The 144,179-nt window shown below is 34.2% G+C and overlaps 5 protein-coding genes, 1 long non-coding RNA gene and 2 pseudogenes across 14 annotated transcripts; 4 read left to right on the top strand and 4 right to left on the bottom strand.

Annotated features, from left to right (window-relative positions):
- Positions 1–3,104: 3,104 nt before the first annotated feature.
- Positions 3,105–4,409, bottom strand: LOC146886395 (uncharacterized). The gene is made up of 5 exons (XM_085673424.1): positions 4,202–4,409; positions 3,992–4,083; positions 3,698–3,870; positions 3,363–3,620; positions 3,105–3,279 (listed from the first exon to the last, which is right to left on the bottom strand). The coding sequence occupies exons 1-5, from the start codon at positions 4,407–4,409 to the stop codon at positions 3,105–3,107; spliced, it is 906 nt and encodes a 301-aa protein (XP_085529550.1).
- Positions 4,410–25,027: 20,618 nt separating this feature from the next.
- Positions 25,028–27,019, top strand: LOC146886394 (protein FAR-RED IMPAIRED RESPONSE 1-like; annotated as a pseudogene).
- Positions 27,020–43,371: 16,352 nt separating this feature from the next.
- Positions 43,372–77,671, top strand: LOC146886393 (uncharacterized). Of its 3 annotated transcripts, XR_014995353.1 has the most exons (6): positions 43,372–43,661; positions 49,793–49,873; positions 50,054–53,520; positions 53,623–61,973; positions 63,342–63,440; positions 77,026–77,671. It is a non-coding gene; the product is annotated as an uncharacterized LOC146886393 (long non-coding RNA). The 3 variants fall into 3 exon arrangements; XR_014995352.1 differs by having other exon boundaries at positions 49,793–53,520; XR_014995351.1 differs by lacking the exon at positions 49,793–49,873 and having other exon boundaries at positions 77,026–77,670.
- GSL04 (glucan synthase-like 4) lies at positions 44,867–60,918 on the bottom strand. Its single transcript, XM_028070906.2, has 41 exons — positions 60,640–60,918; positions 59,838–59,938; positions 59,363–59,478; positions 59,165–59,252; positions 58,956–59,054; positions 58,718–58,837; positions 58,446–58,538; positions 58,269–58,360; positions 57,963–58,089; positions 57,433–57,570; positions 57,275–57,351; positions 57,012–57,180; positions 56,584–56,709; positions 56,379–56,496; positions 55,077–55,405; positions 54,587–54,639; positions 54,427–54,487; positions 54,252–54,330; positions 54,125–54,174; positions 53,782–53,868; positions 53,567–53,698; positions 53,393–53,484; positions 53,240–53,324; positions 52,984–53,144; positions 52,764–52,887; positions 52,572–52,663; positions 52,327–52,495; positions 52,009–52,160; positions 51,608–51,714; positions 51,406–51,528; positions 51,255–51,323; positions 50,982–51,150; positions 50,787–50,898; positions 49,986–50,105; positions 49,767–49,882; positions 49,326–49,409; positions 47,594–47,706; positions 47,278–47,507; positions 46,199–47,044; positions 45,929–46,114; positions 44,867–45,771 (listed from the first exon to the last, which is right to left on the bottom strand). The coding sequence occupies exons 1-41, from the start codon at positions 60,890–60,892 to the stop codon at positions 45,535–45,537; spliced, it is 5,895 nt and encodes a 1,964-aa protein (XP_027926707.1). The 5' UTR covers positions 60,893–60,918; the 3' UTR covers positions 44,867–45,534.
- Positions 77,672–84,902: 7,231 nt separating the features above from the next.
- On the bottom strand, positions 84,903–103,516 carry LOC114186140 (disease resistance protein At4g27190-like). Of its 4 annotated transcripts, none has more exons than XM_028074169.2 (8): positions 103,428–103,516; positions 93,782–97,326; positions 93,030–93,506; positions 92,563–92,805; positions 91,885–92,474; positions 91,716–91,791; positions 91,469–91,556; positions 84,903–85,543 (listed from the first exon to the last, which is right to left on the bottom strand). In XM_028074169.2, exons 2-6 carry the CDS (start codon positions 97,274–97,276, stop codon positions 91,755–91,757), a joined length of 4,842 nt encoding a protein of 1,613 aa, XP_027929970.2. In that variant the 5' UTR covers positions 97,277–97,326; positions 103,428–103,516; the 3' UTR covers positions 84,903–85,543; positions 91,469–91,556; positions 91,716–91,754. The 4 variants fall into 4 exon arrangements, with proteins under 4 accessions (XP_027929970.2, XP_085529739.1, XP_085529738.1 ...); XM_085673613.1 differs by having other exon boundaries at positions 91,469–91,527; XM_085673612.1 differs by having other exon boundaries at positions 91,721–91,791.
- Positions 87,849–90,238, top strand: LOC146886392 (uncharacterized; annotated as a pseudogene).
- Positions 97,701–98,657, top strand: LOC146886391 (uncharacterized). Its single transcript, XM_085673423.1, has 2 exons — positions 97,701–97,755; positions 97,924–98,657. Exons 1-2 carry the CDS (start codon positions 97,701–97,703, stop codon positions 98,655–98,657), a joined length of 789 nt encoding a protein of 262 aa, XP_085529549.1.
- A 6,935-nt stretch (positions 103,517–110,451) lies between the features above and the next one.
- On the bottom strand, positions 110,452–115,412 carry LOC114183552 (Tetratricopeptide repeat (TPR)-like superfamily protein). 4 transcript variants are annotated; one of them, XM_085673615.1, is made up of 5 exons: positions 112,949–115,412; positions 111,708–112,117; positions 111,464–111,602; positions 110,974–111,058; positions 110,452–110,847 (listed from the first exon to the last, which is right to left on the bottom strand). In XM_085673615.1, exon 1 carries the CDS (start codon positions 115,316–115,318, stop codon positions 113,183–113,185), a length of 2,136 nt encoding a protein of 711 aa, XP_085529741.1. In that variant the 5' UTR covers positions 115,319–115,412; the 3' UTR covers positions 110,452–110,847; positions 110,974–111,058; positions 111,464–111,602; positions 111,708–112,117; positions 112,949–113,182. The 4 variants fall into 4 exon arrangements, with proteins under 4 accessions (XP_085529741.1, XP_027926420.2, XP_027926419.2 ...); XM_028070619.2 differs by having other exon boundaries at positions 110,974–111,053; XM_028070618.2 differs by having other exon boundaries at positions 110,452–111,053.
- Between the last annotated feature and the right edge of the window lie 28,767 nt (positions 115,413–144,179).

Genomic DNA, 144,179 nt, shown 5'->3' with positions numbered 1-144,179 from the left:
GAAGGTTGTTGAGAAGAGGATGCAATTAGTAATAGGGTTCACTTTTGTTCTTATTGTATTTTTCGCAGTCTTATTTTGTATAATATTTTAAAGTACAATCTGTTTTGTACTATTGTCAAATGAAGAAATGAATTAGTATGGTGATGTTGATATTAGTCCAACCTGTTCAAAATAAAATGTGTATCTGAGCATTGAACTAAGTGATATTGATCTAAGCCTAGAAAAGGTTAAATTGAACTATGTTTTGAAAAATTGAAATTGAACAAAGTTTGGTAAAAGTGAAATTCAATACATTAAGTCATCCTCATAAAAATGCAGTACATCAATGTTTGGCAAAAGTGAAATTCAACGAAGTTTTGCAAAAGTTAAAATACATATAATTGCCTCCTAAGGTTATCCAATTCTACATCAGAAATGGCAATTTGACGGCATATGCTACATTTCTTTCTGTGACCACCTTTGCTCATTTGTGTGTTATCCTTCCTATAAGACCCGATAAATTTAAATAATTAATTAAATAATTATTTAATAAATGCGGGTAGTAAGAGCCTTTAAGGCATTTAATGTGGAGTGCTATGATGTGGAAAAGTACTAGCTCAAATGGTTGAAAGTACTTAGTTGTGTTGAGAGGACTTGGGTTCAAGTCCTATGTATGCCAGTTGTATGTTATTTTAACTTGTGCATTATTTTAATATATTTGAATGTGAGTCATGATAATGTAATCCTAAAACTATAGGAATTATCTTGAAACATGATTGGTTGAATTAGTTGAGCACTTGCTTTGTGATTGAGTGGTCGTGGGTTCAAACCTTGCTAAGAACAAAACTAAAATTCCTTTTTGGCCAAATTTTCTTTTTGCATGGTAATGAAGAGGCATAGAAACCCTAGCTGCCTAGGGAGGCAGCCTAGTCGACTGGAAACAACCAAATAATGGTTCATGATTAGCTATTAACATGAAAATTAATGGTATTTTTCGTTTTAGATTTAAGCACACTTAATTAGGGTAGTAAGTAAGAGAGAGAAGGAAATTTGGAGAAGAAAAGGGTGTTGCATTTTCGTGTCAGGGTTAGGCAAAGGTTTTCCAGAGGAGTGGTACTGATTGAAAGGAGTGGTGAGGCTAAAAAACGTTGTTTAGAGCGGAAGCAAAGGCTATGAGGGTTTTGGTGGAAGGATACACACACCAAATTCGAGTTTCACAAGAAATCCAAGTAAGGGGAGTTGTTGTATTATGTGTTTGATTCGTATATCATGTATCGTGTTTTGCTATGATTAATTTGCATGTAAACCATGTCTTTTCACGTTATTTTTCGGGGTTGCTGGTTTTTCGCCCAGAAACCGCCTGGCGACAAGGAGGGTACCGCCAGACGCCGTATCAATTGTAACCCAAATTTCTGGGTTCTGTCATGAGTTGCCTGGTGGCAAGGTCTAACCGTCAGGCGACACAACTTGAATGCGGCTATTTCGTCATGTTTTCTGAAATCTTTGATGTGTTGATGTTCCATTGAGATATTTTTACCTATTTGAATGTTTGATTATACTTGAATGTCGTCACTTGGAGTGTTTAGAATTCGGGTTCTGATTATAAACTTTAAGGGTTCCTTTACGTGAGGGAAGGATTCCGAATTCTTTTACGTGACGTCCATGATGCCTTAGTTAAATTGGTATGATGTTCTGGAGTGGATTAGTAGCATGAAATTATATAAAGTCTGAAATATAACTGTGTATTAGCTGACTGGAAAGAAGAAGGGAAAGATTGGGTTCGCAAGTACAAGAAACCTGGGATTTTACCCAGGTACTGACGTGCCGCCTGGTGGCATCTTATTGGCCACCAGGCGATAACAGTTGGCCAGCACTATTGTGAGAATGTCTGGTACAATGGCTGCGAGAGAGATTGTAGGTGTATTGATTTGGGAGAAATGTTAGCATGACTGGAGGAAATATAGAGGAATAGGAGGTTGTTATAGTTAGAGATAGTGCATTGATTTGGAGAGTGAAAATGGAATGCATTGATGTCTAATAGGTAATGAACATTAATGGAGATTAATAATCTAATACCAGGGAACAATGACAATAGAGATTAACTAAATTTGAAAGTAAGGGTAGTTAAGCTAAAAATATGGATTCTGGTGCATTTGAGTAGGTGAAATTGGGATAAGCAATTGAGTGAAGAAAGGGTACATAAACAATTGGTTAAGTATAGGATTGCTTGCTAATGAGCCGAATTGGGTATAAGAAATGAGTAACATTTATTTTTGTTATAAGTTGGTTGAGACATGATACAATTATAAAGTGGTGAGTGAATCACATAGTTTGGAATGTTTGAATGGTAAATATGAGTTATAAGAAATCAAATCAGGTTGTGATTGGTGGGTAATTAGAATCAGGTTCTGATACGAGAGCATGCCATGTCGACTTTGTAAGCTGGATTACAGGACAATTTGATGAGTGCCAAAAACCAGCAGGTTTCGCTACTGTCATAGCGTTTGGCAGCTCGGGCAGGTGCACCAGGCAATAGGAGCTCCAAGGAAGTTTCTGCATCACGTGGCGCCAAGCGACAGGGTGTGCTGCGCCAGACGACAGACCCTAAAACAGTGGGTATGTTTAGAGTATGGCGCCTGGCGGTGAAGAGGTTCCGCCAGACGGTCTGCACTGGTTTCGCCTGGCGCAGCCTATGACTTGTGTGTGGCGTTAAGCAATGATGCTATACTTGGATCAGAAGATGATGTGCCATGAGCAGGTAGGTTCATGGATGGTGGTGAACATGTGATGATATGAGCGGGGAGGTTCATATCCATGTACTCTCATGTGGGGATATGAGCGAGGTAGGTTCGTATGTTTTCACTTATGTTATTGAAATTCGAAAATTGTAATGGCATTATGTTTTAGTTTCATTTAAATCTTGGCACCTTGGATATTATTTTAATTTTTCCTTCGTTTGGGAATAATAATATGACAATGTTTGAATTTCATTGCTATAATTATTTATTTAATTAAGTAATATTTCTTAGAGATGTTACACTTCCTCAACTCTCACTCTTCCAACCTTTTTTTTTTCTTAGGTTTTCTTGGTAAGATCCTCTAATATGGCGGGTGGACCTCTTGAACTAGATTAGTATGAAGTCCTCAACATTGACATTGATGAAATTCATTGTCGCAATAGCATGGCAGCAAGGGATAACAGTCAGAAGCCATTTCTTGCAACTGCAGTGTTGAGCATCCACATTGACTATGTACTTATCTCCAACCATGGATATGTGCCTCACTTCAAATAGTTGTCTCCTAACCAGTTGCAAAAATGTGTTAATTAGTACACATATAAATACAAGAATAAGTGGAATGTGTAAAAAAGACAAAAACCTAACCTTGGGATCCAATATTTGGTTAACTCTTTTTCCTTATCAAGCCTGTCAAGGACCTTAGGGCAGATGTTTTCTTCAAAAGTTATAACCTTTTTTCTCTTAGTGGCCCACCTTTTCATTAAATAAACTCTAATTTGCTCGAGAATTGTGATTATGGGTTGGCCTCTAGCATCCACTATGACACTATTAAATGCTTTACTCATATTGTTGACAATTGTGTGATATATGGCTCGACCACTAAACCTAGATTTATACCAGAACCTGCATCAATGACAACGTCAGTATCGAGATGTATATGAATTAGGTATTTGTAAATAAGTATTATAAGAAATATATACCTTGGAGGTATAACAATTAGGTATTTGTAAGCATCAATATTGAGCTCTTTAATTGTTAACATCACTCTTTCCCAAACTGTTGGGTGTGTGCTCCTAGCAGCCTTCCATATAAGTATATTTAATTTCTGGCCAGATTTTTTCTGAAATTTGTATACAGATGCCTCATGCAAAACCTGTGCTCAGTAGTGGGTAATAGGTCGTGGATGGCAGGCACTAATCCCTGTGCAATGATGAGATTATTAATATTTACAAAATTAAAGATAAATTAAGTAGTTCAAGAAAAAGTAAACATACCTTTTGTTGGTCAAACATAAATGTCATTGTCCCACACACGTCAACACCTCCAAGATCACCAATAAGTAATTCCAAAAACCATGTCCAAATTTCTTTGTTTCAACTTCGACAACAGCATATGCTAAGGGTAATAACTGAGCATTAGCATCCTTACCCACAACACTCAACAACCCACCCTCGTATTTTCCTTTAGAAAACAATCATCCAAACCTATGATGGGTCTACAAGACACAAAGGAATCTTTCAATGCTTTTAAGTAGGAGTAAAACCTCTGAAAAATTGCTTCACCATTATCATATTCCACTTTGATTTTAATAGTAGATCCAGGATTACATCTTAGTAATTCATGTGCATAGTCGTAAATTCTCTTATACTGCTCTTTAAATGACCCATCTACTATATTTGCAACTAGTGCCATTACTTTACGAGTTGTTGATATTAACATATGTGTATTCCGTTTTCTTAAAGGCCTTTGTCATACGTCATTTATTTTTAACTTTGGATTCTCTATTAGAGTCAGATCCAAGGTTTCACTAAGCCACTTTGCTTTAATGATATTAATCTTGTACTCCGTGCTACAAGAATGAACATCAAGTAGTTTCCTCAATTTCCAAATCTTACGGCTAGGAACATATGAACAATATGTGGACCATTGACATTTATTTTGTGCACCCAAGCAACCAACCCTAACTCTCTTACTATCATTTTTCAAGAATTTCGGATTTTTCCCTGCATGAACTGCATAAGTCCTAATAGCATCCTTGAAGTGGTTGTTGTCTAGAAAGAAGTTCCACCTTCCCATTTATAATTCGCCATACTTTTTGGCATTAGAAATGTCTGGAATGGACTACATCCTCTCCTTTCATCAGTGCTTTCTTCATCCCCAATTGCCTCACTTTCGCTATTTGGCCCACTAAGTAATTCTTTTGAATGCCATTCATCAACAGATAACTAACTTAAATGACGTGCTCTATTTTCAAATTTGCCTCTATGGAATCATCACTAGCATTGCTTTCAGACATACCTTCCACTTTAATATCACCTTCCACTTCAATATCACTGGCCACATTCAAATCCACATCCACAAGCCTTCGACCTTCAACACTATCCCTATTCAGACCACTCGCATCCCCCACCTACACATCAGCAGCCTCTTCATGGGCCTCTACTTCAGCAACCTCACACTGCACTTCGTGAACCTGAGCCCGAGGATCCACTTGCTCAACCTCACCATCCATTTCCCCAACCTCACCCTCAACCTGCACTTCACAAACCTCAATCTCCATTTGTCCAACTTGAACTTCCACTTCACCTATGTAACATCCCGTCAGGATATTACGGATTTATAAATAATTAAATGGAATAAATAAGACAGCGCGATTAATAATACCTCATTTTCCCAAAACGCGGGAAAATTTAAAACTTTATTAAATGAGCAGATAAATTTTAGAACGTCCATTACATAATTAAAACCACAATGTTATTAAGTCACCCATCCGGGTTTACAAATGATTCCAAAACAAAGTAATACAAGTAAAAGTTCCCCAAGTCAATCCCCTCTCCGCGACTAAGCTGCACCAGAGTCACCTGTATCACCAACATCTGCTCCCCTGTACCGCGTACACGATCATCGCCACACACACGCAGATAGGGTGAGCTTAGCAGATAAATCACATATATATACAAAGCTATAAACATATATATATATATATATATATATATATATATATATATATATATATATATATATAAATCAGTATACATACACATAACAGCACTTAACTTAACTTTCCACATCGCCCTATATTTTTATTTCCGCAATCTGATCCCCAATACGGTTATTCGTGTTCTACATCGTTTGATGATTACTTCAAGGTGACTTGCTGCCATACCTATCGGTCACAACCGATAGAGCACGTGTGGGAAAACATGCTACGGATCATACACCGCAACGCCAGGTAGAGTTCCCGTATACGAACATAGTCCGTATCGTCCCAAGACTACCAAACTCGTCAGCCAACAACTGAGGAGGGCAATCTCTCTGGACCCATCCGTACTGGCCACAACCAGCACACTCATACCGGCAACACTCGCCAACCCGAGCCACAACTCTAGGGTTTCTTGTGTTCATCCGCCATCCCGAGCCACAACTCAAGAGATGCTATTCCGAGCCACAACTCAAGGAATACCACGTGCTTAGCCCCTATCCCGAGCCACAACTCAAGGGATACGTTCCGAGCCACGACTCAGGGAACTCCAGCAATCTCACCTCCAAAGCACTACCAGAAGCCTTGTAGAACACCCTACAAAGTCCAACAACTAGGACTTACAACAGCTAAATCGCCTAGCGGAGGACACGTACCGCTAGGCGCCACAGCCTCCAGACCGCCTGGCGGGGGACACGTACCGCCAGGCGCCACGCGCCTCCAAAACCCTCAAACCCAGCAGTCACCGCCCGGCGGGGCAGTCCCCACCGCCAGGCGAACGTGCTCTAGTGGTTCCCTGTTTCCGCCGCTATCACCTGGCGGGACCTTCCCTTCCGCTAAGCGCCACCTGCGCCAGAACCCCTTTGTCCCCTTGCTATCGCCTGGCGGGTGCTGCTACGTCGCCAAGCGCTGCATCAACGACCTAAATGGTACTATTATACAGTCCACCCGACCAGATTACGCTATGATTTAATTATCGTACCTCCCTACAAAATTTTCTCTTAATTCTATTACCTTCACCCTTTAGTGGTTAACTTATTTCTCACAGTTTGAACTTCCATTTAGATTCAACTATCTAAGTTCTTCAAAATTTGTTTGCTTAAGTAACCCCATTCGTTGATGCATAATACAAAAGTGCTCCCAGTGCCTATTTCTTAATGTCACCATTGCCTCAACACCAGAGTCACACTCGTGATTATCCCAAATCCAGATTCGTATTACACCATACTTTAGCTTGTCAAAGTGTGGAATCCCCAATATCAAAACAATTTACATATCAATCATTCCCAATTTATTTTAAATGCCATCTTTATCCCCTGAACTGATTTTCTACCTGGTCATACTCTTTCTTAATCCAATCGTCAATTTCTGATATATCATTACTAAGCCTCAATAAGAATTACATTAAATGTACTCACCTGAACGCACCTCCTAATCCATTCCTCCTTCTCTGACTATCCACTACTAATCCCAATTATGTTTTCCACAATACATTGCCCATCAAAAACCTCCATAACAGAATTACCCCTCGCAACCAAGTATAAATGCCAACACTACGCTGGCGCCTGGCGACAAGCCCCGTGCCGCCAGGCGGTGCATCAGCCTTCTGGTAAATTTCCAGAATCTCCACACCTGCGCAGCCCCAACTTTTCCCTGTTTCTCATTCTAGATTAATCTCCATCCCTACTCGCGCAATCTCACCTATATATTATATTCCTCGCAGTCCACATACACATTCCTTAGGAATTTTTCCAAGCATTTCAATCACCAGCACACTCACGACATCAAAACCCCAATTGTTCAACCCTAAACACTTGATCACTGTTCCATTGAATTTCACCTATCACTTGTACTGGTTTTCAATCGATTATGACTCTATTTCATCTCTAAATCACTAACCCTTGATTTACATCCGATCAAAATCACTCTAGATCACACTAAACCTCAAAATCGAGCCAATTATACTCGCGTCGCCTGGCAGTGTATCTTGGAACCCAGAAACCGGGGTACAGGTTTGTAGCGCCTGGCGGTACAGGGATTCACCGCCAGGCGATTCCTCATGGAACCCAGAAAATGTAGTAAAATGACATATGCCGCCTGGCGGCTATGAGCAGCCCGTCAGGCGGTTTCTGGAAATTTTCCAGAAACGTGAAAACTCATTAAATTTACCAAAATACACATCCAATGGTTCATGCTTGCACACAAAATAAATTATAACATGCAAAGAAGCGGGTTCAGCTCCCCTAACCTGGTTCTCCTCTTAGGCTTAAACCCTTGAAACTTGAATAGTTCTCCTTTGCCCACTAGCCCTCCTTGGTTCCTCTCTTTTCAGCCTCTCAATCTCTCCCAAACCTCACAAGTTTCCAGAATTTTCGTGCTCTCTATGTAAGTCAGATTTCCAGATTGCAAAACCCTTCTTTCTACCTCTCTAGAACCTTTTAAAGGTGCCCTAAAACTATGCTAATACTTTAAAACGAAATTTACTTATTGAATAGAGTTTATTATCATTTACCACACCATTATGGCTCCTTTCCAGCCACCTCTCGGCTGCCTTACCACTAGGGCTTCTTCCCAACCCTTTCATATTCAAGTCAAACCCAAAAATGCCCAAAAATATAAAAATTAATGTGAGTTCTCCAAAGCTTGAACCCATAACCATGCAATTGCCAAATCAATATCAAACCATCATGCCAATTCATATTTCATGCTAGAAATCACAATTCAATTATCATAATATGGAAGAACATGTTTTCATAAATTTAAATAACAAAACCATAACATCAAAAGTTATCATACATAGGACTCGAACCCAAGTCCTTTCGCATAATCAAAGTGCTCTCAACCACATGAGCTAGCACTTTTCCACGTCATACCAACCATAATTTAATGTCATAAATTATTACCCGTCCCGTATTTATTAATTAATTATTTATTTAATTAATTAAATTCTACGGGTCTTACAACCTACCTCACCATCCATTGCCCAACTGGGTCCTCTTCACAAACCTCAGCCTTCATTCCTCCCGCCTCACCATCAATTTTCCCAACCTCACCCTCAACCTGCACTTCACAAACCTCAGCCTTCATTTGTCCAACCTAAACTTCCACTTCATCTACCATCACCATCCATTTCCCTAACATGGTCCTCTTCACAAACCTTAGCCTCCATTCCTCCCCGATCACTATTCATTTCCCCAACCTCACCCTCATTTTGCACTTCATAAACCTTAGCCTCCATTTCTGCACCCTGAACTTGAACTTCTCCAACCTGAGCATCCATTTCCCCAACCTCTTCAGTAAGAGTTGGTGCATCACAAAGGTATAGAACTTTTTATACATCCACATTATTACCTACCTCTTCCTCATCAACACCATCTACTATCTCTGCTTCATCCACACCATGAACCACAAATAAATGCACCTCACTATAACGCCCATCACCATATTAATAGCACCATTGTCATATAACAATAGGTGAAGCATTTTTTGGACAGCATACCACATTCCCTTATTGTTAACATACCCAATCTCATAAACTGCATTTAGAACATCAAAGTAACTCCACCTATCCAGATCGCATGACCAGGCTTATTTTTCCCCATTCATATAATGCAACGCACCATTATGTACAAAAATACCACTGTGGTGGACAACAACATCGAACCTTTCATCACTCATTGTCCTAAAGTAAATTCAACAAAGAAAAAAGTTGTATTATAAACCCTACTTTAACTCAATGGGGGACCACTACTACAATCAATTACAATTAAAGTAATGGGGACCATACCCACCACCGACAACCGACGAAGAAATAGACTAAAATAATACCCCACACAACCCCCCGTACAAACAAAAACTACACAAATTCATGCAATTAACACCTCATCATGCACAACATCACAACATTCAAACCACAACAAATACCAAAACATAATCACGAAAACCCTAACCCTAACTGATGCCAATCTGCAAACTTTATCACAATCCTGAAAATCATAAACCCAAGAGCAAAGTACTTACCTCGTCGATAATGATTATCTGGAAACTTGAAATCGAACGCAAAAATCACCACGTCCAATTGCTTCCTCTGAAAATCGTGGATCCAAAAATCGCCTCCCACCTAGTAGAATCCCTATTTGCAGCATTTGCCCCAAATTTGAATTTTAACGTTATTAATCCAGCTATACTGTACACCTAATGCACCATAATTCAACGTAATACAAACAATGCCACATGTACAGTTCTTCGTTACTAATTTAAACAGCGTCACACAAAAGGACTAAATTAAACATAAGTTGCGAAAATGAGGACCATTTTAAACATTTGGTAAAAGTGAGGACCATTCGCAACAAACACTACGAAAATGAGGACGTAAAAGGTATTTAAGCCTACTTTATATTATATTTATGTACATTATCTATGGTAAAAAATTTGAAATTAAAGTTCTAATAAACAGAGTACCACCACTAGTAGAAAATCGGCTTACTATGACAGTAAAATGGGCTTAGTGTGACAGGTATTCTGGCGTCATAGTTGCAAGAGTCATTTTTTATGATGTCGCAAAAACCTGTCACAGTAAGTCAGACTTACTATGATAGGTATTCGATTAACAGTCATAGTAAGTCCAACTTACCACAACACAAGATAGAAATGTTACGACACTTAGTGAACTTACTATGACGGGTAATGAAAAAGTACATCATAGTAAGTCCAACTTACTATGACAGGTAATGCAAAGTATGTCATAGTAAGTTAGGTTTTTTTTTATTATTTTTTTGTGTTTTACCATTTTCCTCTCCATTCAATTCACTTGCAAATACATTTCATATCACCAGAACAACTAATTCCTAACCAAACCAATTCCATACAGTTAAGTTGTCTAACAAACTTCAAAAATTGAAATTGTATATACATAAATCTACAACCTTGACAACTTTTACAAATACTCTAAAAAAGATTGTAAATTACTATAAACTAAGATTTCTACAAGTTATCAACAACACTCAAAAGAAAGGAAACCCACTTGGTTCTAATTTCTTCTACCTCTCTATCTTCCAATGGCGATGAATAATTAAGTATCTACAAAAAAAACATAATGAAGTTAAACAGTATTGTAGTTCACAATTACATAAGTATTTAGTCATTTTTGTATTACTTTATTCCATGAGTCAATAATGTTTGTACATATAATCGTGTGCATGTGTTTCATGATGTAATACCCACATTCATAGCTCCCCGATTGATGTCGACACTACAAATCAAATACAAATAATTATAATATGTTTTATATTAGAGCTCAAATGGTAGTCAGACATATAAATTACATTAGGCGCAATTATTTGAATCTTCTTCCAAAATACAAATGGAATACCCCGCAACCTTGAATGAGCTTCCAAAGACCTACAAAAAGTAAACATTCATTAAATCATATTAATCATATTGGAAGGAAATAAAATAGAATAAAAAAATTATGCCTCTAATATATTTTTGATGGACAATGTGTTAGCTTTCTTATGCAAGGAACACGAGAAAACCACAAGAGAATGATTAGGATCCAAATGCTAAACTACTCTCAAAGAAAGAGATAGTAAATTGTTGACATGGTCCCTTTTACCAGTTATAGTAAATTTTACTTTTATTCCAAAAATGTCACCGATCAACTTATTATGAGAGGTGACATATACCTGACATAATAAGTCGTCATAGATTGTCCTTTTACCACTAGTGCACATTGTCAACCACGTATAAACATGTTTTTGTATTATATAAATGTAATCAAAACTAAAATACCAACTGCCAGAGTCAAGCAACCACTACATTACGTTAATAACAGATAAAATGAAAACTTTCCAATGCTATACAATTGCACCGTCCTTGCATATGTCAAACTATTTTTAATAAGGATAATGATAATTTAATCCACTTTTTTTATCCGCTTTTAACCCACCATTCCAATCATTCTTAGATCATCATATCACATCACTAAAAATATTTAAAATGCATGATCTAAGGGTGATGAAGTGATGGGTTAAAAGTGGATAAAAAAATGGATTAAAATATCATTATCCTTTTAATAAACACACAAAAAATTTAGTTTATTTTTATATAATATAAATATACATGCTTATACTTTATCCTAACGTCACCTTTTTATCCTAACAATCTTATAAAATGCTATAAACTAGCATACATATACAATAATTTAACACTATTGTTATACTAAATCGCAAAACCCAAAGCATCAAATTATAATAATGATAAAAATCAAGACATCAAAATACAACCTCAAGCCACACTACTATTATACAAAAACATAACCCAAACCTAACCACAAACACCACATAGTTTACATTACCGAAAATTCTAAAACAACTTATACAATATTAATCTTTAACTATTATAACCCAAGTATGATATCAAAATTTACCAAATAAACTTTCATTTCAAAATGATAATATATATATATATATATATATATATATATATATATATATATATATATATATATAATATTCCCTATTTAATTCCCTTTAATTACTCATAAAACTAATAAAAATAATAATAAGAAGAATAATGATTATTTATTCACCTTCATGAACTATGTAATGGTGATTTTATTTCCTGGACTAGTGTCATACAAATCACGTTATTTTGCTCTTCTTCTTCCAAATTTCATTTAATTGCTAAAAAAAATACAATATTAATCTAAGCAAGAATAGAACTCATAACTTCTAAAGTTAAATCCAGCACTCTAACCAACTAAGTTATGAAACCAATTAATCATAAACTTAACTTAAAAATATAAATATAATTTTACATCTTAACCCTATTCCATAATTATCAAATATAATTCCAAAATATGTATTAGATGAGAAATGGAACTCATTACCTCCGTTATCATCAAACTCTAACCAACTAGACTACCTAATCTTTTTGTCATCCCTTTAATTTTTATTTTAATAAATAAAAAATATTTTGCATGGGTCTTATATTAGGGTTTGGCCCATTCCTAAGAATGTAAGTGAGGTAAGAAGTTTTCATGGTTTGGCTAATTTTTATAGGAGGTTTGTCAAGGATTTTAGCACCATAACATCTTCATTAAATGAAATTGTTAAGATGTGGGGTTTAAGTGGGGAAAGGAACAACAAGAGACTTTTAATAGTCCCAAATACAAACTCACACATGCACCTATCTCAGCTTTACCAAATTTTGAAAAATATTTTAAGATGGAGTGTAATGCTTCAAATATGGACATAAAAGGTATTCTCTTGCAAGAAAGGCATATAATAGCCTATTTTAATGAAAAGTTGAAAGGGGTGGTGGGAAAGTATTCCACTTATGACAAGGAGTTATATGCCCTAGTTAGAGCTTTGCATACTTGGCAACATTATTTGCTTCCTAAAGAATTTGTAATTCATAATGATGCTGAATACCTTAAATATCTTAAGAGTCAAGGTAAACTCAATAGAAGACATGCCAAATGGGTAGAATTTATTGAACATTTTCCTTATGTTGTTAGGCATAAATAAGGTAAGGCAAATGTTGTGGCTGATGCATTATCTAGGAGGTATGCATTATTATCTATGGCTGAAACTAAAATACTTGGCTTTGAATTGTTTAAGGAATTCTATGATCATGATCATGATTTTGGTGAAATCTATTAAAATTGTGAAAAAGGAGCTTTTAAAGATTTTTACAGGCATGATGATCTTCTTTTTAAAGGAACTAAGTCTGTGTGCCTAAAGTTTCAATGAGGGAATTATTTGTAAAAGAAGCTAGTGAAGGGGGATTAATGGGACATTTTTGGGTTCAAAAGACCTTAGATGTATCGCATGATAATTTCTTTTAACCTCACATGAAACATGATATGCACTCTTTTTGTAATAAATATATTACTTGTAGACATGTTAAATCTAAGTCTATGCATTATGGGATGTTAAGGCCTTTACTTGTTCCTAACTCTCCATGGACCAATATTTCTATGGATTTTTTTTTGGCCTTCCAAGGTCCAAAGGAGGAAAAGATTATGATTTTGTTGTGGTTGATAGTTTCTCAAAGATGGCTCACTTTATTCTTTGCCACAAGAGCGATGATGCCAATCTTGTGGCCAAATTATATTTCAAAGAAGTGGTAAGATTACATGGTATTCCAAGAAGCGTTGTATTAGATAGGGATGTAAAATATTTAAACTAATTTTGAAAGGTCTTGTAGGGTACAAAGCTTCTCTTTTCTACAACTTATCATCCTTAAACAGATGGATAGACAAAAGTGGTAAATAGAACTCTTTCGCAACTCCTTAGAGGTTTTGTAAACAAAATTTTAAAAACTTGGTAGGAATGGTTACCTCATGTGGTGTTTGCTTTCTAAAACAATTAAGGATCTTTAAGATTTAAGATTCTCACACAGTAAAATATAATAGAGCACTAACATTGATCCATAGGAGATCTTGTGAGTATGCGTTCTTCAATTTGTAATTTGTGTGCTCCTTAACCACAATTTCCCAATCTATCTCTTTGCATTTCTTTTCTCCTTTCACACGTTCTTGATGGATTATTGTGAAAGAACCTTATGGCCAAAGACAAAACCCCAATCCCTATTATAAACTGACGCCTATCAAGTTGGTTTTTATTTTATATTTATTTTATTTTATTATCACTTCCCATAAAAAACAATAGGTCCTTATATTTTATTGAATCACAATTGGGTCCATAATAATATTTCAAATGAGTCACATAATAGAATTAATTCATCAATTAATTCTAACATTCTCCCACTTGACTCATATGATGTCATAATATTATGTGATATAATACATAAACAAAATGCGCATTAAAGGACCTTACATAAATGTGTTCCATCATTATTCATAATAAAAAATATAAAAATAATAAGAGTCATGACGGTCACACATCATTCGGTCGACATGATCCCTTTCATGTACTATTGTATCGTCCATTTCTCTTAATGACCTTAAAACAAGAAGTCCATAATGGGTTCAAATATAATGTCATTTTTCTAAAACTATAACATAACATAATTTGTTTTCTTCATCATAATTTGTATATATAAACATAAAGAAGAAAACACAGATTTCAGAAACTTATACATTAGAGAGCTCAAAGTGTCACATAAACATTAATAACATTAACATTCAACATTCACTAGTAGACAATTTGCCCTTATTCTTTACATGGGCATCATACTATTTGGATCGTAACCCTTTTTTCAAAGGGTCAACAATCATAAGATTTGTGCTAATATGTTCTATCGACACTCTAAGTTTCTAAACTTCTTCTTAACGGTCAAGTATTTCAACTCCATATGCTTAGCACCTTTGGAATACTTATCGTTCTTAGAAAAGAAAACTGTTGTAGAATTATCACAATAAATATTCAGCAACTTGGAAATATTGTCGACTACTCCAAGTCTTGAAATAAATTTTTGCAACCAATTAGCCTGAACAATGGCCTCAAAGCATGTAACAAATTCAGATTCCATGGTGGATGCAACAATGACAAACTACTTTGGACTTTTCCATGAAATCACTCCTCCGCTAAAAGATACACATAACCAAATGTAGACTTTCTTGTATTCATACAGTCGACAAAGCCTGAATTTGTATAACCTATCACCTCAAGGTGATAAGATTTTCTACAAGTAAGCATATGATTATTTGTTCCTTGTAGGTATCTTAAAACTTTCTTTGCAATTTTTCAATGCTCTAATCCTGGATTACTCTGATATCTACCAAGCATACCAACTGCAAAGTTAATATTTGGCCTCGTAAATGTTTAAGCCTACATCAAAATCCCAACAACAGATGCATAAGGGGTATCTTCCATCTATTTCCATTTCAAATCATTCTTTAGACATTGCATGAGACTAAACTTGTCTCCTTTCTGTATTGGAACGAGAGATGCTGAACATTTATCCATTCTGAATCACTCTAAAACTTTATTAATATATGTGTAGCCATATGACTTCAAAAAAAATTGAACGAGGAGCCATATGAAGTAAAAATCTCATGTACGGTTTTGTAGAGTGGCAGTAAGGGTGACTTATCTGTCAACTTTTCCACTATTACACCCAAAAAACCAAACTCTGCCTTACGTAAAGTTGCCAGAGTACGCTTAACCTCTGGATTTGAAATTACTGCTTATATACCCGTAAGAAGATCGTTCATCTACTAAACTATGTTGCGTGTCAACATTGTGATTCAAAGTCAATATAGTTTCAGCATATAAATTATCCAAATTCAATTTATATAAACCATCATAAAGTGTACCAAATCCAATCATAAAAGTACGCTTAAACAAACTGAAACAACCATTCCCAAACTTAAAAGAGTATCCATCAACGTCAAGCTTAGATAAAGAAATGAAATTCCTAGTCATACTAGGTACATAAAAAGTATTCATAAGGTCAAAGTGATATCTAGTGTCGAAGATTATACGATAAGTCTCGACGAGTTCCACTGGAATTTTCTCTTTATTGCCCATTGTCAACACCCAATTAGGAGGATGAGGGAATAAAAAAGAAACAAAAGAGCAGTGAACGTTGATTTGAGTATGGATATATTCCTACTTTTATTTTCATCTCACTTAAAATTTAATTTAATTTTATCTTGTTTTATTTTATTTAACCGTGGTTTATTTATCTTGTTTATTTTATTTTTAATTTTATTTCTTTATTTTAATTTTAACTTTAAATTTTAATCATATTTTGTTTACTTTTTATATTATTTTTTTATTCCCTTTTCAACAAATATGTATATAAAAGAAATAAATAAAAAAAGAGAAATAGAAGAAAAAGAGGTTAACGTAAGGTCTAATAGCAGCAGACCTACATCCTTCCACTATTTTTTAATTGAAAGATGTTCATAGGTGCATCAACTAGGCTACCATTGCTTTTGTATGTTAATTGGGAATTATGTGTGGTAGCTAGCTAGCTCTAGTTGTAAGACTCAGGAAATATTAGACTACAGAGAAACACTTGGAAAACAAATTAATGGTTTGATTAATATTGTTGATTTATTTAATTTAATTAGGTTATTAAATTATGAATATGAAATTATTATTATTTGAGTGATTTAAGTTATTGTTGTATTTATAATTATTATTTAAGTGATATAAGTTATTGTTTTATTTATTTTAAATTTTAATATTATATTTAATGTTGCAGATATGTATATATAATTAAGTGGTGCCTATTATAATATGAGAATGTATCTAGTTTAGTGCTAGCACTTTGAGTTGTATGTGTAGGTACATGGCTCCGAATCTGACGGTTCTTATATAGTGTTTTTAATTGTTAATATTAAATTTAATGTGGATATATGGGTTTATAAACCTAGGGTGCATGTAATATAACAAGACAGTGTGCAGGTGCAGTCTGGTGGTATGAGGTATGCATAAATGTATGCAATGGCCTGTTTTCGAATCCTGGTAGGGCTATGCGTCAGTTTATTAATTAGTTTTTTTCTCGTTGTGTCAAGATTTTTACCGCTAGCATTAATGCATCGAAAATGATATTCGAACATAAAATTCAAACTCAATTTTGACATGGGTGACGTGGCACCCTTTTTTTCTTTTTTTCTTTACTTTTTTAAATCAAACAGAAGCCATGGTCACGTGCGCGGAGGTTATGTGCAGCAAATTCTTTTTGCCAAAAGTAAAGCAGACATGGAGAGAGAAAGTATCCCAAAATGCAAAATTTGTAGAGTGTTCGTGAGACAGGGAGGGAGAAAGTCAGAGGAAGTGGAGACAGTTTCTGCAAGTCGGAGGAGAGGCAGAAACAGCATGAGAAAGTCAGCGAAAAGGCGGCGACAGCGTGAGCAACTCGAAGGAAAGGCGGAGACAGGGTGATCAAGTGTGTGGAAAGGTGAAGCCAGCGTGAGAAAGTCGGCGGAACGGCCGAGAGAGACTGAGATAGTCGGAGGAAGTCGAGACAGAGAAGTTGTGGTGTTACAGAAGCGAGGCGGGAGGCGGTCACCGTGAGAGGACACACCTGCGACAGCGACGATAGTGGAGGGGATCGAATCCAGTCGAAGCGAGTCGACGGCAACGACAACCAACCTACCGGAAGTCGTTCCGCAACACTGTTTTAGTGTAAGGTTCGTGTTTTTTTCTTCAGCAATCGAAAAGGTTTAATCTTTGGGGGAAAAACGTTTCATTGTGGTGTGGTTTTCAAGTTTGGTGCAACATTGTTTGACAAAGTCGTTGGTATATTTTGGTTTGCATTGTGGTGTGGTTTTGTAGTCTTGATTTTGTAGTGGCATGTTGTGGTGTTTGACAATGTTGTGCGTTTGGACAACACCAAAATTTTCAAAGTAGCACATTTGGGGGTTTTTTAATTTTGTGGTGGCCGAATGTTACTGAGTGATGGTTGGATATGGAAAATAGGAATTTTTTATGTTTCAGGGGATGGGCTTTGGTGTTTGATATTATTGTTATTGTTTGTTGTTTTTGGAATTTTATTTGGTTTGTGTAATTATTTGATACTATGTCATTCAAGGGTAAATGTTTTGAGTTGTAAAATAGGAAAGGATGGCGGGTAAAGGACAATCTGATGAGAAGGTATTGACATTACACTTTTATGAATTGGTTGTTATCATTATTTGGGTATGATTTTTAAATAAGTTATAATTTATGTATTTTGATTGAATGTTAGTGTCGGTTGCGGACCTTTTGTTACATGAAGTACATTGTTGAAATTCACGACTTGCTTTTGGATAGCCATCGTGCAAGGCTACAAGATACACCATTCCAATGGTGTTTGCAGATAGTGAAATCGTTACAAATATGTAATCCCCTTATGCTGGAGATGCTGAAGTGATGGTTACCGGCTCATGAATCTTTTCGTGTCGTGCAACGGTGTATTCCAATAAGTTGTGGTGATATCTCCATGTGCTTAGGATTGGGTGGTGTTGGGGTGGATGTGGAATTTGATAAAAATATATGTGGTGTTGTGGGGTCAGTTATGAAAGATAAATTACTAACGGTTGAAAATGTTATTAATGTCATTAAGAGTTTGTTAGAGGCTGAGTTTGTTGATGTTGATAATGTTTGCCGTTTGTATATTTTAGTTTGTTTTGCTGTCCTATACTTCCCTAGGAATTCAAGAACTATTTGTAATATTTCGTTCAGTGTTTTAGACAATATAGATAGGTTGTCCACTTACAACTGGGGTAAAGTAGTCCATACGTATCTAGTAAAAAGTTTAAGTCGTGCCTTTTTGGCACTTGGTCAAACGGAAATCTGCTTAAGCGGCTCAACAACAGTTTTGCAGGTACAAAAAACTTCATTTAATGATTATTACTGATTTGTACAATATATATATTGATGAGATTTACAAATTTCTATTTTATAGTTGTGGGCCGTAGAACGGCTTCGATTATGTGCGTCAGATGCAGAGTTTGTTTTTCCACGAATTTTGGGCTGGACGGACTTTCAATTAAAGAGAAGACGCGTTGAGAAGTTATTTCAAGAGACCCATGTATAAGTGCCTACCATTTTTACATTATGAAAATGTTAATTATATTTGCCTACCATTTTTACTTTATGAAAATGTTAATTATATTTGAGCACTAATCTGTTAGGTTATTTGTTCATTTAGATTTTTTTGGAATGGAGGTTGAGAGAAGAAGACCATGAGAATGAAATTATTCGAGAAGCCTTGCAACTTGGACACGAAGGGCAATCCAAAAAAGCGCATGTAGATAACAAGGCTGCGTCGACGCAAGACTTGTTAAAGAAGCTGCGAAAGCATGGAAGACGACTACGAAAGTTGAAGAAGCACATGACGGAATTGCGTGAAGAAATATTGTCTAGATCTCATGTAGGGGATGAAGAAGATGGAGAAAATGTTGACGAGAAGGGTGCGGAAGGTGTACACAAAGAAGCCGATGTTGAGGTTGAGGTTGAACAGCGTGATCAGGAGGATGAAATTGGTGAACGTCTTCATAAAGGTTTTGATTTGAACTCCGAATCTGATGTTGCCCAGTTTGGGGAGGTTTTAGCACTTCAAGTCATTGCTCCATATGATCCACAACAACCATCATTTGATTCATTAGGGGTTGACTTGATGAAATTGTACAACACTATAACTTATAACCGTACTCCTTATAGGTATTATTAATTAATTTTTTGTGACATGTATGAAAATGATTAAACAAACCATGAAATTTGTTACTGACAGACTTAAATTGTAGATTGGTGGCCAATATAAATGGCCAAATTTTGGGTACCTCTGAATGCTCTGGTTTTGGTTTTGCAAATAAGGTGGACAATATGGTAAGAACTATTTTTTGTATTTCTATTTCTATGAAAGTGAGGTGCGATGTTCAGGACCCAATGGTTTGTGATCAATAATTAATTTGAAAATCTGAAGACCAAAATTTATGTAGTCAATCCCCATGTAATATCATAGCATTCCCCACGCCTGGTCACAGCAGTATGTTTGTAATTAATTGTAAATCTCCCCAAGCAAGGAACATAAAGGTTTTTTGAGCCCTTTGTAACATGAATTTAATTTCATATTCATTTGCCTGATTTGGTGAATCCTTTTGTGTAGGTTGTTTTGTTCGGTGCAAGCACAATGATGTACTTTGAACGACGCAAATATGGTCATGTCAAGCGAGTAGCTTTCAATCCGTTATATGCGGTACAACAACTTAATGTTTGGTTACGAATGACTTAGCTTTATTTGATTTAGAAATAACTAATGTCAGTTTTGATTGTAGACTCATGTTCTGAACAACTCACGAAGGATGAAGATTAATAGACGACAATGGACATTGAAAGACTATGAGGTTTACTTTCGTGCAGGATTGATTTCTGTGGAGGATATTGTGGATGCTGATTTTGTGAGATTCCTCTTCATATATGTAATTTTTGCTGCATATTTAATACTTTCCAAGTTAAGTGATACATTTACTATTTGATGCAGTTGTTTGCCCCAACGGTGCATGAAGGTCATTGGTGGTGCTATGCTGTAAATTGTCAACAGAAGAAGCTTTATGTCTTGGATTCAATTGGACATTCCAATAAAAATCGCAAAAGACTAAATAACGCCATTGTAAGCACTACAAATGTTCAATACACGTATTGTATTTCTTGTCATAAACGTTTATTTTATTGATTTCATGATTGATTGTAGGCTTATAATATGGGATTGCTTTTTGGTATGCTGTTGAAATGTGGTGATGATGAATATCCAATCTTTGAAGAAGAATGCCACAATACTCCTATTCAACCAAACTTGTATGTGTTTTCATTTATACAATCTAAATGAGTTGTTTTTTCATGTATTGTCTGAATTTGTGATGAGGAATGTATTTATTTGGCTTGATGTAGGTATGATTGTGGGATTATTGTTCTTCAAATGATGGAGTTGTGGGATGGTCAGAAGAAATTTGATGGCAATACCATGCCTAACTACACCAATGTAAGTTACAGGACGTTTAAGTTGTTACTTTTGACTTTGTGTATTATAATGTCATTTATGGAGTCAAAATTTTGATATTTGTTATGCAGGACCAACTACAATAGATTAGGCAGCAATACATATGGAAATGGATTTTAGATGTAGACAACATTCAGAGGCAAGATGTGCTGCAGTACTATGACTTGTTAGTTAGACGTTAGGGTTTGGTGAACATTTGACCTCATACTGTCATTGAATGTGAAGAAGAAGATTGAATTTAACTTTTTGTGTTGTAATGAAGTACATGAATGTACAAAATTGTTATGTAGATCCCCTGTAATTATTTGATGGGTCCCCTCTTTAAGCTGATTGTTGGTGTTGTATGCTTCATGACAAAATGTTAAGACTCTGTATTTATGTTTTAATTACTGGAATGTGACAGTGCACTTTAGCAGGCCATTTCCGTTTAATGGGGCTAAGTTTTTCATTACGTTATTGGGAATGTGTACCATTTAGGAACTGATATTTAAGGTCATTCACACAAAGGTGAGGTGATGATGTTCTGCTGGTCAGTATGTAGCAAAAAAATATTTGGCTGCACTCTCCACATAATAGAGGCCACTCCCCACGTATGGGAGCGTAACCTTATGTTATTCATTTTAAAATGCTTCGAATGTTGTAGACCTTGTGTAGGGTTTTCCTTTTTTTTAATTACAAAATTATGCAGACCAAAAACTTTCCCACCGCTCCCCATATAATTTAACACCGATCCCCACCTCTGGAAGGAGTAATTTATTTGATTTCATTGGATATGCATCCAAGGAAAGGATGTGAGGTCTTCATGTTGTAATCCTTGGGGTGGGTCTTCCATTTTTTATTTTAATTGTGAAGACCAAAACGTTGTGTACCACTCCCCATTTAATTTCATAGCACTCCCCATGTCTGGGAGGGTTTGTTTGTTTGTTTACTTGGCTATGCGTCCTTGGAAGGAAGACAAACCATTTTTCAGCCCTTAGACACTTTCATTTATTTTTATTTTCACGTGTGTGAGGTCATGATGTGGTTGTCCTTGTGGTGGGTGTTTGAAATTTTTTTTAAAATTGTGAAGACCAAAATCTTTTGTTCCACTACCCACTTAATTTCACAGCACTCCCCACGTTTGGAAGGAGATATTTTATTTTAAATTTATTGGATATGCGTCCAAGGAAAGGAGACAAACTCATTCCAGCCCTAACTCACTTTCATTTCATTTTATGTACATGTATGTGAGGTCACGGTGTTGTTGACCTTGTGGTGGGTCTTCCAATTTTAATTTTTAATTGCGAAGACCAAAATCTTTTGTACCACTCCCCACTTAATTTCACAGTACTCCCCACCTCTGGAAGGAGATATTTTATTTGAAATTTATTGGATATGCATCCAAGGAAAGGAGACAAACTCATTCCAGCCCTAACTCACTTTCCTTTAATTCATTTTACATGTATGTGAGGTCACGATGTTGTTGACCTTGTGGTGGATCTTCCATTCTTATTTCTTATTTGTGAGGACCAAAATCTTTTGTACCACTCCCCACTTAATTTCACAGCACTCCCCACCTCTGGAAGGAGATATTTTATTTTAAATTTATTGGATATGCATCCAAGGAAAGGAGACAAACTCATTCCAGCCCACTTTCCTTTAATTCATTTTACATGTATGTGAGGTCACGATGTTTTTGATCTTGTGGTGGATCTTCCTTTTTTATTTCTTATTTGTGAGGACCAAAATCCTGTATACCAGTCCCCATTTAATTTGCGAGCACTCCCCCCCTCTGGGAGGAGATATATTTATAAATTTATTGGATATGCCTCGTTGGAAGAAATGGAAACCCCATTCCAGCCCTTAGTCACTTTGATTATGTTTATCACATTACGGTGCGTGTTAAATGATGTATGACCTTATCATGTTGAAAGAAGTTAGAAGCAAAAAGATTTTTTCTTTTGTTAAAATTGGGCTTCAGTAACATAACATAGTCACCAGTCGTGGTGGTCCTTGTGGTTTACCACATAAACGTTAAAACAAAAAACACATAAGAACATGTAAACAACAAACTAAATACATCTTAAATAATATAACCCCATGTTTTACATTTAATCATCGACATTTTGGGAAGGTTCAATGTTGGAGGAGGTCTCCCCAATGTGAGGAACAGACTGAGTGGACGGATTGATAAATTTTTTTAGTATCTCCTGAACCTTTGGATCAAGTGATGGATGAGGCTCAATGACAGGCTTGATTGTGGCTTGGACTAGTTCATCCATGGGTTCACAAATGTCCGCTTTGAATATCTAGTTTTCAAAAAAGGCGTTTGTCCATATTAATGACCAAAGTTCTGAGGAAACGAAAACATTTAGTAGGAGTAAGGTCAAGTTCTTTCTAATTGGGGAGAGTACCTTCACAATGTTGCGGACAGTGATGTTTAGGTAGCAAATTTTATGTCTATGACCAAAAGTCGCAACCTGCTATGAACAACTACAAAACGTTACTATGACAAGGATATAACGCATACGAATTCCATGTTAAACATGACTTTATTAAATGTGTGTGATGCAAACTTGACTTACGGTGTTCAAAAGTAAAACTGCTCCAACAGTAAGATCTCTCCCATATTCTGGATGAAGTAGTACTTTCCGGTGCACACTTGCCCAAACCGTGCCAGTAGGGTCCTGTTCTTGGAAAGGATTAAATCAGTAGAACAATTTGTTTCCAATACATATTATTTGTGTTAAAACATGATACCTTCACACATATTTGCATATCGCCTAGGCCATTTGGGTTGCACTGTTTGACAATGCATGCTACGAAAGGAAGTATACCAGTTCTGTTACAACTTCCTAAGTGTGCAGTATTGTTAATGTCTCCGTCCTTAACCAGGCCTATGAATGAAAACTGCCATGAGTGTTTCGCTCATATTCATAACGACAACAAATTGATGTTGACTAAAGCATATGCACCATGGAACTTTATGAATTTCTCTGCTCATAACCATGCATTTGATTTGAAATCCCTCTCATAACTTGCAACACCAATAGACTATGCAAATTCTTGGGTGCTTTGTGCGTGTTCTGAACCACGGTTAATGATAGCTGCCTGGACATTTCCTGCTGGCTCTGGAATAAGGGTTGTTGATGAATTACATTTTTTGAGGAAAGATGCCAAATCTTCTTCTTCTACATCAAGGCCTTTCCACGGTTCCATTGCAATTGAGAAAAGTTAAAATTTGACATATTTCAATTAAGAAATGCGCCAAACTATTGCAAATCATTCGTGTAAAATTAATGATGTACCACTAAAATGCAATAATGAAAGAGTTCATCACTTACCTCCTATATTTCACCGCAACCCAACAAAGAAACAAACTTTTTATGGTCGCATAAGTAGTGCGCCGCGGGGTCCATTATATACAAAAAGTAGTTCATGGTGATATGTCCATAATACCCTTGCTTTTCTTCTTCAGTAAGTTTAATCGTCACTAATGTTTTGTCTCCTGTTTCATCGCCAACCCTTTAACTTCTCCCCAACCCCCTCACCTAACACAAGTTAATGCAGAGTTATGGCAGGAGCTTGGACATTAAAGGCATGCAGGTTGGTAACCATCGTTGAATGGTGTTTGGAGCTGCACACTCGTCCTCATTAAACATCGTCACCTTCCATTCCAAGTAAGTGCGTATTATAACTTCAGAAAAAAAAAACAAAATTTATTGTGTCCGGAAAAAAAAAATTTTATGTCCGCATTAATTATGAAACTTGATTGCACTTGGGTTGTTGTGTTCAAACATTGCAAACACGTTTACGTTGTATGTTTCATAGGGTTTGAATTAATGTTGAATGTCATACATGGCCACCAACCATTTTTTTTTATGAAATAATGAATATATGTAGTATTGACATTCGCAGCTATCCTGTTAACCAAAGAACAGTAGTAATGGAGCCCTTTCCCTCACTTGATGATATTTGCTTGGGTGAAGACATTCCTGTCCAAGCGTCGCATGAATTCAATGAAGATATAAATAGTAACAATGCACATGACGTCAACGAAGATGACATTGTTCCAAAAGTCCATATGTGTTTTGAGACATTGGATTCTGTGAAGGTTTTTTACAGAAATTTTGCTATACAAAGTGTGTTTGGTGTCAGGATCAGAAGTTGACTACGGGGTTCGAACAATGAAATCAACTACATAAAGTTAGTATGTTCGCGTTAAGGAAATTACATTTCTGCCATACCCCCAGAATTGAAAACCGTGCCAAGTCAAAAAAAGTAGTGCAAAGCAGGTATAACTGTTGGGAAGAAGGAAGGGAAATGGTACATAAGGAGTGTTGTCACTGATCATAGTCATGACATAAGTCCACAGAAGTCTAGGCTAATACATGGCAACCGTAAAGTAAACATGCATGCTAGGCAAACTGTTGACATCAACGTCGGAGCCGGTGTTAGGATCAACAAAAGTTTTCGATCACTGGTTTGTGAGGCCGGTGGATATGATAACATAACCTTCATTGAGCGGGATGTTCGCAACTACATTGGTAAACAAAAAAGGTCATTGTGCAAGGATGGGGATGGCCAAGCATTGCTTCGACACTTCTCACAGATGAGAGAATTGAACAACAACTTCTTCTTCGATATAGACATGGACGAAAATAACAGAATATGCAATGTTTTTTGGTCCGATGCAAGGAGTAGAGCGGCATGTCAAGATTTTGGTGATGTGGTGTCATTTGACACAACCTACTTAACAAACAAATATGACATGCCATTTGCGTCTTTCGTGGGAGTCAATCATCATGGGCAGCCAATTTTGTTAGGTTGCGGCCTTGTTTCTTGTGAGGACACAAGTACGTTTGTGTGGCTTTTTGAGTGTTGGCATCGATGCATGTCCAACATTGAACCTCATGGTATCGTTACTGACCAGTGTAAGGCAATGATGAACGCAATTAAAGTTGTATTTCCTAACCCAAAACATAGGTGGTGTTTGTGGCACATCATGAAAAAGGTTCCTGAGAAATTGCAAGGGTACACAAACTACAAACCTATGAAGACGGAATTGAAGAAACTTGTGTATGATTCCATCTATATTAATGACTTTGAGTTAGGGTGGGTGGATTTTATTACCAAGTATGACTTGAATGCAAATGAATGGTTGTGTACGTTGTATGATGAGAGACATCGTTGGGTTCCCTGCTATTTGAAAAGTCATTTCTGGGCTGGAATGTCAACCACACAAAGGAGTGAAGGCATGAATGCATTTTTGATGGATTCATCAACTCTAGCACAACCTTACAACAATTTGTCGTACAGTACGACAATGCATTAAGGCAAAAGGCAGAAAAGGAGTTTGAAGCGGACTTCGCATCTACGAATACAACTGTTGCATGTGGCTCTCAATCACCGATTGAAAGACAATTTCAATTAGAATACACACACGCCAAATTTAGTGAGGTTCAAAACGAATTCAGGGGTAAGATGAATTGCTTCGTGAAGAGTGTATCAAAAGATGAAATTGTTTGAAAGTATACCGTGAAGGAAGAGTGGATGTGGAATGGCTAGAAAAATCACAGAATGCACAACTTGAAACTCGATTCAGTTACAACAAATATTGAATGCAGTTGTTTGTTGTTTGAGTTTAGAGGCATATTGTGTCGCCACAGCTTCTTGGTCTTGGGACGAAGACATTGAATGTGTAGCCGATAAGTATGTTCTCCAACGTTGGTCAAAATATGTGCGAAGGAGACACAATCTCATAAATGCAGGTTACAATAGAAGTAGTGACGACCCACGAATGCAAAGGTACCAAGTATTGTGTAAGACTTTTTACGATATAGCTGAGGTTGCTTGTGACTCTGAGAATACAACAAAATAGTTATGTGATGAACTCCACCTCATAGTAAAGTCATTAGAGGTCCCAACTAAACCAATGGAATGTGTAGCACCGAACGGAGGTGGGTGCCTAACCAGTAATGATGTTACTCCATCTGCAACCAACAGCGGAATGGTTATAAGCCCAATTCATGTTAAGAGGAAGGGAAGACCACGTTCAAACAGACTACAGTCAACTGTGGAGAAAATATGTAAGAGGAGGAGAACAAACGCTTCTAAAAACAAGGCTTTAAGAACTACAATGGTAAAATCATATTATTTTATAAAAAGTCCAAATATTTTGTTTTCATTAATCACTGCAAGTAACTGTTGGTTGTATTTTTAATAGGACACTTCCTACTTTGGTGCAACATCGGACCATCAGCATGTCTCCTTTGAATGCCCACCATTACTGAACACACCCATTCGTAATAGTGGATTTATGTCTTTGTTGACATCTGTGGAGTCTGACTTTAGAAACACTCAAATTTCTTCAACAACCCACATTTGAAAAAGAAATTTAGGTAGGTCCACCAAGGTCACGTACATATACAATGTGGTGGTAAAGGGATGTTTTTGTCGCCAAACTAATATCATTGTTTTGTTATGCATACATAGTTAATTTTGGAAATGCACCTCCCATAGTTTATCTTTACTACCACATAGGTTTTGCCGCACATGAAATGCACAAACATAATATGACTGAAGTCTTCTTGTTTGTGAATGACATGTGTGTAAATGGATGGTCATTTCATATTGTAATGGTTACTCCATTTAATGAAATATTATTTCGTTCAACGTTTATGGTATTATTTATTACATTTACATGAGTAATTAATTAGCTTAATTCCATTTCAGTATGCAATAAATTAATTGTTGTCTGTTACCATTCTCATTACCTTAACGGATACAAATTAAGTGGCCAATATTAAGTTGTTGCGACACACTAAATGACGACGTCTAAGACACCCTTGTGGGGGAACCCAATGTTCAACTACCACCGCCTAATATTAAATTTCCCTTCACCATTCAAACCTAGTGCTGCGTCACCTACCAATCCGCCTCCTTCGTCCACCTGTCCTCAACCACCATAATTTAATGCCTTTAATGTCACGTTTTGTGGCATACCACCCTCCCTCATCTCTCAAATAGGCCAACAAAGAACGCAAACATCACGCCCAACCCAATATTATGGAATCGACTGGTTCGTGCAGTATTGGCGATATTAATGTTCGTGATGCATCTCCTACTGCAACCAAAGTGCTGTGGACCTTCACCACGATTAACATACATGACTAGGTGTGTGGTACCCTTTATTTTGACACTGTGTTTACATACATTTCCATTATTTGACATATAACCTTTCTGACTTTCAATGTAGTTGTTTGCTCATGTGGATCGACATTTTGCTGCGGCATTTGAAAATGAACTGACCCACCAATGGACTTTGCTTGATAGCTTTGAAAATCGCTTTGTAGTTTCCTATAACATGGATAAAATGAATCCAAAATTAACGGATGGGTGGAAAGACCTGGAAAACACATACAGCACACAGATATGGGACTCATACGTCCAATTTCGTTATGTGGGCAACTCTACTTTCGAAATAACGGTTTTTATTGGCCAATGCACACCAAAGAATATGAAGGCATTCTTAGACACAGCAGCGGTGGACCCTGGTACATCCCTTTTTGCGGTCACATTGACTCAATGTCAAGCAAATGCAAGTCACCTGGTAATTATTATTCTTATTTTCTCAATCCTATTCAAAACTATTAATATCCATGGATTGAAAATAGAATGGGTAACCTTATTGTTGATTATCTGAGCAGGACTTGAATGTTGATTTTGCTGAGGTCATCAAGAGCCTTGAGATGGACGTGATATATCTAATTGGACGTCGAAGAGGAGTTGAATGCAAACTGCTTGTGTCGCAAAAAAATGAAAGAACAAAGCTTGGACAAGGATAGAGGAAGTTTTGTGCTCAAAATAGGTTGAAGGAGGGAGACAGATTGGTGTTTGAGGTGGACCAGGTTCAAAAACAACCTATAGTTGAGGTTTACATTAATGGGTGCTACTGTGATGTTGCAAAGTCCATAGATTTAGTTTGATGTTATTACATTCAGACAAATGTGTGTTCAAGTCTTGTGTGTTTTTATGTTTTCGTTCAAAAAATATTATTGAATTGTGTCATTATGATACTTTTTGGTAACTTCGGACTCCGACCTCATTTTTGTAATCAAGATCTGTTTCATGTTTGGGGAGTGAAAGTATCCCAAATGGGGAGTGGTGGTATATATTCTAGTTCACCGTACCAGGTTTAATAACCATCTAAAATTTCATAATTTTATGAAGCAATTAAATATTTTATTTTTAATTATGACCAATCAAAATTTACAATAACAGTTTTAATATCATTTTAATTTTGGAAGGAAATAAAATGATCTTTAAACTTTCAATTGCGTTACCAAGTGGGGAGTAAAAGAATCCCAAATGGGGAGTGGTGGTATATATTCTGGTTCACCGTACCAGGTTTAATAACTAAAAAATTTCTGAATTTTGTTAACCAATTAAATATTTTATTTTTAATTATGACGAATTAAAATTTACAATAACAGTTTTAATATCATTATAATTTTGGAAGGACATAAAATGATCTTTAAAATTTCAATTGCGTTACAAAGTGGGGAGTGAAAGTATCCGAAATGGGGAGTGGTGATATATATTATGGTTCACAGTACCAGGTTTAATAACCATCTAAAATTTCTGAATTTTGTTAACCAATTAAATATTTTATTTTTAATTATGACCAATTTAAATTTAGAATAACAGTTTTAATATCATTTTAATTTAGGAAGGAAATTAAATGTTCTTTAAACTTTCAATTGCATTACAAAGTGGGGAGTAAAACTATCCTACAAGGGGAGTGGTGTTATATATTCTAGTTCACAGTAACAGCTTTAATAACCATCTTAAATTTCTGAATTATGTTAAGCAATTAATTTTTTATTTTTAATTATGATCAATTTAAATTTAGAATAACAGTTTTAATATCATTTTAATTTTGGAAGGAAATTAAATGTTCTTTAAACTTTCAATTGCGTTACAAAGTGGGGAGTAAAACTATCCTACAAGGGGAGTGGTGTTATATATTCTGGTTCACAGTAACAGCTTTAATAACCATCTTAAATTTCTGAATTATGTTAAGCAATTAATGTTTTATTTTTAATTATGACCAATTTAAATTTAGAATAACAATTTTAACATCGTTTTACTTTTGAAAGTAAATAAAATGTTCTTTAAACTTTCAACAACGTTACAAAGTGGGGAGTAAAAGTTTCCAAAATGGGGAGTGGTGTTATATATTCTGGTTCACAGTACCAGGTTTTATAACCATCTGAAATTTCTGAATTTTGTTAACCAATTAAATATTTTATTTTTAATTATGACCAATTTAAATTTAGAATAACAGTTTTAATATCATTTTAATTTTGGAAGGAAATTAAATGTTCTTTAAACTTTCAATTGCGTTACAAAGTGGGGAGTAAAACTATCCTACAAGGGGAGTGGTGTTATATATTCTGGTTCACAGTAACAGCTTTAATAATCATCTTAAATTTCTGAATTATGTTAAGCAATTAATTTTTAATTTTATTATGACCAATCCAAAATACGAAAAACAGTGTTAAGAACAACTTTTATTTTATGTAGGAAATAAATTGTTCTTTAAAGTATCAATTACGTTATCAAGTGGGGAGTACAAGTACTGAAATTGGAGAGTGAAGGGAAATGAAGTGGGGTGTTGTGTTATATAATTTGGTTCTACCACTCAATAAACCAAAAAATATTACTGCTGCGCAAAATAAATGCAAAACATCTAAATACCTGCAACATACATTTTCAAACACAAAAACACATAACAGAATCATGGACATACTTTGTCCTGTAAAATCAATCCAAAACAAACATTCTTAAATAACTCTAAATGAAATAGCAATGGTGTTTTCAAATTAACAAAATCAACCAATTTGCAGTGATTTCAACTTCTTCTTTCCATAAACAGAATATGGTGTTTTTGTGGCAACACTCTTGAATCGCATCCTAGGTCGAGCCTTCATACGGTCATACATATTGCTTTGTTGTGCACCATCATCTTTTTCAACACTCATTACAGATGCACGTGGATCAATGAAAACATCATTACCAACTTCATCTCGGACCTCATCCTTCGGCTGTTGACCTTTCCAATTTGCAACCAACTCATCCAATGCAGACATAGATTGTTCCAAATCAGCTATCTCTACTTCATGATGTTGTACCAAACGCTCTAGCTCTTCCTTGTCCTTCAAATCTTGGGTTTTGTATTCAGTGCCGAAATGTTCAAATGCTTCTCTTACAATAGCATGATCAAGTTCTTCCTTTGACACCGCCACATCAACAATAGCCTACACAACAAAACACATGTCTGAGTTCAATAAAACCTTACAGATTTCAAACATAACTAATGTAGTTAAACACGTCCAAACCATGTCGTAATCAAACGCAGTCTTTATGACCTTGTCACCCACGCTCACATTCATCCAATACAACAATCGTGGGAACAAGTTCATCTTACACTTGAACGTTGATTGGCAAACAACCAAATGATCAAATGACCATAACTAAAAACAAAAATCATTAATAAAATCAATTTATGGAAAATAAAAACCATATGTAAACAACATTACAAAAAATAAATGAATTTACCTCAAGCAAATACGCGCATCCAACCACATAAAACTCAAATCGACTTGGTTCGTTCTACAACGCCAACGAAGCACTACACAAGCTAAACACCAAATACTCATACACTAATGTACCCCAATTATATTTCCCAATATTTTTCATGTCATCAACAACTTTAAAAATAACGGGAAAAACACAACCCTTTTTACTTGCAAGCAAGAACTCTGATATTCCTAACACAACATATAGCTTGCAAAATAATTCAACATCACCAACATCATCATCAAATTTCATCAAAAAATCATATATGAACTTAACATCAACTCTTTGACGCCCAAAAGTATTCCACGTCTCACTCTCCACAACTTCCTCATTTAAATCAATTTTTTCACCGACCACCCTCAATCCTAACCCTAAACAAATGTCTAATAAACTAAAGTCCACCACTTCACCACCAACATCAAACCACCCATTCTTTCAACCCATTTACTACATAACTGAGATAAAACGTTTCTACTTATCTTCAATGATTGCTTTAACATCGCAAACCACCAAAACGGGGTGCTTGCAATATACTCCTTTTGTGCCACAGTTAACTTTTCGTTCAAAGCACCAATAAACTTCACTTTACAGCAATGACGAAAATACATATCTGTAAAAAATCATAATGTTACGACTTTCACAAATATTATATACATTAAATGAAAAATTATTTGACCACCTCAATCAATTATTTCAACACCCAAACTGCCCTGTTTTGTACACTGATAAAATCAAAAGCAGCAATAAACCCAAATGGAAATTTCACTTTACTCAACCAAAACCTCAATACATGATTGGGAAACCCTACAGATAAGTAAAATGGAATTCAAATCGCACACTTTCTGCCATATAAGCGGTTATTAAAAAATCAACCATTAACAAATACATTTTTTCCAGAAAAAGGTTTCTACTCACCGTGCTCGTTTCTACCCATCGTGCTCGTTGTTGTGTGCCGGAAATCTTCGATTTGTGGAAGCCCTAGTGGCCGTCTTCTGAAAATAGCACTAACTCTGAATACTACGCCATCGATGAGTTCTGGTCAGACACCTGTTCTCCGGCAACGCCTTCCTCTGCCTCTACTCCGACTTTCTATCTCACGCGAACTCCGATCGCCTTTCTCTCTCCCTCTCTCACCAAAACTACCAAATTTTGCATTTTGTGTTACTTTCTCTCTCCATTTCTGTTTATTCGAACATAACCTCCGCGCACGTGACCATGGCTTCTGTTTGATTTAAAAAAAGTAAAAAAAGAGAAAAAAAGGGTGCCACGTCACCCATGTCAAAATTGAGTTCGAATTTTATGCTCGAATATCATTTTCGTTAATGCATGCTACTGTTGCATACAATTCTCACTTGTTGTTGCCCTATTTGAAGAAAATAAAAGAACGGTCAAACAACCAAGACGTTGGGTTGTTTTTATTTTTCTTTGTTTTTAAAGTATTAACTGAAATATTTAATTTTAAATATTAATAGAAAAGATTAAAGATGTTAATTATAGACAAAAAGATAAGATTTTAGGAAAGGAGATATATTAGTTTTAGGGTTTCTAAGATGAGAGACAAAGATGAGAGGGAGAGAAGAGTTGGAGAAACATGGAGAGTGAAAGAGGAGGTTGCGGGAGAAATGCTTAGTAAAGAACCAACTCCAGGTAGGGGAAGCCAACCTTCTCTTCTTCTCTTGTTTTCTTGTTGTTTGTTTAATGGATGAAACAGGAAAAATATGCATGTGTAGGGGAAGCTACATTTTATTTTTGTTCTCCTTGCTTTCTTGCTTGATCTTGATGTTCGCTATGTGTGATGCTAGCCATGGATGCATGTGTTTTATTGCTTTCACGTTGAGATTAAGTGCATAGCACAGTTTCTGGTTTCGGTTTACGCCGCACATATGCTTTGGTTGGGGTCTGTTTCTTTTGTTTGTTGGTGTAGCCACACTTTTATTCTAAAGCCATAAATTTCTCTTTCTTTTCTTCTTTTGCTTGGGTGTTTATGGAGGACCTTAAGTGGGAATGGACTTGTTATATGTTGTGCAGAGGTTTCTTTCAGGGTTCATTACTTTTTTCCGCATCATAATGATAATTGCATAGGGTTGGTTTCCTTTCGTTTATCTCTAAGCTTGGTTTGTTGTGGGTGTAGTTTTGGTTGCATGCATGAGTTGATTGGTGGTTTTAAGTTAGTGTGTGTAGCCTTTATCACATTGTTTCTTATCATTTTATTTTGGTACAATATATTAGTTGGTAAAGATCATGGACCATATACATACAAGGTTAAATCGTTTTCCTTTTAAGCTTTTGGGTTTCATGCGAAGAAAGTTGCAGTGTTGGAATGGGTCTCCATAGTGTTTTGGTTCCATGTTTAATTGTCTAATGGAAACCACAACCACATATAAATTTAATCTCTATGTCTTAATCTTTGAGTGCAAACCACGTAATCATAATGTAAGGAAATATATTACTATCACATTCTACCTTTCGGGATGTTGCATGATGGGGTAGTCTAGTTGTTTATTCTCTTTCTTCATCTTTTGAAATCCATGTGGCATTGGTTCCAGCATTTACGTTTCACGTTTCTTTCTTCTTCTTAGCCATAATTCTCTCTCTTTCTTTTGGTAATTTGACTTTAGCATGGTAGGGCCGTTTTTGTTTTCCTTTTATTTTACAAATCAAGATTTGGTTTGTTGGTAGAAAACCATGGTGCAGCCTTCACGTAATGCAATATTGTTTTATTTCATTGGTTTATGTATACCACACGTAAATGAGGTCCATTTGCTTTTGGTTTTCTTCAACCACGTGAATGCATGGATTTTTTTGGTTAAGGCAATTAATCTTTTTATGGGACATTTATTTTTTTTTACGTTAGCTAATTTGTAGTGCAACCGTGCAGCCATCCTATTTCATTCTTTAAAAACTTTTGGTTTTTCTTATGATTAACGTTAAAGGTTAAGAACATGGCCAACTTACCTTTTTGGTTCAATCTTTAATGCATGTAAACCACGCGTTTCTATCTTTTGCCAGTTATAAGAGAGTATATTTAAAGCTTCAAGACTTTTGAGTTGGTTTAGTATGCATGACATATGGGTTGCGTTAGTGTTCCATTGACCTAAGTCTTCTTTTCTTTAGCTTTGTTCCACAAACTTTATAGCTTGTTTATTTTTTTTTGGATATCTATGACTCACTTGTGGCTTTTATGAATTTATATTGCATGTTCAAAATCATGTATGACAACTTTTGGTTCTATTTAAATTCTCATACTTTTTGTTTGGTGCTTTTTATTTTGGTTTTATTAATTGTGTTATATTTCAATGTGTTGGTGACCATTGATGAGATGAGTGTGTGGTTTGGCTTTACTTTTGGACTTATATAGTATGATGGTTATTTTATTAATAATGAGTTATATAGCCATAGTTGCAATGTCAATGCTATGTCTTTTGCTTGGCTATATGTAATATTCAAGTTGTATGGTTGTACAAGTAAAATGGTGGCTTTGTGCTTTAGCTATTTGATGATTCTTCTGGTTTGGAAACCACTCGTTGGATTTGTTGTATGAATGTATTGTTCGATAAGTTGATGGGTTTATGTTATGGAACTTTATTTTCCATGCATGATGTGATGATGTGTATTTTGTTGGTAATATGGAATCTCATGTGATGCATGTTGGGAGTGTTTTGCCTTACTTGAAGACTCTTGTTGGAATTAAGTGTTGTATAAGGTTTTTCGTACCTAGGAACCAAGTGAAGACCCTTTCTCTTGTGTGAATCAGTGGAAAGGGTCTTATTCGCCTGCGTGAAGTAGTGGTAGAGGATTAGTTCGAGTGTTGTACCCTCTCGCCTGTGTGAAGCAGTGGGGAGGGGAAAATGGTTCACCTTATTTCGGCTCGTTGTGAGTATAGTGCCCGATGTGCGATGCATCGACTTTTTACTCATAATTCCTTGAGGAATAAGGGAGACAGTCTGGCTGCGATAGTGGGACACATCGAACCATCTGTTTTAGGAAACTAGATGTTGTTGTGGGGTGAGAGGCCGTGGAAAACCAAAGCTTAATTATGATCACTATGTGTGAAGATTTAGATGAATGTGATGTTATGATTGGATTTCGAGGGTGGTGTGTTCAAACCAAAGATTGATTGTGATCATAGTGCTTCAGTGTTTTATTTACGAAATTATTTTATATATCATTGTTTATGGTTACCTTACCCCTATTTGTTTGTGTGTTTCATGAATGTGCGATGATCGTATAACGTGTGTGTTATATGGGAACAGATGATAATGCATATGTTTTTGGCATGGAGTAGATCGACGAGAGGCTGGGATGAACTCGGGAGTTTTTATAAATATTTAGTTATTTTTAATCAAATACTGAAAATTATGTAATTTTCTTTTGTTGCAATTATTATTGGAAGTTTTTTTGACAAGCTAACATTTTGAACTACGTAATTTAAATTAAATTATAAGTTTTTTTATTAGTACATTTTCCATAATAATCATTTTCCGTTAAACGCAATAATTTTCTAACTTTCCATGACATCCCAAAATTGGGGTGTTACAATGGTGATGATGGCAGAATGAGCAGGAAACAACATCTACTTTCAACCTTATCCTACGTCTCGAAGTTGGAAGGGACAGAGAAAAAGAGAGCAGAACAAAGAGGGAGGAAGACACCAACAAAAGAAAAAAAACTGCCTCACTTCTCCACCCACGGGTTCAGGGGATTACACATTCAGGAAGAGAACACAGTGAGGGGCATTTGACAACCAGAAGGTAGCGAAGCCGTGATTGATGCAGTGGATTTCATCTTCAAGGTAAGTGTCTTTAGCGGCTTAACTTCTGTTAGCTTTGTCTAATGATGATGCTTATGAATGTATGCGTTGAGATTGGTTTGAATTAAGCATTGTTGTTATTTTGTTTACTTCCTTCCACACTCATCACAACATCATTTTTTCTTATGTCCTTCATTCATCTCATCTTCATTTCCCTTTATTCCACAATCCACGAATACACCTTCTCTATCTTTTTTCCTCCTCCCAAGCCCCATCGCCAACTCACGTCCAACACCATCATCGATCACACCTATATTCATCTCCTCCAACCTTCTTCCAATTAAACCACCGTCCCTCAATTATCACCTTCATCTCTCACCTGCATAAAATCAAAGAATAGATACCCAAGCAACCCCCAAACATTCACGTACCATCTTCCGCAATTATTTCCACCCAAATGCAAATCTGAAACAGAGAAAGGGAGAAGCGATAATCACTGGTGGCATTATCGTCGACGCGTCTAGATACAAATGGCGACGATGAGGAGGTACAATGCCGAAATAGGCACAATGTGCTAGCTGCGAAGCGCGCGAACCCTAGACTAAGAAGAAACCCTCACGTAGGGAAGGGGGTTGACACTATTAGTGACACGCACTGGTTGCGACAGCAGCGACATTAACGGTAGTGGTGGCAAGCGTTGCGTCGACGCGCTTTGGTCGCGGCAGCAACGACATTCATGGTGGTGGTTGCAGGCGCAACATCGACGACATTTTCAAGAGCAGCGGATGCCTCTGATTTCATGAGGAAGGAGAGGTAGAGTCAAGAACCTCGATCGCAGTTGCAGCGGCACTAGAAATGGCAACTGGAACGGCGACTGGTTGAACTCCATGGAAGTTGTCCACGTGAGATGGTGGAAGATGATGAAGGATTATCTTGTTCCTTTTTAAGATTATTGAATATGGTATGAGTTGATTAAGAAAGCTAAGTGAAATTCCCACTGGACATTAAGATAGCAAGCTATCTAGATGTGAAGGTTCCTTTCACAAAGCTCAAGAGAAGAAGATGATGGATTGATTCAAAATAAAAAGGAAATGGAAAGCACATAAACCATAAAAAACCAAGAACAATTAAAGGAAGAAGAAAACATAAAATGAAAAGGAAAGAAATGGTAAAAATGTGAGAAGCACGCCACTACAAGGCTAGGCTAGAAGCCATGACAACCTTGAAGATGAGTGGATATGTGTCGCCACTTGCTATGCAAGATAAGGCTTAAAAGTATTCACTCCCAAGGGAGGAAACTCTCACAAATGGTTAAGGCACAAGAGTGTTTTTACTTCAAAATCTTCAACCCTTTTACATGTCTAGGAGCACCCCTTATATAGAAGAGTTTAGGGGCCTCTAAGCAAATAAAAGATACCTAAGGATGTCTATACAAAAACCTAACCCTAGCTTCTAGAAACTAGGTCAAATAAGGTTACAAAAATGAGAGACAAAAGAGCTAACTATGGTGTGTGCAAGGCTAATTTCGTTCTAGCACAAAAGGAGACAAAAAATATGTCTCATATGTCTCCAAAAAGTGGCCAAAGTGTGCTAAAAACAAAAGAGACCAAAGTGACACACGTACACTTGCTTCATGCCTTTTACTTTATGCTTTATGCCTTTGCTTTACTCTCTCCTCCACATCATTTATGTTCCCCAATCACCATGCACCACCTAGCATTGATTTCTTACTCCTAATTAACCTACAAAGCAAATAAACATAGATTAGCATGTTGGCTTAAGTCAAGTCAACTATAGTCAACAAGTGAAACCTAGTTAAAGGTCAACAAGTCAACTAAAGTTGATTCAACTAAGTCAACTTTGAGAATCAAAAATAACAAACACAAATGAAAGGGATGAAGGATTAGTGAACTTCCTTTCTAAAATTGCTTATTCTTCTTAAGCATGTGCCTCCATCCTTAGTTGGGGTCAATCCTTCATCATCCTCCCCTTCTTGGAGAGAATTTGACCACAAATTCTTTAAGCCTTTGTAGATGGAGCTTGACTTAATTTGGGGGAGGTTTTGCGCCTCCCTTTTATGAGCTATTGTTCCATCCTTTCTAAGGGTACTACCCCTAGCTTTGGTTAGGCCATCCCTCTTTTCTAGACCATTCTTCATCTCATGCTTGCGCATTGGGTCTTCCTTTTGAGCCTTGCAAGAGAAGGAAGAATGGTGATGTCCATTGATGGATATAATGATTGTCATAGTAATATGTCTACTGACGAACATATTAAGGATGTTGCTGAAGTTGATGAAGAAATTAAAGATTCTCACAAAAACATATCTACTGATGGATATGTTGATGATGCGCAATGTGAATATAAAGTTGTACCCGTTTATGAGGATATGAGTACAAATGATCATTTTCAAGAGCAAAGTTGTGAGGATAATACAATGGAGGAACTAAGTGTAGTTGAAGAGCCAACAGTATTCGAAGATGCATCTGAAGCATTTACTATTGCAACTGACTTGGTTAATGATGAAATAGTAGATCATCAGTAATCCTCATAATCTCATCTTCTGAGCAAAAATTTTCACCTGGTGTTGTTGACTCTACAACCTTGTAATGCGTTTTTATTTTGAGCTCACCCTTTCTGTGTGTGTTTGGCGATGATCATGTAACTCGTTACATGGGAGCAGATGTTGATGTAGGTGAGCACGTGGATACTTAGAGTCGGAGTGGGGTTAGCATGGGAATTTTTACATGGAATTATTTTATGGATTATTTTTGTACTCAGTTACTAAAAATTGTTTTATATTTGTAGGCGTTGAACGCATTTATGGATTTTGTCTTTTAGTGCTTTTAATAAAGTTTGAAATTTTCCCGCATTTTGGGAAAGAGCTTTGGTTATTAAATGCGTTTTATTTTATTTAAAATAGTAATATCCGACCGAGATGTTATAATAGGCATAACATTTCAATTATAGAGGAACATCTTCATAAATATCATTATAGGAAGCGGAAAACATAAAAACCCATAAATCCTATAATTAGGGTTCATCAAAAAATATCCTAAATTCTTAATTAGGGTTTTATCTTATTAGGGAAACATCATCACATAACTGGAGAATCATAAATCCTACAACACATGTTTTGATACCACATATAAAATAGTTAAGAATCTTTAAGATTTAAGATTCTCACACAATAAAATATAATAGAGCACTAATCCATAAGAGATCATGTGAGTATGCATTCTTCAATTTGTAACTTGTGTGCTCTCTAACCACAATTTCCCAATATATCTCTTTTCCTTTCTTTTCTCCTCTCACACGCTCTTGATGAGTTACTATGAAAAAATCTTATGGCTAGAGACAAAACTCCAATTCCTTTTATAAACCAACGTCCATCAAGTTGGTTTTTATTTTATCTTTATTTTATTTTATTATCATTTCTCATAATAACCAATAGGCCCTTATATTTTATTGAATCATAATTGGGCCTATCATAATATTTTAAATGAGTCACATAATAGACTTAATTTGTCAATTAACTCTAACATGCTTATAATAGGGTAGTTCATTCTACTACGTAGATGTCTCCTTTGAGGTAATATATAGTTTTAGTCCTTTAACTCCATTAGATTTGTTACCTTTACCTAATAATGATTCTATGACTATCAAAGATGAACTAGCCAAAGCTAATTTTTTCAAGAACTTGTATAAAAAGGTAAAGGCTCGAACAGAAAAAAAAGATGGAAAAAATAGCCTTTAAAGCTAACCAAGGGAGGAAGAAGAGACAAGAAAGGTTCCAGCGCCTCAAGACGGTTCTTGACGAGATCGACAGCTGGTTGGATCAAGCCCGAGAAATAGATCGGGTTTGTGACAACGAACGTGCTTGGTTCACTTTAGGAAGAAGAGATTTCCTTCTAAAAAGAAAAACTTTTACCAGGGGGAGATGAACCATTTCAAGTTCTTAAAAGAATAAATGACAATGCTTACGTTGTTGATGTACCAGAAGATTATGGGGTAAGCTTCAAGAAAGAGGGAATAATAGAGGATTATCCCTAGATTTCATACAAAAAAACTTGATGAGCCTTTATAATTAAATGACCTATATATGATAAGGACAATGAGCAAGAGATTGGAAAAACAAATTTATTCAAAGTTCACAATGTTACAAGTAACTAGAAATTCAAAGGATATGAAGAGTATAGCTTGGAGCACATTTGGAGAATAGTTCTTAGGAAAATTAGTTTATGGTTCTTTGTTTTTGGACTTTGGGCTTTCTTTTAGAAATTAATTTATGTTTCTATGTTTTTGAGCTTTAGACTTTCTTTTATAAATTAGTTATGTTTTTATGTTTTTGGGCTTGGACTTTTTTTTAGGGTTTCTAGGTTTTCTTAAACTTATGTGCTTAAATATAGAGGTACCAAAACTAGTGCAGGAAAGAGTTTTGGCCGCAGTTATTTTTGTCATTTTGTCGTGGTACCAAAATCGAGGCATATTAAGGGGAGGTAAAAAGGGTTAACTTTTGGCTTCGGTTGTGAACTGAAGTCAAAAATTCCATATTCTGCTTCGGTTCAACAAACAATAAAGACCATATGTGTGGCTATTTGGCTTTAGTCAAGGGTGGAACCGAGACCATATGTCAACTAATTTAGTAACTTATTTTAATTTAGATGATGTTTTTAGCTTCGGTTTTCTTATAAACCGGGGCCAAACATCCTTACTTTAGCCATACAACTGCAAGGATGGGAAAACATACAAAGTTAGCCCCCTAGCTTTTACTGCTTTAGATGTCTCTAATTGCACCACTTATCCAACCTTATACCTTTACAATGAAAGCAAAATACTAAGCGCACAAAAAGTTAACTTGAGAATTAACACCGTCCATTCTAAGCTGAATTAGCTATAATGATCTTATTGTGCACAAAATTCAAAATCCACATTGAGCATAATAAATACACCAACATCCATTTCATAAAGCTCATAAAATTTTCCCTACATTGATCATTAATTGCGACATACTACTATTTCCCGATAGTTATGCATAAAATACCAAATAAACTACAATATTTAGGGGAATTAAGAAACTAATATTCAAAGAGCTTGAAAAACTAACCACTTTAAAAAGAGCCCAACATCCATATATTTACATTTGACACTCAAATACCGTTTTTGTGATGCTTAAAATTTTGTCAAAACTTCTTGAGGAATATAAAGAGTCGTCTTGTCATACAAATGATTATTTGGTCGTCTTCCATTAGCATCCCTGATTCAAGAAGGATCAAGCCACTCAAAATTGTTGGCCATTTCTACTTCCTTCTTAGTCATATCCAATGCCATTGAATCATCGACAAACTTGACTTGTTTGCCAGAATTTAGCTAGGAGCCAAACTTCGATCTAGCATCACGACTACGCTTTACCTGTGAAGCAAGTCATCCCTGGGTTTCTAGTCTAACAACATCATTATTGATTACAATCTTACAAAAACATAAGAGATAATAAAAAAATAGCATAACAAAAAGCTAAACAAACAAAAACCTTAACAAAACACAAAACAACAACCCAAATCGCAATAATATTATACAAAACGCAAAAAAAAGGGGGAAAACACAACATTTTTCGCGTCTTCAGCTAGCCACCATGCAGGGAGAGTGTGGAAGAGCGACGACGGTTGGCACGAGAGGTGCAATAAAGAGAATGATGTGGATGAGAAGAAGAGAAAGAATAATACTACACTCATGAATTTGAACCCTAATTAAACGTTATGGCATCAGTTCCTCACCACCTGAGGCCAAAAAACACGCTTCCAATGGCATTTTTGAAATATTAACCAACTTTTATGCTTCAGGACTGTAAAATCGATGTATATAAGGCCTTTTGGCACTGATTATTGAGGAATCGAAGCAGAAGACAATGTGCTGCTTCAGTTATTAAGTGAACCGAGGCAAAAAAGTTGGCAAAAATTACAAAAATGCCATTGTGTCGTTGTATACTTTGGTTTTGCAAAAATCGAAGCATATAACGCGATGTAGATCCCCCAAACTGAACTAGTGAAAAAGCTAATGTAAACACTTTTGAGTCATATTATATGCCTTTGCATTATTTGAGAGAAGATTCTCTTGGTTCTTGGTTTAGAACTCCAATTCTTATAAAAAACTAACATCTTTATGACGAATCTTTACTTAACTTATCAATCTGCTAGATTGTATCATCCCTATCCCAGTCTTATTTCAAGTTATTATCTGATTTATTTTTGTTATACTTATCGAAGATTCAAATTAAAAAAACAATCATACTTTTTTCTATATAGAATCATATCAGGAGATGAAACATGTTGTGAGACACTTATGGGAGATAAACTACAATTGTGTTTATCTTTACCTAATTGCATAAGACAAACTCGATAATGTAGAGATAATATAAAAAAAATCTTAATTACCCATAGATTATTTCTCACGAAATTTTTGAACAAATAAAAAGTATATTTCCCACATTATTTCCCACAATTTTTTGATGGGTAAAAAGTGTATTTCCTATGCATTGTTTCTCATTTTTTTTTTCTTGGATAAGAAATGTACTTTTCATTTTTCTTGGATAAGAAATGTACTTTTCATGTATTAGTTTTACACAATTTTTTTTTTCATGTGTAAAATGTGTATTTTTCATATATTATTTTTCACGTACTTTTTTATGAGTAAAACATATTTTTCATAGATTTATTTTTTCATAGATAAAAAATATATTTTTCATTAAATATTTTCTATTATTTTTTTTTAAAATAATTATAAGTTTTTCAAGAATGTAAACGTGAAAAATCTAAATAATAACATGTAATCGTCTGCAAAAGACTTTTAAGCAGAAAATGCCAAAATAAAATTGTGGGAAATTAAACTTCCCACGGATTCCTTTTGCAAAAAAACTCATTACAGAAATTCCCTCCTTCACACAAAATTTCGCGTTTTGATAAATCTCATCTCGATCGAACCTCAGCTCTCGAGCATTCGCGAAATCAAAGTCCTAATGTTGTCTCGCCCAGAAGCTCTGTCATCATCGTGCCCTCATGCTGTCGAACAATTGTGCGTCATCGCAGTGGCCTCTGCACACTGCCTGCGTTATCAAGCCTTATAGTCGCCGATGCTGGTATGTATGTTGTGTGTTTTTGCAAATTGGTTCTTGAAAGTTTTTGTATTGTTTTTTTGATTATAATGTTCAATATCACTTTCTGTTAGAAGGGTTTAGGGTTTCAGAGTCGCCATTTTGTTTTCTTAACAATGTCGTTTCACACTTCACTTTGCACCACTCACAATGAACTCCGACACTATATGATGTCTTTTCTAGACATCCTCAACACTGATTCGACCAATACTTCAAAATATCGTCCAACACGGTATGCTATTTTGATCCTTCACAGAACTTGGTTTTCGATTAGATTGATATCCATCGTGTAGTTAGCACACAAGTCTTCTGGAAGCTTCCACTGTAAGGAAAGTCCATTCTACCATTGACCAAATAGCAGTTGTTGCTCATTTGTCAGAGATGATGTGTTAGGATTTGAACCATGAATTCAATGGTCCTTTTAGGCCCAAAGATGGTCCACAAATTTTTCTCATTCTTTGATTATTTTACGAGAGATTATGTAGCCATCCGTTTGATGGTGGTAGATTTGAATGCATTGAGGAGACTTTGAAAATACTAGGATTAGATTGTGATTCCATTGTGGATGTAACCAAAAGCAGTTTTCACTTAGAAAAGGGTCCTTGGGGTTCTCCGGGAAGATGGTCCCGGTCTTGATGCGAGGTTGGTTTTGGGTCAGTTGCATGTAAAGCCGTTTGGGCTTCTTGTGATGAAAGTTCTCTTTGAAATTTTGGAAAACATAACTTTTTGAGAATATTTGTAAGATTTGATTTTTAAATTATTAAACTATTTATATATGTTTTCTTTTTAATTATGAAGGACCTACGAATTTAGACTATAAAATTCTGATTTTTAATGTAGAAGTTATTGCATTTAGACATGGTCCAATTAAGCATGATTGAGAGAGGAAGAATCTATTACCGAACTAAACATGTGTAGAGGATAAAGACTATGAGACTCATATCCAATGTCAATTATATGTCCCAAATTCTGGTACTGTAAATAAACAAAATTTTTGGTAAACAAGATAATATTATCAATGTAACCAGTGAAATGACTTAAGGATAATAAATAAAGAGAGCTATAGACATAATGAATATAATTAATAGATAAAGAAGGAAGGAGATGAATAGTACTAATAACACCACGTGAGTAGTCCTTAAAGCCATTGACCATGATAACAAAAGGTAATAACAACCAGTAGGCAGAGATGAGAGAAAAAATATTTATTATCCTGTGACATGTGAGTCTACAGCCCCAGAGCCAAGAAAGTTTGAGTAAGTAAGTTGAACAAAAGATGTATTTGTGTGTGCAGAAGTAGAAGTAGTGGAACCAAAGTTTTGGAGTATCCTCGTGCCATTTGAAATATTCGATGAAGAGAGTAAGCTGACCCGAATTATCAAATGAAGTGTTGCAAGGGAGCAACTTGGGCAACTGAAGCATATGAAGAAGGAGAATCATGTAAGGCATAACACTTGATGAATTCTTTGACCGAGCCTATGACAATTGTTCACACTGGTGTGTCCTTTGTCTAACTTCATCATGCTGAGATAGCGATGGAGAAGAGGCCGTACATAGTTACCAGGAGAGAGAAAGAACCCTAAAATAATTTATAAATAAGAAAATACAAAGAGAGAGATGGACGTCCATTATATCTATAACTGAAACAAATACTTTTTTAATTCCCTTTTCTTTAACTTATTCAACTACACATTGAGAAATAATAGTTTTCTTTTTGTACATTAATGAGTGTGTACTAATGTGTACTAATATGAATGCAGCTATACATGCTGTAACCATTATCTAGTTCCTAAAATCTTCCTATAGAATATCAAGACGTTAATGTTTGACTGTACAGAAACAAGTACAAGAATGATGGTCAAGTCCTGTGCTTCTTCTTTTTTCCTGATAGAATTGGTTGAATTTGTAAGTGCCTTTTGAATGCCTCATTGAAAAGAAAACGAGCATGGAAGGCTTTAATGATTGGTAGCCATGCTAAAATAGCTATAGGTCCGAAAAGAACTATCCCCATTCCATAATCAAATTCTCTAGCAAGTGCACGTGTGAAGTCCCACAGCCCCGTGTGCTCTATCTTTGGTCTTACAGCTTGTGCAATCTGAAGTCCAGGGAAAACAGAATTGTTATTTTCATAAAGTTGTTTTTTGGTCGTGGATTATCCAGATGAAACTCCAATTGTAATTGAAAAGTTTATGTAACTGCATCTAAGTTTTATTTGCCATGAAATTGAAAATGTGATAGCTTAAGATTATTACCAGTATCAATCCCCATGCAGTTGGCATGAATGCTAGACAGCAAACGAAAAGGTCCATCAATGACAATTGACATATAATAGAAAGAGTAAAGATGAGGGCAAGAACAGCCAGGAACAAGAATGCTTTGAAAAGTCTGAATCCAAGCTGATAGTTAGCACTGAGTAAATTCCTTCCCATGTTTACGGCCTGCATGAATTGTAGAATTTGAAGGATTTTTGCTTACACTATTTGCTCATATATAGAGTAAGGGAGAGGGCATGAAGAAGTTACCTTGACCAAGAGGAAAATTGCAACAATGACAATCCACGAAAGGACATAAACCAGAAAGTTCTTGCTATGCTGAGAGATGTCTAGATGATAGACGAGACCATACTGATAGATGAAAAAACGGAGAGAAAGCAATATTTCAGTAATCTTAGAAGCAAGACCTGACCAACGAAGATGAGTTTGCTCATCATGCCACCAAGAATGCCAACTTTTGTCTTGTTGAATTCCTATACCACCCCGTTGTCTGATCCATTTATTCCACTCTTTCCAGTCATCTACGGTCTTGGTCCAACTGAAGCCAGCAGGGTTAAAAAGAAAAGGTGCACATAACCAAGTTAGAGACATGAACCAAATGGCATACGTTATCAACACATATGCCATGTTACTTTGGTAGGACCTCCTGAACATGTTATAAACAATCAACAGCAGCAATAACTCAAATGCCTTAACAAAGTGGCTTCTTGAATACAATCTATAGTTCTCAGTGAAGCTAGCATGGAAGACAACTTTACGTCCAGTTGGTCTGTACTTTGCACCCCCATGCAAAAGCGTTCGTCCATAGTAATGTGTTTTTGTTCCAAGGGCAAAAGTGAAGAAAACAGCAGCCAGCTGCAATTGCATCAGGACAAAGTCCTTTAAAGCTGTCAGGAAACCTTTTTCAAGTCCTATTTCCATCACCATTGGCAACCCAGTCAGAAGTCCAAGTTGTATGAATGATTGTGAGGCAAGAGCTGTTTCTAAGGATTGCACATTCTTCAGTCGAGCCTCAACGATAAGTGCTCTTTCCAACCCACTAAGCACCAGGTATAGCTGTCCGTATAGAAATACATATATTCCTATCACTGAAATCTGTCCAGTTATTCAATACAAATTTAGATTAGTCAAACCAGATGCCACTGTCATTTGCATACATAGCCTTAGTGGGCTTAAACTTTTTTTGCTTTATAAACAATGACTTGTTATCAATTTCAATACTTGATGACTTGTGGTGGAAGGTGAAATGGATAACAATAATAGGATATGTGAACATTGTGTTTGAATTAAAAGAGTGTAAAATGAATTTGATGGTTTAATGAAATTACCAAGCTGCTGAAGTAAAATCCAATTGTTGTGAAATAGCATGACAGCATCCGGAAAAAATCGAATTGCCTACCAAGGCGGAAAATGTCACGGCTTATAGTTTGCTCACAGTTTCCATTTGCTACTTTAGCTTCAAATTTTGAGATTTGGTTAAGAGCTACATCACGACCTTTGCCAATTTGCAGGTATTCATGATAGGAAATACATCCTCGTCTTAATGTTGAATTGAATCCTGCATCACATAAACACATTTGTAGTTGTCTCCGTTATCAAAAACAATATTTTCTCAGAATATAGTTTTGAACTCATCACTCCTACCAGCAAAAACATCCTCACTCAAGTTAATTGTTTTAGATGCTTTGCTTATTCCTCCTCTTGTGATATGAAAAATCCTATCAAATACATCTGGATGGCCATAGTGGAACCGCACCCTGAGTGAGATAAGAGTTAAAAAAACATGATTAAAAAATTTGGTCATGTGATGAGATGAAAGTAGTAATTAGAGGAATTAGAGCCTTTTGAGAGCTGAACTGAACAAAAAGGAAAAGCAGAATGAGCCAAATGTACATGCAAGAAAATTCTACTTTACTGATACAAGTATACTACTTTAAGAAAATAAGATTCACCTTTAGTTTATTAAAGAGAAACTAGAGTATGAAATCGTCCTTGAAAAACTTTCAATGAGTAAAAAAAAAAATTACTCTTTCGATTGCAAAACGCCAAATTTTTGCTTGCTTTGCAGCACAAGTACAAAAATTACTACTGCATGTGTATACAACTATAAAAACAAATCAAGTATGTAAAGTTATCAATTTCAATTATTGTAGGTTTGCTAGATTATTTGGACACTTAAATGAACTTTTACTATTTTAGAATATCTCTAATGAGAAAGTTTCTTATAAGAATTTTATAGTAATTTAAAACATTATTTTCATGTAGGTTATACAAAAATGAGTTCCTTGAAATTGAAAAAAGTTTCTTATATAAGTAACCTTTCATTTTAAAGAACTCATATTTTTGGAGTTCATATTCAAATAACTTTTTTTTAATAAAGAAATGTTGTAAGAAATACTTTTATGGTGTGTTTGAATGAGGCAATTTAGGAGAGTAATTCATTTATTCAGAGAATTTGAATTTCTTTTAAGTAAAATGACTTGTTTGGTTGAGGAAATTAAGAAGAAATTGAAATAGAGAAATTTTAAGAAGGTATTTCAAATCACTAAAATAGTAGAATTTGAAATTCACTCAAAAAGGAAGGAAATTGAAATTCCACAATTTGTGAAATTCATCATAGTTCAAGATTAGAGGTGTTAATTTGGCCTAGATGACCCAGATGACTTAGATGGGTCAGGCGGACCCAACGACATACACAGGTTAGGTCGACATGATGATCCAAACAGATCGGGTAGGCCCATCAACACAAACTAGGTAGGCCTGACGACACAAATGGGTCAAGTGGGTCGATGATCAAGGCAAGTCAGGCAGACCTGACAACCAAAACGGGTCTGACGATCCATACGAGTTAGGAGGGCAAGATGACCTAAACAGGCCCAATGACCCAGACAAGTCAGACGGGCTTGAAGATCCACAAGCTGGATGGGCCCGATAACCCAAACAGGTCGGGCAAGCCCAACTACTAAGATGGGTCGAGCGGACCGATGACCCAAACGGGCTGGGTCGACGACCTTAACGGGTCTGATGACCTAAACGGACTTGATCGGCTCGACGATCCAAATGAGTCCCACCGACCCGATGATCCACACGGGCCTGATCAGCTTGACAACCTTAACGGGTCAAGCCCGCCTGACAATTCAATTATTAAAATGAATTTTTATTTCAAGAGAAATTCAATTATTTTATCCAAACAAGAAATTGAAATGTAAGGTATTCCAATTACGCTATCCAAATAGATTATTTAGAAAATGAAGGGAATTCAATTACAAGAATTTCAAATACAATGCATTTCAATTTCTTTGAATTGTTGAAATGCTTCATCGAAACATAATGTTAGTTTCTCTCATTTTTTAAATAATGTTCTGTGTTTATTTACCTGAGAGGATTAGCCAGAAGCCTTTGACCAATAGTGACAAAGCTGGTCTCTTGATATGACATGAACCAAGCCAGAGAAGACACACTGAAGTTAAAACGCATAGACAAATCCTATTAGTATATTTGATTAACTTACTAATATTAATGCAAAAGACATCTATGGGTAAGGGGAAAAAGCAAGTAGAACAAATATGAGTGTAAAATAAGACATTTGGTTTCAAATTATCCTCTGGAAACACGTTTATATTCTATCCTGGAGACATTTGATTTTATAAGGTTCTCATATTATGGTATCATGAAATGCTGTCTTGTACTTAGTACCAAGTTTATGCATTCAAGAAACATGTGATCAACATTGTGCATAATATGAATATGTATATTTTTCTAATGAAAGGAACCTTGTTGAATTTCCCTTACTATGTATGAGATACAAAGGACTAACCTTCCTGTAAAAATGTGTTCCCTTAGGCCAAGTATTGTAGGAGGACGCCTTCCTTGGCGTCGAAGAAATTCTTGGAGAAGGTTTCTCATCTTCAGAGCTTCTTCCAAGTAATTATCCTGTTAAATCAGATACTCGTGAGAACATTGAAATGAACAAGTTTTATAATATAATGACAGAAAATAGTTAATTTGTTAGAAAGTAAACAAAAATTAGGCCTACTTGGTTCATATCAATTGTTTGGAGTGCTTCACCACGAGTGAATATTATTGCATTGTTTTGGTTTTCAGGCTTCCCTTCTCCAAGATGCGGTGTACCTGGTAGTTTTATCTGATATATTGTCTATAAAAGAAGCAACAGTTTTATCATGTCAATAATGATGCATCTGAATTGTTACATGGTTATACGTGTAATAATAAAATCAAAGATTTGAACTGTATCAAAAAATTATCTGATTTGATAAAATATTTGAGTTTAACTTTAAAGAAATATAGTAGTTTTGAGCCTTGGCCTTATATAATTGCACTTTTAGGGTAGTTGTACTCATGTTATGACATCAAAGTTTGCTAAAATAAACTGTGAGGAGGATGTTCATTCCAATCTCATTCTCTCAATCTTATCACTGAGAATATTGTAGTGTTTTTTTGTAAAGGGTTACAATTTATCTTCTCTATGAATAATATTGGTACATATAGTTTGGAATTTGCCATACCAAATGGAATCTATGCAATGTGAGCTTTTACCTCCTACCTCATTTTTCAATACTTCCAAATTTACATTAATGCGTTTAGAAGAACTCATTTTTTGTTTTAAATATATGAAAAAGAACTAGTGACTAATACTTGGTATCACTAATGTCATTAAGTAACAAGATTTTGGGCTTAGGAAACTATAAGAAATAGAACAAGCACAATAAAAGTAAAAGGCAACTCAATACTTTTATGGCAACAAAAACTCAACCAGCTTGTAAATACAATCCTTAATATCTATAAGACATTCTTTTGACGATGTAGAAAAAAATACCTGTTCAAAACCATTGACAACTTTAACCAGTTTAGATGAATATACTTTGTGAGGCCTACCCTGCACTATCTCTTCCTTTTCCTCAACATAAGCAACACGGAGAGATGGATACCTGCAATTAACACGTAAGGTTTATTGTGTGCTTATTTTATAGCAACAAGAAAGTCATCTTTCTCTTTGCTTGAAAAAGGTTACCTTGTCATCAAGTCGATCATATCTTGATAACGTGGATCATTCATAGCCTTTTGGGATGCAAATGATTGACAGGAAATAACATAGGTGTATTTCATGTCTGCTAGTGCTTCTAGACGAGCAAACAATGCGCGGTTACCTCTTTCAGCAGTCTCATAACCCTCAAGAATATCTGCTCTAACAGAAACAGTCATCAAGTTATTTGATTATGTTAATTTTTTTTCCCTATATTTCTTTTCACCATATAGACAATGTTACTTATACTTGGTCACTGACCTTCTTCTTCAGCCATGTCAAGAAATGCTTGTAATTTTAAGGCTTCTCTGTAGTACATCATCCCTCTAACTGTAAAAAATATGATTGCAGTGATCACATAATGACTTATAATTGAATGAATATCCAAACGAAAATAGCAAGAAAACTGAACCTGTTCTGCTTAGTGTTTGGCCACGGAATGAAGCCCACAGTCTAAGATCTTCCACTTTGTGTTCATCTTCTAAACTTCGTCGGTTTTCACAACCCATGCGTTCCAGAAAATTTGTCCATTCATCTATTGAAATCGCAGTAACAATTTATGATATAATTCAAATAGAATGTTTAAGATACACATAATTTCACATGTAAAGAACCTGGATATATCTTTTGCATGTAGAAGATGATGGAGTCCTCCTCTTTATCTGAACCAAGCTCCTTAACCGAAAAATTAATGTCCTCGATGTAATGTGGAGTTATAACACTGCCAATCACGTTATATATATAAGAGAGGGTTTTGTTATTGAACTACAGGACTATAACAATTTTCACTAATCCTTTTTTTACTAGTTTTTAAGTCATTATGTTATTTATCTCTGAAGTGTTGTTTCTTAGTTTGATGTGCCTGTCACTGAATAAAGAAATTCTCATTACGTCTTTTATGATTGATGAATGTTGGATAGTAAGGTTGGTGTGGTTGGTTCAGATTAAATATTAAGTAGTGTACAATTTATTGTCAACCTATAGAAGGAAATGCAATGGTGAGATATGTAATTACCAGAATGGCATCATATTGTGAACTTTTGGAGCATCAGGCATATCTGTGAACAGAGAAGTAGCAAAGAATGATATGCGTCTTCGAGCATCTAAGTTTGCAGGCACATCCATTGCTGTTTCTTTGACCGTAAGCAACAAATGAAAACGCTTGATCTGCCATGAACAGGTTGATTATATCAGAGCATAACAAGAGTTGATTTCTTTCTCATTACTATGTAAATGTGCCAGCATTTTTAGGTGAAGTTGTGAGTATAATAACCAGTCCCTTATGAAAAGAGAATGAATGACAAGAAAACGTTATAGGGGTATTAAGGATCACCTTTTCCATCATAGGACCGTTTTCTGGCAACGGAAATTGGATAGAATTCTCATTGGAAAATGGATAAAAATCCCTATTCATTTCCACGGTGTCAAATAGTTGATCATCATTTCTAAAATAGACAAAGCCACACTCATTTTGTTCGGGAAAGTGGAGCATATCCAATATTCTGTACAGATTTAGTAAGTCATTAGAAGCTGAAGCATAGTAATATATTAAAGGACGAGATTGTTAAGCAACAATACCTGGAATCAACCATCATATCATTTGCCACCAATTCAAATATATCTAGCAGGGCTTTCACAACTTTGTGCTGATTGTCTTTTTCTCCTTCCATCTTAAGGAATTTATATCAAAGTTACTAGGACTGAAAGTTACAGATCATGCAAAATTTTTCAATAAACTTATCCTTTAGTTTAGGTCTAGGAAACAATTACCAGAAGTTCAGCTAGCTCAACAACTTTAGCATGTAGGGCTGGGAGAACTTTCATGTTAAAGTTCTGCAGAAGAGTTGTTTCTTGGAGACTCTTTTCAATTTCGCTCAGTATATCACATATGATCCTATTGTCCATAAATAGGGTCAGATTATCAAACAGAAAACTACAGTAGTTCAAGAAGGAAGATTGAAATCCAGGTAAACATTCTATTTCTTTTTACCTTTTCTCCATGCTACCCTCAACCAGAATTTCAAGAACATATTTTAGAGACTGGTAACACTCTCTTACAGCATAAAACATGTATTTGTCTTTTGTGATTTTCTTCACAAGAATCTCTTCCTTTCCCTCAAAATCTTTAGCAATGGTCAAAGCTGTAGAAAACTAGAATATGTACAAGAGGAGTTCATTAATGAATAAGATGTACATGTACTAATTCTACAACTGTAATCTCATACTATTTTGGTTGAAAGTACTACCTTATATGCCAGGAGGAAAACGGGCCAACGAACCTTGGAAGAAAACAATTCAGAAGACACAGGCATCATCATCAAATCCATCTCTCTGTTCAAAACAAATCACTGTGAGGTGATTGAAACATAGCAGTGCTAGAAAGTTACAATAAACAATACCTGTTACTGATCAAGTCTTCAAGACGTAGCTGATTTACTATTTGATTCCATACTACAACAAATTTGGCAGTGGCATTTTTTTCATCCGGCAACTGCAACACAAATTACTGATCAACATAAGAGAACAGGTACACTGAAATAATGTTATCTTAAGATTGCTAATTTAGAACACACCTTCTGAAATATATTGCTGAGGAGACCTTTTCTTTTCTTTTTACCACGTTTGGAAGATGGTGGGATCAGACAGACGTTGAATGCTGAAGGTAAGGAGTCAAATCTACTTCTAAGCATTCCGAGTGTTCTTATCTATTTTCAAATAAGAAATATAAGATGACCATTTCGATTCTGTGGGAAATCAAAGAAACAAGCAAATAAAAACCAGAGCTTACCTCACCAAGGTGATGCAGAATGCCATAAAGTCCACCAATTATTGTACAGAAAACAGAATACCAAATTTGTGTGTCCATAAAATATACCTTTAATAAACAAAGAATGAAATGTTATTAACTATCCACCAATATTGTTTTCTTAAATTTGAAGGAATTTTATTTAAACAAGTAACTAGGGATAACAATGTGAGACGGATCGACTGGCATAAAAAAACACGGGACGAACTAGGATTTTAATACTTCAATCAGTAGTACATGTTTTCCACCAAGGCTAAATTTTAAAATGATGATTTGAAATTAAAAGCAAAGAAGTCTACGAGTCAGAGCAATGATTCCAACTCACAATTACTACAGGGCTCCATACAGCTACAATTGCACCAGCATTGCTCTTGACTGCAGCACATTCCAAACGGTTATCAGCGACAATAACGATCCCTCGTGTAATGAAAACAATTAGAAATGCACCTTACCTCTTGGAAAAAGCTCATGCCATTCATAGTGAACCCCAATTTTCATAATCTGTCTGGTAGGTGCTATGAGTGGTTTTATCTGCATGCATTCATATTGCATTGCTCACTAAGAGTAAGTTGCTAAATAATGAAACCAAATTCATGTGGTCGCATAATCGTGTTCTGTTATTATTACCTCAAAACTGTAGCTAAACAAAAATTTACAAGATAACACCAGTATCCAGAATAGTGTGTACCTGTATTGGAAAAAACAAATTCACCATATTTATATAAAATATAAATTAAGATGGATACACTAAAGTAAATAATCAGAACAAATCAGCAAGGTACTGTACTTTAAAACGGAAACCTGGTCTTCCTGCATCCCTCGACCAACATAGATTCTAGGCTGTATGATAAACACATGGTGACACTCATGTTACAACATATATGACATGAATGAATATTAAGTCAATTTACATGCACATGTAAATCACTCGAAAATAATTTATACTTGTGAAATTCTTGAGCTGATAGACGGGTGATGAAAAAGGAACAAATCAAAGAGATGTAGTCCTCCCAAATGAAGGAACAGAAAGAATAAAAATTCATTGCTCTAAAAGATTGCGTATGTATAGTAATATCACTAAAATGATGTTAAAAAAAATCACATTTTTGGGTACATGCACTCATTAAAACAAGAAACAGACAAAATTAGACGCTGAAATGCTTACAGAGATCTGGAGTGTAATTGTATCAGAAGTTCACTAAATCGCAAATTAGTCTAGCAATTCTGCAAATTTAACTTGGTGTTCGAAAATATAGTAATATATAAGAGGAACTTACCTGAGTCCACCAAGACAAAAGTCTGCATATCTTGTAATTAGAGACCTCAATATACTTGGCAACAGCAGGGACAAAAAATAACACAACTTGAACTGCATTAGTTGTCAGGTATATTGCCGCTGCAACCATATAGGAAGTAAAGCACCATTCCTCAATCAAACTTCCATACTTGGTGGAATAACAAGTATATTTTCTTCTCGAATTAGCATAGCATACAGGAAGGACAATAGTCCATATAATGGCTAAGACCAGCTTCGTCACTAGTTTCACCTTTTGAGAATATTCCATCGTATGTCTTGCTTTCCACAAAAGGGCAATGTCTAAAATTGCTGTCATCAAAACATGGCAAACTTTATTATCTTGATTATATGAGACGAAGAACAACGGGCACACTGTTTATATATAATTTCAAGAATGTTATTAGGAGAATTGAAAACTACACGGTAAACTAAACTTTTGGTCCTTTAACTTTTTTTTTTATGTTCAGTTTAGTCCCTGACTTCTAAAATTTTCACTGTAGTCCTTTAAGCTGTAATAATGACTTATTTTGATCCTTTCCATCATATACAGTTAACTAAAAAAGTTAATATAATCTGATGTGACTGTTGTGTGTGTATGTACATGTTACTGAGTTAACTATTTCCAATTTGGTAATATTTCTGTTTGAAAAAGAAGAAATTAATCATTGAGATGTTACCGTTATGGTTGTGGTAGGATCTTCCTCCCCAAATTGGCAAATTAGGGTTAATGTTGAAATTCTCATAATTTTATAACTTTTAGTTGAGTCCATATAGAAAATAACTTCCCACAATATATGTTTGTTATCAAGAGAGTATTCACTAAAATCCTACATTGAATAGTATAAAAAAAGATAAAAGTAGAAAACTACTATAAAGTGAAGAGTTATGTTGAGAGTTGTCATCATAACTTAATTAGTAAGTGTCTTGGGTGCCTCTTGGGTGTAAGGGTAAGGATAGTTGTGTGTCATACAACTTTTGCCACCAAATTATATGAAAAGGTTTGCAAGTTTATCTAGAAAAATTTATAGTAATTTAACTTTTGTTAAGTATTTCTGAATGTAATGGTGCCGAATGACATTAAATGCGACATTTGTGGGGTATGTCATTCTTCTCAATATAGTTTTGTCCCACAAGGAAGAAGGGGAACCGTTTTGGACAGCTCCTCCTTAAAAAGTTGCTAATAAAGTGTAACATTGATACCGTAGTAGCAAGTTTACTTCTATATGTTTCATCCAATTAAACAAACTTCAATGCCAATTAATGATATAAAAGAGCACCATACCTTGAATAAGTTTTAGAGCTGAAGAGGTGATGAAGATGCTAATAATATCCTCAAATACTATTGCATCAAACAACTGCAGTGGCGAGCCCAAGTCATGACAAGCAATGATTATTATGGCCTGAGAACCAACAAAAGTCAAATTTCAAGATTATATATTATAAGTAGCTGAAATTTGTATATTATCTGCACTGGATTTTGAGTAAACCTGAAGGGATAGAATAAAAAAGCTCCACATTCTATCAAAGCTTCTAAAAATTTGCCAGAATGAACGAATCTCTACAAAATTTGTCTTCCCCAGCCATTGTGGTTCATGGATTTCCTCTGTTTTATCCTGTGCATGGGAAACAAATAAAAACCAGTATATTATTCAGTATAGAATGGTATAGTGTATTACAAGAGAAATTGAATAACTGGGTTAACATTTAATTTGTCAAGTGGGAGTTCAAAAGACTCAATTCATGGTAGTTGTATCAAATGAAAAGAGGGTGTTTCAAGATTTCAACCTGTGTGACCTAGAGGTGACAATGCTCAAGCATTTGAAATTTGAAATGTCAACATATAGCTTTAGTTTAATGGGTCAAATTCACCAATACAAAATCTGAAGTATAATGCATTTGAGAATCTGGGAATCACCTCTGTTTCTTCTTCATCCCTCTTTTCTCTCTTTTTCTTCCCTTTTGTTTTACCAGGTGACCTATCAAGATCATTCTTGACATCTGGTTTTGGTTTAGTTCTAAGTTTTACAAAGAAAAAGTCATGATCTAGACGCATGGGCCAACCAATTTTGAAACACTCAGGAGACCTGCATATGTCGAACAACAGTAAGGATCTGATGATATGGAATGAAAGGAAAATGAAAAGAAGTGGAGAAATCTCAGTCTAAATGTAATGCTGACCAGAAATACTCATTCAGATCATCATAGTTTCTCCATATAGAATGATCAGCTGCCCCACCATTGCTATTGTCTACTTCCTTTTTATTCAAAATAAATTAGTTATATTGAAGAAGACGATCCAAAACAAAAGAAGGAATAGATTAGATATCTGATACTACCTTTCTTATGACAGTGTATATTGGTGTCACAACATTGTTAAGGAAAGACTCTGGTTCTCCTCCATACGCAGGCATGACCTTTTCCCATGTTGTTAAGCTGATAGCACCACTTAAAATACCGTGCAATTCATATGCCATCTTCAGAACTCACAAAAGAAGGAAAATAAATTAGACAATAATCACATGATGTAATGTTGTTAGAAATTTCAGCCAGTGAAGAACATAGTTGTATTCCTGAGTGCATTATATAACTTCATCATGCATGCTAACTCAGTTTTCTGTGATAAAAGAATAGCAATGATATAAACTTATTAAGATTCTATCAACAACAAAAAGGTACTTACATGGATCAAACAACACTACAATGTTCTACTGTGAATCAAGGATTCAAGATTCTACCTATGAACTAAATTTCGTTACATACCCTTTGCTCATGAAATGTTTAAAAATTTCAAATGGCATTTGTAGTATCACATAAAAACAAAAGATGTTTTCATAAACCAATAGACACTTGTGGAGTTTCAACATACATGATGAAAAATATAGCAGAGACATTCCGGCATGAATCTCAAATTAGCTGCCTCCCCCCATATGAGCAGGTAAAGCCCAATGTACAAAATTTTATATTGCTGGGCTTCCTGTTTCACAAAAGGTAAACTGCAACACAAGTAACAGGCTTACTAAGTAAAACCAGAAGGTCAGAAAAAAAAAATAATGTAGACAAAACAAATTATGGTTCAGAGAAAAAGAGAAAGGTAACACCCTGTATTTTATCTGAAGAACAAATACAGTATAAATTATTGAAAGTTACAACAGAATTGGATCAATAAACATACCGTATATTGCTTTTTCTCTCTAAAAACTTACACCAGTTGGTATAGTTTTTGAAAAACTTTCTCATCAGTTCATCCACACCTCCTTCCCCTAACTGGTTTATAAAAAGGATGATATAGTTTATATTGTCAATTATCATAAAGTAAAATCAAAACATACATGTTCAAAAGCAAATGCACCTTCAAAACAGATGTCTGGTTGTGAGTTTGACGAGTCTGCATGTTGGATAGGAGTAGAATAAGATGTTCCCTTTGGTTGGCAACATTGGCTTCCTGAGGTCAAGCACAAGTATAGAATGAAAAACAATGAAAGACTAGAAAGAGCAATGCTGATCATACATTGCTAAATGATGTCCTCAAAACTGAACAAATAGGGAGTAATTTTTCTTTTTCTATGCAACAATCAAAATTTTAAAGAAAAGTTTGAGTCCAATTTAACTAGTAAAAGTGACCTGAAATCCAAAACAATGCTGAAGAAAATCAAATAGATCCACAAAGGCTCCATGCTTATTGAAATCTTGGGCTGGGGGTAAACCACGAACGTTGCGAATAACTGCAATGGCAGCCTTAATCTGTACCAATTTTGTTAGTGGAAAACTCAGTCCATTGAATTAAAAATGAGTCTTGTGTTGCTTGGACATAAGATATCAATGAAATGGGAAAATGTGAATCATTCAAGAAATGACAGACCTCAGGTTGCTGCATAATGGCATGCTGAATATCTCCTTGCTCAAGTGGAAGAATGTTAAATTCAGTTTTTCTATGGATTCCATTTCCTTGAATAAGTGCCTATATTATAAAAAGTGAGAACTCTAAGGTAAAGAAATGCATGGTAAATTCATATTATTCTTATTTCTGACTAAGCAGATCATGAAATTACTAGGAAAGGGAAGATTCACCTGAGAAGCAGCTGGATCTGTAACTGTCTTTAGCACTTCAAACAGAACAGAAGCAATATCTCGTGCATTTATCAATTTCTGTCTTCGACTGTTTGAATATAGCATCATATGAGTTGGTTTAGTAGGCAATTAAGGTGTTTGAAAATTTTTGTTAAATGGGAAAATGAGGTAATTCAAAGTTTAAGCATGCTTAGGTACCTTTGTTCTAGATCGAATGCTTTATCATGTCTGATATAATAATCCCTGTAGGCACGGTAAACACTCTTAAGTTCACGAATATCACTTGTTCCCCTCTTTTTTGTAACGTGCTCATCCTGTATGTCACAATTCACAAAACAACATGCAATGTTTAACTCCCCTAACCTTATAACCAAAACTAGGCATCAAGTATTAATCCTATAGATGTTTCTGATAGAGAAAATATAAATGGAAACTAATTGAAAACTTTTTATCTCATGTTTTTCTTGGGTATATAGATAAGTCACAACTCCAAAGCTCAAATAGATCATGACTTCAAATTTATCTGAAACAGAGACCATTCTTACTTTTACATTCATTTACTGCAATACTTGATTTTGCTATAGACTTGTTATATTAGGCAATAAAATCTGTTGAATTCATATTCACATCGAAATGAATAATCTTGAAAAGGAGTTTCAACATTCTTGTTTACCTGTTCAAGTCTATGAAGTAGTGAAGTTTTGAATTGTCTAACACCCCTTCCACTAGAATTTTTGTCCAAGTTGTGTGCAATCACAAAGGCATGAACACGGCCTGCAAAATTTGGTTTACTGGGACAATTTTAAATGCATATATTGATGATAATCAACGGAGAATCTCATTTTGGTCAAGTAAAACACTACCTACAACACAGGAATATATAAAATTCTAATGGGAAGTCTTTCATGGCTTTATGGCTTACAATCAAAGCGAAAAGTCCAACACCTAAAAATTGCACTGTGCATGGTACAACTGTTTACCAATTGTAGAATGATTTAAACAAGATAACAAAATCAGGAATTTGAACAGCACGGATAATTCTCCTCTCCTTATTAGGTGTAAACTTTTATTGAGATAATTTGCGCTTTTAGTGCAATTTCTGGATTGAGATTAAGGCATTTGATATATAAATTGAGCCTTCTTTCTAACTTGTATTTATTTGCCACAGTTAGTAAAAATACACTTCAGTGGAAAATTGATTAAGTCATCCCCATTATGTAACAACCACTGGCTGTGGCCGTGACCTTCTAGTCCTAGATACTCATGTCCCAGTAACTAATCATCATTTCTTTCAAAGGACATTAAAAATCCCACTTTATGCACTCTCCTTTACACAATAATTCTTCATGGAGATAAAAGAAAGGACTCTGTTTTCTAAGTATAAAAAACATGGTCAATCGAAGTTCACACATTTCAGAAGAACCAAGAAAGAAATGAACGAAGAGAGCCAGACAAAGACAATGAAAAGGACTCACAAAGATATGCAACACGAGGCTCCTCCTTTCCAAGCAAGTTAGCCACTCGAAGGAACCTTTGAATTTCGGAAGCAAAAACTGTTGGCAACCTTTCACTGTCAAAGGGTTCTGGAGCATATTCCTCGTTGCTGCTGCCATTGGTAATGGCCAACGTGACATGGGGTGCCTCTGATGTCGATGCTGATGCTGTTGATGTCTCTCCTCGTTCGAAATAGATGCCTTCAATGGGTTCTGCAGGCACAATCTCTGACATTGCTCTGAGCTAAGAAACCAGCAAAAGGGTGATGACACGCATGCAAGGTATATATGTTGAATCTTCTCCATAGTGTTTGCTTAGTGAGGTAAGCTTTGGTGCACTTTGCTTTGTGGACTAATTGGAAAGTTGAATGCATTCTTTTACTTTTTCTTTTGGACCTGTTTCTGATTTTGTTTTAGCTTTAGAGTGTGTGTGTGTGTGCGCGCTTTGCTTTGTGCACTGATTGCAAAACTTAATGCCTTCTTTTTCTTTTGCTTTTAGAGCTGTTTTGTTTTGGCTGTAGCATTCTTTCCCTCTAAGAAGATGAAGGAGGGAAAAAACATAAACAAAGACACGTGTTCCTCACTCACTGCTTTCTTTACCACAAACACGAGTTGTTAATTCTGAATATATAACATTATACTGGGTCCTGTAACGTGACATGTTTTCCCATAAAAAATTTCTTAATGCTTAAGAAAGTAAAAGAAAAAAGTGGCCACAACTTTTTTCTACCGATATTGTAATCCACCCCACTATAGTAATCTTATTTGCTTCATGCAAATTGTTTTATAATAAGGGCTCACTGAATATCACATGCGAGAGAAATGTTATTTGCACAACAAATTTTACAACAAGTGGAGAAAGAAAGAGAATTAACAACAGAGAGGAGGCATATAGAGAAAAAAAATTGCTGTAAATAAATTATTGCATGATTTGTTGTACAACACAATTCGAAATTTAAATGGAAAGTATGACAGCTTATTAAAATGACAGAAAAAGAAAATATAAACATTAAAAAAATTTGAAGGGTATACAAAGCAAAATACAAAAATACCTTAGGTCTCTAAAGTGAGCAAATAAATAACAAATTAATTAACATAAAGACTGAAAGTTGGAATTAAAAATTGTGATTCATGAGATTTGGTTGAAGCGTTATTATCTTTCCAGCGTGGTATTAAGGTCACCATCCTAACAGTGTAGTTTCCGCTGTTCTTATGAATATTGTAATTTTGAAAGTCTTGGAGCAGTGAGTTTCCATGACAGAAACTTGAAGTTGCAACTCTTTGAGGAGTTGAGAGTGTGAAGAAAGATGAGAGAGGTAAGCAATATATACAGAAAAAAACTCACAAGCCAATTATCTTTATTACCAATTTTTTGTTTTAATTCCTTTAACTTGAAAGAAGCAATCTCATTTTCATTTCATGTTGCGCATCACATCTATGTCTCTTTTCAACATGATGGAGTGGCATCGTATCTAGTAATTTGTATTTTATTTAGGTTGCAAAAGGATTTTTGAGCTTGTTAATTGTTATTGACTTCAAACCATTCATGGCTTTGATAACAATGACTCCTTGGGTTGTGAATGCCTTTCAAAATGGATCTAAGGCTGTTCTTTCTGGGAGTTTCCTCTTTTGTCGCTTATTTAATTACATTTATTTAATTTCTCATTGCCACCTGTGTTTCTGTCAAAGTCAAAGGTCTTTCAAACTTATGTGTTGTTCCGATTGTTCTCGGAGCACTTTTTAAGTGAGTTAACTATACGAGTTGACTCAGGGTTGTGCTAAAAAGTCGTTAGTTCAATCCGCTTCACATTTCGGTGAATAGGAAATTTTAAAATTTGGTATTACGAATCGGTAGATAAGTGAGTTGATTTATTTACAAATATTTTTGTTTTTGTAATTTATTTTATATATTTATTGTACTATAATAAAAGTAATTTGACACAATTTATTTTTGATAATAGTGGAATCAAAATATTCACTTGATTCTTGAAATATTTTTATAAAGATAATTGTTAGAGATTAAAATATTAATGTATTTAATTTGACAAATAAATAAATTAAACATTCAAACTATTTAAATATTATTGAACAATATTTTAATATTTAAACATATCAAATTGTGAACCTATATAATTAAAAGTAATAAATATTATAATAAAAAGAAATTAAAAAATTGTAAAAAAAATAATAGTGTTGGTTTTGGATAGTTGACCTGCAACCTACCTTTAATCGAGCTCAAATCTGTTTATTCTATGGATTAATTAAGAGTGTGTTTTAGAGGGTGTTGAAAAATTAATTTTGGAGTAATTGATTGTTGGATGCAGAAGCTGATAATATTATCTTCTCTTTTAATGTGAACTTTTTAGTTCAAAATCAATTTTAAAATCAAACAAATCATGATTTTAGATTGAAAAACTAATTACACATACGTGAAACCAAATACACTGTAAATCACTTTAATTCAACTTATTTTAAAAAATCAAATAAATTTTTTTCAGCCTAACCTTACTCAAACCAATAGTGAGTTAGATTGACTCACGGATTATTGTCCATTTTAACATCATTATTGATAAGGTAAAAGGTGATTTTTGTATCATGATATGTGGGAAAAGTGTCAGAAATTTAGGTGGTGTTGGGGATGCAAAGTATGTTAATAGTGCTAGAGTTTTATTTATGAACAATAGGCCTCAACTGAAGAAGCAGAGAAAGGCTTTGCTCACATTTGTGTGATTTGTGGAAGAAGCCTTTTGGACCCAATTCGGCTCTGTTGTTTAGGATGGAAGGTGAGACATTATCTTGATTATTATTAATATTATTTTAGTTTAGTTTCACTCTAACACAACCATACATACACCATTGTTCATATCATTATATCATTATCAAAATGAGCATAATTCACATTTCAATTAACCTTTGTCATATGGGGATAACAGCCACCACCTTGTGTATTACATATTATGTATTACATATTACATAATTCACATATATAAAAGTGTATACACATAATGTATATTTTGTGTATTTGTAGTAATTTTAATTTTAATCTCCATGTCTCTTTTAGCTATAGGCTTAATTATTGGAAGATTGTTGGGAATAGTCCAAGTGTGAGTCAAAGTTCCACATTGGATAGAATAGACAAAGTTAAACACTATATAAGAATAAAGACCCATAACATCATTGCCATAAGGTTTTAGTGTTAAAGTGGTGTCAAATACCTTATATGTGTAAGACTAATGTCATATAACCATATGGAACCACAATCTCTCAATGACTATAACCATAACCAATATATAACCAAAACATATGAAAGAATATATAACCCATCAGTGGTATCAAAGTTGATGGTTCGGAGTGATTGACCGCATAACCATAACACAAAAAAAGGGTCACTAAAGGACTGACTGCATAACCAGTTAAAAGTGGTGTCAAATGTCTTATATGTGTAAGACTAATGTCATATAACCATATAGAACCACAATCTCTATATAACTATAACCATAACACATATGTGAAAAAATACATATAACCCATCATTTAGGAAGTGAGCGAGTCGTGTAGAGTAATTGAAGAAAAACATGATGCAATTCAGCTTTTCCAAACAAATTAGGAGCTTGCAGATTATATTTCAAGAGAGGACTTGGCTATTGGTACATAAATAGATGAATTAGAAGAATTGTCATATTGACATTTTTAACATTTTGAAAATTTAAAATATATAACAAAAAATATTAACATTTCATTTTGCATTTATATACTCTCTTTGTATTTATTGTTCTTGCGAATACAAATAAGATATATTAGGGAACATAAGTAATGTCTTACCTCAATCCTTGACCTTTCGAGCTGGCTCCTTCTCGACTTGTACATGTCATCTCCTAACATAGGCGGTTTGGACCCTTAAGGGGTTAACTGCGGAAGGGGCTCTGACGATCAAGTCAACAAAAAGCTCGTAAAAGTCAAATCTTATATTAGAGAATTAATGAAAGCATACCTTTAATTGTTGGGGTCCACTCGTATTTATAGAATCATTAAATGTGTCTGCCCCTTCTTGTGGGCTAGGCCTTTTTTTGAGTCATTTTGGGCCAATACCCAGATTCCCTATGGGTCTGGGCTGAGCCCAAGTTCTGAGAGTATGTGAGAGGCTTAAATTTGAAGTTAACAGCCTTATATTCAACATGATACTTTATAGTAGGCAGCTTGGACCGCTATGTGAACTTGTTTAACCGATTACCCATATACTGTTTCTATTTGTGGGACTATACCTAGGCGGTTTTGGCCGTGTAATTATCTAAATATGCCAAAGTATAGTACATTTATAAAGTAAAATATATCATAATATAAAATATTAACAATGTTTGAATCTTAACTTTTTAAATTTAAACAACAAATAAATAAATATTTTAACATTATATAAAATATATTTTAAAGTAAAAGGGTTTTATAAAAATTAATTTAAATTAAAGATATTAGTCAAATATTTACTATCAAAATAATTTCAACATTTAAAATTAAAAATAAGAGATGAAACATACGAATTCATTGAGTTATGGTTTTTGTTTAGTGGTATCCTCAAACCTTTTGTATGAATAAACTTATGACTTATATCCAAATTTCTCCAACTTGATTCTTTCTAGCGTGTCCCCTTCGAATTGACATCAATTTGTGAAAAGCGTTACAAATAAAAGACTCAAATAAAATACAATTTTGAGAGAGTTTGCAATGTGTAGTAAAATACAAAAAATAAATCAAATCAATAACTTTTTTTATTAACTGCATAGTTGGTTTCACTTTAAACAATCTCCATAATCAATTTCTAAAAATCAATTCATGCTAAATAACTTCATGGAATTGATTGATCACGATGTCACTAACAAACTAAAACTGTGAAGCATGGACAAATATATCCAATGTAATTGACTGAAATTTAGGGTGAATGATAATGGGGATTTCTATATCATTCTTTTCATCATATATGATCTCTTCCATTCCATGGTTTTCTTTCAGCACCCGAAATAATTTTTAAACTAGTTTTTTATCCGTGCAACGCACCGGTTTTTTTAGATTTTATTTGTTTGTAATGACAATGAACAATGAGTACTATGCAATAATTTATATATGAAAATATGATGTCTTAAAAAAATTGTCAAGTGTAGAAATGAATTAAGAACATAATAAAAAATATACTGTTGTTGCTTTGAGAAGCATTGTTGTTGTATTTCATTTTGTCTTTGGTTGTCTATTTCTTTATCTGCAACAACAAACACACAAAAAGATTACTGACAGAAATGTTAAGCTATGCTGAAAATATGATTTCTTTAAAAGACAATGATTTTCCCCCAATGGAGAACAAAACATGCAATACTTTGAAAGATAACAATTGAAGAAGAAGCAAAAAGATAAATAAGTTCATGTATGTTTTTACAAACTAATAAGTTAAATTCGAAATGAAAAATACTAAATTACATACCTATAATCTCTTATTTGTCAAAGAGTTTCAAAAATTTCTTTGTACACAACGTTTTTCGTTGTGTTCGTGACATTTCCATCTTCATCTAGTATAAGTATTTTCAATCCTCTTTTGGTTTTTACTCTAGAAATAGCAACATATAGCTGGCCATGTGTGAATATAGGGCGTGGAAGATAAAGTCCGACTCTAGAAAGCGTTTGTCCTTGACTTTTGTTAATCGTCATGGCAAAGCATAAGGATATCGAAAACTGTCTTCTTTGAAATTTGAAAGGCAATCCTGAATGAAATGGAACTAAATCCATTCTTGGTATAAAAATTCTATCACCAATATTTTTTCCAGTAATTACAGTTGTAGAGAATACATTTTTTCCTAAATGGTTAACTTGCAATCTTGTGCCATTGCAAAGACCTTTTGCTTGATCAATATTTCTCAACAGCATGATTGGGACACCTGTTTTCAACTTCAGTTTATGATTTGGTATCCCTGAACATTTGATATCATTTAAGAATTCATATGTAAACCATTCAGATTGTACTTCATCTTGTACATCAGATTGGCAAGGTGTATCAGAACTTAAATAAGTGACCTCTTTACCACCTAATAAAGACAACGTGAATTCATTGACTTCCTCTATAGAATCATTTGTTAGGCACAAGATTGCTCCATCATCAAAATAACCAGGCTTCATCATGTTAACCACAAATTTAGGATAGACAAATTCAACCAATGACATTAAAGGTAACTCTATATTTTCAATGAGCACCTGTTTTGGAATCTCAACCATGCACTCACCATTCTCATTTAAGTCCATGTCTTCATCTCCAATCTTCAATATCCAATCAGCAAATTCTTTTATATCATTTGCTGTTTGAGTATCTGTTGTAGTACTTAATCTCATGTTCTTTGATAGTTTGAGCACTTTACAACACTTCCATAACTCAGAATAATTGATTGCCGCTTTGATGATATCAAACCTAGATCCTTTCTTGATAACAGGTAAAATTTGCCTGAAGTCACCTCCCAACACCACGGCTTTACCACCAAAGGGTTTTGCATTATTGGCATCATCAACATTTTTCATAATATCTCTTAGTGTTCTATCAAATGCCTCAAAGCACATTCTATTCATCATTGGGGCTTCATCCCAGATAATCAGATTGATTGCCATCAAAAGTTTAGTACGTAGACTACCTTGAGGTATTTTGTGTAACGTCCTAGCCGAAAATTACTATTTAAAAATAAATAAGAAATAGGATTTATAAAACATCGCATTTATTCTCGTAATTTCCCAAAAACGCGGGAAAATTAAAAGTTCAACATCGCTTTCGTAGTAATTAAAATCGTACTATTCAGTTATTACAAAACCAAACCATAAAAATTACAAAAGAAAATCATAATAAAACTGAAATAATAATCCCGTCGTGATCCCCACTCCGTCTCTACGTATCCACCTGCTTACCTGCATTAGCATCTGCTCCCATGTAACAAGTTACATGATCATCGCCACACACACAGATAGGGTGAGCTCATTTAAATAAAACCAAACAAATATAATATTAATTACAACGTCGTAACATTAAAACCCCGGGTTAGTATTCTTCTCCCTTTTTCCTTTATTCTCCACTTCCAGCACTTACATTTAGACGTCTATCATTTCTATACCCTTTAGGTGAGAATGATGATTGATCTTTGCTGCACGAGTGTCTACTCGCCCCTCCGACTACAGGCCACCACCTGATAGTCCACACGTGGGAATAACCTTGCCACAGCATCTCACTGTGACACCAAGTGGAGCTCCCCGAAACAAACATAAAGTTTGTAGTTGTTCCAAACTACCAAAACTCTATCAGAATACTCTGAAGAAGGCAATCATCCGAACCTCGCCGTACGAGTCACAACTCGCACACTCCACTGGACTTCCTAAACCACCAGGCTACAACCTAGAGTGGTCACGTGTTACTCCAATATGGGTTACACTCGTAAGTGGACCCCAGCCAAAGCCTCGCATCATGAACATCACCTAAAGTTGTGTAGAAACCTTTCCTCGCACACCATCATTGAACCAAAACCGCTTGGCGCGTCTCACGTCGCCAGGCACACACTAGGTTCAGACCGCCTGGCGGGCATCACACATTGCCAGGCGCCACGTGCCTACAGCATCATCACTGCATCGTCATCGTCGGGCAGACTCCACCATGCCGCTAGGCGCCACTCGTCGCCACCGCCTAGCGCATCCTTCTCGCGTCGCCAAGCGCTCTTTCCAGCCCCTCTGTTGTTCCAGTCCGCCTGGCGGAAACCTCCCTACCGTCAGGCACCACGTGTCAACAGTGGCCACTGCCTAGGGATGGCAACGGGGCGGGGCGGGGACGGGTTTCGCTATCCCATACCCATCCCCGCATAAAAAATTCATCCCCATCCCCATACCCAAACCCAACGGGTATCAAACTTTTTTCCCATCCCCATCCCCACCGGGTAACGGGTATAATCTCGTACCCATACCCGTACCCGTGTTCTAACTACTTCAATATTAATTTTTATAAAAGAAAAAAAATTACGGTAAAGAAAACATAATATTATGAAATATTCAATATTAGGAGGATTTTCTTCGATGCCAAATACTTAAAATAAATTATAATTGTTTACATTTTATATTAGAATACCAAATAAAATTTCATGTGAACCAAAACATTTGTTAAATTTGCAAACTACAACATTGATGAACTTAGTTGATAAAATTAAAAAATATTTCAAAAAAATATAAAAGGAAAACAAATATTTAAATTAAAATATATTTTAAATGTTTGTTTACTTCAATTTTTTAAATTCTAATGAATATCTTTTTTATACACTAATAAAAGTTATAATATATCACTTGATCAAAATGACACAAAGAATAAATAATAAACATAATAATAAAAGGAAAACAAATATTCAAATTAAAATATATTTTAAATGTTTGTTTACTTCAATTTTTTAAATTATAATGAATCTCTTTTTTATACACTAATAAAAGTTATAATACATCACTTGATCAAAATGACACAAAGAACAAATAATAAACATAATAATAAAATTTTGACATAGATTTTGTATCTTTTGAACTTCAATATATGTTGGATAGTGACAAAAAAATATTCATAGCTATTACATTAAATTTTTATATTGTAGTAAATAAAAGTTATTTATACAATTAAAGTGGAAAAAATTACAGTATGATTAATAGTGAGTTATAAAATAACAAATAATTAGATAGAATATATCGAAATATTATTCTACATGATGAAAATAAACAATAAATAAAAATATTAAAAGACTAACAAATGTGTTTTTTAGAAATAATTTGAGAGACTATCGAAAGAAATCGCATAAAGGAAATGAAATGTATAATTAAGGTATGATAAAATGAAAAATACCTTACAGAACTAATTATTAAATTATGTTTGAAGTGGTTAAAATTAAATAGAAATATCATTAGTGACCAAAAAATTTGTCATTAAATTACATATAAATTAGTAATTAAATTGGTCACTAAATCAAATACAGATTCGATCATTGAATCGGTCACTAATTTAGTCATTGATTCAGACAATAAATCAACTACTACCACCAATGACGAAAAATAGTGACTGATATGGGTTACTGACTAAATCAGTCACCATTTCATGTTTTTCTTGTAGTGAATTATCATATACTATTCCTAAATATCATTATATATATATATATATATATATATATATATATATATATATAATTTTAACCACTTCAAACAGAATTTAAAGTGAAAAAATTACATTATGATTAATAATGAGTTATAAAATAAAAAATAATTAGATAGAATATAACGAAATATTATTCTACATGATGAAAATAAAAAAAATAAATAAAAATATTAAAAAACTAACAAATGTGTGTTTTAGAAATAATTTGAGAGACTATCGAAAAAAATCACACAAAGAAAATCAAATGTATAACTAAGGTATGATAAGACGAAAAATATCTTAGAGAATTAAGAAAACTTTTCAAATATTAACATATATAATTAATGGTTGAAAAATAACGAAAATTATTTTAATGAAACAAAAGAGTTCTTCAAATTAAACAAAAATTAATAATAATAATAAGTAAAGAATTTTTTTTATATTATCTTAAATTGAGAGTATAAACATTCTCATGTGAAAGAAAAATTTATAATAAATAAAAATATTAAAAAATAATATAAATATTCAAATGTGAGGCATAATTTTTTTTTAATTAACATACATCATTTTAACATAATTACATAAAGGTTATGATAAGATAAAAAATATATTGGAGATGAGAATGAGTTTCATGACAAATGAAATAATTAAAAGAAATAAAAAATAGAAAAAAAAATATATATATATAGGGGTTACTTGATTAATTGTGAATATTTTAATAATTTAAACGAGAATGGAGATATGGCGGGGACGGGTATTATGGCGGGTATATGTACATCCCCATACCCATCCCCATACCCAACTGAAAAAGTCGGGGATTCCCCATACCCATACCCATACCCAATCAATGCGGGGATTCCCCGTCAAAACGGGGACGGGTTCGGGCAATACCCACGGGGACGGGTTTATTTGCCATCTCTACCACTGCCACTGAATTGTGTTTCGTCCGCCTGGTGGCTCGTTCACGCCGCTAGGCGCTATACCAGTAGCACTCTGCTACTAGTTGTTGGCACTTTAACAGATCTCAAAACATTCCACAGACCAAGGTATCGCCCAATTATGTCATAACAGGCACAATTCTAATCCGTATTGTCATTCACACCACTTTGTCATGCAATCAATAACTACCACTGTTACACACATCTCTCAAAGTTGACTCAACCTATATGGTATTTAGCTATCCTCCTAAATAACATAACTTTCATGCATTTGGACCTGTTCACCAAACTAAATATACACTTTACACACTCCATTTGACATTTTTCTCATCTTATAAACATACCAACTTTTCACAAAATTTAAACAACAACATTTGTAATGTATCTCATACTTAGATGACTCAAATATTGTACATGCAATCCAAATCACACCAATATCATTTTCAGATATCTATCCATATTTTTCCACCAGTTAAATGCCACATTCTATTTCATGCTCATCATCTTTATCTTTTTTTTTTGACCAAACCAAAATCACCCAATTCCCGTACACTTTATCATGTAGCAATAAACTCTAATATACCCATCATACAAAGATCATCTACTTTCATTTGAACATTATTCATACATACATCTCAACATTTTCATATATGACCAATTCAATGCTTTACCATCACCAACCACAACATGATCATCATTTCCCAACACATTTCACGAACTCAGCAACCCATCACACATGCACTAGCATATATTTTTAAAACCCGTAAACATATGATAAAACAATCTCATGATTCCAAACAATTATCAATTATTCTTACAACCCATGTTATGCAGATACTTATACAACCACATTTCTGATTAGTTTGAAATAATATCTATTCCTTCAACCTGAGTATTCATCAAGCAAACTGAATTCCATCCCATTTCCAACATAAACCCACCACCAAATTTTCAATCAAAAAGTCACGCCTTTCAACGAAATCAGTATAAGCATAATCTAGCAAGCATCACAATTCATACTCGAGCATCCAAAAAATCATGGTCACATCCCGAGCACCCCAAAAATATCAAAAATGACTAAAAATAGTATAACTGTGTTCGTGCCGCCTATCGGTTCATCCTCTACCGCCAGGCGGTTCATCGCTGCTACCCAGAAACTGGGTCTGATACTTGTGTCGCCTGGCGGTCATGTGCGACCTGCCAGGCGGTTTCTGAAAAAATTCCAGAAACCCGATTTCAACGTTGATTTTCATGTAAGTTGTCATCCCAACCCCGCATGCTTCACGATTCAATAAAAATAAATCACAACAACATAAAACACACAATAGGAACTCCCTTAACATCATCTTCCCACTATTCCATTAAATTTAGCTTGAAATCACTCGAAACCCAATAATATTAAATATCAAATCCTCACTGAACGATTCAGTCTAACTCTCCCTTCGATCAGAATCATCTCAAATTACGCAAAACACCAAAATCGTGCCAAAAGTGGTTTGTATCGCCTGGCGGTTCTTCATCACCGCTAGGTAGTTCAACAAAAACCCAGAAAATCTGGGTTGTAGCCATGTGTCGCCTGGCGGTCAGGGATGTGCCGCCAGGCGGTTCAGCTCCCCTAACCTGGTTTTTCCTTCACTTAAAGCTTTTCCATTTAGAAGTTCTCCCTACACCAAGTGCCTCCTTAGCCTCTTCTCAATTTAGCCCCCAAAGCTCACTCAACCTCACCACACTCAGAATTCGTGCTTGGTTTCCGGGTATAATTTCAGCCTTGCCAAAACCTTTCCTAATACTCTCATTTTACCTTTTAAATGGTGCTTTATAATTAGGTCAATAATGCAAAACAAAAATGCAACTTAATTGGTGGTTAATTGCCCTTCATGGTCCCATTATGGCTGTTTTACAGCCACCCTTGGCTGCTAGTTCAGTTAGGGTTTTCCTTTGACCCTTCCCATATCATATTTCATGCCAACTAATATAATTCAAAAATTATATTCTTGATTAACATGCACAATCATGTTATTAAAACAATAATAATGAAATAACACATAATTGGCATACATAGGACTTGAACCCAAGTCCTCTCACACATTTGAGTACTTTCAACCATTTAAGCTAGCAATTCTCCACGTCACATCAACCACTATTAAATGCCATAAGGCTTCCACGACCCGCATTTATTAATTAATTATTTAATTAATTAATTAAATTTCACGGGTCTTACATTTTGCAAGTTGAATCATCATTAATTAACAGTGGGATGCAAGAGGTTGAATGTGCTGTTTTTCCACCAGGAAGTAGTAAAGAAGCAATTCCACTTGATGCTACGTTCAAAACAATCATGCCCTTGCTTCTTAGAGCAGCTGACAATGTCTTCCACATAAAAGTTTTCCCTGTACCACCATAGCCATATAAAAAGAAGAATCCTCCCTTTTCTGAAAGAATTGTTGTCATGATATCCTCATACACATGTACTTGTTCATCATTGAGTGCTTTAAAGAAAATGTCATGTTCTTTGGCCATGTCTTCTTTATTATATTGCAGCTCATCAACAATAAATCTATTCTGGAATGTATGTAGATCTGAAATATCAAGTTGCGAATGAAGGATAATCTTTCAAACATCTACCATTTGACATTAGCATTTCTTGTATTTGAAGCAGACTAATTTTCTGTAATTCAGCACCTTCAATTTGAAGACCTGCATGAAAAAGTTTATGGAATCAAAAATTATATTTCTATTCATTTAAAGAAATGACAATATACAATACCTGGTACGTTCATCTCCTTTCTTTTTTGGTGCAAAATTCCATCACATAAGAGTCTCCAAATAGAATTCCAAACTACATCAGGTTTAGAAATTATATTCATGGACAACAAAGTGACAAATAATCTTCTAAGTTGATAGCCAGAAGCAAATTCGCTTGCTTCTTTGATTGCATCAATATATTCTTTGTCGTCAGCCAACAATCCCAAAGCATAGCAAGCTTCTTGGTAGGTTTCATAAAATTTACCATCAATGGTCTTTATGTTGTCATAATCAATACAACCTTTTTGAATGGTCAGTAATATCCTCAAATAATAAAGGTCTCCAGAACCAGGAGAAATATAAGTAAGTCTACCAATGTTGTAGCCTTTCTTGGCTTCCATTCTTTTTCTTTAGCAAATCACACAAATTTGTTTGGAAATTCAGAATAAGTCAATTCTTTTCCTTCTGTATAAATTTTGTTAGCCTCAAACCGAGCAAGAAACATTGTGTTAGCATTTTTGTATCTGTTGAACACCATATTAACATCATCATCATCTTTAAACAAAGTTGATTGTTGGCCAGGAAGATGGAATGTTAATCTCTAAACAGGAGGCCATCTGTGATGGATGTCAAAAGCAAATATTTGCCAAGCTACTTCAGATGGTGATAGATACCTACAATCGTAATACCTCTTAATCTCATCAATAATGATTGATTTGTCAGATTCTGCAGAGTTGTTGCTTATTTTAAGAGTAGCTCTGTCAGGACATTTGTTGACATATTTGAACAAATACTTGATTGAATTTGTCTTGTTGCAATGCTTTGAATTTACATGAGCTTGATACCTCATTAGAAGAGGTGGATTGTAAGGAACAACACTTCTATTTTCAAGCTTAATTCCATTCTTCTCAAGAAATCTACCATTATCAAGTCTTTTGTAGGAAGGATATCCTTCTTCATCAATTGAAGTTGAAGATGTGATTTTTTTTGGATAAAATTTAGAACATCTATCTTCCTTCATGCACGGAGAATTATATCTTGTAGTTCTGCATGGCCCATGTTTCATGTAACTTGAAACAACTTTTTCCAATTTGGGGTACAAATCCGCATTGGGCAATTCAGTTGATATTACTTTATCAATATCAGCTGGATTTTTCAATTTGTTTTCTCCATCCAACCACAAAAGTATATAGGAATGAGGTAATCCTCTTTTTTGGAATTCTATTGTGTACATTCCTGGATATATCAAAAAAAGAATGAAATTAGTTGTAACAATTTCATTTAATCAATATGTATATAATGTATATTATTTGATACAAAGCATACCTACAGTGGTTTGTCCAAAGAAATCATTCTTCTTAAAATCTGTCATCATTTCATCAAGCTTCATTTTGAAGACTCTACATACAATATCAGGTCTGTCTGAAGCGGATAACCCTTTGGCCAAAACAAACTCTCTGATTTCACTCCAATTCACATTGCATGTTATAGTAATGAACAAATCAGGATATCCAATTTTTGTACAAATGGCCATAGCATCTTAACAATTGTTGAACATGTATTTGGTACCACCAGTGAATGAAGCAGGCAAGACAATACGTCTTCCAATTGAAGAAGGATATGTCTCTCCTCTATTAACATCCTCTTGTAATCCATTAACAATATCACAACGAATTAACTTATGATTAGCTCTAATGAAAGACAACCGTTGTGCTTCAACCATTGTATAACAATCAACCAAAAATTGTTGGAACAATCGGCATGCATTGACAATATTACCAGATTCTATACATCTTTGTTGTATCATTCTTTTCATCGTATATGATCTCTTCCATTCCACGGGCTTCTCTCTGCACCCCAAATAATTTTTAAATACCCATTATAACCATTTAGCTTTTACCCCTTTTAACTACTAGAAAAAATTACCTCTTTATTGTTATTTTTTGATGGTCAGCAACCCCACCCCCCAAATACTTTTTACCCTAGTGCTGAAAGAAAGAGTTGCCTCCACTCTTTCGCCGTTGTCTCCCTTTCTTACGCATTGCTACAACTGTTTCACTCTCTTTAGCTCATTCCAACACCAATCTTCTCCATCTCTCTCAACAGCACAAGAAGTAAGAAAAATATTTTTTTTTCAAATGAGATTCGTAGTTGCCATGTAGTAGTACTCGAATGTTTGAAATTCAAATGAGATCCATAGTTTCCTGTTAAATTAAATTGAATTTTTGAAATTAGATCTGCAAAAGTTTGAAGGAGATGTGCGAAATACGTTTTTGAAAACTGAATACCAAATGTGGCATATGGCTACCGGATTTGAAATTCAAAAAGTAATACAATACCAGATGCCAACATAGGGTCGATGATTTGCCCCCACAAATGTCCACATCTGAAATAATATTTTTTAATTTTTGTCTGATGTGGACATTCCATATGTGGTTATTCATTACATATGTAGACATTCGATTTGACATATTATGGCGACATTCGATATTTTATTTAATATCTTTTAGTTTTCTACTATTATAAATCTTCACATTTAATATCTGATAATTTTTCGACATCTGGTTTGTCATGCTACAAAGGTGGACATTCGATGAATAATGCAAACAACATATGTTTTCCTACCCAAGATGTCGACATCAGATAATTGTTTACCTATTGTTTTTAAAAATTATTTAGAAAATCCTAAAACTAAATTAATTATTTAGTAAAATAAAATAAAATAATAATTTAGTAAAATAATAATTAAAATAATAACTAAATAATTAAAATAATAACTAAATAATTAAAATAAAATTATAAAAAAAAACATAATTAAGAAAAAAAAAATTACAATAAATTTGAAAAAAACATATCACCCTACTTTTTAAATAATTCACATTTAAAACATATCATAAGTTCAATCAATTTCTAATTAATTATCACCTACTTTAGTTGGTAGGGATATTAATGTAATTAATGCATATACTTGTGCAAAAGAACTTCTTGGAGGTGCAGGGAGAAGTCCGTCATTTCATGTCCTTAACTTGGAAGAAGGCCTTTTTATTTTAAGAAAAAAAAAATGTATTCGAAGTGAACCATAGTTTATGAGCAGATTACAAAGAATTATTGTCTTAGTTTATGAGTAGAATGCAAAGAATTAGTGTCTCCAAATTGAAGACTGCATCATTACATAAACTTCGTTACTTGTAAGAGTATCTAACTAATAAATTACAATACATACTTGCTTAAGTATGCACATGTTTAAGTCTTCATCCAATATAAATCTATATTTGGAAAGGAAAAATTCTCGGATCAATAATTTTGTGACTTTATTTTTAGAAAATATTACATAAAGTCAATTGACTCTTATTTTTTATTTGTTCATGTGTGATTGTCGATTGACCATTCTATAAAATGTGACGAAAGGTAAAGAGTGCATCCTTAACTTGATTTAACTGATTCGATGATAAATAAGGAAAAATTTTCAACTCGTTCATATTCACATCAAGGTTGATAATACTTTCTAATGATTTGCAGATAATATCACTTTGGTCAACTTCAACTTCATCGAAACCAGATTCAAATTTATTATCATTGGATTCAAGAGTAGACTCTTGTAAGACAACCTCATTCATAGCTTGCTCAATCTTTTCTATAAGAGTGTCTTTGAATAACATGGAATTGTCACAATCATCATTCAGACATTTTTTAGTTTCTTAACGAATATCATTGTCGCTGGAATCATTCAAGATGCTATAGTTCTTTAACATAAGAACTATTTCATCTATTGTGTCGTCGTTGTCGCAACCAACATTAGCATCATCCTGGAAGCAGCCTTTTTGAAGTAGTTTTTCAGACTCTCTGATGGTGTATCATTCCAAGCAACATTTGTCAAGTTTGCAACATCCAAATAAGTGTGGAGGGCATCGATAAACAATTCCTTCAACTCCTTATTTCATTTTTGAGGCAACTAATGTCAATTGACCCTTCAAGGTTTGAGGGTTATCATGATAGACAACGATATCCTTAAGCAATAGATATTTGTACCTATTTTTTAATGTTGCGATGATTCCCATATCCATAGGTTGCTTCCACGAAGTGACGTTGGGTGGGAAGAAGACAACACAAATACCATTTCGCTGCAATGCAATGGAGTAATCATGAGCATTGTCAAGGATCAAAAGAACCTTATGATCTCTGCGTTTGCAAACATGGGGCTCAATGACTTCAGTGAGCCACTTCTTAAAAGTCGGTACATCAATCCAAGCGTTCTTTTGCTGAAAATATGAAATTAACCAAGTGTTTCCCGAAATTCAAGCTTGTTCTTTTGCCTTTCCATTCAAATTAGGACACATCCATACCCCATTCCTCAAAATGATAAATAAAAAAGACATAGTTTAGATTGTCAAATGTGATAAAGTAAAGCTAGAGCATACATACATTTTCAACTACAAAAATATATCAGGTTGTGTTTGAAGAGTCTGCATGTTGGCTAGTAGTAGAGCTATATATGTTCCATTTAGATGGTCACTTGGACTCCTAATTTAGTTTAGATTGTGAACTATGATAAAGTAAAGCTAGAACATACATCCATTTTCAACTACAAAATATATCAGGTTGTGTTTGAAAAGTCTGCATGTTGGCTAGCAGTAGAGCTATATATGATCCATTGGGATGGTCACATTGGACTCCTAATGTCAAATACACAATAGAATAAAAACCATGAAATAATATAAGTACACCATAATTATGCAAAAGTAAAAGGAGTGAGTTCGATTCCAGTTTAACAAAGGGTAACTAACATGGAATAAAATACAATGCTAAAGAAATTCATACAGATCCACAAAGGCTTCGTGCTTCTTTAAAGCTTGATTTAACGTATAAAATGCGTTTGAAATTTGTGTTTAGAGGGAAATTGATTATTCGGTAAGTTTAAGCAAGGTTACCTTTGGTCTAGATCAAATTCTTTATCATATTTGCTAAAATAATCATGTAGGCATTGTAAGGTTTTTAATTTCACAAAAGTCAGGTTCTCTTCTACTTTGGAAGGTCCTCATCCTCTATGTTAAAAAGAAAACATGCAATTCAAAGTATTAATTCCACCACCCCAGTATAAATTCTAGAAATGTTTTTAAACAGGTAAATTCAAATAGATACTAACTATGAAAATATCATTTCACATTTTTCCCTCGAGTATGTAGATAAGTCACAAGTGGAAAGTTTAGATAGGCCAAGACTAAAAATTCCAATGATTGTTATATAACACAAAAATCACTCATATTTTTATAAAACTCATGTTAGGCATCATTATGATCCTCGACATCTCAACTATGTTAATACTCCAAGCTATATCTATCATTTATCATCACATGACAATTTATTAAAAATAATAATAAAAAAAAAGATACAGAGAACTCACATGGGACCAAACCAAAACCCATGAACAAAATACAAACCAACTATGAAACTATACACAATCTAATTAGCTTTATACATAGGAAGAAAAAACATATTATGATAAAGTCCAAACTTATAAAAGGTGGCATAATCGTATACCATTTAAACATGTGTTTAGAAGATAGACCTAATGTTAACTTATTTGCACCATGACTTCCTTCCCGGAAAATATTTGACACCTTCAAATCAATACCATTACAAAAATTTACGCATTTCTTCCAATGATCTTCAATAGACCACGATACAACCTCTTGATGAGAGAAAGCTTGACAAACCAAGATTGAGTCACATTCCAACTAGAGTCTTCTAAATTTGTCACTTCTAGCATACTCAATGTAAGACCTGAGAAAATTACATAGTTAATTAAATAATTATTTAATAAATGAGGGTAGTAGAAGCCTTTAAAGAATTTAATGTGAAGTAATATAATGTGGAAAACTATTAGTTCAAGTGGTTGAGAGTACTTTGATTGTGTGAGAGGACTTGAGTTCAAGTCCTATTTATGCCAATTTTGTTTTATTTTAATTTGTGCATTATTTTGTTGATATATTTGAATGCGAGACGTGAGAATAGTTCTAGAATTTTAGGAATTAACACAAAACATGTATTGGTTAATTTGGTTATGCATTGACCTTGTAATTAGGTGGTTGTGTGATCTCAAACCTTGCTAAGAACCAAACTATACTTCCTTATTGCCAAATTTCCTTTTTGGCATGGATATGAAAGGGTCTAGGAACCCTAGCAACCAATTGAGAGGCAACCTAAGGGCTGGAAAACCATTTAGTTAATGAGGATTAATGGTTAATAAACCTTACCATCATTATTTTCGTTTTTTTAATTAAAGTGATTAAAAATAGAGGCAAAGAAGAGAGAAAGAGAGGAAAATAGACTGGAAAGGTGCAGAGAGTGTTTGTGAGAAGTTCTGGTTCGGGAAGCGAGCAAGGAATAGGAGAATTTTGGTGGTTATTAGAGGCAAAAGGAAGAATGTGTGGGAAGCAAAGCAAGGGTTTTGTTTTGAGCACGAATTGTCCAGGTAAGGGGAGCTGTTTATTCTTGTTTTATTTGTATATGATGAACTGTATCTTGCCATGATTATATACATGATAATTCCACTCTTTTTACGCTGTTTTCGTAAGTTTCTGGGTTTCTGCCCAGAAACCGCTTGGCGGACACGGGTATGCCGCTAAGTGACATATCTCTATTGCCCATGTTTCTGGATTTTTGGGAGGGACTGCCTGGCGACGATGAATATCCGCCAGGCAGCGTGATGTTGTTTGCGACTGTTTGATGTTGTTTGGTGTAGAAGCCTTGCGGTTTTAGGATATTTTTGGTTAAATCTTTGTATGTGATGATGAATGTTATCATTTGAATGGGAATATGATGTGTAATGAAATGTATGGTAAGGGCGAGTGAATGGTTATAAATTTGTTAGAAGGGTTGGAATAGGGAAACTGAGAAATTGATTTAGTGTATAATTGTCTATGAGTCCTGGCATTACTTATACCTTCTTAATTTTGGGATTGTGAACGAGTTTGGCCTTGTGTGCGGTAAAATGAGGAGGCAAGAAGCGAGAGATTTCGCGTTGTGAAGAAACTGGGAATTTTCTCCAATTCTGGTACATCGCCTGGCGGCGTAGGAGTTGCCGCCAGGCGATAGCTAGAATTTTCCAACCTATCAGTTGTTGGTACGTGATTTGGTAATTCGGGTGTTGGACAGTGATGTGAAATTTGGAAGAACGAGAATAGTATGCTTAAGTTGTAATAAATCAAAATATAGAAATGTAAAGCGTAAGAAGTTATGGTCATACTAGGTGTATGTGGTAGGTAATATGGGTCTAGAATCTAAAACAGAATGAAGGATAATGGTAATTGGGGGGTAGGAGCTGGGAAGCTAAGATTTCATTAAACTATAGATTGGAAACCTTGGGAGATTTTAATGTGGCAGGTTATGGAATTCATAGGAATGGTTCAACTTAAGTGGAAAGTAAGTGAGGGGAAATTTTTAGTATTATTGTGAAGCATGAGTAATAAATTGTTTAATTGCAAGGTGTTGGGCTGGGGTCTAGCTCATAGGTTTGATTGGGATATTATGAAATGTGGAAATACTTGGTAAAAACATAGGCCTTGATTAAGGGACTTGACCATTGTGAATAATAGACACTCGAACCATATGAAAGCTATAAATTACCAAGAGAGTAACATTGATTTGATGAGTGTATTTCTGGAATGTTGGGATGGCTTTGGTACGTAAGCCGATCTGTGTTTGGTGCTAAAACCAGTAGAATTTCGCTACTGATATAGTGCCTGGCGACACAGGTATGTGCGCCAGGCGATAGGACTAGTGTCAGAGGTCCCTGCACCGCGTGGTGCCTGGCGGCAAGGTGTGCTCCGCCAGGCAGTGACTGTAAAATAGTGAGTCTGGGAGAGGTCTAGCGCCTGGCAGTGAGGAGGTTCCGCTAGGCGGTCTGGACTGGTTTTCCTGACGACGCTTTGGGGCTACGTCAGGCGATAATTTCTGCAGACTATGTCTTGTGTGTGTGTGTGTGTGTTGCTTTAAGCAATGGTGCTATACTTGGATCGGGAGATGTTGTGCCATGAGCGGGTAGGTTCATGGATGGTAGTGAACATGTGATGATATGAACGGGGAGGTTCATATCCAGTTTCTCTCGTGTGGGGATACGAGCGAGGTAGGTTTGTATGTTTCGTGCTCACACTTGAGAGATACTGTGTGCGGGAAGGTACGTGGCTGGTGGATCACATGTGTTGAACTACGGGCGGGTAGGTCCATAGAGCAGGACTACGAGCGGGGAGGTTTGTAAAGTAGGACTACAAGTGGAGAGGTTCGTAAAGGCAGGACCACGAGCAAGCAGGTTTGTGTGAGCATCATATTCCTGAGTCCGAGGCTAACCAATTGAGTGATTAAAGGTTGAAAAGCCTTGGGGTAGACAGTCTTGGCCAAGAACTAAGTAGAGTGAATAAGATGGGCTTATTACTTATCTTGTGTTATTGTATATGTTATTTCTAATTTTATCAATTCACCCTTTCTGTTTGTGTTTGGTGATGATCGTGTGATTCGTTACACGGGAGCAGATGTTGATACAGGTGATGTTGAGGATGCTCAGACGACGGAGTGAGGGCTATCTGGGATTAGAGCTAGGAATTTTTACTATGTTTTCATTGTTTTATTTGGGACATAGGAACTTGTAATGGCTTTTGGTTTAATTTCATTTGAATTTTGTCGCTTTGGATATTAAATTTTAAATTTTTCCTGTGTTTGGGAATAATAATATCGAGACGTATTAATTTCATTTTGTTTCTTTATTTATTTAATTAAGTAATATTCCTTAGGGATGTTACACTCAATGGCATGGATAGATCCCATAAACTCAACAAAAAGTGCATTTTGAACTCGTAAAACGTACTCCTAATATATTCATTCTTACTTCCCCTAAAGATACCTCCACAAGCAGATAAACCTGGATTTCCCCTAGCAGTTCCATCCATGTTAACTTTAGAGAAATTTATTAAATGGAGATTATGTAAGTGTGACCTAAGTTTAATATATATATATATATATATATATATATATATATATATATATATAAGAAATTTATACTACTTTTAACCTAATTTTTTAAAGCATGGATTTACATTGAACTTTATTTAAAATGGTTTAAAAGTTGTTAATAGAAAATAATGTTAATAGAAAAAAATTCATAAATTAACTAGTTCATGTAACAATAAAACACATAAATTTAAAATTTGAAAACAATTTGAAGTAAAGTTGAATGTGAAACATAATTTTAAATAAACTTAGCTATGTTAAAAATATATAATAAAAATATTAATTTGAATAAAAATATCAAATTTAATAAAAATATTTGTATAACATTTATATAAAATTAATTTTTGTTTCAATTTGAAGAAGGACAAAATTGCTAATTTTTACAAAAATTGGGACTAAATTGAGACAAATTAAAATAAAGGGACCAAATTGAGACTAAGGAAATGACACCTGGCATAATACTGACATGTGTCACTGTCACTGCCATATCACTTATCACTGCCACGTGGCACAATGACAGCTTGACACGTGGCAATTTTTTGATTTTTTTTTTAAAAATCAAAAAAAATTCAAAAAATTCAGAAATCGAGAAACTGACACGTGACACTCCCTCTAACGACATCAACCTTGACTTAACGGAAAGGGCAAACGTGAGACGTTTTAACAAAAAAGGGGACCAATTTGAGACTTTTAAAAATTTGGGTACCATTTTGAGATTTTGACTCCAAAATGGGGACCAAAGGCATAATTAAACCTAACTTTAATCCAAGAAACTTGAGGAACTACCATATAACCTTTTGTGCTCCGTAGTTTTGCTTGGCCTAATGCTAATACCAAAAACTTTCAAAACTTGCAAATCAGCAATCGTGTTGTGCATAGATAGATAGCTTTAAGTACCAAGTAATGGTTCAAACATGATTTCTCAACATCAATAATGGTTCAATCAAATAACGAAAAATCAATGCTCTTCAAAAATCTAACATGATTTCTCATATGCCAAATTATTTAGACAATCCCAATAACCACAACCTACCGAATAAAGTAACCATCACATCTCCAAAAATATGTTTCACCTACAACCAAAACTTCATGGTCACATCACAAAAAAAGAGATTTGATAAAAGTTCATCTTATACTCTTAGAGTGCAAGGTGTTTGTGATTATGGTGCTTAAGAAAACTCTAGGAAAATCCCCGTTGGACTTTAAGATAACATAGTTATATAAATGTGAAAGTTCACTTCATAAGAGCTCTAAAGGAAGAAGAGATGTTTAAATATTCAAAGTAAATTAACGAACAAAGTGGTGCATAAAATAAACAAGACGGTAACATAAAGATGGAAATGAAAACCAAAAGATGAAGAGAAGAGGATAGAAACATTAGGGGATGTTGGCACACCACTTGAGGGATGGACCAACCCAAGATGAGTGATGGTTGTCGCTATTTGAACATTGGTTCAAAATGAGACCAAAGGATCTCAAGAACGCTCAAAGAACTCAACTCACAATGGTAGAAGCAAAATGACTTTCTATTCAAAATGTTCAACCTTTTACAAGTGGTGGAGAGACTCTTTTAAATAGGCATGGATAAGGACCTCTTAGTCACTGCAAAATTGTAGGGACTTCCTTACAAAAAAATCTTTATAGAACCTAGGACAGCCTAAATTATGTATGTTATGTAGCTCCTTGAGGACAAAGGTAGAATCATTGTCCAATCATCACCAAATCTTCTAAAAGCTCATCATATCACCTCTCTCATTCCTAGGTGTTGCCCAAATCATATAGGGCCCACTTCAAGATCTTCTCTCCTCCACAACAAGGGTGTCTTCTTATCAAAACTAGGGGTGTGATGAGAAATCCCTGTAGGTTAGGTGCCTCTTAAGCCCTTCTTTCTACTACAAGGTGACAACCTAAAAAATGGAGGTATCACTAGCAAACCTACAAACACAAGAATGCAAACAAAGGTTGGAACATTAAACACAAGAGAAAATACTAAATGAACTCAATGGAATAGGTTAGGAAGAGGTCTCCCTATTGGTCATGCTTCTAGTAACTCTCTTAGGAATAGTCTCTCCATCCTCACGAGGACTCATAGACTCATCAAAACTCATTTTTCCTACTGTATAAGGAACACAAGAAACATAGAAAGATCCCCTTTCTCTAGAAAACATCATTGGTTGGCAATCTTTCTACTATGCAAAAGTTTCCATAACACAATAATTAGGTAAAAGAAGAATTTGTTGGTGTTATGTGACTGTAGAAGGGGGGATGAATAGAGCTTGTATACAAATTTAAATAATTTTTGCGCAAACAAAATAATTAAAGTAAAAACATAGGGAGATAAAAGCACACAAAGATTTATATTGGTTCACCTACCGTCGAGGCTACGTCTAGTCTCTTAAGCAACTTGCTTAATATATTCCACTCAATTCTCTTGACTAGAAACGAGCATCACCTTCTCCAAGTTACAAAAAGTTTCAAACTCTCTAGTATCATGAGTACAAACCTCTCAAGGCTGCACCAAGTACAAACCTCTTTAGGTATCACCTTCTTAATCTCCCCCTAAGATCAAGAGCACTCAAATGAATATTACAACAATTACTTTCAAAGTAAGAGAGTTACAATTCAACTCACAGGTTACAACTTCAGTTGGTAAAATGTGTTTTGTCTCAACCGAAATTCTCACAATTCACTAATGATATAACAATTTCTCAATACAATGATCATAGATGTATTAGAGTTTTTCTCACAAAGTTCAGAGTTTTGTCTTTTGTCAAGTATGAAGAAGAAGTTATCATTTTTCATCCTTTATATAGGTGTTGCTTTGATAACCGTTGAGGATTTGAGTTTCATAGCTTCATCACAATCTTCATGATTTCTCTCAATAAGGAATGACTTGATCAATTCTTCACTTTGATTCTTTAGAGTATTTCTTCAACATCATTATTTGAGACTTTAATTATTTCTTGCTAATGCTCTAAGTAATACCTTCTTTCCCTTCTTGTGTGAGCATGATCTTAATTCGAATTTTATTTTCCTGCAAAGTTCATCATACATCCCTGTAAAGGAAGTTTTGTGCAATATGATTTTGTAATTGAATCTAAGAACAATGATATATTCCAATTGCAATCAATCAATAATTTGGTCTGCAGTGATATAAATTATTTCCATAAATTCATTTGACTTGACTGTTTAATTCAAAATTATTCTTTTTTCAGAGTATAATTATCAAATCATAATTCTTTAACGTTGTGGCTCATATAATCAATTCTCAATTTTAAATGATTAGATAAAATTACCAATTCAAATAATGAATTAGAGATTAAAAGAAAGAAATGACTTAGCCAATTAATACAACTCATTCTAACTCGTCTAACACGTGTAGAAATCCTATACTTATTTTTTCGACTGGTTTGGTCAATGCACTCGTCTAGTGAGTCTACATTGTTTATGTCGTCTAATCCCTTGATTGTCTAAGGGCTTGAGTTGTCTAGTGACTTGGGTCGTCTAGTGCCTTAGGTCGTCTAGTGCCTTAGAATGTCTAATGCCTTGGGTCGTTTAATGCATTGGGTCATCTAGTGAGCTCATTTGGTGGTATCCTCTAGTTGTACTTGTCTACTGCATAGACTCATCCAATGCCAAGACTTGTCTACTACATGTGCTAGACTTCCAGCTTATATCAACACTTATAAAACTTAAGTATTAGAGATTAAACATACGAAAACATTTGTCCAAAATATATAGTTTAATTTACAAAACATGTTTGTCAAATATTTCAAATATATGTACTAATTAGATATTTCAAATATTTCCTCGTCTGGTTGTATGAATGTTTAGTATCATCAAAACTATTTTAACTCGGGGACTCGTCTACAACAAAATTTGCTGTGTAGAAATGACTCTTAATAGGATTCATCAACTGTCTAGATGTTAAGCCATATAAGTTCAAGAAATTCACCACAACCCTTAAAAATCTAACATTTCCTCTAAGAACACAAAAATCTCATATGTAGAGAGAACATGGGAAGGAAGTTGAAAACCTTTACGACCCGCCATAGGAAGCACCATTTTCTCCTGGACTAGCTGTGTTAAACATCTATTAAGCACCTCTTCTTCCAAGCAAAGAGGAATAGGGGAAAAGGGACCACCCTGTTTAACACCTCTCCCACAAGAGGAATAACAAACCAATCTTCCATTCACTCTTAGAAAACGAAAAAGATTTAAGAATATAAAAAATCCATGAAGAAAAAGTTACGTGATAACCAAAACGTTCCAGCACTTGAACCAAAAAATGCCAATTAAAATTGTCAAACACTTTAGGAATATCAATTTTAACTACCACATTGACTCTTATATTTTTTTAGACAACATTTATGGCCTCCAAAGTAACATAAATACAGCCCTTGGTGTTTTCCCTTTATAAAACCATTTTTGATTAGGGAACACTATTCTACTAGCTATGTCAGCTAGTCTATCAACCAAATTTTAGAGATAACTTTGAATCTAAAATTAGCCACAATAATAGGTCTAAAGTTTTGAATATTCTCAACCCCTAAAATTTAAGGTATTAGAGATATCACATTAGAATTCATCCATAGTAGCATGACCTAACCCCTTTTGAAAATTTGTTACACTGCTTTGCAAACATCATCACCAATGATATCCCCGCAAGCCTGATAAAAACAACCACCAAACCTATAAGAACTTAGAGCACTATCACCATTGAGGTTAAACACAACACATAATTTCCTCTTTCCCAAGACATTGGATCAACTTTTGATTTTCATCCTCGGTAACCAAGCTAGGAATACACTTGGAAACAAAATGTTGCATCTCTAAAACAGAGCAATTAGCCTGAGCATTATCAGCATATAAATTGGTATAAAAGTCCAGAATATGTTTTTCAATTTGGCTAGGATCGTCCAGATTTTGACCATTATAAACTAATTTTTGAATGGCACTAGCATTGGTCCTTTTTTTCATTACCGAATGAAAAAAAAGGCAGTACTTTTTGTCTCCATCCTTAAACCAACTCATCTTAGCTTTTTTCCTTCCAAAAGCTGGCTTGGCAGTCTAGTATAAAATCTATTAGAATTGTATTTAGTTGTTCAGACTTGTATTTTGTTCTTTTCTTTTTCTGTTATGTGTTGTTTAGTTTATGCTTATTTTCTTTTCTGTGTTTTAGGTATTTTTACAGTTTTCTGTAAGTTGTGGCAGTTCATTTGGTTTTGGTAACTGTCCACAACTGCTCTGTTTTACTATTAATCAGAGTCTATGTAATATAGACTCATGTATGTTTCGTTCACTGTAGTTTTTTTTACTCAATCAATGAAACACTTTCCTTAGGTTCAGATCTTGGTTTATGATGGCTTCTTCTTCCCACACTTCCCCAAACCCTTTCTTTTCGCATCAAGTTACTGAAAAACTTGATGATACTAATTATCTTCTTTCGAAGCAGCTGGTTGAACCTGTTATTAAATCACACAAACTTCATCGTTTTGTGGTTAATCCTATCATTCCTCCATGCTTCCTCTCTGAAACAGATCGTGACAGTGGTATTGTTAATCCGGCTTATGAGGAATGGGAAGTTCAAACCAACTCCTTCTCACGTGGCTTCAATCTACTATGTCCAAGGGCATCTTATCGCATGTTCTTGGTGTCGTTCATTCGTATCAATTTTGGGATCACATTCATGAACATTTTTTCACTCAAATGAAGGCTCGTGCAAGACAGTTGCACACTGATCTCCGTGCATAGAATCTCGAAAATAAATCAATGAAGGAATGCTTGGGTCATATTAAATCTATTGTTGATGACCTTACTGGAACTGGTTGCCCCGTCAAACATGATGAACATGTTGATGCAATCCTTGAAGGTCTTTCTCTTGATTATGCTGTTATCATCTCTGTCATTGACAGTAAGTTTGAGACTCCTCCTATCAGTGAAGTTGAGGCTTTGCTCCTTGCTCATTAATCTCGCACTAATCGGCATCAGTCCAAGTTCTTTCCTCTATCTGTGAATTACTCTCGTGCCACTTCTAGTTCTTCTTCACTTCGCCTCTATGGTCGTGGTCAGTTTCCTCGTGGTGGTGGTTTCCCATGTGGTGGTGCTCGATCTGCCACATGGTCGTGGTGGTCGCTATGCGAACTTTCAGTGCCAATTTTTTTCAAATATGGACACACAACAAATGTTTTTTTTTTTTTATCGTGGAGATCTTAATTTTCAACCTCCTGATTCACTTGTTTTGTTTGATCCTGCCAGCCTGTTTCGTCATCCCCTACTTCGCCTGCTTCTCTCAAGCCTTCCATATCGAGCACCCAATCTTCTTGCCCTACTACTAACGTTCTGTCTGCCATGCTTACCAATTCCACTGCTGATCCTAGAGTTGTCAAGATGGGTTGGAACCCACGAGTCAACCTAGCTCACCACGGGTTCAGGCCGAGTTGGATTGAATTTTTTTAAAAAATTTCAATACCAGTTGATTTTTGAACTGGCTCACCTAGAACTCGGCTCACCGGGTTGAATCCGTGATGAGCCGGGTTGGCACCAACCCGCACATAAAGGGTCACACAAGTTATTTTTGTTAAGTTAGGCTTTTTATTTAGGTTATGTTAGGTTGTTTTTTTTACCCAATACATATATAATTTGTATTTTTGTGATTTTGATTTGTATTTGGATTGTATTAAAGTTTATTTAGATTTTAATTAGAATATAATTTAGTTTTGACTGAAAAAAAATAAAAAAGTTGTATTTTTTTAATTAACTGAACCTGTGAGCCGACTCGTTTAACCCACAAACCCGTAGTTGGTCACTGTTCATTATTAACTCGTGGTCGATCGAGCCGGGTCAGGTCGAGATACCCGTTTTGACAGCTCTAGCTGATCTGCTTGCTTTACATGGATTTCAGATTTAGGGCTTCTTTTCATGTAATTGGTGACTCTCAGAATATTCAGCAGTTTGCTCCTGGTTTTGATTTTCATGAGACCTTTTCTCCAGTTATTACACCTGTCACCATACGCATCATTGTAACGGTTGCCTTGACTCATGCATGGGATTTGTTTCATTTAGATGTCAATAATTCCTTTTTGAATGGGTCGCTTGATGAGACTGTTTATATGACCCAACCTCCTGGTTTCGAAGCTGCAAATAAATCCCTGGTTTGTAAGCTCAATAAAGCAATCTATGGTCTCAAGCAAGCTCCGTGACAGTGGTTTGATACACTTCAACACACCTTGCTGACACTAGGTTTCTCACACAGTTTATATCTTGGTTTATGTTGATGATATTCTTATTACAAGATCCTCTGCCTCTCTTATTTGTCACATTACTCATAGCTTGGATTCTCAATTTTCTTTGAAACAATTGGGCAAGCTTGGCTACTTTCTTGGCATTGAAATTCACTATCTCTCCGACAAGTCTTTGATGTTGACACAATGTAAATATCTTAGTGATTTGCTGCATCGCACTCACATGGCTGATGCTCATCCCGTCTTTACTCCTATGGTTTCTTCCGGCAAATTATCCAAGTCTGGCTCTTCTACTTTTGCTGATCCTATATTATTTCGTTCAGTGGTTGGTGCTTTGCAATATGTTACACTTACTCGTCCTGATGCTCTTACCAAACCCCTTTCTGCCACTCGCTTTCAGTTTCTAAGAAGCAAACTCAATGTTCAGGATTCTGCTCCTCCCTCACCTTGAGTTTGAGGGGCTATTAGAATTGTATTTAGTTGTTCAGACTTGTATTTTGTTTTTTTGTTTTTTTTCTGTTATGTGTTGTTTAGTTTTCGCTTATTTTCTTTTCTGTTTTTTAGATATTTTTACAGTTTTCTCTAAGTTGTGGCAGTTCATTTGGTTTTAGTAAACTGCTCTGTTTTCCTTGTTAATCAGAGTCTATGTAATATAGACTCATGTATTTTTCGTTCATTGTAGTTTTTTTTTACTCAATCAAGAATTTTCCTTAGGTTCAGATTTCCGTTTTCATCATATTCTATTAAAATCCAACTCCTCCATCAACATTTTCTCGTTAGACACGAGCTCATCCATCTATACATTTTACTTATTCTAACCCATCTTTATACTTGTTTATAACCGCCATACCCACCCTAGAGAGGGATTAAAATTACTTTATTCTCTTAAATGTATGGACTATAAAGTGAATAAACTATTTATAGAGCTTAAAGGAAAAATGAGACACCTTAAAGCCCATGTTTGTTGTCAAAAGTGGTCAAGGATCAGGTATGAACACCCACCTTTCCATGAGAGTGGGTTCAAATTCCTCTTAAGCAACTTTGTCTTGAGTAGGTGCAACTGAATGGAACTTCTTGCAGTTTACACCTATGTATCAATCCTCAAGGTAGACGTCGGCAAGAAACTTAAGCATGGCATATTGAAGATGACTCTCTGTTCTACCTCTTTTATTATTAAAAATAAATAAAGGAAAACCATATTTATAACCCAAATCATAAACTTCCAAAGAGAAAACAAAAAGTCAATTGCAGTCTTGCTGAGCGACCTCTAAATTATACACAATTTTCAGAAGAAACTGTATGCACTTGCAACAATCAACCAACATGATGGGTTTGAGCAATATAAAAACACAGAAACCAGAGAAAAAAAAGAAAATCACTACTGTATTGAATAGAAGAATACTCTGAACACAGATCACACATTCAAATGCACACAAAGAAACAATCTACATTATATAAAGACTGTAGTATAGCAGCTAGAAAATCTGTACACATTGTCTATTGTCTACAATATTAGTATAAACATACAAATGCACATAGAGAAACACTACCCAAAGAACAACACAATAAGACCCGCATAGCAAAAAGGACAAACAAAGATAAGCGACACAAGATCCTGTAACATGCCATGCTTGGCTGTAATAAATTTCTTAATTCTTTAGAAAGTAAAGTGTGCGAAAATTAAAATATTGAGTTCATTGAAAAAATAAAGTTACCAAGAATTTTTTTGCAGTGGGAATAAAATCCTCCAATTGTCCAACTGGTTTCTTTGAATCTATATTCATCCATAGCATCAGTGGTGCACTAAATTGATTGAACATAACATTTAAATGGAAAAAAAAAAAAAGAAAAAATGTAATAGCTTATTAAAATCACAAAAAATAACTGAAAGACAAATATAGTGAATGATTAAAAAGAACAAAAATATAAAAATCAAAACCACAAAATACGATATGTAGATACCTTACTTGAGAAAATGATGGTTTCTTAATTTCCTTCGGACTATGATGTTACAATGTTAGACTCCAAATTCATACGTCTGAAAACTCAACAAAATTAGAACTATAATATAAACTCTAGAAGTTATCATGAAAAATGGAGATTCATGGCGCTTAGTTGAAGTATTAATTACCTTTTCAGAGTGGTATTAAGATCACCGTCCCAACGAAGATCTTCTTGACTCCATCCAAATCGTACTTGTGAGAGAGAGGGTGTGATTAAATTTCCATGACAAAAAGTTTGCATATTGGGACATCTAATCACACTTGCTTTTTCAAGGGCTGGAAACTTGAAGTTGTAACTTTCCCGGCAAAAGCTTCTAAGCCTTAGTAAGTGCTCCAAGTACAATTCTTTCAATTCCATAAAAACTATCTCAATTGCATCATCACCTTTATTTTCTTCTAATTTCGTAAAAACGGCATCATCTTCTTCAAATTCCATAGAAACTGAATCACTAATATTCTTATGCTTGCCAAGGGCGCCACCTCTATGACTCTTTACAACAATGTTCTCTATGTTAATAGACCTCGATATTTCAAGCACTTTAAGTTGTCGAAGCTCTTTGGCCACAACAAATGGAAATACATCATGCAGGGCACGACATCCAATAATTTGTATTTTATTTAGCTTGTGAAAAGAATTTGGACCTTGCAGGTTGTTCCATATTGATTGCAAACCACTCATGCCATTGATAAACAGTGTCTCCAAGTTTGGGAATGTAGCCTACCATCAGCAACATATCAACATATACTCTAAGTAAATGTATAAGTATGTATTTGTTAGATTCAATATGGAAGTCTAACATGCTCACCTTCTCTTGTTGGACAAATATCTCCACCAAAGCAGGACAAGATAGAATCTCAAGATGTTTCAGTTTTGTTAGTGCTCTAGCTGTGGAGGATGAGAACAAACTTTCTGTGTGATTACGATAATCGTCCTCAATCAAATTCTTCAAGTTTTTACTGTAAAAGGGGACTCGCAATTTTTCATCCCATATCTTCCCATGTGAACCGATGTTAGACAACCTCAAGTCTTCAAGGTTGGGCATTGCAACCTATTAGCATTCACAATCATATCAAAATAGTATTCTACTTGTTTATTGATAGGGTAAAGAACATTATTAAGATAAATCATATTATTTGCATAGCTATAATGAGCTAGAGAATGAGTTAGAAAATGAAATCTATGCAGACATTGAAACTTGAGTAAATTAAATGGATTGGGTTCATATTCCACATTATAGATTAAAAACCAGCATGATTGGAAGTAGTCATATACCTTTTCATTGAACAAATTATTAAGTTCATCATCCTTTTGACCATTTTTACCCCTCAATCCAAGTTGTGCTATGGTGGTTAAGTTTAGATTACCAGAAGACTTCAAATTGGGACATCCAATCACCTCTACTGTTTGCAATGATGGAAATTTGAAGTTGTAACCTTCTTGGCAAAACTTTGTGAGCTTTGGCAAATATTCCAATTTTAATTGCTCCAATTTTGTGAAAGTAATGTTATCTGGTGCGCCTTGAATATCTTCAACAATCATCTCTATCATAGACATGGATATTTCAAGCACTTGGAGCTGGAGAAGCTCCTTAGCCATAGCAGTAGGAAAAACATTACGCAAGGCATGACATCTAGTAATTTTTATTGTTTTCAGATTGTTTACAGAATTCGGAGCTTGTTGATTGTGCCATATTGACTTCAAACGATTCATGTTGATGATAACCAGCATATCCAATTTTGGGGAAGTAACCTGCCATCAATAACACAAATATAGATTTGAGCTAATACATCGGCATCAGATCTAAGAGACAAAACAATTATAAGCAATGCCAACAAGTAGCAATAGGCAGGTTAAATGATATTTCCAATAGGTGATTAAAAAAATCAAATTTGTTTCTACATTGAAACTTGTGTAAGGGTTAATGACAAAGTGCATAGTATTCTCTTTGAGGAAACTTGTAGGAGTTCAATATTTACATTGCATAAAAACATTAAACAATGAAGAATAAATAATGTGTTGATTACCTTTTGATTGAATAATGGCAACGAAATTGATCCATCATCCTTATCTATTTCCAATGGCAAACTAAAACTGCAAAGATTAGGTAGTGTATCCAAGGTAAGAGAATGCAATTTAGGGAGCACAATCATGGGAAATTCTTTCCCATCCTCAAATTTTTCCTCCGATATGATCTCTTCTAGAACATTACAGTGGGAAATTTTCATTTCCTGAAGTTGAGAAAGGTTTTTAGCAAGGGCATACGGAAGTAGTTTCTTCAACTTATAACAACTTTGGACATTAATAACTTGAAGATTTTCAAAAAACTGTGTACCAATGTCTTCCATATGATTCAGATTTTCATTCTCAAACTTTTCCTTTGATATGATCTCTTCCATATTTGTACAGTCAAAAATTTCCATCTCTTGAAGTTGAGAAAGGTTTTTAGCAAGGGAATATGGAAGTAATATCTTCAATTTATAACAACCCTGGACTTTAAGAACTTGAAGTTTTTCAAAAACATGCGTGCCAATGTCTTTCACATTGTGAAGATTTTCATCCTCAATTTTTTTCTCAGATATGATCTCTTCCATATCTGTACAGTCAAAAATTTCAATCTCCTGAAGTTGAGAAAGGTTTTTAGCAAGGGAATATGGAAGTAATATCTTCAATTTATGACAGCCATGGACTTTAATAATTTGAAGTTTATAAAAAAAAAGTGTGTCAGTAGTGTCTTTCATATTATGTAGATTTTCATCCTCATATATGATCTCTTCCATAACCGTACAGTTGACAATCTCCATCTCCTGAAGTTGAGAAAGTTTTTTAGCGAGGGAATACGGAAGCAACTTCTTCAATTTATGACAACCATGGACTTTAATAACTCGGAGTTTTTCAAAACAATGTATGGCATTGTCTGTTATATTATGCAGATTTTCATCCTCAAGTTTTTCCTCACATACGATCTCTTCCATGGCAGTACAATCGAAAATTTCCATGTGTTGAAGTTGAGCAAGGTTTTTTGCCACAGAATACGAAAGTAATTTCTTCAACTTACAACAACCTTGGACTTTAAAAACTTGCAGGTTTTCAAAACATTGTGCTGCAAGTGGACCATAGCTTATATCTTCCAGATTATGCAGATTCCAGAGAATCAGTGTCTGTTTTGCAAATGGACCATACATATTACGCAGATCACAAAGAATCAGTGTCTCCAAATTGTAGAAAGCGTCACTGTTTTGGACATATAAATGTCTCAAATGTTGAAAAGCTTCCCTATTCAGTTCATAAAACACATCATCAGAAAAGTTAATTTTAGCTAAGCTCAAGTCCTTAATTGTAGTGAATAGCATTTGTATCCCATGGTTTAAAAAAATCTCTGTATTCAAAGAGTCAACAAGCTTAAGAGTTGTTGAAATTTCCCGAGCATCGCAAGACCAAAATGAAGACCACTTCCACATATTGCCAATAGATATGTTGTATCGTTGTAGCTGTTTAAATACATCCATATCTGTAGGTAAAACTGAAGCATCATGGATTGACAAGTCCAAAGTTGTAAGCCGGTCCAATTTCCTTAGCTCACCTAGACTTGGGTTGTTGCTTTGGCTTTCTACTCCTTCAGCCTCCCATTGTATATTACAATTCCCCATATACAACTCTTCCAAGTACACTAAGCTATATATAAGATATCTGGGGACGCTTTTTAACTGATAGCAGTTTGTTAAATTCAACATTCGAAGGCGAGTCAATTGCCCTATTTCTTTTGGGAGCTCTTGAAGTTTAGATCTTTCAAGGGAGAGAATTTCTAAACTTGTGAGTTCTGCAACCATTGTTATATCATCCAATACACACTCATATAGATTCAATGATCTAAGGTTTTTCAAGAGACGAAAAGAAGGAGGTGGGGAAGGCGCAAAGCTCATTCGATGTAAATTAAGAACCTTCACTTCTCCCATCCCAGCAAAAAAGTTATCAGGGATTGTCAATTGGCCAAGATTACTTTTCAGTGACATTTGCTTCAACTCTGGACAATCTAGCTTCTTAGGAACCTCATCTAAACTATAACAAGGCAAATTAATATAATGACATTTTTTAAGTTGATCTATATCCCATTGTTCTTTTTGTGTAAACTTTGGTACTTCATAAGTCAGGTGAGTCCTTGAGGATATTGCTTTGGCCGTGTCACGAACACTATCATGCATTCTAACATACTCAATTTCAACTTCAAGCAACAATGAAGATGCCCTAAGATCATCAATAAATTTGTAATAATTATTTCTTGCCTTTGTTAATTGGTGTGAATCTCCATATAACCCCCAATAGCATGAAAATAGTTCTCCAGTGTGTATACGGCCAGGTCCAAGTGAAACAATGAATAAGAACAATGTCCTCAGTTCATCACTTTCTAAATAACGATAGCCTAATTCCAAAGGGCACACAACTTTTTCAAAATGTCCCTTTTCATTCATCCCTTTCAATTGCTTCAAAGCATCCTTCCATGTAGAGAGGTCCTTTGTTCTTAAAGCCTTTGCTACAACAACTATAAAAAGGGGGAAACCATTGCAGCACTTAGGCACATTTTGTACAATGGAATTTATTTCATCCAATTCGACAACACTTTTGTTTGTGGAAATTGATTTGATTGCTTGATCCGCAATCTTCTCAAACAACTTCCAACTATCCTCATCAGATAGAACCTCAAGTCTAAAATTATTTTGAGTACCCATTTGACGTTTAAGAACATTAAGACGTTCAGACGTCAACAATAACTTGCATCCTTTATGGTCATCACCAAAAGGAATCCCCAGTTCTGCCAAATCAACTTGCCCCCAAATATCATCCAAAATAACAAGAATATTCTTCTCCTTGCTTATCCTTCCACGCAATTTTTGCATTCTCTCTTCTTTAGTCTCTTCATCAAATTTCAAAGCCAAGGCATCAGCAATTTGGCCTTGAATATTTTCCACATTTGGAGAATCAGTTACCTCAGCCATAGCTACAACATCAAAAGAACCATCTTTCAGGACTTCTTTAGCTAGCTCCTTCATCAGTGTTGTTTTGCCCACGCCATCAATCCCATACAACCCAATCTTGCAGATGTTAGGATCTTTCAACACTTGTTGAACTTCTTTTATTGTTGGTGGTTTAGAAATTTTGTCAAAGTTTCCTTCAGATAGGACCCGATAAATCTCTTGTGTCATCTTTTGCAATTTCTTGCTATGCTGGAGCCTAAACTGTATATTAGGAATGTGTATCGGATAATTTTCTTGAAAATCATTGAAAATAAGATTATTTGCCTCAGCAATTGTTTCATCCACTTTCTTCAGCCAAATCTGGACATTGTTTAGAATTTTTTCTCCATTTCTTTTAGCTTCATCAACAGTTTCTTGCACACTACTTTTTCTTCCCTTCAGGTTTTGAACCTCGATTATGAGCTTTTCTTGGTTACTTTTGTAGGAGGTTATGTATCCTAATTGACTTCTAACATATTCAGTCGCAGATTCACCTAATTTAAAATCCATTGCCACCACTTTCTTCTTGACTTTCTACTATTTTAAACCAAAACAAAACCCTGGAATGTATTAAAAGGAGCGAATCAAAATTAATCAACTGAAAATCACTCTTAACTCTATTGATGGGTTTATTTAATACCACATAACAAAGTGAAGAACTATGTGATAGACCTCTTATATATAAACAATATAAGAGGACAAACCAGAAGTAAAGATTCTACAGGGTCTATAATAAATAAGACAGTTATTATAATAATTGTTGACAATTTTCTTAATCAATTTGGCAGTTTTTAGTGTTTTATGTGGGACAAGCATAACTGTCTTTAGGCAGTTATGAGGACAGCAGAAAAATAGGGAAAGGGGAGGAAAAAAAGGATTAGACTAGAGAGAAAAATCAGGAAAGGGAGAGACAAGGCACTCAGTAACTTCGAAAATGTGTACTATCCTAAGGGTTGTTCTATTTCAGTTTCTGTGTTCTATGTATTCTGGTAAAGTTGGAAGGCTTGTTGGCAATGCGGGAAACCATAGCGAAAAACACTGAACATTCAAACGCAGTGCAAGCATTTGGTGGAACATTCTGGAGCAAAGGAAGCTATAGATCTACCCACAAAGACCAAAGACAAAGCATTTAAAACATTAAAAGTTGGAAGCAATAGAGAAATCCAAGGACTTGACAACACTCTCGGTGGAAGAGCTTGAAGCGCATGAGCAGCGGAGAAGGAAGAAGAAGGAGGAATCCCTTGATCAAGCACTCCAAGCAAAGGCAACCATTAGGGAGAAGAAGGTTCCTTATACTCAGAACACTCGAGGCCGAGGTGGTAGAGGCAGAGGAGGATATGAAAGAGGTCAAGAACAGGTCGGCCAACAAAACTGGCGTGACCAAGGACAAGGTGGAGGTCGAGGTGGTAGAGGCCGAGGAGGTCAGTCGAACAACTCAGGAGTTGAGTGCTTCAAATGTGGTAAGTATGGTCATTTTGCCAAAGACTACTACTCAGGAGTCAAATGTTACAATCGTGGGAAGGTTGGACATTTCGCAAAGGATTGTCGATCTGAAAGCAAGAAGGAAACGAACTTCCTTTTTGAGGATGCTAAGGAAGAAGGAATATTGATGATGTCCAGGAAATCAGGTGCCGAGCTAAGTCTGAGCTATTCTGACAACTCAGTTTGGTACCTTGATACAGGAGCAAGCAACCACATGAGTGGGGACGAGAATCTTTTTAAGGAGTTCACCAAACTTGAGGCTGGACACGTATCATTTGGAGATGCATCAAAGGTGGTAGCAAAAGGTCAAGGTACAATCTGGTACCTACAGAAGAACAACCGAGTTGGAGAAATCAGAGACATGTACTTTGTACCCGATCTCAAGAGCAACATATTGAGCATGGGCTAACTAATGGAGAAAGGCTACTCGGTTCTTATGAAAGACTGAGTACTATACTTAAAAGACAAGTCAGATCGATTGATTGCCCAAGTAGAGATGAAGAAGAACAGGATGTACAAGCTGGACTTGAAAATAGTCCAAGAGAGATGCTTGAAACTTGACGTGAAGGATGAAGCTATTGTGGCACTTCCGGTTTGGCCACTTGCATTTTGGTGGACTTGCCGAGTTGGTGAAAAAGGAGATGGTGCGAGGACTCCCGACTGTGGAGTTTGAAAAGAAATTCTGTGAAGAGTGCATGCTCGAGAAGCATCCAAGGACCTTATTTCCAAGGACTGCCGAGTACCGGGCAAAGGAACAACTCAGATTAATTCACACAGACATTTGTGGACTAATTACCCCTGAATCTTTCAGTGGGAAAAGGTATTTCATTTCTTTCATAGATGATTTTTCAAGAAAAACATGGGTGTATTTTTTGAAGGAGAAATCCGAGGTGTTCCAAGTGTTTAAAAGGTTCAAAACAATGGTTGAAAAGGAAACCGACATGCCTATCAAATCTGTTAGGTCTGACCGAGGAGGCGAGTTCATCTCACCCGAGCTCATGAAATATTGTGAGGAGCAAGGCATAAGGAGATTTCTGACAGCACCATATTCACCCCAACAGAATGGAGTAGTTGAGAGGAAAAATCGAACCATACTTGACATGGTTCGTACAATGTTGAAAAGCAAGAACGTGCCTAAGGAGTTCTGGGTGGAAGCAGTGCAATGTGTCATCTATGTGCAAAATAGATGTCCACATGCTAAGCTGAATGAGAAGACACCGCTAGAAGTCTGGAGTGGAAGAAAGCCGAGTGTGTCTCACCTCAAAGTGTTTAGCAGCATTGCTTATGATCATGTTCCAGCTCAACAAAGGACCAAACTTGAAGATCGGAGCAAGAAGTACGTGTTTATTGGGTACAATGAAAAAACCAAGGCGTATAGGTTGTTCAACCCAATAATAAAGAAGGTGATTATGAGCCGAGATGTTCAAGTTGATGAAGAGAGCGAGTGGAAGTGGAACAACTCGGAGAAGGAGTCTAAAAGCTTGGAAGTAGATACACCACCAGCTATGAGAGATCATGAGACTTCTGATGGAGAAGATGAACCTCTACAGCCTAGAGCGCGAAGCTTGTAAGACATATACAACTTGACTGACGAAGTACATGTTGTATGTTTCTTGGCAGATTTGGAAGACTTGAGCTTTGAAGAGGCCATGTAGAAGAGAAGTGGCAAATGGCAATGAATGAAGAGATCAGAGCAATCGAACGCAACAACACGTGGGAGCTAACCGATATGCCCAAAGGAGCTCGGCCAATTGGCATAAAGTGGGTGTACAAGAAGAAAACAAACGCTGAAGGAGAAGTTGAGCGATATAAAGCTCGACTCGTAGTGAAGGGGTATAAGCAGAAGGAAGGAAGAAGTATTCGCTCCAATGACGAGGATGGAAACAATCAGGTTGTTGATTTCCTTAGTAGCTCAACACAGATGGACAATCTCGCAGATGGATGTGAAGTCAACATTTCTGAATGGAGTCTTGGAGGAGGAAGTATATGTTGAACAACCACTTGGATACATGCGAATACGCGAAGAGAAGAAAGTGTTGAGATTGAAGAAGGCACTTTATGGCTTGAAGTAAGCTCCACGAGCATGGAATGAAAGAATTGACACCTACTTCGAGAAGAATGGGTATGAGCAGTGCCCTTATGAACATGCTCTTTACATAAAGAAGAAAGGAGAAGATGTGATGTTCATTGCGCTCTATGTCGATGACCTTATCTTCACGGGGAATAATGCTGAGCTAATTGAAGCATTTAAAGAAGTGATGAAGAAGGAGTTCGAGATGACCGACTTATGTCTTATGAAGTATTTCCTTGGTTTAGAAGTTGTTCAAGGGAAGGACGGCATCTTTGTGTCGCAAGAAAGGTATGCTGAGGAGGTCTTAAAGAAGTTTAAGATGACGAGTTGTAACCCGGTTTCCACCCCTATGGAACCAGGCACAAAACTTTCTAAATATGCAGATAGAGACCGAGTTGATGCGAGCAAATACCGAAGTCTGATTGGAAGTCTCAGGTATTTTACAAATACTAGACCATATTTAATGCTGAGTGTTGGAATAGCAAGTCGGTATAAGGAGGAACCGAGGTATACTCATTAGAAGGCCCTAAAGAGAATTCTAAGGTACGTGAGAGGAACAATGTCACTTGGTCTGATATATAGTAGGACGGATGACTACCGACTAGTCGGCTACTCAGACAGTGACTGGTGTGGAAATGTTGATGACCGGAAAAGCACATCCGGATATGTATTCTTCATGGGGAGCACAGCGTTCTCCTGACTTTCAAAGAAACAACCCATTGTAACACTATCAACATGTGAAGCAGAGTACGTTGCAGCATCCTGGAGTGTCTGCCATGCAGTTTGGCTTAGAAACCTTCTAAGCAAACTGGAATTGAAGCAAGAAAAGGGGATTGTGATCCGAGTTGATAACAAGTCGGCCATCGAATTGGCAAAGAACTCGGTCAATCATATGAGAAGCAAGCACATTGATGTTCGTTTTCACTTCATTCGAGAACAAGTGAAAGAAGGAAATGTAGAGTTAGAGCACGTCGAAAGTCGAGCATAAGCTACAGATATGTTTACAAAGCCACTGCCATCCTCTCTGTTCGAGAATAACAAGATGATACTCGGAATGAAGGACAAGAAGAGCATTTAAGTTTAGGGGGGGATTTTGTTGTGTAAACTTAAATGTGGGTAGTTGGAAGTTGCTATATTAATTGTCTAGAAGATTGCAAAAGGTTGAGAGTGGGTCTAGCTATGATTAAGCATGTAATAGAGTTCATTAATTGAGAGTTAGGTAGTGATTATATTTAATGAATGTAGTTGAAGGATCATGTCCAAAGGTCTGTAAAAGGACTATGTAGTGCTTCATTTCAAGATACAACAAATCTGAATACAAAGAGTGTTTATCCAGATAGAGTTGTTTGTCAACGGTTATTAGCATGGTTCTGACCCATGAGTGTATCGTCTCTAGTAAGTGAAGGGAATGGAATCACTTCAAAACAATACATGGGCACGTAGATATGTTTGTTCTGGATTGGTTAGTTATAAATGGATTTTCAAACAAAAGAATGGAAATCCAGGAATTGATCAAGGACGATTCAAAGCAAGATTGGTGGCTACAAGTTTTACTTAGACAAAGTGTGTTGTTTGTAATGATGTTCCTGTAGGAGATATAGGTGAGACCATCTACATGAAACAACTAAATTATTGGTGGCTAAGGATAATGGTTTATGAGTTGACAGTGCAAAGTTAAATTATTATCGTCTATTATAATAACAAAAATGTCGTCCAAGAACCACCAAGTTTACAAATGAAAGAAAAAACACATTCACATCAAACTATATTTTATGAGAGAATTGCTAAGCATTTATTGTGGTGATGAAGGTCTCCAAAGATCACAATCCCTCTTGTATGATTACTAAAGTTATCGTGTGATATGTTCTTCTTTTCTTGATTTTGAATCTTGTTCTTAAATTATTTGTTTCAGATGATATTAAATTTTATTATACCCCGTATGTTTATTAATTTTATAATTACTAACTTAACGTAACACCAAAGATTATTTTTCTACAAACTTTATCTTTGAACAAAATAAAACTAATAATGTTAATTAGATAAAAATAAATATATCATTCGTAATATTCTGTTGCTAAAATATATGAATATTTTTTTATATATTATTGAAATATATAGAATTTTCGTTAACCTTTAAAGAATTTATTTATCTATTTTGAATTTTAAAATATAATTAAAAGTAAAATAGATGTAAATATAAAATGTATACATAAAAAAAATCTACTTATATAAGGAAATTCTTCATATATTGAACAAATAATTTATTTGGATACCTTCGTATATTTGTACAAAATATAATAATAAATTAATAAATTAGTTGTATATTTTATAATTATTTCCTATATTTTATAGAAAAAAATTATAATTGGGTAGTAGTATAACTTTTTGACGGCGCTAATATAAAATACTTAATTCATTCAATTTTTCCCATATAAAAAATATTTCATCTTTAAACTTTTTATTTTGTATTTTATTGAATTTTAATTAATATATTATTTTTAAATGATATAAGGGATGTGAGTATAATTGAATTAAAAGTGCAAGTAAAGCTAGTTTTGTTTTAAATAAAAATTCTTCCTTTTTCTTGTCTTCACATTTTACAACCTATATTTTTCTTACATTCATCACATTATTCATGTTTTCTTGTTATTCCCTTATAATTACAAGAAAACTACCCCACTTCAGCATATTCAAAATTAATTGTAACAAAAAAACATACACAACTAATTTATCCAATTGCCACCTTTTTATATAACAATGCAGAGAGCATTCCTTGACAACATAAAACTCTCTTTCCATAGAATTTATTTTGCATTGATGCTTGAAATTTTGTTTATCATGCTACCATTTTCACATTCATGTCATTTATTTTAAAAATAATATGATAAACCATTTAAGTTTTCCTTTGGATTCAAATCAAGCATGTAGTTAGTGTATTATCAAAGCATCAACAAATATTATCAGCAACAAAATGAGGAGCAAATAGATCATCCAATTAGATAAAAATACTCCTATCATTTAGAATATTGCTATATTTTTTAGGAGAAAGAAGATGGAAGAAAAGGAATAAGATAAGGGTTTAGAAATAATGTGATGTAATGGTTAAACCTTACACAGATGATGAACACAAGAAACAGCAAATAATAATCCTTTTTCTTCTTTTCTCTTCTCTTCTCTTCTCTTCTGCTATAGCTTCATCAAACATGGAAATGCAAATGATTTTTAAAATTTATTTAACATTAGTAGTGGAATCAAGAATGGAGATGACTAAAAGCAACAAAAAGAATATACCATGCTGAAGAGGGTTTAAGAATTGATGCTATGACATTCTTGCGGTGCAAGAATTCTTTCTTTTTCTTCTTTTTCTTTTTTTTCTTCTGTCTATTAGTAGTAGCATAAAACATTGAGAAACTAAACTTTTTATGTGTTTTTACATATTAGATCTATAGTTTCTTGATGAAACGTTAACATATTCTATACAATAAAAAACATTTATATAAATTTAGTTTAGAATCAACCCACATATATATCCTAAAAAATTTGTGGAAAATCAAAGAAACCTTTTGTATAAATTAACACTTGTTTCAAAAGAGCTGCCACCCTTTGAAAGCAAATCACATAAAATGTTATTTTCATTTAAATATTTCGTGAAACTTTACAAAACCCATATGAAAATTAGCAACAACAAAAAATCATTTGATAGGTACGTAGAAAAAGTCTAACAAATATGAAAATTTCTAATTGTGTTTAAAATACCTTTTTATAATAAAATTGTCCCACGAAACTTAACGCGAGGAGTTGTGAAATTTCTTACACATAAAGCAACTAAATCATATTTTTCTGGTTTTCCAATGACTAAATTGGAAGCGTTCCATACATTCACATACAAGATTAATTATTTATTCTTAATACAAAATTACTTATCTAAAACGGATGTCTCCCAGAAGGAACAAGTGACTTAGTTTAGGGATGTTCATTCATGTCATACTATATGCATCCAGGTACTCCTTAAACTATTTTAATAATATGTATGATGTAATTTTTTTACTATTTCTTTTGATTTTATTTAATTAAATTAAAATTTTAATAAGTAGTATCAAAGTGTTTATTACTTCTAGATTATATATATAATACCTTAATGATTCTTTTTTTGGTCTATGAACCCTAATTTATTTGAGTGTAAACCATTCACCATTTGGGTTATTCTTTCTATTGAGTTTATTAATTCAATATTTTTCCGAAGTAATCTATATTGAGTAAATTTATTTAATAAAAAATTAAACAAATGTTAGTACGATAATATTATGAGAGTAGTGTTTGCTCCAAAGAACAATACAATTTGGCCGAATTACATAGGATGACTAGGGATAGTTATAAAGTGTTTTAGTTCTATTAGAAATTAGTTTCTCTCTTTAAAGATTGAGAATTAATGTTATGTTGGATATCTTATGAGAGGTTAATTATATGATATATGCATATATGTGATGTGGTAAAATACATTTTTTATGTATATTATTAATGACTTATTTGTTTGCATGTGAACAAGTTACTAATTTGTTTGTTTTTTATATAATGTTGCCAATAGAGTTGTCAATTTGGCCCACTTTACAAGGTTTTGTTCCTAACCCACATGGGCTGAGGTCAAAAAGCTCACAGGATCAAAACTCCCCCGATTGAAAAAGTTCACATAAGTAAAATGTCCACATTGTTGGAACACACGATCTCCATTGCTCGCATCATCGGAGCAGCATCAGACGTAATCCATCGCACGTTTCAACATCGGAGAAGAGAAAAAATTGTTCTACCTAACATAGAACTTGACATCTCTGACGAGAAGAGCATCAAACGCAGATCCACACTCGCACTTCATCAGAAAATACACTAGTCCCCACAAACCTCCAACCACCACCACGGGCACATCACTGAAGCAACTACTATAGACCGTGCCCCCTCACCAGAAAACACACAGCAGCACGACAAGTCGTATCCCATCAGCACAGCGTAAACCCCCAATACTCCTCCTTGAGCATTTGCCAAAGATCGTCGCACCTCGCTGCAACTCCACCAACCTTCTCCTACTACAATGCAATAACATTGGAGAAAAGATCGTGAGCCACACGAAGCTACACATCCACAAACGTAGTCGCCAGAAAACGCACGTGAGCCACTACGAGCTCAACCCAGCTACCAATCCAAACGCAACAACCCACCGGACCTCCAAGAGCATCAACAAAAATCGCTACATCACGCAAACCACAACAACCATGGAACACCCAAATTGTACACCATAGAAGCCCAGATCCATGAGATACATCGCATGACAACCGGAGCAGATTTGCAAACCACGAAGCACCTCCTCCATACACCTATTGTAGATCACAACTCATGCACAAATCAGATCTCCATCGCACGCACTCATTTAGCTACGTGAGCACCAACCGCGACCTCATCTACATATCTAAGAGCACACTCACCATAAAACATGATCTCCACTGCAGATCTAGCGCGACTCACCATCCTTGCACTTTGTCGGACCTCCACGAACCCAGCTGTAAATTCATCGCACAAACACAACACCTACAGTGCTCGTTACATCAAATTTCTCTGTCACAATTGACAACTATTGCATTGCAAATGTCATTGCAACTTCGGCAGCCAAGGATGATTCTCCAACAAGGATACTATATTATCCTACCAAACCATAAGCTCTTAATACTACTATGATAGGAAAAAAACACGTTATCATGAAGAACATCACTCCCTTTACCCATGAGAATCACCCTACCAATACAAAAATAAGATCAACACAAGAATATAACATGGAAACTCCAAAACTAGAGAATAACACTATGTGAAAATTTTTACAACACATAAACAACTCTCTCATACCATTTGACCCTAAGTACGTTCATACTCTCCAAAACAAGAATTTAACCAAAATCTCACCACACTCTACTACAAGAGTATAAGAAAGTAAAATATAAACTTAAAGTGTCTTTGACTTAAGGCAGCTAAAAGTATGAATGTGTAGTTCATTATATAGTCATTATCACCCACACCATTGCTTATCCTGGGTGATGTAAGACTCTTTAATAAGTATTATTTTCATCAACTCGAGAAAGAGAAACTACATAGAAATAAGATTATAAGTAGTCACTTGACTTTTATCTCTCCGAATAAGAAAAGAAAAAAAAAAAGATCATAAATGCTTTGGAGGGGCCTTCTCAACTAAAGAAACACAAAAATGGTTAAGGAATTAACATGCCACTTTTGCCAGAATTAGGGACACATGTACAAATAGTATCTATGTCACTTGGTGTTTAACGAAAGGTGAACTTATGTTTTACTTTGTTCTAAAATTATTTTGGCGTTTGAACCACTTAAAAAGAATAAATGAGAAAATGTGTTCAAGAGATATTAACTTGAATCACAATATTTATTTAGATTCATTTGTAAGATCAATTGGTTACCATATAAGCTCTAGGAAAGTGAAAAACAAAAAAAACAAAAAAACATTTATGATACTAGGTTACATGGGATACAATACAAAACGACTTTTTGCTCATAACATAAATAAACTATTATAATAACCTTTTTTTACTTTTTTTAATATCTTGTTTAGATAAAATAATTAAAATATCTTAAATTTCAATTTTCTGATTCGAATTAAGTAATTGAATTTTTTTTAAGATACAATTTTTATTTTAAATATATATTTTAAAATCAAAATTTAAAAAGAAATAATTAAATTAAACTATTAAAATAATTTTTAATATATATATATATATATATATATATATATATATATATATATATATATATATATATATATATATATATATATATATATATATATATATAGTAGAGCTATCAATTTAGTCCACTCAAAAAGTTTAGCTCTAGTCCATGTGGGTCAAAGTCAAAACAGACCACAAAGTCAAAAGGCCACATAAGGGGACTTCTCACTGCACCCCCAAGCCTTCTCATGTATCCCCAATAATTACCCTTTTGCCCCCTAATTAATTTTTATCTCTCAGAGTGAGAGTGAGTGAAAGTAATGTAAATAAAATTTACTACGCCACCGGTACTTTCTTTTTATCTATGCAGAACTGCACTCCCAACCCCAAATATTTCCACACGTTTCGTTTCTTCTTTTCGTTCCTCCACAACTTTTTGTGTTTTCTAAACTCTGGTCCCTCTGGTCTATGGTCCCTGCCTGTCTGTGCTTCAAGCTCGGAGTGGTCGCTGTCTCTGATTCAAGCTCCCAACAATTGTCCTTGTTTTGTTATTTTTTTTTCTTTTTGTTTTAAACAGATGTCGAAATCCGCTTCAGGAAATTGTGAAACGGATGTCAACATCCGTTTCATTATTTTTTTGGGGTTTTTTTTGTGAAACGGATATCAAAATCCGTTTCAGAAATTTATGAAACGGATGTCAACATCCGTTTCGTTATTTTTTTTGTTTTTCTATGAAATGGATGTCAAAATCCGTTTCAGGAATTGTGAAACGGATTTTAACATCCGTTTTGATTTTTTTTTTTTTTTGAAATGGAAATCAAAATCCGTTTCAAAAATTTGTGAAAGGGATTTCGAAATCCTTTTGATTTTTTTTTTTTGTTAGTTTTGGTAAATAGTCTTGTCCATTGCTGCACCCTTTGTTTTCTTCGCCTTCTGGGTAGGCATAATCCGCGTATTCACCAACCTTGGAACCGGTGTGTGCTTTCGCAATTCTTTCTTCCCAGCCATCGCTTATTGCACCGCCCTTATCAGGGACCCTATCACACCACACTTTTCTTGATCTTGATCGTGTTGCTGATCCACAACACCCACATCATCCGCAACAGCTACATCATCACGCACTCTCTCTCTCTCTCTCTCTCTCTCTCTCTCTGTTGGCTTGTTCATCACGCACTCTCTTTTTGTTGGCTTGTTCAAGCTCTTTGGCAGCAAGTTTCGAAGCTGCCTCAGCTCGAGTCTCGTGTTACCCAGATGCCATTGAAAATATGTTCTTTTTTTCTCACACTGTTTTCATGGTAGAAGTTTGATTTTTGTATAGGATATGATATAGAAATGTTGAGGAATGGAAGCAGGATTTGATGGTTTATATATATATATATATATATATATATATATATATATATATATATATATATATATATATATATATATATATATATATATATATATATATATATATGAGTGAATGGATTGAAAAATGGAAAAGGGAAAGGAGAAGGTAAAGTGACACGTTAGCATGAGATTGTTCTTGATGGTGACATCTAATGTTACGTAAAGGATGTATATTATATATAATATGGATGCATTGGATTAACCTAGATATATAAGGATTATAGGAGTTTGTTCGGTCGCATAGAAACCTGACATCATCATCACATGTTTGATGAAGGTGTATATTATAGTTATGGAGGTTGCAATTTCTCTTTTTTGCTTACAATTTTTTTTTCTCAACTTGCACTTTCCAGAAAATATGTGGTAAAAAAAATTGGTTCTGTTCAATTTATGTCCATCAAAATTGCCATGTTTTTAAGCTAATTTTTTCTCTTGTAGCAGCAACAGTTTGATGAAACAAGAAATTACCAAGATGTCGACAAAAGAATCGGATGTCAACACATTCATGATATTAATTTCCAACCGGATGACGTGACTGATGGTGAGGTGAGAGACATACCAGTAACGAAGTCTCTTGGAATCTATGATTCTTATGCGACGGAACCAGTAACGAAGTTTCTTGGAATCTATGATTCTTATGCGACGGAGGAAACCGGTTTCAAAGGATGCAGCAATGAAGACTATGTACCAAAATTTAAAAAAAAAAAAAAAAAAACTCAAATGGATTTCGAAATCCGTTTCACAAATTCTTGAAACGAATTTCGATAACCATTTCAGAAAAAAAAAATATCGAAACGGATGTTAAAATCCGTTTCACAATTTTCTGAAGCAGATTTTGACATCCGTTTCATAGAAAAACCAAAAAAATAACGAAACGGATGTCGAAATCCATTTCACAAATTCCTGAAGCGGATTTTGACATCCGTTTCAAAAAGAAAAAAGAAAAAAATAACAAAACAAGAACAACTGCTGGGAGCTTGAATCAGAGACAACGATCACTTCGAGCTTGAAGTACAGATAGGCAGGGATCATAGACAAGAGGGACCAGAGTTCAGAAAACACAAAAAATTATGGAGGAACGAAAAGAAGAAACAGAACGTGTGGAAATATTTGGGGGTTGGGGGTACAGTTCTGCAGAGATAAAAATAAAGCACCAGTGGCACACTAAATTTCATTTACATTACTTTCACCCATTCTGAGAGATAAAAACTAATTAGGGTTAAAAGGGTAATTATTGGGGGTACTAGAGAAGATTTGGAGGTGCGGTGAGAAGCCCCCTACATAAACAAAAGCTCACTGGGCCAAAAGAGTAACAAAAATGAAAATAGACAGTCTGGGCCGAAGGTCAATGGTTAATATGTTCTCACTAACAAATTTTGTTTGATCACTAGACTTTTTAAAAAAATACTCAAATAAAATTGACTGGCAGTGTTAGCAATAGTGAGTATTAATGGGTTGAATACCATGATATTTATACTTGTGCCCCATCAACAAGTAGTATCCATAACAAGTAGTATCCATACCATTGCAAGTATTCATTAAGGATATTTATATAATATCTCTTATGGATTTTACGTACAAGTACAATATTTTTGCCAATCATACTTATGTTTCTCTAGATATGAAGGACTCACTTTGTTCTGCCTTTAATTATTTGGACTCATAAGATTAATAGGTTTACAATTAATCATTCATGTTTCTTTCAAGATATCAAATATATATTTACTTTGAGAAACCACAATACCTTCTTTTGGCGGAGTCATCTCAATGACTAGAAAGTATTTGAGGCACCTAAGATCTTTGGTTTGAAAGAGTTTACAGAAATGATGCTTTAGTTGAGCGACTTCAATGGCATGTTTTTCTATAGATCACTGAATAACCACAAAGACTTTTTCATTTCAGCAATTAAAATTTATATGGGGATGAAATGATTAGCCTTAACCAAGTTCACCACAATTGAAGCAATTTGGATTAGTTGAAATTGACGTGAACATTAGAAAGAATGACAAAGAAACAAGAATGAGGTGTTTCAATTATTTTGATCTACCGGAGATGTTACATCTTGCTAAAAGATGATTGTATTCGCCAATGGCATATGTATGCAACAAGCTACATATATATTTGTCTTTGTTTCCGCTACGACAGATTTGCAGCTCTGGTTGATGTAATTATTGCTTAATGTCAATCAGTGTAGCCTCTTTTGACTAAAAACACATTCGTTCAAAAAGGTCATAGTTAATGTTACGATTGAACTGACTATAGGATTGAATTTGTTCGCTAGATGTTGTCGAAAAACCATCATCTTCCAAGTATATGGACTCATCATTGTCTTCCTCTTCACTAAGTTCATCAATGATATCTTTGACAATGCGTTTTCCTCCATAGTCATAGAACTTCCACTAACACCCCATGTGTCCATTTTCAATTTAAAAAATATCATGACTATTTGATTATATGCATATATGTCTATGAGCAATACAACATCTATAATCAAAGCCATGGCATTTATCGCAGAGAAAAAATACCTTTTCATTATCTTGAATGAAGATACAAAGTGCTTCACTTTGGTAAGTGTATCACAAATGCTTGAAGAAAGTTTAGTTTGCTAACCTTATAAAAAATTGCAGAAGAAAGTGGTTTACTCAATCATAATAGCTATGTCAATACTTCAATATGTATGCTCTTGGGGGAAAACGAATTAACCAATTAGGGGGAATGAATAGGGGGATGCTAAGCAGTCAAAGATGTTAGGAGAGACAGAAAGGGATAAAAGGAAAGAAGGGAATAGAGATATTTTCTTTCTTATTGGAGAGAGAAAACACTCTTTAGAGCTTATGCACTGGAAGGAGCTTAAGGGCTATTTTCTGATTTCCAATACAACATTTCTGCATTGATGACTCTAAATCTCAACTAAAACCAAACCCAACATCTCCAAAAAAGATAGTACGGAAAAATCTATATGATCCATTCAAGCAATTGAAGTATGAAAATAAAACACATAGTTTAGGAGCAAACCTGGAAATCCAAAAAACACACCGAAGACGAAAATCATGTCTTCCATATTGGTGTTATTTCACTGACAAAACTTCTATATGAACTCCAGAAGAGGATTGAATTGAGAAGTTTTTTTAAGCGCAGTACCCCATACAGCATCCTAGAGCACATGGAGATAGGTCAGGGCTTCAGAGAAGAACCTAACTTGCAAAATAAATAACCAGTCTGCTAGTTCTAGCTCTAAGAAAATAGTTGTCTCACTTACTCCAAGTCTTCCAAGCAGTACCCAATCTACCGGAACAATACCAATAAATTCTTCATCAACTTTTCCAAACCTCTTCCTCCATTAAAAATAATATTAATAATAACAAGTCACCACAGATTTGGTTTAAAAGAACACTGAATTGTATTTTCCTGTATAAAATCAAAGCATATAAGCAATAATGGAATAGAATAAACGGTCAAGTTCAGTATATAAGGTTATCTTATCTGATTTCTTTCAGGACTCGGTGGTGTGAGGGTGGAAGTAGAAAAGAAAAGACCTTAATTCCAATGTAGTAGTATTGGCATTTCTCATCTAGTTGTCACTGGATTATTATCTTTTCCTCAGCTTCACTTGAATGAATCCTACTCCAGAGGAAGGATAACCTAATTGGCTATATATAAAAGTTGCACCTGCAAATAGTTATCACGGTACTTAGTAGCTGCCAAAACTCGTAACTGCAGAAGATCATGGAATAAATGAAGCTTCGATTAAAACAGTTGTTTTGTCAGTTCAAGAAAAAAATGGAATGCGTAGAACTAGATGCAACTTTTAGAATTGTCAACATGCATATTCAACAACCCAAGAACTGACTTCATACTCTAAAAGTTATTTTACTTGTAAAAAGTATATAGCACGACAAACCAGTGCCCTCGTCTTATTATGAGTAGAGGGTTACAGTTAAACATCTTAGGAAAACAACAAAAGTTTTGTCAAAACAGAAAAACCTTTGTTACCACGAAGGTGAACTTGATACGACATACTAAAAAGCATTCTCAGTACAGACATAAATACATATATACATGCATGCATATATAAATGAATTGTTGGAGACCCGTAAACAAAGATCAAAGAAATATTTTTATAGGTAAAATTATAGGAGAAACCACTTTGATTAAGCTTCATACTCTTTTTAATACAAGTAATCAAATTTCTTGTATATGTAATCAAATCAATAAATAATAATATACACAAACTCATAATTCTTGACAAAATTATAAACAATTATGCATGTATAGTCTCTACTACACATTTAAAACATGCCCTGAGTATCACCAGTACTCCAACACCAATGAAATCCTTCAATTTGAACCATTCCAAACACATTTCAGAATTTTACCTTACTGAATTATCTCACTGAACCCTAAACAATATTTTATGATAAAATAAAAACCAGACAGAATCATTGATAATATATTCCCTAACCAAACACATTTTAAACATTGACCAACTCTAACACTTACGTGGTCAGTACTGATCCATACAGTAGTTGAGGTATGAGGCAATGATGATAAAAAATGCTGAAATGGCACACATTATATAGTGTGGAGTGCGCTAATGATCTTTTTCTTAGACGTCATTACAACTGGTGCATCCAAGAATATTTGGTTGAAAACGGAGCCAGCTCACTTACACAATAATGACGCTGCACCAACAAAGAAGTAATGTTCGTAAAAGAAAGAAAAGAAGACTGACAGTCAGCACCGACAACGACACAACCACTGCATTTCCCTATCCATGGTCAGTATTGTGGCTTTCATTTCTTCAATATTATCATGTGATTGATCCCCTGCAAGAAACAGATGAACCTTATCTTTCACTGTAATCCAACTACAACCTGGATTTTTTTTTATTCCTTTAAAGTTTTTGGTCTTTCTTACTAAGTCACTGTCAATCTTTTCCCCAGAAGCAGAATACATGTTAGATAATACCACATAAGGAGTTGCATTGTTAGGCTCCATCTCAGTAATGTATTGAGCTGCAAGCTTAGCAAGGTCAAGACGGAGGTAAGTATTGCTTGCACCAAGAATAGCCCCCCAAACCCCAGAATGGGGCTTAAATGGCATTGAACGGATTAGATCAACAGCTTCATCAAGCAAACCTGCTCGGCCAAGGAGATCGACAATGCAAGCATAATGATCAACTTCTGGCTCAATTCCATAACGTGATTTCATGGAGTTAAATAAGTTCCATCCCTCTTCAACTAATCCTGCATGAGTACAGGCTGAAAGGACAGCAAGGAAAGTAACATGGTTAGCTTCATGACCTTCACTCTGCATTTTTTTATAGATACTGAGAGCCTCTTTGCCATAACCATTTTGTCCAAACCCATTGATGATTGAGTTATAAGAGATGACATTTGGTTCAATGACATCTAAGAAAATTCTGTGGGCATCAATCACATTCCCACACTTGGAGTAAAATGATATAAGAGAGTTTTGTACAGACAAATGATACTCTAGGTTCATTTTCAGAATACAGGTATGAATCTGTAGCCCTTCATTTAGCGCCACCAGAGCAGCTGAAGCTGCGAGGACACTACTAATAGTTAAAGGATTTGGCCTGCATTCCCAAATCATCCGAGCATACCAATGCAAAGCTTCCTCATACTCCTTATTATTTACAAACCCAGATATAATAGTCGTCCAAACAAAATCATCCTTCACTGGCAACATATTAAAAAGCTCGATGGCATTTCCAATTCTTCCACTCTTAGTAAACCCTGTGATCATGGCTGTCCAAGAGATCAAGTTTTTCTCAGGCATACTCTCAAAAACCCTATACGCAGCTTCCACTTCATTGTTATGAACGTATCCAGAAATTAAAGAATTCCAAGTAACTATATCTTTGTCGCTCAATATACAAAATACTTTGTCTGCGATGTGGGTGCAACCAAACATGCAATACATAGTAATCATGGAATTACTCAAAACACTTTCCAATTCAAATCCCAAGCGTGAAACCAGCCCATGTATCTGCATGCCCTCTGGCATTCTACAATAATTTCCGCACGCTTTAAACATGATAGTCACTGTGGTGGAATTAACATCAACCAGACCTTCCCTCCTCATGTCCTTAAACAATGAAAAGCCCTCTTGAAAGAAACCTTTCCCCATGTACCCATCTATCATTGCACTCCAAGAAACCACGTTCCTCTCAGGCATCCTGTCAAACAGCTCCCTGGCAGCAGCAACCCTCCCATCCCTGCACAGACCATCAACCATGGCACTCCAAGAAATCACATCCCTCTCAACCATGTTCTCAAAAACCTTCAACGCCTCATTCACTTCACCTGTCTTCAAATATCCATTTATCAACGCATTTGAGCAAGCAGGGTCCCGGAACTCGTGTGGAGCCTGACGGTACAGTTCCTCAGCCATGTGGAACTTCCCTGCCTTCACAAAACCCGTGACCATGGCAGCATAGGAGACCAAGTTGCGTTCAGACAACACTGAAAACAGCTCATAAGCTTTGGCTACGTTGCAACCATTGTGAATATAAGCCGAGATCATAGCGTTATATGAGACCGTAGTTCGTTGAGGCATTTGATCGAACACTTTGCGGGCGTTTTCTATTTGGCCATTTTGAGCGTAAACAGTGAGCATGGCAGTCCACGAGGCAGTGTTCTTCACGGGCATCCTGTGGAATACCGACTCTGCGTCATTAACGTTGCCATTTCGACCATTCTCTGCGATCTGTTTGTTCCACTGAATCAAAAGTTTGCTATCTCTAACACCTCTATTTATGGAGTCACTAGGTTTCGGGTTATGCTTGAATTGAAATTGCTTCAACTTAGTGATTCGTTGCTGTAAACTTCTGAAGTGCTGCTTCATATTCTAGAGCAAATTCGGGGAAGATAGATAATTAAGAGAAAATTGAAACATGAACGTTAAACATACTCCTCGCAGTTAATATACAAACTAACAAAAATAATTCAATTAAATTTTAAGAGCATCATTATATGGATACAAAATATAAATAATAATAATATTTAACAGAAATAAAAAAAAAACGTATAAAATCATTAAAAAACAATATATTTTTTTAAAATGTGTCTTAAAATAAAAATCAACGGGAATAATTAGCTTACTGAACTTTTAAGAAATTAACATGTTCATGAAACAGATAAACTATAATCACAATAAGACTTTCTTCACACATAAATAACTTATGATGTTCTTTTAGGATTTGTGCCTGCAAATAAAATATTTGGTTGGAACTATCTCTGACAGGACAAGATGATCCAAAAGAATTATAAGTTTGTTAACGTATCTTACTTTGCAAAAGTATTGTAAGGATTTAAGAACTTTCAATCTTAAAAATGATAGACATTTAAAGAGAATTTTGAGAACTACAATAATATAGCTAAATTCTATATTTATTAATATTTTTACTAATGTAGAAAAAATAGTATATAAACTAATATAATTAAAAGGGTACAAAAATCATACATTTCAAAGGATTTTTTTGGTTTTTAGAATTTTTTTAATCATTAATAATTGAATTAAAACTAAAATTGAGAAATATAATAAGAAATTTAAAACGTACTTGTCAAGTCAGTATTATGATCACGTGTAGTATCATTGTCACGTGTTAGTGTTTCGTATCTTATATTCAATTCAACCCAAATTTTGTTAATTTTATTTAATTTAGTTCTAATTTTCGATAATTTTGTTCAATTCAGTCCTAATTTTGTCCATCTCCAAATTGATCAAATTTATTTTTTATATAAATGTTATACTGAAATTTGTATTAAAATAATGTGAAGTTTTAATAAAAATGTAAATTTTAATATAAATGTGAATTTTAATAAAAATATGAAAAAATATATTTATTTAATATAAATGTGAATTTTAATATAGATTTGAATTTTTCCATGTGAATTTTAATATAAATTAAGAAAACAAGAACATTTAAATTAATTAAAGTGTAAGAACCTTTCAAAAAAATGACAAAATATATCTATTTAAATTCTTATATTTCAAATATTATCTAAAGATGTAAAAAAGAAAAGTGCATCAGAAACGGTAAGAGTTAATGTAAACACTGGTTCTGAAATTAATATTTCATTCTCGATGAGAAGTAAAAACAATAAATCATGTTTTAAATTTATTTTTTTTAGAAATGAAAGACGACTTTCTTATCTTTTTAATGCACGGATATTTCATTCTAAAGATGTGTTACGGATATTTCAAGTTGAGTCACGTATATATGTTTAGTATATATGTTTAATATGTATGCGTGTTTGATACTTTAAAATATTTAATCGAAATTTATCAATAAAATATATAACTTATATAATAATAATTTTTTTATAATAACAATAATTTATAATTTTTTGATAACTTTAATATATATAATTTGAATTTGAATTCAACAATCATATATTTATTTAAAATTATTGTAATAGGTCATCTTCTCTAAGAATGTCATGTAGAACTTCTTTATATAAATCTACAAATTGTATTATTTAAAGTACAATATTTATATCCATGAAGATATAATCCGTAACAGCAAAAAACAAAATTATGAATTATTCTATCCTAATAACCTTTGGATAGAAAATTACAAGAAAGAAAATAGAAAAAAGAGACAAAGACAATATAGTACTTAAAAAAAAATTAGGATGCATGAGAGAATTCTGTAATGTAGGAAAAAAAGGCGATATGGAATTTTTGTAAAACTTTGATTAGAGTTGCATGGAAAAAGTATGGGATGCAGCAAGAATCCCAAAAAAAGATAAAAATATTAAGTATGGTATCTTTCAAAAGGTATAATTACTCATTTACTATCCCAATTTTTTTTCGTTAATTCAATTTGGTTCTCGTACTTTTGATTTATTCAATTTAATACCCCAATTATCTAAAAAGATTTAATTTGGTCATCTTCGTTAAGTTGAAGTTAACACTGTGTCCGTACATGACACATGTCAAGTCATGGAATTTTTTTTTTAAATTTAATTTTTTTTAAAAGGTATAATTACTTATTTGGTACCACAGTTTTTTGGTTAAGTTCAATTTGGTCAACACACTTTTGGTTTGTTCAATTTAGTATCTCAATTATTTAAAAGGATTCAATTTGGTCATCTATGTTAAGTTGGAGTTAACACCGTGTCCGTACAAGACACATGTCAAGCCATGAAATTTTTAATCTTTTTAATTTAAAAAAATATTTTTTTTTTAATTTTAATTTTTTTCAAAAAATTTAAAAACTGCCACATGTTAGTTTACCATCGTGCCACGTGGCAACTTACAATCATGACACGTGACAATGGTAATAGTTATTTTCAATTTAGTCCTCTATTTAAATTTTTGGTTCAATTTAGTATCCAATTCTTTAAAATGATCCAATTTTGTCCTTTCTAATTTGAGACCAAATTAGTAACTAAGTTTAATTATAACTTATATATACATGTTACAATAACTTTTTCTAATATATACTTAAATGATTTGATGTATTTATTAGAAAAAGTTATTGTAAAATGTATATATAAGTTGTAATTAAGCTTATTTACTAATTTGGTCTCAACTTGAAGAGGACAAAGTTGGATCATTTTAAAAAATTGGGTACTAAATTGAACCAAAAATTTAAATAAATGACTAAATTGAAAATAACTATTACCACTACCACATGTTATGTTTCTAAGATGTCACGTGACATAATGATAAACTGATACATGATAGTTTTAAAATTTTTTGAAAAAAATAATTTAAATTAAAAATTGTATGGCTTGACATGTGTCCTGTACGAACACAATGTTAACTCCAACTTAACGGAAATGACCAAATTGAATCTTTTTAGATAATTTGGATACTAAATTGAACAAATCAAAAGTATGGGAACCGAATTGAACTTAACCAAAAAAATTGGGGTACCAAATTAGTAATTATACTCTTTCCAAACATAGAAATGCAAGTAAAAACTATGGAATGCATGAAGAGAGAGTCAATTAACTTAACAAGAGGTCAGGCAGAATATGCAGCCATTTTGGGCTTCCGTTGCAGTGTGGTCATAAGTAAGTTGGCAGCTGCTTCCTCCTCCTCTATTTATTTCAACCTGCACTTTCATGGAATGGTTGAAGGTCATATTTATCCTTATATTCTTTTTTCATTTTTTTCTTCCTTTCATCTCTCCTTTTATTTTCTTCTTCCTATTAGGAATGACAATGGAATAATACGGAGACGAATGTAATTATCACATTTCATATCCGGAGTAAAAATTTATATCAATTTTTTATCATCATTTTTATACCTAATGGGTATAAAATCTGTGCTTCACCAATATTTCACTAGATAACATTAGATGATGGTATACATATTCATGTGTCCATATTTACTTTTTTATTGTTTTAATATAAATTAATTGACCTAAAAATGATTTTATATACTATTGGACGAAATTGTAAAAAAAAAATTGTATAATTAAAATAATTATAAGATATAAAATATCTTGAAAATCTGAGAAAATTTTCTAAATATCAAACTAGTCAAATCATTGATAAATAATGAAATTTAAGCGAAACAAAAAGTTCTATAAATAAAACAAAAATAAGGATAAAATTGAATAAAAAAGATAAACTTTTTTATATTATATAGTAAATGAATGGTTAACGCTAGGAGTGTCAAAAATATTCGTACCTGCGGTATCTGCAGATAAAACCCGTAATGGGTAGGAAACAAATATTAATGTAAAGGATGGACAACCATGTGTCATTCCTATTTTTCTTAATGTTGTATTTGGATTAAGATGTGGATTTGGAAGAGTGAATTTGCGTTGATTTAAATTGATTTGTAAGTAAAGATGTGCTGTTTGGATTAAGGAAAAGATTGTATGATTTGAGTGGATATGAAGGGAAAATTTATGAAAGTTTGTGTATGATGTGATTGATAAAATTTAATAAATTATAATTTTTAATAGAGTAAATTGTATGATTACCATTTTACCCTTCAATGTAAATAGAAAAAATGATATTGAAATAAAATTAAAAATGTTATTTAAAATAAAAAATATATAATTTATTGATATCATTAATAACTTAAAATAAATTATTATTATTCTCAATGGTAACTTGAAATAATTTATAATATAGACTATTTAATTTATATCTTCATATTTATTTAAATTTATTTTATTTTATATAATTAATCCATTTACAAAAGATACTTATTTAAATAATAATAATATTATTATTATTATATAATACTAATTATTATAATAATATTAATTATTATTATTATTTAAAAAAATTAATTTTATATATATATATATTATAATATACAATATTATCATAATATACGTATAATTAATATATAATTATTATATATATTTTATTATATAATAGTAATTATGATTATAGTTATTATTAATATATATGTATAATTATTATAATATACATACATATAACGATTATTATATATAAATGTTATCTTTATAATATATTCTATTATAATATATATATATATATATATATATATATATATATATATATTATATAATACTAATTATTAAAATAATAATAATAATTATTATTATTTAAAAAAATTATATATATATATATATATATATATATTATAATATACAATATTATCATAATATACGTATAATTAATATATAATTATTATATATATATATTTTATTATGTAATAGTAATTATGATTATAGTTATTATTAATATATATGTATAATTATTATAATATATATACATATAACGATTATTATATATAAATGATATCTTTATAATATATTCTATTATAATATATATATATATATATATATATATATATATAATTATTATATATATATATATATAAATAAATGATTATTTATAAAACAAATCAATTTCTATAATAGGGATAATGAAGTAATTTAAACGTGATGAGTTGTATTTTTCTGTATTTCTTTTCATTTTAGAGAGTACCAAAATCTATAACTCATGTGCAAATCCGCTTTCTCAAATAAGTGCAAATCAGTAAAATCAAACACGTCCACAACTCAATTTCCATTCGCATGAACAATACTCATGCAGATCTAAACACAACATAAGTGACTTGGTCATGTTTTGTTTATACTCAAATATTTAGCTTGATTAATTTTTTTTTACAACTTAGGTAAATATGCATGATTTGATATGATTGAGGTATCTGTTGTTTCTAGCTACCTGGTCAAATAAGTTCATCCTGATATTGAACTATTGGTAGCCCCTTTGACCTTTAAACCTTTTTTTTCTTGTTTAAGCCCATCGCAAAACCTTGAAAAGAAAAAGACATATTTTTCCTTACTTTAAGAAAGAATGAGCTAATGGATTGTGTTAGAAATTAGTGATGAATAAAGTGTCTGAGTGAGTACCTCAATCACAAAACAATAAAAATGGCAATAAGGAAGAAAAAAATGAAAAATGGAAGAGTTTTGAAAAAATATAAAATAAAAATGGAAAAATAATTGCTTTTTTAAAAAGAGCAACAAAGAAAAAAATTGTTTTTCAAAATATGCTCCTTTATTCTTTATCTACCCATTTCAAAAAAATAACCCAAAAATCCTAATTTTTTTTTACCTCTACCTTCTCATTACTACCTTGAAAAGTCCTTACGATCTTTGATTGTTTGTTTTTCTCAAAGTACGTGACGTGAATATTAGAGTTTTGTTAAATATCACGAGTGTTTACCTACGTGGACATTTTGAGTGAAAACACAAGCTGAAACACTTAGCAGATTTTGGTGAAAAAATATGCATTTTAAACTTGAGTGGTCTCTTTCATACTTGATATCCTTGTAAATTCAAAAGATTAACTAATGTGTCCAAAATAGAACATTTTTCATTCACATGATTCATGGCAATTTGATTTTTCTAGAAGATTGATTTGTTTCCATTGATGTTCATTCCTTTAATATAGTGTAGATGTGGAATAAAAATAACCCATAACAAAATGTTGAAATTACTCAATTTTTCCTAGGAATGCAAAAGGATAAGTGTGGGGGTATGGTAAGTGCATATTTGTGCCCTCATTCAATATTTAATTTTGAAATATTAATTGATTTTTGTGCTTAAAAGATTAATTTAATTAAGATTTGTGATAGTTAGGCTTATTGAACTTGTGAGATAAAAGAAATCTTAAAAGTGCATTTTAGTTGCATAAAATATTCTTGGATATTATAATGTTTGTTGATACAACTAAAGTTAAGTTTAAGCTCATTCGAGGTGTAAAAATAAATTGATCAAAGTTACAAAACACCTCTAGAACAAGTCAAAATCAACAAATTCCAGAAAAATTTGTCATACACCCCTTACATTACTTATACACTCCATTTTTCAAAAATACTCTACTTATATATGTCTCTTTAATTCAATTGAGTCTCAATTTATTTAAAAATAGTAATTTTAATTCTCTCCAAATTGACATCAAATTTATTTTTTGCATAAATGTTATAATGCTATTTTTATTAAAGTTGACTTTTCAACATATTACATCATTGTATATTATTAATGGGTTAAATATGTTTTTTGGTCCCTCAAGTTTCAGTTAAATTTGGAATTAGTCCCTCTTCAAAACTTTTAACCAATTTAGTCTTTCATCTTTAGAAATGCGTGGAATTAGTCCTTTTAACCAAATTTTGTTAAGTTTATTTGACATTTTAAACGTGTTTTATGATAATATTTGAGTTAACATTGAAGCGAAAAATGTGTCAAACGATACAAACAATTCAAATACTATTATAAAATGCGCTTGAAGCGTTAGGTAAACTTAACAAAATTTGATTAAAAGTACTAAATTCACGCATTTCTAAAGATGACGAACTAAATATGTCAAAAGTTTTGAAGAGTGACTAATTCCAAATTTTACTGAAACTTGAGGGACCAAAAACATATTTAACCCATTATTAATCCATATTTGTGTTAGTCCATGTTTTTGACATTAAAACTATGTATAAATGTTTTTACAAATAGAGTAAGTATTTAAACATAAAATATTATTAATCCATTCTTTTTTATAAGATTAAAATTAATTAATAACATTTATACAAATAATAAATTTTAATATAAATATTAGTATAACATTTATACAAATAATAAATTTGTTCCAATTAAAAGAGGGACAACATTGTTCCATTTCAAAAAGATGACTAAAGTCAACCAAAGAGAGATATACAAAAACTAAAATGAATACAGGACAATGACATTTGGCAATGACAATGACACGTGGCACTGTCCAACTGATTGCACACCATGGGACCTAACACCTGGACAACAAATAATTTTTAAAATAAATAAATAAATAAACAAGTTTAAAAACAAAACATGTATTTGTTAGAAATATTTTAATATAATTTAAAAAATAAATAATTAAAATAAAAAACTTACTGTTACTCATATTTTATGTTTTTTATGGCTAATGGCGATATTCTTATTACAATTTACTCCTTTGTCTCCATTTTTTACCTATAAATACCACCTAGGTGCATGGGGAAAAATACAACAACAGAGACAACAAAAACACTCAAGTTTTCTTTTTTCTTAAGAGTGTTCTTCTTTTCTTCTCTATAATATCTCTTAAAATAATGGTGTTCTTAAAACACACGATCGATCTGACAAGTTGTTGTATCTTGGGAGAGAAACGCATATGATTTGAAACACATATGATTGTGTATTTATTTAGCTCTATGCAGTAGAGGCGTTTTCTCTCTAAGGAGAGCGTTATGCGTGCCTCAACCCAAGCTACTTCTACTCCTTACCTCATTTATTTTCATCTATTATTTATTATTATTATAATTTTATTATTAATAACATTATATCTCTGATTAATATTCTTTGATTCAGATACATGTCATTATTATTATTGCTCTAATAATTATTATTATATTATTTCATATTTTGATTATTACTAGTATTATTTGAGTAATCATTTTCTAACAATATTGACACATAGCATGTCGTTAATTCCTTTTGTGATTTTTTTTAAAAGATCTAATTGAGTCAACTTTGCAAAGATTGGGACGCAATTGAAACAAAAAATATTAAGCGGAGACTAACTTGAAACTTTTCAACCAAAGTGGGGATCAAAAGAGTAATTAAGTCTAATAAATAAATAATTCAACATATCTAACATACAAAATATAATTTAATAGCATATTAAAAAAAATAAAGGTTCATATTAAATATAAATTTTTAAGTTAATGATAAGAACCTGGGAGCGCGAAACGCGAGCAACAATGGAGGAGGATGCAAGAATACACATTTTGGAAACAACAAACGTGAGCTACACAATCCTACCACAATGCAGTACCTACTTGGCAAAAAATGCAAACTTTTGGAATAACAAATCTCTAGCAATGATATGAACTCAACGAAAAACAAAAAAAAAATCGAATGGTAAAAATAGAAAAATCACTCACAAGTGTTCCATGTTCTGCAGCAGCAACAGACTCAAGTTCAACGACGCAGAAGGAGGTGCTCACGAACTCGAGAAAATCGACAACGGTGGAGAGTGGGGCAATGTTCGACAATGGCTTCCTGCAACATTGGTGGAAAAAAGAAGAAATAAGAAGGGATGCTGGAATAATGGCATTCATAGTGGCGAAGGAGGGGAGAACACAAGTTCTTTACAACGACACAATACAACAAGAACTTGGCACGAGTGTGAAACTTCATAAAGATTAATCCTAGATAGAGCTATATGTATAAGCTTTGGTTGTCTGTAAAACCAAAGCCTATACAATACCAGACTTTGATTATTTGATAAAATTGAACCCTATTAGCACTAGAACAGTAAGGGCTTTTTGCCCCGATTATTTTCCTCATTTTGCCTCGGGTCTGAAACCGAGGCATATTGGGACGAGGCCAAAAGGCACCCCTTTTGGCCTCGGTTGTTACCCGAAGCTATAGAGTTCCTTTTATGCCTCGGTTCTAAATGAACCGGAGCCATAATGTTCCATTTCTGCCTCGGGTCAAAATAGAACCGAAGCCATATGGTCAAACTGCACCACGAACTAGAGTGCCGAAAAATGCACCAGGAAGCCATTGCAGTAGCGTAACCATTGGATCTGGAACAGCCGCACCTGCACCTCCATCAACTGTGCGACGCGCGCCTACACCTGCAACGCATCCAACCAGCTTTACATTAATGCAACAGATCCACCGCACTTGCAACTAAAACGTACCAGCGCTACCATCTTCCTCGCACATGAACGCAACTGCAACGTCGTCACCCATCAGCACCGTGAGTTTCAGTAGCGGAAACGCGAAGCTTCCTCGCGCATCAACCATGCCGCAAACCAGAACAACCACCATTGAAGCTTCTCTGCAACAAGCAGTCATAAACTTGCACTAGTTAACCACCACCACGAACAATGCCACCCAGATCGGAGAAGAAGACCTTGTTGGAGGAGGAAGCTGGTGGCAACGACGGAGGAAGCTGGTGGCAGGGAGAGAGACGAGAGAATGACAAGAGAGAGACGAGAGATTGACGAGAGAGATACGAGAGAGAGAGAGATGCGAAATGGAGGTGCAGCACAAAGGGGGTCGTTCGCGTACGTGGTTGCAGTGGCCGAAGGTGGTCGAAGGTGGTTAAAGGTGGTCGAAGGTGGCCGGAGGGTGTGGTGGCAATGGGTGCAGCGGAGAAAGAAGAGAAAGGGTATTGTTGTAGAGAGGGACGCGGGGAAGAAGAAGAGAAAGGGGGCTCACGAATTTGGTGCCCTAATTAAACCATATGGCCTCGGTTATTAATTGAACCGAGGCATATAGCCCTATTTGGCACCGGTTCAGACCCACCCGAGGCCAAAGAGGTAACAACTAGTGGGTTTTTGGCTTCGGGTCTTGTAACCGAAGCATATGAGCCTCATTTGGCACCGGTTTTTGACGAACTGAAGCATATACCTCTCTTTTGCTTCGGGTTAAGCTGAACCGAGGCATAAAAGTTGTTTGAAATTGCAAAAATGCCATCGCGCCATTATATGCTTCGGTTCCTGGACAACCGAGGCATATAAGGCGAGGTAAAAATCAATTTTTGCACTAGTGTAGGGTTCTAAATTAAATGATTGAAAAGATAAAAGTTAATGAAGGGTCCACATTGTTTCCAATTTTAAAACAAATAATATGTATGTCTTTAGAGAATATTTGAAATTAAATATTAATCTCAATTTTAGAAAATTGAGACAATTTATTTTATAAAAATTAATTTAAAACTTACCAAATTTTAAATTTAAAATGGGTTTTGTAGAAATCAATTTATTTTCATCGATATTTGTTTTTCAATTAAAATTTACCAAAGTTTATTTTAATTGACGAAAGATTTTTTTTTTTATTTATATCAACTATTGGAACGGACTATTGGACTCACACACACACGAACACAAGGACTTAATAGAAAATTGATTTAATACGAAATTGATAAATAGAGAAAAAATTTATTCTTATAAATGTAATACTACCTTTAACCCAAAATATTAAACATGAATTGATGAATCTTCCTTTTTATATAATGTTCAATTTTTTTATTTTTATTCGATATAAGACATAAATTTACACTTGAAGTTCCATGAAGTTCCAACCGTTTCGAATTTTAATCAATTCTAGCTGAAATTTTTTCATATATAATATTAGTAAAAAATAATTGAAAAATATTAGTAAAAGTTTCTCCAATTAACATTAATAAAATCCTTAGCCAACTTAAAAAGAAAAGTACTAATGACATCACTTGAAAAACCTACGAATGTTAAATATCAGTTACACATCATCGAAACAATAACTCTAACAATATTAATATAAAAATAATCCATATTAACCTCAATTAAAAAACTTTGACTTACATCAATAAAAAATTTCCCACACACGTTAATAAAATATCTTAACTGATATTAATCGAAAAATAATTGACCACAAATAACGCTAAAATGTAAGAAAAGAAAAATAATCCCACCTAACTTTATTAAAAAGAACCAATTGTATTAGACAGCAGCTAATGTTAATATAAAATATTCTAACTAACATTGACTAAGAAGTATCATTTTACAGCATTAAAGATATTGGAAAAAAAAATCACGAACTACTTTAAGCTAAAAAAACTCACAATAAACATTAGTCTTGAAATGACGCTGAATCTATAAATTCCAAGTCTTAGCTAAGAAAAAAGTAAGGCACTACAAGATAAATAATTTTTAACAGAGGTTATTTTTGGCATTCTGACAGTTTTAACCTCCACTAAAGGTGTTACTCGCAGTTTGGTTTTTCCCAGAAAAGTCAGCGTCGTTAACGGATTACCAACGATTTTCAACAACCCCTGATAAATCAGTACTTACAGGCGGTTCTGGAACCCCCGCTACTTACCGGCGATTCTGGAACCCTCGCTACTTATCGGCAAAACCCTCGCTACTTACCAGCGGTTCTGGAACCTCCGCTACTTACCAGCGATTCTGGAACCCCTGCTACTTACCGGCAGTTCTGGAACCTCCGTTACTTTCTGGAAGTTTTTCAAACCTCTGTTGGTTTTCAATTTCAATCAATTTCAACATTTTTAAATCCCTGGTGGAATTTTTTCACTCCTACAATGCAATTCATTATTTAATAGACGACTTTTGCTTGGTGTTTTAAATCCCTTTAATTTTATTTGTTGCACTTTTTTAATCCACATAATTCCTGAAATATATCAAATAATAAACAAAAATTCTAAAATTTTGATATTTGTTTATAACTAGATATAATATATAAAAGCAAGAAAGTTTGTTTGTTCAAGGTAAACAATAAAATTTAAATGTTCAAACTAGTGGAGTATTACAATATCTTTGTTTCTTCATAAAAGTAAAATAGTAAAAGTCTAATATAGCATTCTTCGACTACTAATCTTGATCTTGATCTGAATCATTTATCTCTTCATTAGGAACACTCCATTGATCAGACACCTAACATAAAAGAAAACATAATTAGTAACATTCATTACAATATAAAATATATATTAATATACTAAAAATTTAAATATTACTGGTGATGTATGAAACATAGGAAAGTCTTGAGGCAATTCTCCTTGATAGTTTTGTACAAAAAAAGTCATCATTGCCTTCATTTCATTGACTTGTGATGTTAATGAAGAAACCTATTTTAAAACACAATTAATCAAACTAATCAAACTATTTTTAAAACATATTTAAGGTTACTGCCCAAGTGATGAGATGCCTCGAGCCAAGGGACCTACAACAAGAGCCATGGCTAGGAGAATACAAGAGGAATGGGCCTTAAATGCGCATGCAAGGCCCAAGATGAACTTCACATGGGCCAAGGAAGATGTGAAGACCTAGCCTAGGACATTTTGCTTGTAAATACTAGATTAGGATTTTATTTTGGGCTTTGTATTTTGGGCCCAGTAGAATAGGGTTTTCTTTGGGCCATGTATTAGGCGTTAGAGGAAATTGGGCTTTAGAAGTAATTTTGGACCAAAAAGGGAATTGGGCCAAATGGGCCAAGAGTAGTGTGTCTACTCTAGAAAAGCCTAGAAGCTTCTCAAACTTGCTCTCTAAGGATGAGAGTTAGCTTCCCATGGCAAGACAAGTGTGGCTTGCTTAGGTGGCAAGTCACACCTCCCACATGCTCCTTTTTGGCTCCAAAATTCAACTTTCTAGACTCCTTTTTCCCTCCACTTTTTGGAGACTCCTTGGTCTCATTTTAGCCTATAAATAGAAGGCTTAGGAGATGTATTTTTCAGCTTGAAATTGAGTAATGAATTGCTGCCCAAATTTGTGCACAAATCTCTTTTGAGCTCACCTTAGAGTAAACTCTTCTCTAGTTTACTCTAGTCTTCTTCCTTAGGACTTGGCCTCACCTCTCTTAAGAATCCTTTCACCTACACCAAACCAAACACCTTAAGCTTCTTTCCTTCATGCTTCCGCATCCAACACCATCCATGAAGCCTCCATTCTTCATGCAAGCTTCAATGGAGACAAGAAGAAGCCATCATGTGGTATCATAAGCCTTGGTTTTAGTGAGTTAAGTGCTTCTTCTCCATTTTTCTTTCAATTCCGTGTTGTTCATCACTTCTCCTACTTGTCTTGCTGTTTTTGTTCATTTTATTTTGAGTATTAATGTCTCTTTACTTTGGTTCATCTTCATTTGCTTCATCTTGAACCATCCTTGTGTGCTTTAGGTGTTCTATTTGGTTTCTACCGTTTACTTTTCATTTTAATTGAGTATTTGTTGTTTTTTTGTTCAGTTCATTCTCTTGTTCTTGAGTTTATTTTGATTTTAAGATCCATATGTTTTGTCTAGAGTCATGTTTAGTCCATATATGTCATTAATTCCTTGTTTAGCTTTTAATTTTCTTTGAATTTTTTGGTGATGTGTTGTTGAATTCTGTTTCAGATTTGAGTGCAGTTTTTAATCCTTAAAAATTAACACTCTCTTCTCTCTTTGAGCCTTGGAAATGAACCTTCACATCTAGATAACCTTAATTATCTTAATGTCCAGTGGGAATTTTTCTTGTGCTTGCTTAAAATCACCATAAACCACACTAAATTTCCTTTCAATTAATTGTGCTTTGGTGCTTTTTCATTTCTGTTTCATTGTGTTTCATGATCTTCTTTTGATTCCTTTAAGTTTCCTTCTCCTTTGTGCTTTTTTGTGTCCATGAAAATGCAAATGATCAAGCATAGTGTGGTGGTGATTCTGTTTTGTGGTGGAAACTAGTTGCTAAAAGAGCTATAAAAAGAAAGAAAAAGAGCACAAAAAGAATACAAGCAAGTGCCAAAAAGAATCAAAAGAAAATATCAAAAGAAAGTGGCAAAAGAAGTACACTAGAATCACTACCATCACTTGAGTTTGAGAGCATTATTTTGTTGCATTTTACTGCTGTTCCAGTTTCTGTCTGACTGCACACTGTTTGTATTTGATTTATCATAAAAAATTGGCCGGTGAAAATCCAAATCTAATTTTTGCCTCTTTTAGCTAAGACATAGACGAAAAAGTTAAAAAAAGAATCATTGAAAAATGTTGAGAAATGAAAAAATGAAAAATAGCTGAAGCAGAGGCCTTGATTCACGTTTTTGGACTGACAGTGAGTGAAAAATCAAATTTCAGTGCAGTTTTCTAGCTTTTTTTGGTTGTTTTTCATCTATTTTAGTGCCATTCATTAGGTAATTCATTTGAGTGCTTATCTTGTTTCTTTACCTTATTTCTAGTTTGTCATTTCTTTGGTAATCCTTTGAGTTTGTCATGGCATTATTCACTTTTGGTTTAGCAATTATAATTTTGTGCTTTTCTTGCTTTATTTCTTGACCTCTTTTGGTTTGGTTTCTATATTTGGTGCATACTTCTTTTTGGAGGTGATCTAATTTTTAAGGTAGCATCCTAGGAGGTGGAGTACCTAGTCCCGAAAGAGAATCCTCTTTGGTGAGATCAAGAGGAAGTGCAAGAGTGAAACACTTGTGAGGACCAAGCCAAGAAGACAAAGCCAAGAAGACCTTTTACATTTTGTGCACTTTGATTGTATTAAAATTGAGTTGTAAAATTGTAATGCTTTCCTTCTTGTGTTCATGGCCTAGTTAGGTGTCTTGTGGGAGTCTTAGGTACTCAATCCCATCTCCTAACTAGAACCTCTTCTATACATTAGTGAAGCGCTTTTAGTGGTGAAGTTTAAAGGTTCCAAGTGCCTTCTACTTCTACCAAAACTTAGGCCGCATATAGCTTATAATCTTTCTTGTTTTTAATTTTCTTGTTTGATAGTTTAGTGTGTGTCAACTTAGTCTTTGAATTAATTTCATTTAAGAAGTTTTGTACAAAAGTTTCAAGTTCCCTTGGCTAGGAAAGACTTGGTATGTAAGCAATCCAAGTGATTCACTTCTCTTTCCTAGAGGAGAACTAAAAGCTTTTGCTATCTACTTCTTCTTTGAAATTTTCTTTTAAAGACAAAAGTTTTCTAAAAAAAAAATGTCTCAACCTCCTTCTCAATGTATGAGTGCTTCAAATGAAGAAGAAATAAGTTTGAAACAAATTGCCTTTGATTTGAGAGCACTACTACGTTGGAAGGAAGATGAAATAATTGCAAGGGAAAGGGAAAAACAAGAAAGAGATAGGTTTCATCAACTTTTAGATGAAGAGAGGAGGGGAACAAGAAATATGGAAAGGTTGCATGAGAGGATGAGTAATAGGAGTCAACATTTGTACTCCCACACTCCAACACTAGTCACACACTATGAAGAAGATAGTAGACTAGTTGGCAACTTCTATCAACCTCCTCCTCCTCTAAGAATAGAAAGAAGAAAGCCTAGGGAACCAAGAGCCATTAGAATAGACCTCCCTCACTTTTATGGGAAAGATGATGTTGAAGCTTATCTTGATTGGGAAATGAAGGTTGAACAACTCTTTGCTTGCCATCAAATAAGTGAGGAGAGGAAAGTACCTTTAGCTACCCTTAGCTTTCAGGGTAATGCTATGTATTGGTGGACTGCTCTCGAAAGAGATAGAAGAATCAATCAAAGTCCCGAGGTCAAATATTGGAATGACCTCAACGGAGCCCTTAGGAGAAGACATATTCCCTCCTACTATCATAGAGAGCTAATGGATAAGCTCCAAAGACTCTATCAAAATAAAATGAAAGTGGAAGAATATAGACAAAAGATGGAGTTATATATGATGAGGACTGGGATTAGGGAGTCCGAGGATACCACCATTGCAAGGTTTCTTAGTGGCTTAAGTCTTGAGATAAGAGATAGAGTAGAATTGTTGCCCTACCAAGACTTAAATGACTTGGTTCAACTTTGCATAAAGGTTGAGCAATAAATTCTAAGGAAAAATTTTCGAAATGACTACTCTAACTCTTATACCAAGAAAGAATTCAAGAGGGAGTGTAAGCAAGTCAAAGAGGAACCCTCCAAAAGTTTCAAGAAAAAGGAGAAACCAAGGGAAGGCACATTTTCACACACTCGCACTAGTGAAATTAAATGTTTTAAGTGTCTTGGTAGAGGTCATGTTGCATCTCAATGCCCCACCAAAAAGACCATGATCTTAACGGGTGTTGACTACTATAGTAGCCAAGATAAGCAAGAAAATGAGAGTAAGACTTCTAGTAAGGAGTCTAATGATGAGTCTAAGGAAATTGCCTATCCTTGTGAAGGAGACCTTCTAATGATTAGAAGACTTCTTAGCAACCAACCCATTCCAAAAGAGCCAACACAAAGAGAGAACATCTTTCATACAAGATGTAAAATTTTAGAAAACACTTGTTCTCTCATTGTTGATAATGGTTCATGTTGCAACTGTTGTAGTACAAGGTTGATTGATAAGTTGGCTTTGACTATCATTCCCCATCCAAAACCTTACAAACTGCATTGGCTTAATGAAAGTAGGGATTTGACAGTCCAACATCAAGTGAAGGTCAAGTTATCCATAGGGAAATATGAAGATAGTGTGCTATATGATGTAGTACCTTTGGAAGCTTGCCATGTTTTATTGGGAAGACCTTGGCAATTTGACAAGAAAACCATGCATAATGGTCTTACCAATGAAATCACCTTCACTCACAAGGATAGAAAATTTGTCTTGCATCCTTTATCACCATCCCAAGTGGTAGAGGATCAAATCCAAATGAGAAAGAAATTGGAAAAGGAGAGAAAAGAGGATAAAAAAAAAGAAGTCCTCCCTCTCTCCCAAAAAAAGTAACTAAAGATGAATCTGAGGTGGGAGAGATTGGTGTTCCTTCTCCCAAGGTCATTCAACATGAGAACATTTTGACTATAAAATCTTTGAACCAAGTTCTCAACGATGAACAACCTTCATGCCTCTTGTTGTGTAAAGGAACACTCACATGCACTGCCACATTTCTTGAACTTAAGAGTCTACCTCCTAAAATTGAAAATCTTTTGAAAGAGTTTGAGGATATATTCCCTAAGGAAGGGCCAATTGGGCTTCCTCCTTTTAGAGGAATTGAGCATCAAATAGATTTAGTGCCTGGGACAAGTCTTCCAAATAGACCAGCCTATAGGACAAATCCTCAAGAAACAAAGGAGATAGAGTCTCAAGTGCAAGAATTGTTGGAGAAGGGTTGGGTTCAAAAGAGCCTTAGTCCTTGTGCTGTGCCTGTTTTGTTAGTACCTAAAAAGGATGGGAAATGGAGAATGTGCTGTGATTGTAGAGCCATAAATAACATCACCATTAAATATAGGCATCCAATCCCTAGGCTTGATGACATGCTTGATGAGTTGCATGGGTCCCTCATGTTTTCTAAAATTGATCTAAAGAGTGGTTATCACTAAATAAGAATCAAAGAAGGTGATGAGTGGAAAACTGCTTTTAAGATCAAATTTGGACTATATGAGTGGTTGGTGATGCCCTTTGGGCTTACTAATGCACCTAGAACATTCATGAGGCTAATGAATCACGTTCTTAGAGAGTGCATAGGAAAGTTTGTGGTTGTCTACTTTGATGACATTTTGATCTATAGCAAGAGCTTGCATGAGCAGATAGATCATCTGAGGTCTGTCCTTACCATCCTTAGGGTTAAATAGTTTGTTTGCTAATAAAGAGAAATGTACTTTTTGTGTAGATAGTGTAGTTTTCTTAGATTTTGTTGTGAACAAAAATGGGGTCCATGTTGACCCTACAAAAATAAAGGCCATCCAAGAATGGCCTACTCCTAAAAATGTTGGAGAGGTTAGGAGCTTCCATGGTTTGGCAAGCTTTTATAGGAGGTTTGTTCCTAACTTCTCTACTTTGGCTTCACCCCTCAATGAACTTTTCAAGAAAGATGTATATTTTAATTGGGGTGAAAAACAAGATTCTGCTTTTCAGCAACTCAAGGAAAAGCTCACCAATGCACCCATTCTAGCTTTACCAAACTTTTCAAAAACCTTTGAGCTAGAGTGTGATGCATCCGGTGTAGGAATAGGTGCTGTGTTGTTGCAAGGAGGGCACCCAATTGCTTATTTCAGTGAAAAACTTCATGGTGCCTCCCTCAACTATCCCACCTATGATAAGGAATTATATGCCTTAGTTAGGGCCCTTCAAACTTGGGAACACTACCTTGTGTCCAAAGAGTTTGTCATTCATAGTGACCATGAGTCGCTAAAATATTTGAAGGGCCAACACAAGCTCAATAAAAGACATGCTAAGTGGATGGAATTCTTGGAACAATTTCCTTATGTGATAAAGTACAAGAAGGGCAAAAGTAATGTGGTGGTCGATGCCTTGTCTAGAAGGTACACCTTGTTTGCAAAATTGGGAGCCCAAATTCTTGGATTTGATCACATTCCAGAAATGTGTAATCAAGATTCTGAGCTTTCCTCTACTTATGCTGAATGTATGCAAAGACCTCAAGGAGGTTTCTATGTGAATGAGGGGTATTTGTTTAAAGAAAGAAAAATTTGTATTCCCCAAGGTTCACAAAGAAAACTCCTTGTTCAAGAAACACATGAAGGGGGATTAATGGGTCATTTTGGGGTAGAAAAAACCCTAGGTCTTTTAAAAGAGAAATTCTTTTGGCCCCATATGAGGAAGGATGTCCAAAGGCATTGTAATAGATGTATTTCATGCTTACAATCTAAGTCTAAAACAATGCCTCATGGATTATACACCCCCTTGCCTGTTGCTTCAGCCCCTTGGAAAGATATAAGTATGGATTTTGTCTTAGGACTCCCAAGAACACAAAGGGGTTTTGATTCCATTTTTGTGGTGGTAGATCGTTTTAGCAAAATGACACACTTTATACCCTGCCACAAAGTGGACGATGCTAGCAACATTGCTAGGCTTTTCTTTAGAGATGTGGTCAAGCTTCATGGTATACCTTGCACCATAGTTTCTGATAGAGACACCAAGTTCCTTAGCCACTTTTGGAAAACACTTTGGTCAAGGTTAGGAACTAAGCTTAATTTCTCTACTTCATGTCACCCACAAACTGATGGGCAAACTGAAGTTGTTAATAGGTCTCTATCTACTATGTTAAGGGAAATTTTGAAAGGGAACCACAAATCTTGGGATGAATGCCTTCCCCATATTGAGTTTGCCTACAATAGAGTAGTTCATAGGACTACTAAAATCTCTCCATTTGAAGTTGTTTATGGCTTTAATCCTCTCACTCCTATGGACTTGCTACCACTTCCTACATCTTTTGATTTTATTCATAAAGAAGGGGTGGCAAAATCTGATTTTGTTAAGAAAATGCATGAAAAGATTAAAAGCCAAATCCAGCAACAAACATAGAGGTATGCTAAGTACAACAATAAGGGAAAAAGGGAAATGATTTTTGAAGAAGGGGATTGGGTGTGGCTACACCTTAGAAAAGATAGATTTCCTAAGCAAAGGAAGTCTAAACTTAGCCCTCGAGGTGATGGTCCCTTTAAAGTGCTGAAAAGAGTAAATGATAATGCGTATAGGCTAGAGTTGCCTGAAGGCTATGATGTGCATGCCACCTTTAATGTTGCTGACTTAATACCTTTTGCAGGTGGTACAAATGATGAGACAGAGACTATAGATTTGAGGACAAATCCTTCTCAAGAGGGAGGGGATGATGAGATGCCTTGAGCCAAGGGACCTACAACAAGAGCCATGGCTAGGAGAATACAAGAGGAATGGGCCTTAAATGCGCATACAAGGCCCAAGATGAACTTCACATGGGCCAAGGAAGATGTGAAGACCTAGCCTAGGACATTTTGCTTGTAAATACTAGATTAGGATTTTATTTTGGGCTTTGTATTTTGGACCCAGTAGAATAGGGTTTTCTTTGGGCCATGTATTGGGCGTTAGAGGAAATTGGGCTTTAGAAGTAATTTTGGACTAAAAAGGGGAATTGGGCCAAATGGGCCAAGAGTAGTGTGTCTACTCTAGAAAAGCCTAGAAGCTTCTCAAACTTGCTCTCCAAGGATGAAAGTTAGCTTCCCATGACAAGACAAGTGTGACTTGCTTAGGTGGCAAGTCACACCTCCCACATGCTCCTTTTTGGCTCCAAATTCAACTTTCTAGACTCCTTTTTCCCTCCACTTTTTAGAGACTCCTTGGTCTCATTTTAGCCTATAAATAGAAGGCTTAGGAGATGTATTTTTCAGCTTGAAATTGAGTAATGAATTGCTGCCCAAATTTGTGCACAAATCTCTTTTGAGCTCACCTTAGAGTAAACTCTTCTCTAGTTTACTCTAGTCTTCTTCCTTAGGACTTGGCCTCACCTCTCTTAAGAATCCTTTGACCTACATCAAACTAAACACCTTAAGCTTCTTTCCTTCATGCTTCCGCATCCAACACCATCCATGAAGTCTCCATTCTTCATGCAAGCTTCAATGGAGACAAGAAGAAGCCATCACCAAGGCAACCCAAACTTGTCCTAAATTCTACATACCAGCAATCTATATTTGTTCATAATTTAGTTATTGCTAATGATGATGTGTGTTGGGTGCTGTGATTTTAAATTGCAATTGTGCTACTATTTCTGAAATTACCGAAAAATTATAAGCAAATATGATTATGACAACAATATCAGATTGCAATTTGTTACAGTATTAATAAATGCAGAGTATCATAAAAACATGAGAATTCTTGATTGGATAACAATATAAATGTTGATTTATAAGTGCAATCTATTTAAATTCTTACTGATTATTTGGTGCAGCTGTGATGATAAATAAAAGTCCAGTTTTCATTCAAATGAAATAATACATTAACAATTAGATAGGTAAGAGTTGAGCTATGTATACAAAAATTATATTACATAATTCATTATTTATACACCATACAAAAATTATACAACCATTCATGGCCTTATTCCATTTGTCTGCATTATTTAAAACTAAAGAATAGTCCAGGTTTTGGATGCAGGTTAAAGTCACATGTATTTAGTAAATAAATGATTCAAACGGGTTAACGTCACATGTATTCAGTAAAGCTAACATTAGAAAAGAATAAAGATGAAAAAGATTGATTAGGCTTTTTATTCGGATTCTCCATTGTTGAAAATACTGGAGTATGGATACCAGTTTCAGTTGGACACTCCAACCTTTGTTTGAAGGTGATAGTGCATATTAGACCAAGGTTTTCGGTCAAATGGCGATATTTTTCTTGATGGTGATATGAGATGGAATCAATGTCTTAGAGAAGAAAAGGAATTCGCCATGTGGTATATTCTAGCATTCTCCAATCCAGTGCAGAATGCACAACATCATTAAAAGGTAGAAAATGTGCTTAAAATAGTTGTAGGCCATGACTAGTTTCCTAAAATGATTGAAGGTCATGACTATTTTCCTAATGCAACTATGCAATTATAAAAGTTTGTGCATAGAAATCGAATCCTAAACTTAGTTTGAGCCATAATAATAAACATGATGAGTTTATCCCTTCTGTTATCAATACCAAATATCAGACATGTTCTGTAGAGAAAATTTGTACCACATATTGCAACCAATGTGACAAATGCAAAAGTGACCAAGAAAATGTTAAAAAACGTTACCAACCTGGTTTTGTAATTGTGTATAAGAAGGAAAGCTTGAAGATGTCCCACTACATGAATGAGCATTGAAGCCAAACACTTTAGATGGGCAAGGTCCCAAACCTAAACCCCTAACACGTCCACAATGTTCTTGACTTCCAAAAGCATAAGCTAAGGAATCATTAATTGATATATCTTTTGATTGGGATGATGATAATTTTGATTTATACGTTTGAATCTTTTCCTATATAGAACATAAGAAGAAACTAAATAAAATAACATGAAGTGTGAAAGATAATTATAGACTTTATCAGAATCAAACTTACATCGATTTCCCTTGCTTCATCACTAACAAATGTTCCATTAACACGTTTGTGTGTGGCTATCCATACTTCTCCTCTATTGACCTTATGGCCACACTCTTTTTCCTATAAAATTGAAGAAAAAGTATATTACATAATTCAAAAAATTAAAACAAATTTCACATGAAGATATATAGTATTGTCAGTACCATTTCATCTCTTTTTCTTGCAATGCTCTTAGATCCACCACTACAAAAATTTTATATATTAGCTACGGAAAATTTCGTAGTTGATCCATAGCTAATCCGTAACTAAACCATTTTGCGACAGATTAACTATCAAATTGCTAGGAAATTTTTTGTAGCTAAATACAGGTAGCTAATTAGAGAGGGATAAAATCCGTAGTTAATATGTAGCTAATTCATAGTTAATTCCTCTCTATTCCCTCTCTAATTGAAGTAAAAAAGTTTTACAATTTCTAGCTAATTCGTAGCTAATCCATCTCTATTCCATCTTTAATTGAAGTGAAAAAGTTTTAAAATTTCTAGCTAATCCGTAGCTAATCTGTCACAATTTTGTTGTCGCTAATCCGTAGCTAATCTATCGTAATTCTATTGTCACTAATTCGTAGCTAATCTGTCACAATTTTGTTGTCGCTAATTCATAGCTAATCTGTCGCAATTCTGTTGTTGCTAATCTGTAACTAATTTATCGCAATTCTGTTATCGCTAATCGGTAGCTAATCTGTCACGATTTTTTCCCCGCGAATCTCTAGCTAATTTGTAACTAATTTGTTGCAATTTTTTTCTCGCTAATCCGTAGCTAATTTGTCACAATTCTTTTATCACTAATTTGTATCACAATTGATTAGTTAATTTATTACAATTCTATTAATCTCCTACAAATATTATTTTGTTAATTGCAATTACTTAATTGTTATTCACTCTCTATTATGAGTCATGTCCATAAACCTATGCCCATAATAAAAAAAGAAGACAAAGAAAATAAATTATTCACAAAAAGTGTCTAAATACCTCCAATATTTGCAATACTTATTTAAAAAGGATTGATAATCAATCCTACAATGATCAAAATTCATCCAACAGTACAAAACAACATAAAAGTTTCCACCAATGTATAATAGTTTTAGGACACAAAAGCATTGGAGGGTATCAACAAAAAGTAATGCATCAACACAATTAAAACACAAACAAAGTTTTGGATTCTTGAAGACATGTCTTCATTCTTGTTTCTTCAAAGCAGACAATAATTCTCTCTTAAAAGATTGCATTTGCTCTTGCATCTGTTGTTGCATAGTTGCTTGCATTTCTGTTTGTGCCTTCATTTGTGCTTGCATTAATGCTTGCATATCAGTTTGTGCTTGCAACTGTGTTTTCACCTGCTCTTGCAAATTAGATATTTGTGTAGTCAGTGTAGTGATTTCTTCAGTTGTTGGATTTAGATTTTAGGAAGAGGGACCTTCAACTATTGAGGATGAAACATGTGGGCTAATGCTAAGATCCAAACTGTGACCAATTCCATAGATTCAACCTTTCCTATTTTCACCATCTGTTTTTATCCAAACACCAGAGTCACCTATAGGATGCTTTGACGTGTCTTCCCTATATTTTTCAGTCATAGCATTTTCATATGATTCCTGCATCAAATCAATATGTTAGCAATATTATATAAATAAGTGGTTTAACATTTATAAAATAAACACATTATTACAATGAAGCTTTTTGCTTTGTTGGACACATATTGACAATCTTTTCCCTTTGTTGATGCATGGGGAAAATAAAGCATATAGAAAGAAAGATAACTTTGGATAGGATGATGAAAGCAAGCTTAACAATGAGATAAGCAAAATTTTAAAATGTTTGGATTTGTTGCTTCATCATTTCCCCATCTTCGATTTAATTCATCTCTTTCAGCACTATCATGGATAATTAATGCTTAACTATCAATTCAGATTATTAAATGTGGAAGTCCAAATATAAATTATTAAAACAGCCTATTGTGAAATTTACGACAGATTCAGATAGCTTTTATAGAAATAAGCCAAAGCATGATTTGCAGAAGCTACATAACAATGTGATGTTTATTAAAACCAAACATTCATTCAAATTATGCATTACACAAACAAACTCCATCAGTTTCTATAGACTATACCAACTTCCACCTCCATTGGTTCATCCACAAGAATGGTAATATGGTAAAAGCAAGGTTATTTATAGAAAGCCACTTACTCTATGCATCCATTCTTCCCGGTATGTAGAATCCAATGCCTAGATATCTGAAAAGTGACTGCAAGAATTTACTTGAAAACATCCAATGCCTAGAAATCAAAATGAGTTAAAAGACATGAAAATACAAAACTGCATTGAAAATTAAAATGCAAGTATAAAATTCAAAAGCCCCATCAACACAGGCAAGGATAACCATTCAAACAGTATAAGGTTAATTACTCCAACTTATACAGAAAATCAAAATAAAAGTAAAATAGCTCAATTTATTTTTGCAAATAATAACCCAATGATTTGGGGATTGATCTAACCAGTAAGAAGGAAGTTAATGAGACAAAACCAGGAAAGTTGAGCGACAAGAATCCACAACAATGTTTCACAAGCAACTGTCCCTGACAAATCCACAACAGCAGGAAAGTTAACACTAAAGTGAGTGTAGTGTAGAATAATTCACTCAAGATTTGTTTCAAATCCAATCAAGAATAGCCAGAAACAGCAGTAAGTGATTGATGCACATCTACTTACCTTATGAAATGTAAAAGATACTTTCATAAGCAATCACATAAGAAAACACAATATCAGTACTATTAAATAAACTTACGTAGATTCATTCATAAGCACTCATCATCTGAGTATCTAAATCATTATTTGAATCATCCAACTCCTCGTCTAAATTATTTAAATAATCCAAATCATATTATTATTATTATTATATTAGCAGAAAACAAGGCATGACCAAGTAAGCACACCAGGGCTAGTAAAATGACTTTAGCACTTTTTTGAAATCAGCTATTAAGATAATTTTCTTACCTCATAGATGGTGATCGTTGATTAATCAAATAGAATAGACATTTTGATGGTTGAGTGAACTCAAATGATGCAAATTCTATGGTTAATAATAATATGTCTTAATATATTATTAAATTTCTCAAATTTCCAGAACTTCTTAATAAGCTTTTTGAATCAAAAAACTAAAATTCAGTAATTAAATTTTGAAACTAAAAATCTACTCCATCTGAAAGTTTGAATGAAGTACTCTTTTCCCCTAACAATTAGGTTATAGTCACACCAACGTATAATTATTTCAATGTTAGTTCAAGTATTTTGGGTGAGAAAAAAAAATTGAACAATACAATCCCTAAGCCAATACATTTAAAGATAAGAACCAATCTAGACGAAAGGCATCCGCATGAAATGGAGAAGAAACCTAACCTTTTTATTGAAACAAACCAAATCAAGTTCTGGCTTTCGTAAAGATCAAACTTAACAATGAAGTTCCAAGTGCCACGATGCAGTGCAATTGCGGCGGAGCAGAGCAGTGCAATTCCAACGGTGCAATGCAATTCCAACGATGCGATGCAGGTCCAATGCGATGCAATATATGGAGATGGGGTTGAGGTGCAGTGGTTGTTTCTGTAAAACCTAAATTAACGGTTTAGAAATAAGAGAGGAAGGAAAAGAAGAAATGGGAGAAAGAAAAGCTTCCAAAAAAAACTTTAGGAGCTTTAAAAATTGAAAACATTAAAATATATAAAATTTTCACATATTACTAATTTTTAATTTCTCTAGTGAAAAATAAAATAATATATATAAAATTGTTGCAAATATTTTGAAAAAGAAGGAATACAAATAAAAATAAGTCAACATAAACATAAAATTTAAAGTATAAGTATTTATATTCTGTAGTTAAAATTAAAACAATATGTAAAACTACAAAAACATAAATATATGCAAAATCTTTATGTTTAATGGGACTGGGAAATAAAGTTTTGAACAATTCTAAACACAAAAAATATAATTAAATTAAAAAAATAAATTATATACAAAAATAGTATATTTTATAATTTGTTAAAATATCGATAGATTTTTAAATTTTTAATAATTTTTTTTCTTTAGATAGTTTAATTTTTTAAATATAAATTATATTTGTTAGTTACAGACAAACTCCTGTCTTATTTATTATAAATTTTAATTAAATTATTAATATTTATATTTATCATTTATATTTCAATATATATAATTATATTTAAAAAATTAATTTTAAAATATTTAAATTAAAAATAATTTTAAAATATTTAAATTAAATGTAATTTTAAAATATTTAAATTAAAAATAGTTTTAAAATATTTAAATTGAAAGTAATTTTAAAAAATTTAAATTAAATATAATTGTAAAATATTGATATATATATATATATATATATTAAAATTAAAAATACATTTAGTATAATTTTAATTGAGAAAGATTAGCTACAAATACATTTTTTGGTTAATTTATAGCAATTTTGCTACGAACTAGGTACAAATTTATTTTTTCGCTATTTTATCACAAATTAGGTTGAAATTAGCTATAGATATATGTTCTAGTAAATTTGTAGCTATTTTACTACAAAGAAACTACAAATTTTTTTCTCGCAAATTAGTGAGGGATTAGTTACAAATATATATTATGGTAAATATGTAGCTATTTTGCTATAGATATGCTACAATTTTATTTTTTCACTATTTTCTCGCAAATTAGATATAGATTAGCTACAAACATTTTTTCTCCCTAATTTTTCTAGCAAAATAGATTTTTTCTTGTAGTGCACCTGTATGAGCAATGGTTTGCTTTGCCCTATTCTCTCTATTTTTGAGGGCATGGTCCTAATAGTCAACGTATAGAAATTAATAATAATGAATAAGGTTGATGGAAAAAAGTTTCAATTATACCTTTGTTTTTGAATTTAGACGATAATCAACAAAAGAAGCCCATTAATCTCTATCTATTCCTTTTGGAGCCATTGATCTTTATCTATTTAAGGTCAAATGTCTTCCATGTCTTAGAATCTCTTGGAGGCCTTAAGATGCCTTCATTTGTACTTCTCGATGCATGCCATGGCATATGCTCAGCTATTTTAGAAGACATAAACATCCTTTGTAAGCTTGGCTTCAAAGGAAAATACCTTAAAACCTTTGCGGGAATCTTTTTTCTTTTATTACTTGTACCACTATCACTTGTACCTTTTTTTTTGCCTTCCATCTAGATGCTTTACATTTCTTACAAAAGTCCCTATTTGCGTCTTCTCCTAAGTACAACATGCAATCATTTGGACAAGCATCAATTTTTGTGTAATGAAGACCAAACTTGTTAATGATTTTCTTCGCCTCATAGAATGAGTGTGATATTTTAGCATGTTCAAAAGCATTTGCTAACAACTCTAGTATCATGGACATTCCCTTGTTAGTTATTTTGCACAAACATTTAATGTGATACAACTTGATTAAGAAAGAAAGTTTAGAATATTTATCACACCCTCATATAAACTCTCTTGACCTTCTTGCATCAACTGAAAAAAAAATCTCCAAGATCATCAATCATATTATGGCTTGACTCTACACCCGTTTCCCTATCATCCACCATGTCATCATTGTATTCATGATACCCAAATGCATCATTAATCATGTCATGCATTGGATTATTAGCGGGAATTACTTCATCATTTTCTCTCAGCATTACATGTATTTCATCCGTAGCATCTGCTCCTTTTCTCTCTCCATGTAGAAGCCACACTGTATATCCTTTTGGAAAAGGTTTGATAATCAAGTGTTCATACACTATTTCACGACATTGCCACTTGTTAAAGTTGCATTTCGAACATGGACATACTATCTCCCCCCTCACACTACTATTAGCAAATGAAAAGTCCAAAAATTTCTTCAATCCTTCCATATATTGAGGTGTATTTCTAGGCATCTCTATCCAAGATTTGTCCATTGAGATGAAAATGGAAGTACTTAGAGTTGTGATTGACCGATTGGAGAAGAGAAAAGCAGAGAAATTGGAAGCTATGATTGAGAGGACCACGTTTGTTGAAATTGAGAGATGAAGAGAAGAAAATGCCCTATGTTTTAAATTAAATATTAAAATATAAATAATTGCATAAATGTATAAAATATAGTTATATAATCAAAACAAGGAAGTGTCAAGTTATATTTATAAAATATACATATACAAAAATATAAGAGCAATTAGTTAACACTAACTGTAGAAATAAATCTGTTAGACGTGATTAAACCTTAATATAATATGTATTATTATATAATAATACATATTATATTATATATCATATAATATTATTATATTACATATATGTATTATATTACATATATATGTGTGTGTTTTTAAGCTACTTACTAAAGTCTTAGCCAATACTTTTACCTAGTGGAAGGAGGAAGTGGTGCAAGGAAGGAATACACTCACCTTGCTTCTCTCTAAAACGCTGTCTAAATGCTAAGAAGACAAAAAATAATACACTTTAAAATTCAAAGATTGAAAACAAATATAAATTATAGAAAGACTAGAACTAAACTTTCTAGCTCTTATTTCTCCAAAAGTTGTAACTTTAGCTTATAAATTACTAAGTTTTCAAGTTTTCACCAAAATTAATATGAAACATTGTGTGAGTATATATATATATATATATATATATATATATATATATATATATATATATATATATATATATATATATATATATATATATATATATATATATATATATATATATAAAATTGGAAGGGCTGAAACTAAAGCAGGAAAACCTTAACCAGAGTACAATGTTATCTATTTGAGCATGGTGAGTGGAGGAGCAGAAATTGAAAGAAAAAAGGATTGTTGGTGTGTAGGATATTTGTTAAAATTAATCTTTCTTAAAATAGAGCACATGTGTGGTAACCATCAAGGTTCAACATCATGTGTTGCAACCTATCTAATAATAAATTGATTA

This window comes from Vigna unguiculata, chromosome 5 (genome assembly GCF_037176805.1).
Source record: "Vigna unguiculata cultivar grain cowpea cultivar isolate G323 ecotype 2 chromosome 5, ASM3717680v1, whole genome shotgun sequence".
NCBI classification, from domain to species: domain Eukaryota; kingdom Viridiplantae; phylum Streptophyta; class Magnoliopsida; order Fabales; family Fabaceae; genus Vigna; species Vigna unguiculata.
This window is presented reverse-complemented; position numbering and strand designations above follow the sequence as displayed.

Excerpts from the sequence above, each read along its gene's own strand:
- LOC146886395 (XM_085673424.1), bottom strand. The coding sequence starts at position 4,409 with ATGGCACTAGTTGCAAATATAGTAGATGGGTCATTTAAAGAGCAGTAT. Across the intron at positions 4,084-4,201 it reads GTCTTGTAGACCCATCATAG|AAATTTGGACATGGTTTTTG; the intron begins GTTTGGATGATT and ends GTTGAAACAAAG. Across the intron at positions 3,871-3,991 it reads TTATGTTTGACCAACAAAAG|GTTTTGCATGAGGCATCTGT; the intron begins GTATGTTTACTT and ends TACTGAGCACAG.
- GSL04 (XM_028070906.2), bottom strand. The coding sequence starts at position 60,892 with ATGTCAGAGATTGTGCCTGCAGAACCCATTGAAGGCATCTATTTCGAA. Across the intron at positions 53,869-54,124 it reads TATGGAGCCCTGTAGTAATT|GTATATTTTATGGACACACA; the intron begins GTGAGTTGGAAT and ends TGTTTATTAAAG. Across the intron at positions 49,883-49,985 it reads AAACAATTGATATGAACCAA|GATAATTACTTGGAAGAAGC; the intron begins GTAGGCCTAATT and ends CTGATTTAACAG.
- LOC114186140 (XM_028074169.2), bottom strand. The coding sequence starts at position 97,276 with ATGGATTTTAAATTAGGTGAATCTGCGACTGAATATGTTAGAAGTCAA. Across the intron at positions 92,475-92,562 it reads TATTTGTCCAACAAGAGAAG|GCTACATTCCCAAACTTGGA; the intron begins GTGAGCATGTTA and ends TGCTGATGGTAG. Across the intron at positions 91,792-91,884 it reads CTTAATACCACTCTGAAAAG|ACGTATGAATTTGGAGTCTA; the intron begins GTAATTAATACT and ends TTGAGTTTTCAG.
- LOC146886391 (XM_085673423.1), top strand. The coding sequence starts at position 97,701 with ATGTGTACTATCCTAAGGGTTGTTCTATTTCAGTTTCTGTGTTCTATG. Across the intron at positions 97,756-97,923 it reads TCTGTGTTCTATGTATTCTG|AGAAATCCAAGGACTTGACA; the intron begins GTAAAGTTGGAA and ends TGGAAGCAATAG.
- LOC114183552 (XM_028070610.2), bottom strand. The coding sequence starts at position 115,318 with ATGAAGCAGCACTTCAGAAGTTTACAGCAACGAATCACTAAGTTGAAG.